The sequence below is a fragment of the Acanthochromis polyacanthus genome, chromosome 14, assembly GCF_021347895.1.
Source record: "Acanthochromis polyacanthus isolate Apoly-LR-REF ecotype Palm Island chromosome 14, KAUST_Apoly_ChrSc, whole genome shotgun sequence".
NCBI lineage: Eukaryota > Metazoa > Chordata > Actinopteri > Pomacentridae > Acanthochromis > Acanthochromis polyacanthus.
The window spans coordinates 20,127,868-20,272,046 of NC_067126.1; the positions used below are offsets into that span (position 1 = coordinate 20,127,868).

General features: G+C 39.2%; 2 protein-coding genes across 3 annotated transcripts; both read left to right on the forward strand.

The window, feature by feature from the left end:
* The first annotated feature begins 308 nt into the window (after nt 1-308).
* tfpia (tissue factor pathway inhibitor a) lies at nt 309-60,541 on the forward strand. The gene is made up of 7 exons (XM_022191853.2): nt 309-633; nt 33,904-34,107; nt 50,074-50,250; nt 52,925-53,002; nt 53,360-53,422; nt 57,238-57,426; nt 57,587-60,541. Exons 1-7 carry the CDS (start codon nt 549-551, stop codon nt 57,652-57,654), a joined length of 864 nt encoding a protein of 287 aa, XP_022047545.2. The 5' UTR covers nt 309-548; the 3' UTR covers nt 57,655-60,541.
* Nucleotides 60,542-63,612: 3,071 nt separating this feature from the next.
* calcrla (calcitonin receptor-like a) lies at nt 63,613-102,135 on the forward strand. Of its 2 annotated transcripts, none has more exons than XM_022191852.2 (13): nt 63,613-63,830; nt 88,450-88,561; nt 89,752-89,905; nt 90,306-90,416; nt 91,540-91,652; nt 92,206-92,297; nt 92,398-92,524; nt 93,353-93,506; nt 93,590-93,650; nt 93,953-94,019; nt 95,007-95,225; nt 95,874-95,915; nt 96,813-102,135. In XM_022191852.2, exons 2-13 carry the CDS (start codon nt 88,487-88,489, stop codon nt 97,032-97,034), a joined length of 1,437 nt encoding a protein of 478 aa, XP_022047544.1. In that variant the 5' UTR covers nt 63,613-63,830; nt 88,450-88,486; the 3' UTR covers nt 97,035-102,135. The 2 variants fall into 2 exon arrangements, with proteins under 2 accessions (XP_022047544.1, XP_022047541.1); XM_022191849.2 differs by having other exon boundaries at nt 63,613-63,808.
* Nucleotides 102,136-144,179: the final 42,044 nt, after the last annotated feature.

Consider the following 144,179-nt stretch of genomic DNA (forward strand, 5'->3'; position numbering starts at 1 on the left):
CGGATGAAAATTTCTCATCACTAAGAGATGAATTGCTGCAGATTAAAGCCTTGTTGAGGGGCTGAAGAGAAGCAACCTGCGGCTCGGCTTGCAACAGTTCAGCAGCTCCCAACAGAGAGGCAAAGAGAGAGAGAGAAGGAGCTCAATAATAAGATCAGGCTTTCAGCTGTTGAAGCTGTGCCCACTTCTATTATTATGATGATTTCATGTGTGTCATAATCCTTACATGGAAAAACTAAGAAGAGATGGTGATGGCTAATATGAAAATAAACAATTTAAATCGTCGTTTGCTTTTTTAATTTCTCAGGAAGTGATACCAGTGAGATGGGGAATTTTATTTTCGTATATTGAAGTGTCCCTCCAGGAAATTCCTGGGAATTTCAATTTCATAGAGCCTGCAGACTGGCACAGTGTTATCAAACGGAAGTACGCGCCCACACACCGCACATATATATCACACACACACCACACAAACTTCAGCTCTTCAACTTGATGAAGTTTTCCTCCAAACTTTACATTCCGCACGGATCAGCAGCTCGTTCAGCAGCATGCCTTCGTCCAACAAGTGGTGGATTTTGTGCGTCGTGTCCTTCTACTGTCTCGCCCGTTTCGGGTCTTGCAGAAGAGATAGAGGTAAGACGATTGAAAAAAAAAAGTATGTGTGTATGTGTGTGTAGATTATCATTTTAAACTGGAATCCCCTTTTCACGTTTCCTCTGAGCTGCTGAACGACCGTTCAATGGGGGAAAGTTTTTTTTCTACCGTGCGTAAAATGGAACAGCGCCCGGATTTTTTTTTTTACAAAGCCTATTATTTGTCATGACTTTAGGTTATTCTTGTTGGTATGCTGCGCGTTTTCTGCATCTTCTTTTGTAACGGTTTCGTGTCTGTTTGTAGGATATGCTTCTAATTTGGGCTTTTGATTGAATTTTAAACAGGACTTCTGCGCCTCCACGTGACTTGTTGAATTAGATATCCTGCGTAAAATAACAAATGTGGTATTGGATCACGCTGTATAGCTCAATAAATGGTAGATCATTACACGTAGCACTCCACAAACTACCAACTTATACATTTAAGCAGTTTATATAGTGAAATCCTACTCGGTGTCTAAACCACAGGCGACGCATTACTGGTTTGTTTTGTTGTGCTGGAGGCTCTGAATCCTGATTAGTGAGGAGAAAGAAGTGGCGTCAGGCGAGTCCAAAGTCCAGATCGACAGCAGTTCTCATACGACCCACACCTGCACCTTCTGGCACCTCCTCCTGTCCTGTCATGTCGCAACAACAGCCTAATGAGGCAGCTGGGACTGGATGTCTGATACCAAACAAGCCTGAAAGGTGTGAGTGCAAGCAGCTCTGGTCCAAAGTGGTGAAGACGCTGTAATACTCAGCTTTCATTTCTTCACCCCTGCAAGAAAATGCCCACTTCACTAATGAAAGCCATGTAGTTAATAAGGCAGTTCAGAAATGTCATTGCGAGTGTGTCAGGTCAGATATTGGCTGAAGGAAGTGCCAGGTTTGGTGATTAACTGCAACATTCACCGTATGGCTTTAATGTCGCTGTCTGCTTTCTGTTATCTCTCTAACATGCAGCTTGTTTTATGCATCATTTCCCAGTGTAGAAGGGACATTTTGTGGAAATGATTAGAATTTTTATTCTCAGAAGTCGGGGAACCTTCTTACTATCACAAACTGCAATGATAATGTACATTTGATTGATTTACATTTAACTACCACTGTTTTAAATGTCACAGATTGTTTTGTAGATGACAGCAGCATAGTCTGCATGTTCTTTTTAAAGATTCATCATGAGCCAGCATGAGGTCAGATTGTCCTTCATGCTCGGTTAACCAATGGTCACTCTGGCCGGGGCAAAATTAAACTCTGCGTGGGCCCCAGAGCAAAACCTATCTGTGGTCCACTTTTGACTCACTTGGTTCTCTCTGCTCTCTTTGTTTGAATACCCACAATGCAGAGTACACATGGAGGCTTAGTAATAATATGCCCAGAGACCAGAAATCAACTTCTATTCCTGGAAAATGATCTCAAATCTGCCACACAGTGAACCTGCAGTGTAGCTCAGATCAGGTTATTTATAGAGACCTTTTAAAGCATGACACACAAAGGGCTTTCCAGAGTAAGGGAAATAAGGAGTTTCAGTACTATGCTCTGAGGTTACACTATTCAAAGCTTTATAAGTTCGCTTCAGTAGTCTGGCTGCTGAATTTTGAACAGTGGTTCCATAGCTTGAGTGCTCAGAGAAGTAAACAAGGCACTGCAACACAGAAAAAAAGAAAAACTAAGGTGGGTGGATAATACGACGCGTATGTTTCTCTGTGTTGCTAAATAAAGGATTTAATCTCATTTTGAAGCTATTCCTCAGGCATAAGCCACAGTCAGATATAATACCCAGATTTTTGAGGGCTGATATTACGATATTACATCTGACTGACTGGCTGGTTCCCAGAGCTGACTGTGTTTAGCTGGGAATGTCTTCAAAGTCAGTGGTCAATTGTCAGAGTTATGTTTACATAGACTCCAGAATATCTTTCCTTTTACACATACTGTCAGTCAAAATTTTGGACACACCTTCACATTCAGTGGTTTTATTTAATTATTTTATACATTGTAGATTAATACCGAAGACATCAAAACAAAACAAAAAAATAATACATGTGGAAATATGTTGTCAACAAAAAAAGTGTTAATATTCATTATTAATGTACATTGTAGAAAATAACATATAGAAAGCACTGAATGAGAAGATGTGTCAAAATGTTTGGCTTGTAGTGTAATCTAAACGGTTATACAGTCAAGCCAGTTTTAGCATTTTCAGTTCATTTAGAAGAGATATCAACTCTGCATTATGTGTGTAGCTATAGAAAGAGCTGTGACTGTCAGTTTGTGTAAGATCTTCATGCTGAATGTAAGTGGAAATGCATGAAGACAGATATTGTGGGCAGATTTTGGAAGTTGAGGATGAGCAGTACCAGAATCAGTTACTGGAGGGAACAGAAAGCAACCTTTGAAATGATGAGCATCACACTTTGTTTAAAAGGTAGAATTTAAATAGGTAATACAAAAAAGTACTTGGCACAGCACTATTTACGCTGGTTAAATATGTTTATAATAAGCATAGGTGACTTTTGTTTAACAGCGGCCCCTATGGCCTCATACGGCAATTACAGATAATAGTTCACACTAAGATGTAGAATGTAGAATAATCAAAGCCATATGAAGAAATGGAGGGTTTATGTTCACTGAAATGCTTTGAAATTGTTGTGTCATGTTAGAATGTGAGATCCTGAGTGATAAGGTACTTCTAGGTTTGCAGACATTAGCTAAAATGTTATGCATGGTCTGCTGTACTGAGTTGCTTAATGCTTTTTTCATGATGGTAAAAGCAGTGACAGCAAGAGTGCTGTGGGTTCATGGGTTAATAATGAGGTGCGTGTGAGCCAAGACATGTACATGTAGACTGATGAGCTGGTTATTGGTGCGATGACAAGGTGTGTGAAGGAACTCAAATTGTGTTGCTGCTTTCTCTCCTCTCCATAGCATTTATAACGTAAAGAAGTAACTGTAGCAAGGCAAATGGGAGCAGATAAAAATGAGTTTTCGTACTTAAATATGATACATTACTCATGGAAATACATGGAAGTACCATATTTAGAAATAAAGACCTATCTTTTGTACAAGCCTGCCTCAAATAAAGACTCGTGACCCCCGGCAATAGATGTAAACAAAAAGACGACACACTATTTAAGGATATATGGTACAGCATTAAATCTGTCTGAAAAGACTCTAAAGTTAATGAATTGGCACAGAAATGTAATTTGCAAAATAATATTAAACCAATCTACTGATCTATACCTTTTCAGACTGTATGAGAGTTGGTCCCACTCAGGAACTACCCACAGAAACAACAGAAATGAAAACAGTGGAATTTCAATATGCTGAGTTGCTCTGTTTCCCTTTAGGACAATCCAAGGGTTTTCTAAATGTTTCAGATCATCAAACCGATTTTAATATAAGACCAAGATAACCCAAAAAAAATGCAAAATGCAGCTTTTAAATAATGGTTTGATTTATTGAAGGAACAATGTTCAGCCCATCTTACCCTATGCAACAAAGTAATTATCCCCTTAGCTATCAATCTAACAAACAACCAGATTCATTTGTCAGTCGGACTCAATCTCACCAGCCACATTCACATATGAACACTGCCAGGCTTGCTGAATCTAAACATCACTAAATAGAACATGTCTGGCATTGTGAAGTAGCTAACTGGTCTGAAAAAGCAGCACATGATGCCACGTTCTGAAGAGATTCAAGAACCGATGAGAAGCAAAGTCATTGACATTTTTTTACTTTGGAAGAGGTTACAAAGCAATAGCTGTGGCACTGGGACTCCAGAGAACTCCAGTGAGACATTATCCACAAATGGAGAAAACATGGCACAGTGGTGAACCTTCCCAGGAGTGGACCAATTTCCAACATTTCTCCAAACGTGTGTCAGTGTCTAATCCAGAAGGTCACAGAAGAACCCAGACAAACATTGAAAGATCTGCAGACCTCACTGGCCTCAGTTAAAGTCCATCTACATGATTCTACAAGAAGGAAAACACTGGGAGAAAATGGCATCATGGTTGCAAGGTGCAAACCATTACTGACCAAATAGAACATAAAGGTTTGTCCGGCATTTGCAAACAAATATCTAGATGAGCCTGAAGACTTTTGGAATAACATCCTGTGGACTGTTGAGTCAAAGGTGGAACTTTTTGCAAGATCTGGGTCCTGCTACATCTGGTGTAAAGCTAATACTGAATTCCCCAAGAAGAATATCAGACCAACTGTGGTGCCAACATGGTGGTAGTGGTGGTGGTGTGATCCTGGTTTGAGGCTGCTTTGCTTCCACAGGACCTGGACCACTTGTCATCATTGATGGAGCCATGAATTCTGCTCTCTATCAGAAAATCCTCCTAGAGAATATCCACCATCAGTTCATGACCTAAAGCTCAACACTAATGGTTTATGCGGCATGACAATGACCCAAAGTCCACAAGCAAGCCTACCTAGTGGCTTGCAGGTCATTGTTTCACCTTTTACTTTAGAAACTCTTGTGTGATTTTGGGAATATAATTCAGATTGATATCATGCTGTATTTATTGTTCATCTGCCAAGCTTCTACATACTGGGAGTCGTCTTCTCAGCCAGTATTTTGGTATATGCGCAAATATGATATCTATAAATGTTATCTTCCCAACTCATTTTGCACTCATGCAGCCCCATTCTCGCTCACACCTCATTGCTTCACTGTCAGGATTCTGTTTCACTGTGGTGATCATGCCCAGGTTTGTGCCAAACATGCTGAACCTCACATGAGCCAAACAAGTTTATCTTGATTTCATTTGGCTTAAGTGTGCCCCTATATTAATCAGACTTATCTTCATGTTTTTTTAGCAGCTTTTCATGTAGTTGAGTGATGAAGAGCAATTCATAGAGGTTGACATTCTAGATGGTCCTACGCTATTTCAGTTGCCATAGAAACTTTGATTTCAACTGATAAACCCTCATGCCAAATCTAAAAGACTTGCCTATCTGTTTTTTAGAGCTAAGTTGTGAAAGTAGTGCACTGTGCGTGGCATCGTTTAGTGGTATTGTGGCTCGTTCTGTACCTTCTATGCATTCTTTTCTATTTTTTAAAAGTCACACAGTCAGATGTTTCACTTTCTCTGGAATTTCTTTTCCATATGGACCCACAATGCAGACATGCAGGTGGACACAGTCCATAGGTCCAGAACTGGGAAAGTTCTGGTGTTCACGGCTCATTTCATAACAGTGTTCATGCATTTAGGATAATTGGAGATCCATGGTGTTCTCAGTTTAGTTTCAGTGATTGCAGATTCACTTTTGTTGAGTTGCCTTTCTACTTTTGGGTCTATATTTTTTTTAATACAGTGTTTCTAAAGAATTTGCCTCTGACTCTTCATGACATTTCACTTGTCAGCTTAGAAATAATGCAATCATTTCAAAATAATTTGCACATAAGTGATATTGCACAGGTGTGTACCCACTTCTCTTGTACACTGTAGATTATTCTCTCTATTATTGGGTTGTAATTTATTTTCCATCCCAAAAAACTATTGGACAACATGTTGCCTTCAAAGTACATTGTTGTAATTTCACTGCACCGTGAAATAATGGTGACTATTAAATGGTAATACGGTGTAATGCAATTGTATTTTGAGAGGAAATGTTGTGCATTTGGAACAACACGTCTAATCTCATTGGAGTTTAATGTACTTTAGCTTTATTCTTTGCAGGACTGGATGTTGCCTTACGCTTTTCTTCAGCAAGCATTTAGCATTTTTACATTTAGGAGGTTTTGTTTTCCTACAAAGCCTGCAGCTGGCATTTATTGATGAATTCCATGTGCAAACAACAGGAATTAATTGTTTTAACCTAAAGCACATAAAGGCGAATATTCTATGAGCTTAAATGTTCCAAAACAAAAACTGAGCATCCAGACCAAATTACAGCAAACATTACCAGCGGCAATTAGGTTTTTCATCCATCAGAGATTTAAGCCACAGGTAAATACAGAGAGGCAATTTGCGCTGTATACATTACTTTACAGTGGCCTTCATCAAGGTTTTCTTCTAAGAGGAACATTAGCGTTTCCTATTTGCATATCATTTAGGTGCTCTTGAGAGGGAAAACAATGAAGGGACTCGCTGAGGCCGTTTGGAGCTAAACATCAGTATCACTGGCACACGGTACCGGTTGCTTCGTTAATCGTCTCATGGAGGCGTAAACATTGTGTCTCATTAATTTGTGCAGAAATTTAATTAGATGCTCACTAGCTGTTTGAAGTGGGCCTTTTATTAGAGAGCCTCAGGCCATAGACAGTGCTTAGCATGTGCCATCTTAATTAGTGTTTGCAGTAAAGAGTAGACTTCAGGAAAGTACTTGCCTAAGACTGTCAGCATCACGCGAGATGAATACACCTATAACTGGAAAGTGTTCTCTGCCCTGACTATTATTAGGTGAAGCCTTATGAGTTCTTCTATTATTCAGTGTGCAGTGTTTTAGTTTCTTTATAGGAAAACATTTGCTTCATCTCCACATAAAGCTCACCTGGAACCAACTTCAGAGCACCAAAAGCATTTTAATGCAAACTATTAAATAAAAAACAACAGCATGACACTTTCTCCTGCTGTTGCAATTCTCTGTTCTCTGTCTGCTCTGTTTGTGCCCACCCCCTCTTTTTTTGCATTCACGCCTTTGGTGCATAATATTTGTTGACTTTTGTTTGTTTTGTTTTCAAGGTGTAATATATACTTTGTCTGTGGTTTAGTTTGTCATGGCAATTTAATAATTTAAAAAAGTCTAATTGCTGCAGTATTTCCTGTCCCTGTATCCAGCCATGCTGTTTGCTTTAAAAAAAGAAAAAAGAAAGAAAGAGAACAACAATGAAACAAAACCCAGCCTGTAACTTTTAGACTTGGACTCAAGTTGAACTAGATGAGGTTGTTTGTTTGACTTGGACTTGATACTTGGCTGCTTGAGGACTGAACTCAACCTGCGGCCTTAAAGGCTGATTACACTTTGCCAACTGGCCCATAGACAACAAAGAAAAGCACTCAGAGAACGCAGTACTCCATCAAGGCTGATCAGTTGTTGTCATTTTCCACAGATAGTTATGGATAACTATGCAATGGTGGATTTGTAGTAGGATCGCAATCATGTGATCATCAGCAGGCAGCTGATGTAGTGTTCATTTGTTGTCATAGTTACTGTTATGCCATGCCGCTATCTTGTAATGATACAGAAATCTTAAACAAATCCGTAGATCCAGACTATAAGCCACATCACTGCTAACGTCTAATGAGGTGGTCCCTGTGTCACTTTTGACCTTCTCTGAAAATTTTATCCAAATCAGTCGATCCATTTTTGAGTAATGTTGATAACAGACAGACAGACAGACCAACGTACACCAGTCGTCACATAAATGGTCCTGCACAAGACCTAAACTCCAGTCTTCTGGTTCAAAATTGTGTTTTGGTAATGTCAACACCATACCTCCTGACTTGCTAATTTTCAGTAAAGTTACTAAGAGACAAACGAACAGACGGACAAACACACGTTAATTGTCACATAATTTCGCCGAGTTATGTGGCTTGGCAGAGTAATGAAAAAATGATGTACGGTGCGTAGTTTCATTAAGCTTTGGAGTGCTGAGAAACATGCATATTTGATAACATGGTCAGAGCATCTGTATAACCTCGTACACACTATTGGCACGAGAGTAAAAAGAAGAAAACTCAGACGTTCAGTTCAGAGAAAGCAGAGCTCTCTAGGATACACTGTAGAAATATTACTGATTAATGACCCTGTAAACTTTTGAGATTGTATCAACACAAACTGCCAGTGACTAGAGAGCCTTAGTATTTTAATATGAATTTAATGCAGCCAGCACTTTGAATATTCCCTTAAGGTTTGTGTAATGTTGAACACTGTGAGTCAAACTGACCAAAGTGATTTAACTTTGACAAACAAAATTTTTGTTGTGTTTACAGTCGTTTATAGCACAGATAGGCAGTGTTTTTTATTTTTGTCATCGCTGAATGAAACTAAGCTAACCTTTAAGCATATTAACTTGTCTGAGAGAAAACTAGTCCTCTGTAGCTCATCTGGGCTCTACTTTGGGGAGACTTTAGCCAATTACAGAACTTTGACCAAGATCATACAAGATAGTAAAAAGGGCAACAAAATCTTAGATTTTACTTGGACCCTCTCTGAGACACAACTTAGATTTGCTCTCTAAAGTCCTGACACATGACGTGGACTTGATCCTAATTTTTTTTCCGCTTTGACTTTAATTACAAATGAACTAATTTCCACCCTACATTAAATGGTCAGAGTACATCTGTTTATGCCTGGAAATATTAAAGGAAGTCTGCCTTTGCTGTGTCTACAGCAAAGAGGTTATTAATGGAAATGAGTAGTGTGAGTCATAATATGTATAATGACTCAAATCTGTTAATTATGCTGCAAAAAAGCAATTTAAAGCCCATAAAGTGACATTCCAGTCATTGTGAAGTATTTCTTCAGCTTCCTGACCATTTACGTCAGGAAACCGTTTACGTCACCAGAAAATATCAATATGTGACGCTGTTCTGACATAACAACATAGATTTGATTTAATCCCATATATACATGTGGTACAGACGTCCCTAGCTGGCTTCTCTACAGCTTTACTCCAGGTTACTGCACTTCTCACAGGCAAAGGGTTGGATTCTGCTTGAGGTGACGCCTCCAGCTATAATGCTGGATGTGAAGTTATTATGTGTTTGTCTTTTTTTTTTCTTTTCTCACTGTCTTACCAACATGTGCAGTGGATATTCCCATGGAGATAATATTTAGCGTATGCACTGATACCTATATGAACATACTGTATAGCTACCCATGGATGGCCCACAGCTGAATAATTAGCTCATTGTAACACTGACTTATGTAATTTAATTGACCAGAAACGTCTTGGGATTTTCTGTGACTTTGCCAGCTTCAGACTGTGACACAGTTCAAAGGTCCTCACTGTTTCATCTTCAGCAGAACATAAAATAAGGACCCCTTGGTGTATGACATAACAGCAGGAATGCTAGTTTAGGACACTAGATGAGAGTGTTTCTTCAGGCAATGGGTGTGGGTGTAACACTGCAAACACACAAAGACAGAGGAGAGACTATGAGTTAAGCAGTGAGCAATATTCAGTTAATAACAAGAGACACAGTATTTCCGCATGTAGAGCACAAACACTCAAACAAAAGACTTTGCTCCAGGGAAAGTGGCTCTGGGCATCAAACCTTGTAATCACTGTCACCCTAGTTCCAGATATAAGGATGACTACACTGCGGAATGGTAAATGTATGTGTCCTCCAAGAAAAAATACCCATCCACTCGAGTTTGACAGAGCTGGGGAGATGACAAATGTACTCTGTGGAGCTTCAGCCACAGGTTAATCTGTGAGTCCTCTGCACTGTCACAAACAAAAATTGGCAAACAATGCTCCCTTGGCTCTATATTTAGAGAGCAGATACTGTCTCTCTGGGAATCCCTCCACTAACTTGACAATATTTAGTTAGCCTATCTGTTTTCACAGCTACAGCAGTGTACTGCACAGTGTGTGAAAACAGCGTCCTTTCCTGAAACTGTCAGTCGAGAAATCTTTGTGCCATCTTATTTGCTTGGAGAAGCAGGAGAAGATGGGACCAGTCACAAGTAATCATGTCATAGTGATATAGAGGAGCAAATGGATAAAACTGCTGGGCTCATATGGATGTGAAAAAAGCAATACTTACATTGTTGTTCAAAAGTTTGGGGTCACTTACAAATGACCTTATTTTTGAAAGAAAATTATTATTATTTTTTACAATGAAGATAGCATTAGATTAATCAGAAATACAGACTAAACATTGTTAATGTGGTAAATGACTATTCTAGCTGAAAATGGCTGTTTTTAATGGGATATCTACATAGAAGTGCAAAGGCCCATTGCTCCAACTCATTTTTTTACAAAGTTATGAAATGTAGTTCTGTAATCTATCGTCTCAGGCTGATGTGTCAAATCATCACAGGCACAAAAGGGAAGCACTAAATTTTAAACATCTGCTCTGAGCACTATTAATTTGATATTCTATTGTAGAAGTAAGGCAGTTGGTCCTTGTTTCATTCCTGATCTTGCTTGAAAATTTCATCCAAATCCACTTTTGAGTAGTGTTGGTAACAGACAAACAGACAGACAGACAAACGTACACCGATCGTCACATAACTCTACTGTTCCTTGGTGGAGTAATAATTTCTGACACTAAATATACAGTGTAGCAGGAGATTGTTCACAGCGATCCCCACATGAACACGGTTATAACGGGTTTTACTTTCCTGTTGACATCATTGTTGATGGAAATGTAAAGGGCTGATAAGTGTGTTGTTGCTGCAGAGTTCATGCATTACCCTCTCACCACAATTTGCTATCAGCTCCTAAATCACAGATACAGAATGCGTCTTATTTTCTCCAGAACACTATTTCTTCAGCTGCTGTAAATGTAAGAATGTGTCTCAGTTGTGAATAAATGTGGACTGACTGTGTGAGCCGTGTCTGCCTCGGCTTCATGCTGACCCAATCACAAGAGGGTGACAATAAAGATGCAATCCCGTGTCAGAGTTCAGGATTCACATCGATACAACTGATTGCTCTCAAACAAACCTTTTCTCCCACCAGGTTCCAATTTCTTCACTGTTTTGAGTAAAAGTTTGTTGCTTAAAGGTTGATCGTCATTTTGTTATTGCCATTTATTTCAGATCTCTAACTTTTAAATATTAAGATGGAGAAGCCCTTGCTGACACACTAATCTTCAGCACGTTTAGCACCTGTTTCATAACTTCACCTCATGATATCATTCGATAAAAATAATTCTTCTTACAAACATGGTCCATCAAAGGAAAAGTCACACACACTGATATTTTCCTGGACTGCTTTTGGCTTTGAGTATGGCTTCATTCACCATGGCAGCGTTTCGATAAGCTCCTACAATGTCACAGCATTTCTTTCTTTCCAGAGTTGCATTATGATGATGGGAGAGTCAGACCACTGTGCAAAGTCTTCTCCAGTACATCCAAAGTGTGCAGTGGGGCTGAGGTCTGGACTCTGTGGAGGTCAATCCATGTGTGAAAGTGATGTCTCATGCTCCCTGAACCACTCATTCTCAATGTGAGCCCATGAATCCTGGCATCTTCATCTCGAAACATGCCATCAGGGAAGAAAAACTCCATTGATGGAAAGACCTGGTCATTCAGTATATTTAGGTAGTCAGCTGACCTCATTCTTTGGGCACATAATGTTGCTGAACCTGACCAACCCCACATCAAAACACTGCTCCCACAGGCTAGACATGAGTTCATCACTTCATCCACCTCACTTTGAGGCACCCATCACTTTGGAACTGGTAAATCTGGACTCATCAGACCACATGACCTTCTTCCATTGCTCCAGAGTCCAATCTTCATGCTCTCTAGCAAATTGAAGCCTTTTTTTTTCTGATTAGTCTCACTGATCAGTGGTTTTCTTAGAGCTACACAGCTGTTTAGTCCCAATCCCTGGAGTTTCTTTTGCATTGTGTGTGGAAATGCTCTTACTTTCACTATTAAACATAGCTCTGAGTTCTACTGTTGATTTCACCAAACATTTAAGTGATCTCCGATCACGATCATCCAAGAGTTTGTTCTGACCATATTACTTCCTTGAAGATGATGGTTCACCTCTATCCTTCCAGGTTTTAATAATGCGTTGGACGGTTCTTAACCCGATTTTAGTAGTTTCAGCTTTCGTAGTTTTCACCTCCATAGTTGTTTTCTTTGCTTGATGCATGCCAGTAATTTGACCTTTCTGAAACAGATTAACGTCCTTTCCATGACCCCAGGATATGTCTTCCAATATGGTTGTTTAAGAGGTGAGAAGCACCTCACTGCATCAGCTAGGGTTAAATAAGTTGTTACCAGCTGAAACATATTCATCACTGCAGCAATTATCCAAAGGAAGGCTCTGAACTATTTGCTCAGTTAAATCCAGGTGGTGACTTTTTCCTTTGAACAGGCAGTGTAGTTTGTAGTAAAGCTCTGTCCTTTCCCTGTTGACTCTGCTTTCTTTTGGTTTCCTTCTGAGCTGGTATCATATTTCCAGTGTCAAAATAGACTGGGGAGAGCAATACGATTAAATGTGAAACTCAAATGTAACCTTTCACGCAGCTCTGGTCGGTTTTAAACGGGATGGACATTGCTTCTTCATGCTGTGTCTGATATTTAATCTTTAAATACTGCTGATGGACTTCATAGGGATACTGGGGGTGTCAAAGGTGAGATTTATTAAAATACATTGCTGCCTTTCCACTGGTCTTCCTTTGATACATTTGCAGCTACCATAGTTGTGGTGGTTTGTTAAAAATTGGCTCATGTGTGGCCTCTGTGGGGAATGACATGTTTCATTCCTCACTTTTGTGATGTTGTTTTATCATTCCAAGAGTAAAACCGTACTGCTGTGGTTGGGGAAATATTATTGCTTTTTCTCTGTAGCTTACAGGAAGCTTTAATCTCTTAAATGTTGACACATAATTGGCATTTTGCACAGGAGGTGAGTGACACCAGCAGGGATACTAATTAGGGATACAGCCTTGTTCTATGCATGGTGCATGACTCACTCTCTGCAGTTTGTTTAAAAAAGATAGTGGTATCTATTCTTACTCTGCAAAGTTTTTGCCACTGAGTTCAACTGGCTGTCTGCAGAAGGATAAGGTTATGGTAGCTTTTCCTGTAAGAGCCATACTGATGATAAATAGAAGTTTTGCTTAAGGGGGAGAGTTTCAGGAAGTTCTATGTCTCAGAGGATACTGAACTTGTGGGAGATAACAGTTACTATGAGTCTGTTCTATGGAAATGAACAATGTTCAGAAGTCTGAAACAGGAATGGAATTTTGGATGGTGTTAAATTTCAGTTCTAAAAATCATCCCATTGTGTCTTTTCATAAAGCAGAACAAAACCTGCCTCTCACCCCCAGAAAGTCTTCAATCTAATTGCACTCAACCATAACAGCTAATGTCAGGAGGGTGGACAAAAGGTTTAGAGAATTAAAAAAAAAGAGGTGAACTAAGTCTGAACTTGTCGCATTAAATCAAAATGCATGATGAAAGGGGAATCGCTTTGTCTTCAGTCTCTACCAGTTCAGACAAGGTAGAAATGGATGACTGGTGTCTTGTTTTTGACTGCTCCAAGTTGATTCTCACTGAAATTGAGCCCGCGCTGCAATTGCCCTCCACTGCACTTCCGAATAAGTTTAGCTGCTGAAAAGGCTTAAATGAAGGACCTCAATGAAGTGTGAAAAGGGACAAGTTGAGGCGGAATTAGTACCACGGTTTAAAGTGAAGAGAGAGGGATCAGCTGTCCGGGCTGTGTGTAGCTGGATGTGTCTTTGTTTACTTGAAGCCCTGCAACCTTTAACTTACACACATATCACAGTGCAGAGCAGTGTCAGGTTCGGTGCAAGTCCATCAAAAATTTAACACAAAGAAAAAAATAAGGAATGCTGCACTGGGTCAAGAACAATAAAGGTGGTAGTTTAACCCTCCGACCCCCAAAACCTGCCAGCGGGTTTTTAAAAATGTCACCGAAGTCGCACCCTTTATCAGACAGGATACTGCAAAAACAGAAATAAACGTTACATTTTCAACTTTCCAATGATCCTTGAATGAATCATGAGTGACCTGTGGTCCTGTCAGGTCGAATGACCAAATCTAAGCTTAAAATCAGGATGTTTTTTAATACGTTATTCTCCGCCAAAGAATGCAACAGAGTTATGTGATCATCGGCGATTCGGCGTACGTTTGTCTGTCTGTCTGTCTGTTAGCAACATTATTCAAAAATGGACTAGTGGATTTGTATAAAATTTTCAGGGAAGGTCTGAAATGACACAAGGACCAAGTGAGTAGCTTTTAGCAGTGATGTGGCTTACAGTCTGGATCCATGGATTTGTTAAAGATTTCTGTATCATTGCGAGATAGCAGCACAGCATCACTGTAACTATGAATACAAGTGAACACTATGTCAGCTGCCTGCTGATGGTCACATGATTGTGACATGTGATATGTTTTGTACATATTGATTCCATTTTTTGGTAGTTTTTGTAGAATAAGTCATCAAAGAAATTATTATTATTATTTTAGGATTTATGGCATATGAACAGTGTTTTATGACACCAAAGTCATTTACGAATGTCTTCTCCATCTCGGCAAGGTTGGGCCGTTTCCATAGTGGTGTAGGACTTTATGTGGCCATGAAAAATTAGCCCAGGGTTAGTAGAAATGGGACCAAAACCACCAAAAAGGTGAATAAAATGCAAAACTGGGTGCTTTTAAAGTATGACCCAGTAGTCAGTAGAGATGAAATAATAATGACTGTTCTACTTTTTATTAATGGAGGTCCCTGGTATTAGTCAGCAGTCCAAAGAGTGGAGGAGGCACGCTGATTTTAAACATAAAAATCCTCCAATAATTCATGGATAAACCCTACATGTTTCCACTCAGAGAGTCTGGATGTCGCCCCGATGAGACTACCTCAGATACTCTTTGGAACAAAGCTAAGGATCTCCATTAATAAAGTGGAACAGTCATGATTTTTTCATGTTAAAACATTAAAACATGTTGCACAACTTCACCAGCACACCATGCTTTTAATGCTTTCCTCTATCTTGCCTTCATGCGGGTTGATAGATCCATTAGTAGACCTTTAAACAGAAGAACATGGGAGTGAAACAAAAAACAAAATGTACCAAAAAATGTCTACAAGCTCTCTCTCTGACAGCTTTCCAGGATCTTCAGATAGAAAGAGTGCACCTGGCTGGTGTTTAAATATATATACCTTTGTGACTCAACTTATACATATCGTCTTTACACTCTTACTTTGAAGCACAGTCATAAAGGCAGCATTTTATTTTTATAAATGCGGCATTTGTAAATCCAGAGATTTGTGAATGTGTGCTCACAACAAAAAACAGTATAGATAAAACAAACAGCAGGATATCTGGGCTTCTAAGGGTATAAAAATATTCCAAATAATAGAATATAAAGTCAATATAAATGCAACGTTTAAAAAACCCCTCTCAAATCCTGCTTTTCCTCTGTTATTCTAGCACCTCTGGTTTATCCTACACAGCTTCTTTGTTTTCTTTTTCACTTTAAGCTGAGGAGGTTGGTGCCGCACTGTTGAGAGAAATAACATAACAAGAGTGTTTTCTTTAGCTTTTTTTTTTTTTAATCCATGCTGGTTGCACAACTCTAAATATGGCAATGCTATCCAGTCATCCAGCTCACTTCTTTGGTCCAATTTGAAAAAGCTCAGCAGCCACTCCACAGAGTCCCAAAACATTTTATACAGGCATTCATGTTCCCCAGAGGATGCATCTTAATACTTTGGTACTTTTCACAGAGTGCCACCATGAGACCCAGAGCAACATTCAGATGAAATGGATTGAAAACTAATACAATATTCATATCCCCCTGGATAAATTGTAGTGTCTTTGTTGATCCCATAACATCTGGCACCATCACATTGTTTTGAATTCAGTTTGTCCAGTGCTTTATGAGGAAGTTATTGCAGAACTAATGTTGTTTACCTCAGTGTCGCCTGTAATTTCTGTTTGCTTCTAATTAGACACGCAAATACTGAGCTAAACTGATGAGCATTTTAAACATTATGCCTGCTAAACGTCATTCTATTATCATTGGGAGTATGTTAGGATGCTCATTTGGCCTATTTTCTACTGGCCTGGGAGCACACAGTGTGCCCCCATGTTTGAGGTTGCATGCTTTGTTTCGTTTAGTTTTGCAATACAAAATAATCTCTATGGACAATGATTAATATTAGCAAGTTTTTGAACCAGTAGACTGGAGTTTAGGTCTTGGGCAGGACCATTTATGTCACGATCAGCGTACATTTGTCCATCTATTTGTCTGTCTGTTATCAATATTACTCAAAAATGGATCGATGAATTTGGATGACATTTTCAGGGAAGGTCAGAAATGACACAAGGATCAAGTGATTAGACTTTGGCAGTGATCCAGCTTATAGTCTGGATCCATGGATTTGTTAAAGATTTCTGTATTCTTGCTAGATACACTACACCAGCTGCCTGCTGACGATCACATGATTGTGAGCCTACTACACTGTGGACTTATCAGGACTTATTTGTCGGAAACAGTACAAAGAACACTTGATTAAATTGTGGGGTGTGTCCAACTCCCGTCAATTCCCGCCGCCAGCTGCATAATTACGTCATGCGATTTGATATCCCTACATAATGTGCACATGCATAACACACGCCTGTGCTCAGTGCAAGGTCATTTTGTTTGTGAGTATATCTGTATTAAATAGCCACATTCTATGTTGCCGGGATTTCTGCCAGAAATTTTTTTCAAGATTTCAGCTGTTGGAAATGATACGACTGAGCAGCCTTGGTGGAATACTGTGCTCTTGTTTGTTTGCTTTTTCTTCGTCTCTGCTTGCTTACATTTTCAGTCACAGTTTATGTCATTAGCCGTTGCTGTTGGCTTTATTTTGCATTACACAACTACTTGATTAGGTCTGGGAAAAGGTAATGGTTTGAGGTAAAATATTTCTTTGAAAATGGTGGTTGTTTCCTACATTGCAGGGATGATGAGTCCTGTCACAAGAATAGGTCCAAAAACCATAATTAAATAGGCGTTTCACCATTGTACAGCCATTTCTGTGAAAATTACAAGTTCTACCTCTTTTTTGTGAGGCTGTGCTGGCTGTACAGAAGCACCTCACAGACCTGCTAACAAGATTATAGGTATATAAACTATGCTTAGGCAGAAATGGAATCTAATTTTTGCCAAGCTACAGCAAAGTATCCTTGTTATGTTGTCTTCATTAATTTATAGAACAGATTCATGGAGCTGCATCATCTACGAATTTACATAATTTTGCACCATTTGGGGAGAGTTTGCTACAAAATCTATTTTTTCAAGCCCTTAAATGCAATTGCACGCTGTCTGAACACACAGTTCTGCTTATTTAAATTATAAATTAACAAGACACCAGGTGAAAAATAGCTGTTTGTACTGGTTGGAGTACTTTGTGAGGCTAGTGAAGAGTCTGCCGAGTCTACAGTGAATCCTGCTGATCTTTTCTGCTGAGATTACAATAGCAGTGAGGACAGAAATTCATGCTACTGATTTTGACAAAGTGGAGATGAAACAGAAGCAAAATGTGTTCTCGACTAAACTTTCAAAGCTCTCCATGAGTAATAATTTGCTCCTCAGGTGTGACTCCAGCAGCAGCAGAGATAGTTCCTCACCTGAAAGCTTTCAAAGTTAACTTTCAGCCTCACTTTCACTCACCAATTACCTATAGAAGAAGCATTCCCTTTATTCTCGTCTCTATTGTTTGAATAATAACCCGGCTTGCAGAGAAGGACTGCTGTATCGATCCCCTAATCTAATGAGGAGTGCATCTACAGTACAATCAGTGGAGGATGGCATTTGCACAGATGGAGAATGAGCCACTCGCTCCCGCTTTCTTTCCGAGCCATTGATTCAGTTGTGTAATCAGATCCACATCAGGAGAGAGGAGGCTCAGACACCAACATCCATGATTACAGTCAAAAGAATCCTTTAAGGTCCCTTTACTGTTTAACAAATGGCATCTTCATTGTATTGTGAGCTTTGAAGTGTTCAGAAAAACTGAGTTTTACCTCAGATATTCAGGCTGGACAGAATAGCAAATTGCCAAACTGCTTGGTAATTGCAGTGTGCAATCTAACAGGTGTTTTTCTTTTAATAGCGCTGGCATTCTCAGTGAGTGTGGTGTGGCTGTCATTTGCAATTGCGAAAAAGTGCTGCCTCTTTTGGATGTTCTGGTAGAAAATGATGCATCCTTGTAGCAGACATTTGAATATAAAGACAGCTCACGAACACGGGAATGGTGTGAGAGCAGAGATGGAGAACAGGCTCACACTGATTGCATATCACAATACTGCAAAGATTACAACATTGCAAAGATTCCAAATACATTTTTCAAATTATTTTGATGATAAAATACACCAGTAAAGAGCAGACATGCCAGGGAATATATCATTAATATCACACCTTCATAGGACCACGTTGTCTGTTGTGGGTTAACCCTGCTAGAGCCCATTAGAATGAATGGCAGACGGTGAACTGTGAGAGTATGAGGACTTATTTAAGAGATTGTAATGATTTTTTTTTTGGTTTGGATGTTGCATTTGCAGTTATTTTATCACCCTGCCAACTAAAATCTCTAATTGCTTGTCTAATGCTGGATTGTAGCTTCAGGAGTCAAAGATTATCAGCATCCTAATGCATTCGGTAAACTTTCGGTTTTTATCTGTACCTTCTTTAGAACAAGCATTTCTTGGTGCTCCCAACTGTAACCTTCAGAGTGCGGGTGCAGCGTTTTCTCAGCTGAGATGCTTTTGTTGCCATGCTACAGAAAGGCTTGAGAAGCGCTGCACATAGCTAATTTCACTGACAGTTTGTGCAATCGACAAACATTGCACAAAAAACTGTCAAAGTAAAGATGCTCACACAGGTTCTTTCTTTTCATGGAGGAAGGTTGAAGCACACAAGAGACAGAAGGTGAAGCCGCTGGTCTCTGTAGGCTCATGAGGTTTTGTAGTGTGGAAAGATCTCAGCATGTACCATTGTGCGAGTTAAAGAGCCAAATTATATCACGGTCCTCAACTGTGATTGAGCGGCTGAGCACAAGGTAACAAACGCTCCATTTTACCGAGAACTGAACATCTATCAGCTCAACCTGATAAAACACAAAGCATGCAGGCCTCAGTGCAGAATGGATGCTTATTGTCTCAGCATAGTGTAAATACATGGTGCTCCCACTGCAAACAACTGAACAAACCACTGGCCTCAGGAAAAACACACTTTGCCACATTCCCTTTGGATGTTTCAGTTTAAACAATGCCAATAGAAACATTTATATGCACTACCAGTCGAAAGTTTGGATTGCACTGAAGGCATCAAAACTATGAATGAACACGTGGAATAATGTAGTAAATAAAAAAGTGTGAAATAAGTCAAAACATGTTTTATATTTTCGAGTCTTCAAAGTAGCCATGTGGAGCTTTGATTACTGCTTTGCACACTCTTGACATTGTCTTGATGAGCTTCTTGAGAAACGGTTTTCACTTCACAGGTGGACTGGCAATGTTTAGGCTGGTGCCTCAAAATTCAATTCCTTTTTAAACTTTTTTTTAAAAACTTTTTTTGTCTAATTTTCTATCTCTGTGTTTGTGTGCAGTTACATCATGCATGAAGCACATTTGACCACACAATCATTTATCATCCGATGATAGGGATAAATAATACACAATGGGCAATATATTTTCTATGTCATTATTGTAATAATGTATTTATTTTCATTTATTATCCAGCTATTCATATATGTATTAGCCTACAGGCAATATTTCAGGATTTGTATTACACACACAGTCACACACACACACACACACTGTTTGGATCAGCTGTGGTGAGGTCAAGGGAGTCACACTTGAAAAGGTATTTGAAAGCTGCTGCTCTGTGTTTAATCTGAACAGCAGCAGTATTTCATCGGCCTATGGCTCCAGTGTGCAAGTGATGTTCGCATACATCTCCCAACCCCCTCAAAGTGGTGTAGTTGATAAATTATTGCGGTGTTCGATGTGCTACATACATACATAATGTGACTGTGCGAGCTGGTCCACGGCTGGCTCTAGACTCCCCCTGAGTGATAATGGTGCAGTCCAACCACACGCACAAAACTCACACATGGAAAGTTGAGTCATTTATTGAGTTCATTTGTTTGTTTTTGTTTAATTTTCACATTCGAAGGCAACAATCCAAATGCAAACAATGAAAAATGAGAGACAATTATTCATTTGTAAAGTAATCAAAGAAAATTTGTGATAAAAGTTTTAGACCCATTTTCGTAATTGAACAAAGAGCTGCAAAGTGCTCCGTGGACGGTTGCATAACTAATGTGCTGTTGTGCCTCAGAGTTTATGCAATATGTCTTCAATACCTTGTGAAAATGTATTTGTGTTTGAGGTGGAATGTGATTTGTTTGTCTTCATAGGCTCGATGCTTCTTTATTCTGTTTGAAATTTGTTTTGGATGTATATTCAATTTAATTAGAGCTCATTTGCACGCATAGTGTCTCCATTAAATGATATCAGAATCACGTTGTTACTTTGTACTCTCTGGGTTCTTTTTCTTTTTCTAGTGCTGTGTGTCGGATAATTAGCAGAAGAGGCAGAAGAAAGTTAATCTTTTTCAAAATATTTGCTTTAAATATATGCATTAAACTGCTAAGTTCGAGTTGCTTTGGAGTTAAATTTAACCATTTACAGAGACGTTGGTGTGAATGAAGTCATTCAGTATAAAAGATATAATACAATTCATTTGATAAGTGAGTCGGCTACGCAGCAGGTAGTCAGACATCAGTGTGAAGCTTCAAAACACAAAGAACATTTCAGAAACTGCTGAGGATTTTAGTGTCTGTGTTCAAGGTAGCTGTTAAATATTCTGTCTCTTCGGTAGCTAAGTAGCCCAGCTGGCCAGGGACTCCATATTCTCTCTCCTGTCTCTTCTGTTTTCTTTTCCTCACAGCTCTCTTTTGTGTGATGTAATGTAAAATAGGTCTCAGTTTGGTGGGTCTGAATCAGAGATACTGCATACAACCAGCCTGTACTGCTAACCGTGTCACTCCTTATTTTTACCCCAAAATAATTGTAGGTCTTTGTTGAAAATGTTACTCCCCTGATACAGCTGCTTCAGTCCTGATGTTAAATTTATCAGTTTTGTGGTCTAAGCTATAAACAAGCAGTTGCTCATTAATTGTTACTCTCTCCCTGCGTGTAGAGATTCAAATTATATAGTTAGATTCCATGTTTAAATTACAGCGGTTCAAAGCCCTGCGTCACCTCGAGCAGCTCCAGACGTTTTAATTTAATCTCATTATATTACGCCAGCGCTCATTGTAATGAAAGCTTTTGATTTTTTTTCACGTTTGAACATTTTTTTTATCCCTGTTTTTTGAGCACCTCCATTCTGGTGAATCATTTGGTTGTTATTGCGAGTGACGTGATGAATAATTCACAGAGTCTTTTGTAACTGGGACTTCCTCAATTTGGCAGATGGCGCTGTGGCACTTTCTCCCCTTGAGGCCTGTGCAACTTATGGCAAACTTATGCCCGAATCATTGTTTGCCATATGCTCCTTCTGGACCGAGAAGTCGCCGTCTCCTGTCAAATTAAAGGGGCCAGACAACCGTTTTGCTCCGACAGATGCATGCTTGATTTCTTTCAAAGGCAGGAGCAGATTTGTGGACATGTGTCACCAACCTGCACTTCAGTTAATCGCATGCATGCCCATTAGAGCGCCGTCCAGGAGACACACTTTGTCCCACTGATTGGCTGAGAACCAGCAGAGACAGACTCTAATTGGCGTTGAGTGGGATTGCTCGGTTCGGCAGTGCTTGCATGTCAGAGCGTGGATTTGGCAGAATCACTGAAGCGAGAGGGATTTTCGGGTTCCCACTATTGTTTTGTTATCAAGGCCAAGTGAGAACAGGTTGGGGCTCAACTTAGATATTTCCAGGGAAAGATAATGCCATTGCAGAGGGGAGTGATTTCCACCACTGAGCTGACACTGGGGAAAAGTCAGCTGGATTGATAAAACCCGCTATTCAGGTTTGCTAGATATATGGAAGAAAGTTAAAGCCATAAAAAAGCAGACAGAAAGTTAGATTTTTTTTTCTTCTTGTGGAAAAGGCAAGATAAAGGAAAAAAAAAAAAACTCCTGAGGTTGTGGGTGGAAGAGACAAGCTGAGATAAATGTTAAATCTGCCTTGGCATGGACAAATGAGTCCACGGAAGCTATCGAGTTTTGGAGCAACAATTAACTCGCTCATTGCATCGCTCCTCCCTCGCCACCTGCCATACCAACACACAGGCCCTGATTAAAAATGCATGGGTCTCACAAGCCTTTTAGATAATTAAGAAGGTTTCCCTGCAGTGTTCCAAGTTAGAGCAAAGCAACATTCCTGTTATTTTCAGCAACACCAGACAAAATACACACAGAGATGTGAAAACTTCCATGAAAGATAGGGATCTTTTATGATCTTAGGTGCAAAGTTTTTCTGCTTGGGCATCTCCAGTGACAATCAAACCTTAAATTACACCATGATTTGTGTTGTGTTCTGTTATTGAGCTACACAGGAGCAAGCCAGTCGCTGTCCAAACACGAATAGATTCACTGTTCACTCAGTCCTCAGGGTAGCCCCGAGTCTGTTTCCTGACCACACAATGTGAGACACAATGCAAGCTTTCAAAGCTTTCATTGTTTGTAGGAATGGAAACACATTTCTCCTGGAGGCATGAACGTGTCCGTGTTTCAGTGGGATTCCTTTGATCAGTTGGCGAAGGTGCTTGAAGCTACTTTGATCTGCCAGTGTGGGGATCCATCGGAAGGAAGCGTTTGAAAGATCGCTGCAGGAATTAGGTCATCTTTCTAAAGCAGCTCAAAGGCCACAGTCTGTTGCCTTAATGAGCTGCATGTGGAATGATCTGCGGGATCATTGTCATTGTTTCTTTTCATTTTTACCGCACCCTGTCTTTTTCAGTTTCGCAGCCATTGCACTGATCCATCTCTTATGTCGGCGATAGCAGCCTCACGCAAGCATCTGTTGTCACATTTTAAGGCAAGTCCTCTTGTATTACATCCCATTTGTTGGAGCGTCTTATCCTACAATTTGAGATGAAACCAATATTTTTACTTCATCAAGGAGGTGGAGTATGTGTTATGTGCTGATCGGCTTTGATTTGTCTGTCTGTCTGTCTGTTAGCAACATTACTCAAAAACGTGTCGACGGATTTGGATGAAATTTTCAGGGAAGGTCAGAAATGATGATGTGATTAGATTTAGGCAGTGATGCGGCTTATAGTCTGGATCCATGGATTTGTTGAAGAGTTCTGTATCATTGCGAGATAGCAGCACGGTGTCACTGTAACTATGACCACAAGTGATCACTCCATCAGCTGCCTGCTGATGATCACATGATTGCGATCCTACTACAAATTGACTGCTGTGGACTTATCGGGACTTATCCATCGGAAGTGATACAAGGAACAATTAACTAAATTGTGGGGGTGTTTTCGAGTGCCATCAATTCCCACCCCCCTGCTACATATTTAGATCAGGTGACTTGATATCAGTCCGTAACGTACATGTGCATAACACATGCCTGTGCTCAACGCAATGTCATCTTATTGGTGGGTACATCTATATTAAATAGTCACATTCTGTGTTGCCGTGATTTTTTTCAAGGTTTCAGCCATCGGAAATCATACAATGCCTGTGCAGCCTTGATGGAGTGCTTTTCTTGTTTGCACATGCTGACACTTTGGTGCTCTGTAAAAGTAAAGTTAAAAAAAAACGTGCAATACAACCATCAAACTGGGAGATGACAGAGTATCAGTTTTGCTGATTATCTAATCTGATGTTCAGCGTGTTTTCAGTAATTGGTATCATTATTTATCCAATTGCCCACTAATTTGGTCTCAAGGAATGCTTCACCCACAGCATTGTTTCTCTGATTGATTATATGTCTCGAGTAATAACCTATCACCACTCAGGCTTTCTTTTAATTAAACGTATGTAAACAGAGATAAACAAATTCATTTCAGTCAAGTTTGGTGTTAAAGGTGGTGGAATTCTAAATTTTGACACCAATTGTTATGACAAATGTAAATCGGCCTAGAAAAAGACATATCAGTCTAACCCTATGCCAAGCCAACCTGCTCCTGTTCCCATCGAATACTGTTCCAATTTGAAAGCGCCTCATAAGGAGGGTAGAGTGATGAAGGAGGTCACTGAGGTGATTCCCTCATTAGACTAAGGTTCAAATCCTGTATCAACCCATTATTGTTCCATGTGGTTTTGTTGTATTTTGTAGCTTAAGTGTAATTTGTACTAACTGTTCAGTTTTACAAAACACCATGCAATTGTTTCTCCAATTCACTTACTGTATCATTGTTTTAAAGGATTGGAGAGATAGCTGGGGGAGATTTGACAAATCAGACTGGCAAATTCTCATCACTGAAGCTTGTACTAGTTTATCGATTCAATAAATAAATATAAAGATGATTACTAAGCAGCTCAAGGATAAATTGCCCCTTTGTGTAGTCCACCGAAGTAGATTTTTCTAGCAAAGACACAATAAGCACACTCTCCTGCCAGGCTCTTAGAAAAGGTCAGGCTGGAAACGATTTTCTCAGATCGTTAACATTTCTCATATGTCCTCTGTGGCCTTACCATCTTTAACATGACACTCTGTGACACCACATTACTTGTGAGTCACTTGTCAGATTAGTTTATTCTTACATTTTTATGTCTGGGGCCATGTAGAGAAAGCATTAGACTCATATAAAGGGAAGATTTAGGTTTTATATATACTCCATTGAAACTGAAAATATACTGCGTTAAACACAGAAATGTCAAGTCAAAGGTTGTTTACCTTTGGCCAGTGGAGCTTTTTATCACTTTTGAAAATCAGAAAGCGACCCAACATACAAACAAAACACGTGTTAGATGTGATTATCTACACACACACAGAAACATGTACACATAATAAAAGTAGTCTTATTTGTTCTGTGGTCAGCTGTAAAATGTTGGGACAGGCTGTGAGTCACCCTCAGCCTTTGTCCACTGGCCTCAGGGCTCGGCTCTGATAAACACTGACAGTGTTTCTTACGTCGCCTGGCCTATCTGCACTGGCACCCTGGATGCACCCTCCTTCATAAAAGCACACAGCTCTGACTAAGTGTTGCAATCCAACATCAATTTCATTGAATGGAATTTGTACTTTTGAACTAAGTAGCGAAGTGAGTCAGATGGGGATAAGTCAATCTTAGAGTATTTTCAACAGACAAAAGGAAATGTTCCCTTTTGCCACAAGGTTATCCCTCTTCTTATTCTAACAAACTCTTGGAGTCAAAGGCATTGATTTTAAGTTGTGGTTTGAAAATAACAGTAAGACCTCAGGTCACCTTTAAACTCCTGGATGGTGTCCCTTGTTGCAGATTGTTGCCAGGCCTGTATCCACATCTTGTCAGGTGTGTTTGAAGCATTGATTGGGACATTGGTAATCACCCTCTTGTAATGCGTAACACATCCAAGCCTCTGTTACCTTAATTACAGAGGCCATGCTCTCATTCTGCTTTGTGTATCCGTTTGTCATTTAATTTGTATTGCTTGAAATATACACTACTGTTCAAAAGGTTGGGAACACTTAGAAATGTCCTTATTTTTGAAAGACTGCATTTTTTAAAATAAGGATAACATTAAATTGATCAGAAATACAGTCTAGACATTGTTAATGTGGTAAATGACTATTTTAGCTATTCTATTCTAGATTTTTATTACACAGGGTTACAGAGGAACATTTCCAGCAACCATCACTCCTGTGTTCTAATGCTACATTGTGTTAGCTAATGGTGCTGAAAGGCTAACTGATGATTGGAAAACCCTTGCGCAATTATGTTAGCACATGAATCAAAGTGTGGGTTTTCATGGAAAACATGAAATTGTCTGAGTGACTCGAGACTTTTTAATGGTAGTGTACGCATTTTGTTGCTTTTATAAATCTGCTCCACTTTTTTTGCAGTGTGTTTCCCAAATACAGAGCAAAGGAAATGTCATTAAGAAAGGCTTATTTCCTCTCATGCAGTGTACAGTCATACAGTTGGGTCTACAGATGACAAAACTGCTGGGAGCTGTAAGACTGTAGTGTTGAGCTGCTCTTTCTCTCCATTTTCCACCTCTGCTTCACTTTCTCCTGCTGTCATTTTTGTACATCTGTCATCCTGATAACAGCGTGTGCTCGGTGCTATTTTGTCTTTCACTGAGTCTTTCAGTAACGGGCTGTTCTTTGCTGTTTTCTGCTCCGTGGCTCCTGTACAGTTGGTAATGCAATCCACTTTGCAAAGGGACCTAGAAATGCAGATACGGGATAATCTTCTGGTACACTAAACAAGCTGGGACTGGGCCTCAAACAGACTCTAGCTGCCCACATCAGGAAATACAGAGGTGCTTGGCACAGTGCACATGTTGAGCAACTCAGATCTTTATCCAAATGTGTGTGTGTGTGTGTTTGTAAATCTCGGCCAAGCTGAACCTGTCAGCAATACTCAGGAGACCAGCTGCCAATGGAAATTTGATGCATCTAAAATCTGCTTCCCTATTCAGCTTGGTCCATATATCAAGGAGCTGGCTGATTTGTTGTTCGGCTTCCAAGGATTTTGCTGATGCATTGTGTGAACAGGACTATATTTACACTCCCTCTGTTCAACAATGTGGAGGATTCCTGATGACAGATCGGGAGCTTTGGGTGGACATATATTGTTCTGAAAGGTTGTTTGCATTTAGAGTCTGTTTGTGAGAGGTGTGTGCAAGTCAGTTGTTTTTTTTGTTTTTTTTGACTGTTTTGTAACCCGATATAATGCTCTGCAGATTTCATCCTGCAGAATATAGCTCCTGTGAAAACACCTATATTTATTCATTTAAACGTGTTTCTCAAAGTCATCCAACAAATGTCAGTCAGTAAGAATGCAACCAGTTCAAAATAAGGGAAAAACTCGGTAATAGTGCCATTCGTTGCCTTTGTTTTAATGTTTTATCATTGTGTAGCCTTTAGTACTTCTAACTGCGTCATCATGATTCTATGACAATAAACAGAACTTTAAGGAGAGGAGTTATGGCCCTTGAAAAGCCACAAAAGCTGGAACATCACTCATGTCACACTGGCCATTATAGTGCATTGGGGAGGTTTTTAAAGAAATTAAGTTTTCAGACTTTAATTGATTTCTGCCTTTTATTTTTTACTATGCCCCTGATTACAATTGTGCTGATTGTTTTCTACATTAAAACCTATAAAGGCAAGGCTGCAAAACTTTTACAACTGAAATTCCTGATGAAGTGTTGGCTTTCATTTATGGTAGTTTGACATTGTTCGGAGTTAAAGTCAAATATGGAACACCTGACATGATGTTTCTTGTACAGATGGAATTAGCCCTGTGAAGATGGACTTTATTCTGAAATTATCAAGAACAAATCTGGTTTGTCTTTACAGTTTTTAGATGTGTTTACATTTAACTTTGTCTCTCAAAAAATATGTTCATATACTGCATACTTATTTATGTTTTGAAACAAACATAGTTTCTTACATGTGACATAGTTGTGAAAGTAGTTTTAAAAAAGCCAAAGTCCACAGAAAGAGGTAGCAGGAGAGGATGACAGCATGTGTCCGCAACAAGATTTTCAACCAGGAGACAGTGCTTTGTGTCCCACAGGACCATTATTCTTAGGCTTAAGTTTCATTTTCATACACTTGCTGGAAGAATATCACACTTTAGTTAGCCCCTTCACAATGACAACTACTTGTTAGAAGCTTGGTGGAGTGAATGCACCAACTGTTGCTTGGTTATGTTTGGGTTAAAATATGACAATCTCACAACATATTTGAAGTCTGTCCTTTGTTTTCTGGGTTGCCTGGGGTTTCTGAAGCCTGCTTGATTTAATATGGTTGGCTGACCAAAAAGAAGTGACAATAAAGCAGAATTAGAATTCGATTTGACACTCATTTGTGATAACAGCATAGAAACATGTTTCCCTCTAAATGGAACTGGGACTGCAGCTTAGTTGTGCAGGAATGTAATTTTGAGTAGAGAGGGCTGCCACATTACATTATTTTGCAATTTTTCAGAGGGTTTGCGTGTTAATACACAGACTCTGCCTCAATCTCAAAGTTATTTTGCATGTGGTTAACTGCACTCCAAGCTGTAGATCTTGAAGTGATGGAAAATGACACTATTCCATTGGGCGAAAAATTTAAATACAGAACCAGCTTTTGGTTAAAAGTGGCCCATGGGTGCAGAGAGATGATAGTTCAGTGGTTAGAGCATGTACCTCATGGACTGAAATTCTGTGAGCAGTGAGGCCCTGGTTGAGTTCCCGGCCGACCTTTGCTGCCTGTCATTCCCCTGTTGTCTTATCCAACATTTTCTTCCTATCTCTACTGCCCCCCCCCCCCCCCCCCCCCCCCATATACATCCCTTGTTGTATGTAAAAGGACAATCAAATATTGCAGACGTCTATGTGAGCGTATGTTGCATGTCTTCAAGCCCTGTTTTTGGTTTCCCTGCAGAGAATATGTTCTAATTCAGCCCTTAACATTGTCTTCTGCTAGATTTCTTTAGACCTGCCTCACAATTCCTCTGTCTGGGCAGCAAACACGAATGATTGAAGAAGACAGTGCTTATTGTACTTCACTTGGTCTCAGACAAGAGGAGAAGAAATCAATAGGAGGAACTTGTTTGCTTCTGTCTCCTTGGACAGACAAATTCTGCCTTATTGAACATTCTTATTTTCAAGAGACTGTGTTGTACAAAGACCAGTCTGCACCAGGTCTGCACTTTTGCTTTTTTCTCTTAAATGAATTACTCTGGTACTCTACATGGTAGCTTGAGGCATTTCGTGACCAAGGAGAGAGCAAACAATCTCAGCTTGCCATCATTTCTCTGGAAAGTTTGTTTAGTGAGGCTCTGCAATAAGGTATGTTTACATAGCCAAAATGGGTTGGGTACCAGACAGAGACCCAGCTCGCCTGTGATGATGTGTAATTTCTCCCCTGCTAGATGACCCAGTCTGCTACTGCTTATCAGCTACAACAAGAAGAACTTAAATAAATAAATACTCTGCAGTAAACCACATACAACAGCAATACCACAAATCTGGCATAAGGTAGGAGACTGGGAGTATTTAATTGGTGTCCCTGATACCTGGTTAAAAGTAGGAGCAGGATGGGTGAAGGAGGAGGGCGGGCTGAAGTGGTGCTGCCCTCATTACATGGTCTGGCAGAGGGACTGTTTGTTGACTGCCGAGCTGATAGGAGAGGGCAGGGTGGTTCCCATTAGAGAAGTTTTGATGGAAATTTGTACCTCGCAGGAAAGAAAACAGAATACTTGTTTTTCAAGCTTTCCAGTCACATCAGAATAAACTGTATCCAATACAATAAGCCACCTATGAGTGCTTAGAGTAACACACGAACAAACTGTATAGTCAATGACCTGCTGGTGATGCTAAAGGAAAAGTCAGGATGTCACCAAAGAATCAAGAAAGCCTGAACAAAATGCAATAGCACTGAGTCCAATTGTCTAGTTGCTGCAGTCTTTTGGTCTTTTAGACCAACTGACAAACAGACTGAAGTTCCCATCTTTGGAATCATATCAGTAGCACAGTAGGCATAGCTAAAACCCTACATTTAAGCTGACTTCCTTATGCCAAGCTAAGACAACAAGGTTTGGATTGTGATTTTTCTTTTCTAAACAAACTTTCGAGCACTGAGACAACAAAATCCGATTTTGGCCAAATCTCTGCATGTGCCTGTTTGTAAAGCAGCCAAAGACATATCTTGGCAACTCTACAGGCTGTCTTGGAGTCCTCAGTATTTTCTGGCATGCTTGAAATTTTTTTTGAAAAAAACACACTAGAACACATCATATCTGATATATTTTTAAAATGGGCACAATGACCTTTTTTTTATGACTGATCATAAAGTGACATAATGTTGAAGACATCCCATAATGAAACTCATAATTGTCTTGGGCGAGCTGCCTCTTCCTGAAAACATAGCGGTTTGTATGCATTTTGATTATTTAGAAGACGTTGAAGAACATTTATGTGCAATAGATTTGAATCTTGTCAAGTGTGGAGACCAGTGGATGTTTTCTTCTTTGGTAAACTCAAAGAACATGTTGGAAATTGTGTTGAGTTCTTTGAAAGAGTCTGAAATAAGTGGACTGTTGTTTGTGTGATGGTGAACTAGATGGTGATAAACACAAAGTAACCTGATAATGTCTGTGACCTACTGCAGTACTGTGAAGTAATGTGTCTAGTGTCACCCTAGAAACATACAAAATGTGATTTGTGACATGCAGTAAACATTGCGACAGGCTGCATTTTAAACCAATCCATCATCCTAGACAAGTTGTTAGTGTGAACTTTACCCAAACACCAACTAAAAATGTAAGTAATCATTGAGTGTCAAGTCTTTTCAGAGGTCTGACTTACTAGACCCTCCAGAAAAACGCAGGCTAAAATCCTTGATTATGCGAATAAATATGCGGGGTTTTGATGCCATTTTATGCGGGGAAATTGCGGAAAGTGCGAATAGTTGTGAAATATGCAAAAATATGCAAAAATATGCGCAATTCACCTGCCGTCTGGCCGCGGAGGGATGTGTCCTCTAATCAGACACTGGGACTGCTGCGGGGTTACTGGACTGACAGCCTGTGCTTTGGGAGGGGGAGAAGCTCACAGCAGCACCTGCTGCTCGTTGAGAACAGTAACTGCAGAATGATCCCAGTTTTCCTGTCAGTCTCCAAAACGACAGAAAAAGTCGCTAGATTTGTGGCTAGTCGTATTTGACAAAAAAAGTCACTAGGATGCTTTGGAAAGTCGCTAGATTTAGCGAGAAAGTTGCTACGTTGGCAACACTGGCGCCGCTCTCCGCATCAGCTCGTTCTTCTAGTGTGTGTGTGAATGCGCGAACTGATGACGTCAGGCCGGGCGTCACTTAAAAACTCACTCACAACTCCATTTATATTGGTTATAGTTTTCTCATTTTATGCGGAAATTGTGAAATCAAGCGGGACCCGCATATTTCTCTTTTTTTTCATGGAAGTGTGAGATTCTTGCGGGAATTATGCGCTGTTTTGCGGGGATTATGCGGCCTTTTGGGAAATAATTGACCCCCGCATAATCAGCGGCATTTTGGTGATTAATGCAGGAATTCATGCGATCGCATAATCACGTTTTTCTGGAGGGTCTAACTTACACCACCGACAACAACCCCATCCATCCATCCATCCATCCATCCATCCATCCATTTACTATATTCGCTTTATCTATTGATCTAGCACGGGTGTATCAAACATATGGCCCACAGGCCAAAACCAGTATGCCAGAGGGTCCAATCTAGCCTGTGGGATGACTTTGCAAAGTGTAAAAATCCCAGAGAAGACATAAACTGCAAATTGTACATTTGTAGAACTGTAAATGTAAAACACTTCATAGATCTGCTATATCACTGAGTTCCAGATACCTACGACTAAATGTTTTGTGCCTTTGTAGACACCCTGTGATCTTTAACTTGTAATGGATAAATTATAAACTGAGGTATAATATTGTTGTAATTGCACTTTTTTTTCTTAAGAAATTTCAGGTTGTTCATAATGTTTTCTGAAAAAATATAATTCATTCAGTCTGAACATTTGCAGAATGTACTTTTTTGCACTAAAATTCAGGGAAAAAATTGCAGTTGTCATTATTTATAGGTTAATGTGCTGTGATTTTACTGATCCGGCCCACTTGGGATCAAATTGGGCTGAATGTGGCCCCTGGACTAAATTGCATTTGACACCCCTGATCTAGCAAAAACTGGCACTGGGTGAGAATCAAGCGGTACAATTAGAGACTATACCTAGTGAACAAGAGATACAGAAACAGTCACCACACACACTCATAGCCACACCTTCAATTTAGTCAATTTAGAATTACCAGTTAACCTTCCAATTAATTACTGTGGGATAAAACCCTCACAAGCACCAGGAGAACATGAAAATTCCTCCTTGAAAGGCCACAACTGGTCATCTTGCTGTGATGGTGGCAGTGCTAACTACTGCACCAACAACCCCCTAGAAATCTGTAGACTTCTGTTCTTCTTTATAAGTGTAAAACTGTGGCTCTGCTGCCATTGAATGAGGTGATAATGGCTTACTGAGCCTACTAGAAGGTGGAGTAAGTTCCTAGTAGTCCATATGTATGGGGAAGATATGTGAAATTAACAGGCATTTAATAGCCTGAAATGGCTGATTAAACGGCTCTAAGACATTCCCTTGAAAACAGCAGTGAGTGACAGCAAATCGGACGTCAGATTTGAGCTCAGTTTGCCTCCAACACTGTGTAGAATAGACACAGATGAGCGTTATTTCTTGCTGGGGACTCATACCAACAGCAATGAGTTTCTATGTGTGTGTTTTGTGTTTATTTTCCTCTTGCATGAGATTGCATGAGTACTGATTTCACGCATCTGGGAGTCAAAACTCATTCTTCATTCTGCGAAGACAGAAAACGCTGAACGCGAGCTCATGCAACATCAAGGTTATTGGATATTAGCATAGGCAATGCAGGAAGCCTTATTTAAACACTGTCACTCAGGCGCTGACCATCTGCAAACCCCTCTGCGAGAGAGATCCGAGATTGGACGGAGCGCTCAGTCGGTTTTGAAGTAACCGCAAAGCTCCAGGCGAGAATAACAGAGAGCTGACCTAAAAACAGCAGGGATGAGGGCAGAGAGAGCCATTTCCCCGGCAGCACACTGAGATAGTGATTTAACATTCGCAACAGTGGTTAGTCGAGCTCAGAGGGTTTCACGTCACCTTTTCCTGGATCTGACAGAGCCGGCGTTTCAAATGATAACGACATTAGGAGCTGTGTCTGCGCAGAGTTTTATCGTCCACATCTATATTTGATCTGCATAATTGTGAATATGACCTCAGTCTCCTGCTCTCAGTGATCAAGTACACTCTCCACAACACACCTGGTTATTAAACACACTGAATATCAAGTCTCTCTGTCTGTGCAGTAAATAGCTTGATTTGCTGCAGTGCAACCTATTGCTGTGTGCTGCACGCTGTGAAGTTTGCCCTGCTTTCACTCAGTCTTTTTTCTTCCAGCTGCCACCTGCCTGGATCTGCTTCTATAAACTGGGGGAATTAGGTTCTCCCTGATGGTTTCTTATACTCAGTGCAAGTCCAAAAAAAAGCAACACAGATAGGCTAAAAGTAATATTGAAGTTATTTCATAAAAATGAAAAATAGTATACGATTTGAGAGGCTTCTCTGCCTTTTGCAGTATTTGCATATTTTTAATTATTCAGTCAGGTCGTTTGCAGTGAGAAAATCTCTCACACAGTCTCCCTGTGCAATTCAGTACACAAAGACAGTAAGCTGTCAAACTGTTTACACACAAGGCTTTTGGAAATTCTCCTGCCATGCAACTTTACCTTATCTCAAAGCCTGAGGTTAGTGTTTGATGCTGTGACCTAATTTCTGCCCCCCAAACAAAAAAAAAAACGTCCTCTTTCGCTGAGCGCTACAAGTAGCAGAGTACTAAAAGTTCTCCTCCTGTCCCACCTCAGCAAATGGAGCACCACCTGAGCTCTTCATCTTCAACGAGTTATGCGCCCTGAAGGATGATCCGGGGCCATGCAAGGCCATAAAGGACAGATTCTTCTTCAATGTCGACACCGGACGCTGCGACCGGTTTGAATACGGAGGCTGTGGGGGAAACGCCAACAACTTCGAGACCTTGGAATCATGTGAGGAAATGTGCGTCGTCTCCGGTGAGTCTGACCCTTCGGCTAACATAATTTTAGAAAATGGTTTTTGATATGTTTCTGAAAATTGGCTTTGATTCACCAGTGAACACAGACCTCAACAAGGACCATTTATCATGAACACAGTACACAGGACAAGGATAAATTGTAGCTTTGCTTTGTTATATTCTTGTCAGCCAATGATCGGTTTTGTTTTCAAGGACTTTTGTTCCTCATTAGACTTTATTGCCACCTTGGGCATAAAATCCTATTACAAAAGTCATTTTGTTGGTATGCGGCTAACGTGGAACATTGCCAGCACATTAATTCTGCACAGTTTTGCTGAAGGCGTCTGGTTAATGTAAAAAGGTACTTCTGAGAAAGGCAGTCAGTATTGTATTATTTATAGGTTACAACTACTGAACTCAAGATGAATTAAAGTTGAATGAATTGATCAGAACTAACAACAGAGTGCTCAGATAGACTGGAAAATGATTTTATATCTCCTGATTATGATGATATGTGAGCCAACAGTTTAATTACAAAAAGAAGAAGAAGAAAACACAAAAAAATGCACAGTAACAGATGCTGGAAGTGTGTGCCCTTAGGACAACCGTTATATAGTAGCTATGGATCACTTAGCCAGCGTGAGTGACCTTGTGATAAAAAATGAAAAAGATGGAAGAGAGGCTAGTTTTACTTTTTGTAATCCTTTATGACAATAACACAATGCAGAGTGACACTTCATGAAGTCTTACTCAATTACTGTCGCTTTGTATATCTTTGAAATTTGTAGGGTTCCTTTAATTCAACGAGGAAAAAAGCTGATTTCGGGTTGCAATGATACCTGGCACTGGCAGCTTTTATCAACCACTTGGCTAAATAATGCTAATGCCATGAATTTGTTGGAAACACTGTGTCCAGCCAAAGTTATATTTTTTATTATTTAATGGCTACAAGCACATTGTTATGTCAATACTGATGTTACAGTTGTTGAGTCCCCAGTTTAAATTCAGAAGTCACACTAAAATAGTATCTGAGTGGATGCAATGAAAATAAATAAGCAGCTATTGTATAATTTTTTTGTCCTAATCTTAACAGTTTCGACCAAATAGTTTTGTAACACAAACAAAAGAAAACAGTGCCTGAAAATGAAAGCAAACCGTGACTTGAAAGTGTTAGAAAAGGTGCTTTTCAACCCGATGTTTTCCCACATAACTTAAGTATTTTATTCCCGAAAGTTAAGAAAGTCGTTTTTAGCATAAACTAAAGCAAACATTGCCTGAAATGCCACAGAACAGTGCAACCATACTGGACTCCAACTCCAGCCTCCTTACGTGGTATGTGTTTTTAGGTATAAAATGTGAAAAACAACAACTAGAAGACAACATGCTTAAAAACAGCAAATCACAATTTTACAGCTTTTATTGTCAGATTAAATTTACCTGAGTTATTGTGTTATAGGTCATTTCTGCTAACCAGTGAGTCATTTCCTGAAATTCTGCGGCAGCAAAAAGCCCTGTTTTCACAGTGGGTGTCCTGTAAACCCACAAAATAACCACAATGAGTTGTGTTACACCAGCAAAAGTTACGATATATTTTTTTTTTAAAGTTCAATATTCAGTGCACATAGATTTAAAATGTGACGGATGTGGTAAATTATTGTCAATAGTGTGTCTGACAGCAGAAACACCCACAGCCACACCTTTTCCAGCATGTTGAGAAGACTCTAAGGCTTTACAGGGCTGGTGTATATCGCTACAGTTGCTAAGTTGTTGTTGGACAATTTAACTTTCAGTCGCTTTATTTAAGTTTGATTACCAAAATGTGAGGATGCACTGCAGTGCGTCTTAAATGTAAGATAACAGAAATCTGCCCATCATGTAGTCACTCTCTACAAACAGGTGGTAAGCATGTTATTACAGGAATCAACAGGAAACAAATGACTCATGTACATAAACAGCAGGAAACATTGCTCAGAGGGTTTAAGGCAATGAAGAGCAAATGGTTGCTAGTGTTTGGTAGTGTGTGCATGTGCTGTGTGTGTCAGCGTATCGTCAGTAAGTCTATTCGTGCTGCTTGAATATTTTTAGATGGGTGTGCATTCAGCTAAAAAATTTGCTATAAAAGATGCTTTTTTAGCTCAATTAGAGTGAAATCAGAAAATAGCTAAAAATATTTGTATCCCTCTGGATTGTGGCTGGGCGGGGAGAGCAGCCTCTGCATGGCAGTGTTCCCAGGTAAGTGCTGAGTTCAAAATGCAAATGAAAACACCCAGATATTTATAACAAGGACGCAGTGTATTTTCTCTCGCAGCACCTTGAAAGATTGTATGTGATACGCTTGCTGTGCATAGATGAGATTGGAATTGGAATTTGCATCTGTAAGTTACAGTTAAGCTGATGATATGCGTGTCCTTTTTTGATTTGCTACAATATGAATTTTTTGTCATAAAGCACAGAAGTTATTTTGCAGCAGCTGCCAGAATCTGGTAGATTGTGAAATAGGCAAAACAACATGTTCCTCTTTTCAGCTGTTTTTTTCTTTTTTTGCCAGATGGAAAATTTTACTCGACCATCATCACTGCTATAGTGCTCTTCACCTTCATGCAGAATGCCACAAGTTCGAGCATGTTATGTAGCAGCTGTTTTTTTTTTTTCTCTCTGGTGTGGCGTGACAGAGGGGGGAAAAAAAGGCCAATTACAACAGTAAATCCTGGATTACACACAACATTGAAATTTGAAGTTTTTTTACAATGCAAGAGCACCTGAGGATGACTAAGAGTAACAACCTAAATGTCATTCTGACTGTGTGTGTGTGAGAGAACATGACTGAAAGATGGACTTCATAAAAGAAATAACAGAACACCTTCATTGATCTTTGCAGCATTCCCCCTAATCGATTGGCAGTAAAAGCACAGTGATACCTGCTAAGTGCAGCCTCCATAGTGCAGCAGTATGCCTTGTGTGCCACCACACTGCACTTAGCTTTTGTTATGTTGGGCATCCATGATACAGAAAGTGCATTACTCCTCAGAATTATCACTGCTGTCTAAACAACCTAAATATGTGGCAATAATTCTTAGAGACTCGCTCAGAAAGTATTGAAAAGCACAGGGGAAGATGTAATATTGCATCAGCTGTTACGTAAGTAAGAGTTACAATCATTCTTTTCACAGTGACACAACCAGGACTTCAATAACATTAATTTAGAATTAGAATTAATTTAGAACTTTAATAACAATTTCAATCAAAGTGTGTATATATTTATGTATATATGCTATCGGTCAAAAGGTTTAAAACACCCCCATTTTTCCATTTTTTTTTATGGGGAAATGTGCATGTTGAAGCTGCTGTCCGGAGTTTGAATCGCAGCGTCTCCCAAAACGCTGTTGGTCCCACCCTCCGTCCCTCTGATTTCGCACCTTTATTTGTGCACGCGCGGAGTACACAAGAGGAGTGCCCGGAGTGCTGCAGTATCTTCCCTGTTTTGCTGTTTTCCCCTCTTCTACATTTAGTACATCTAGTAAATAATAAAGGAATTACGTTAGAATGCTGTATTGAGTCTAACTTGCTTGGACAAACGAGTAAAGTTTCAATATGTGATTACACTCGTGTATCCCTCTCGATGACGTTGTTTATCAAACTTAGTGCATTTACGCGTGTATATGTGTTACATTGTTTATTTATTTCTATCTAGAGTTCAGAATTGCATGACTCCTCTGATGAAGAGTATGTCCCAGACGCCCCAACATCTTCCTCCAGAGGTCGGGCATCTAAACGAAGCCATCAGCCGGGCTATGGAGGGCCGTGGTCGGGGAGCGACGCGAGCACCCCGAGCCAAAAAACGTCCTGCAGTCTCTTGGCCTGACAAGCCGTGGGATTGGTAACTTTTCTGGAAGTTGCTGATCCCTGATGCTCTCTCCTCCACAAGCAAAACAAATGTGTGCGTGGTTGCGTAGTGCGTAGCTCGCCCACCTCTGCATGGGCTTGCTTGCTGTGCGCGTAACCGTTGATTGACAGCATGACAAAGCTGAAGCTCGAACTTGATTGGTCGGCAGCGACCGGCGCTTTTTGGAATAACATGGGGGTCTATGAGAAGAAGGTGGAGCTCAGGAATAAATTTTCATATTGCGTTATACTAACTTTATATTATAGTATCGAACTAGACTAACACATTTAAGCTTTGTTAAAAAATGATACATAAATTGAAAACAAACGGAAACTCCGGACAGCAGCTTTAATGTCTCATTGCACTCTGAAATGAAAGTGTAGAACAAATTAATAAATTAAGTTTAAAAAAATCCATTTACAAACAATAATGTATTCTAAACTTTTGACTCATCAAAGCAGCCACCTTTGGCAGATGTAACAGCTAAACACACTTGTGGCATTCTTTCTACAAAGTTCTTCCCAACTCTGCTGCAGAAGTTCCCATAAATGTGTGGCACTTGTAGGTTGCTTTGCTTTCACTCTTCTGTCCACTTCAGCTCAAACCAGCTCCATGGGGTTTAAGTCTGGAGACTGTGCTGCCACTCCATGTTTTCAAACTTACCATCCTGTTCTTTTTTCCTAAGGTAGTTCTGGCAGTTTTTACTTGTGTTTTGGGTCATTATCTTGCTGTAGGATGAACCCCTGACCAACTAGGAACATACCACAGGGTACTACATGGCCCTGAAGAATGCTGTGGAACTGTTTTAGTTCAGGGTACCTCTCACTCTGCACAAGTCATCAATTTTGGATCCAGCAAAACAGCCCCAGACCATCTCGTTTCCTCCTCCATGTTTGACAGTTGATGTCACACACTGATGAACCATCCTTTCACCTACTCGATGATGTACAAGAATACTGCGTGATGATCCAAAGATTTCAAATTTTGATTCAGCACCTATCAAATATTCGCTAGCTCTGTCTAAACTGATCTATTAAACCTTAGAACTCAATTTTGTGACCGCATTCACATCCCTTGTCCTTCATAGATTTTCTCTCAAAGTGTTTCTTGCAGAATAGTGTAGCACATACCAAATGAAACAGTATGACTTGACCTTTCCAACAATGTTAGTTGCTTGATGTCTGTGTGAAAAATAATTTTGAATTTGCATCAAATGTAATCGTAATTGCAATCTGCACAGAGCCGTGTGTCCTTCTCTACACCTATTACACTTGAATTATTCATGAACTTGTCATTGCACAGACATGTTAAATGTTTGCCTGTTTGCTATTTCCCCAAGTAAGCCTCTGTATGTTAAAGGTTATTGACATTTATTTCCATTAGGCGCTAAGGTATTTTTTTCAGATTTCTAAGTAATGTATTATCTTACATTCTAATTGTAAGATTTCCAGATGTCCACCTATACAATTCCTACTCTTGCTTAACCTGCTGATTTTGTAGAACACAGTGGTCGTGCTGCAACTCACGACTGTTCTGCTTTAGGGAGATAAACTCTCTGGAATGTCTGCAATTCTGTAAACCAATCACAGTCGTCGTGGGCGGGGCTAAGCTAAGGACGCAGCTTCGATGCTCCCTCAAAATAGCGACAAGGAGGCAAGCACTGCGATTAAAATGGATAATGCACAAGAAGAAAAAGCAGAAAGAAACAAGCAGAGCTGCCGTACTGCAAGATCCAAATTCTCGACAAAGCTTGAAATTTTCAGTGTGGTAGGTTTCTGCCTGGAGGTTGTTGTTTCCCATTGCGAGAAAAAATGTAAACATGCAGATGAATCAGACCACACAATTGCCAGAAGACAGCTTCACTTACATGGTTGTATACATGCAGACGCTTTGGAATTTTTTTGAATATATAACATGTTTTCCTTATTATAAATATAAGGCTAATATAAATACAATCTGAAAATGTCATTATATCAGATGATGGAAGACCAAGATAGTCTGGACTGTCTTTTGTTTCTATTGCTGTTAGTAATGCTAGTCATTGTAACACCATCAGAAAATGTGAAACTCGTAAGCGAGGCTATTTGTTTGAACATATCATAGAAATACTACATTGTCAAGCAATTGAGGCTGCTACCATTAGACCTTTCACACCTTCGAGTTCACGTTATCCACTGGAAGATAAAGTAAGCCCTGCACCGACTCAGTTCAGAACCATTTCAGGTGAACGAAACACTGCTAAGATGCATGTGTGAAAAACACTTGAAGTCAACAAAAGGAGATTTGAGAATAGTAGAACACCTTTTTTTTTTTTTCTCTGGCATAGGAGCTGCGTCCAGTGTGTGATGGTACCTGCCATATACTGCAGCTGAACAGTTACTCTGAAGCATGTCTGATCAGCACATGATCTGCCTTTGCATGCACAGCAATTACGCATCGCAGGTGGCCGCTTTGTTAGATCTTTCCACTGGGTACCCTTAAGCATGATTTTTTTGTCAATGCTTGCAGTAGTTCGATACACCAATAAAAATCTGTATTGCGTTAACTAGACAGTGACTCAGAACTGTGGAAAACAGTGACTAAAATTGAAACTTAAGTGGAAAAGTTGTGATCCAACATTAGACACAAAACTGAAAGTCTTCTTACACTATCACCACCTGGAGGCAGGTTGTACTAACACCAAAGGACACCCAGTGTAGATCTCTGAGACAAACCTGACTTTGACAGACCCGCACTATTTGATGCCTGGGGAATGAGAAGGGGTTGCAATACCATATCTGTTATTCAGTGCCTTCTCCCACCAGCAAACATTAACCTTCACCTTCTATCTGCACACCATGGGATGTATTATACAGTCAAGACAAGAGGGTCATGGATGAATTTGCATCCTGCAGGTGATGCTATTTCCTGTACTTGTATACATTTTTTTTTTATCAGTCTCCCCACAAACAAATCCGGTGGTGTGAAGTATTTAGCTTCAACTGACCCCAAGATGATAGTAAATAAGTGAAGAGATGTGAACATGACACAGTGACACACAAGAAAGCTGATCTAAAGTCTTACTCAAATAGAAACTTGCTGCTTTTTCATCATAAAGAAAATGCCACGACACTAAACCAAGCCATAAAACATATTTGTGTGCTGGCATTTAAAGGGCACATTCAGGACTGTTTTTATTGGTTCTTAGTTGAACACACAAAAAAACACATGTTATAGCGCAGGATAACAGCTTGTAGCAGTTGCTTTTATCTAAATTGAATCACACTTTCACGAGTGTATCCGGTTTTGCTGTGCTGGATGGTGACTTTGGTTCAAAACTCAAAGTCGAAATGACAATGAAAAGAAATAAACTGTGTCCCTGATCCATTTTCTGTAATAATTCCGAATAGATTTTCACTATGTAGCGTGGCCACATGCTAAACGTACCAAAATTAAAGAAAGTCATTGATTATTTTGCAGCTTTTAGTGCTATTGAGCAGCGTTTTACAAATAAGTACCTGTTTTGTGTGCATGCTTGTAATGTGGCAGCACAGTGCACATTTCTGCTGCTGTCTTGATGCTTTTGCACTAATCAACGAGCAGCAGCAGAACATGTTAAAAACGCATCGCAATGATCCCACTAAAGGCAGAGAAAAGACTGCTAGCAAGTTAACAACCATCCAAATAGTCATCTATATGACCTGCAAAATCAAAACAAAGAGAAGTATGTAGCACACAGTTTACACAATTAGTATTCAGCATGGAATTGTTACACAGCTATATTTTGCAAACAGCAGACATGAGTGTGATCGCTTCAAACAACTGGAGCTATTAATGAGAAAATTAAGCAGCCATGAGCTCCACTGCAGTAAAATGAATGCCACATTGATCTAGTGAGGCTTATTAAGTCCTATGCATTTATAAATTAATTTGAAATGAAACTAAATTAACACCAGGGTTTAATTTTTCACTGATCAACAGCATCCAGGAATACTTAAATATGCTCTTTAAAGCTGCAGTAGGCAGAACTGTGGAAAAGGATTTGCAAATATACCCATCCTCCTGCAGGTTTTCAGTCTTCCTAATCCGTCCAAAGACTCTCCCTCTGCTGTTGAAATAGTCAAGGTAGAAGGCAGCATTCACTCATGACCTCACACGGGATTCAAAGCCAAGTCTCCCTAGTGAAAGCCTATTTAACTACCACTTCCTACTGCCAATGCTGCCTTTTCAGACTGTCTCACTTGGTCTGGTCTGAAAAGACCCGTGAGAAGTCAAGTCACCTGTCATGGGTTACATTTTCTAATACCTGAAAACCATACCAAGAGCATGTACAGAAGTCCAGTTTCTTTTTAAACCATCTGAACCACAATATGCTAAAAGCTAAAAGCGATGCTGAAATTGTACTACTGGCCCCAGCTTTACAACAATACTGTTGTGTGTACAGTATGATTTTTGATATGTCCTTGTAAAAATACCTGGTTTGGATTTGGTACTCTGTGACCCAATATGGTCACACTAACAAGGATGTGAGGTAGACTTTCCCAAGATGGAGTCAGACATTTGAAAATGTCATTGCACCTCTAACTTACAGAAAGCTGATCTCAGGGATAATGTCTTTTGGTGCACTTCATATAATTCTACTCATCCTGTAGCTGCAGCATGACCATTGTCATAAAATCGGTGACATTTTGATTCTCACAGACACCACAGAAAGTGTGAGCCGACACATTTGATTTATTCCAACTATCTCTTCTAATGTTCTTTACTCGTGATGTCACAGCTATGGACAGCTTAACAGGAATGTTCTTGTAAAGGTCACCAACCAATGTGAGGAACATTGTGGCTTACGGTCTGGTATGCTTTTTTTCTCTTTTATCTTGCCAGCCAAGCAGTCTGGCTTTTGCTCTTTAGCCCCAGTGTTTCACTGAAAACCCTATCAGTCATAACCACAGTCTCCAAAACTCTTACTTTGGCCTGCTCTTTCTTTTATGGCTCTGCTTGAAGAGGTCAGAGACACAAACAAAGTGTTGCTCTGTGGCCGTTGCACTTCTTTGTCTTTAGCTCAGGGCTTATACTCAGTCTGTGAGCACAGACTTTTTCTTTAGAGTAAGTAATGGAAAGCAGAGCAACAAAGCTAGCAGCACAAACAATATGATGTCACAAGAGATGGCTGACATGAAAAGTGCAACCCTGACTCCTGAAAAAGCATGCTTATATACACTGCTGTTCAGAAGTTTGGGGTCGCCCAGGCAGTTTCATGTTTTCCATGAAAACTCACACTTTTATTCACGTGCTGACCTAATTCATAAGGGTTTTCTAATCATCAGTTAGCCTTTCAGTTCCATTAGCTAACAAAATGTAGCATTAGAACACAGGAGTGATGGTTGCTAGAAATGTTCCTCTGTACCCCTATGTAGATATTCCATTAAAAATCAGCCATTTCTAGCTAGAATAGTCATTTACCACACTAACAATGTCTAGACTGTATATTTGATTAATTTAATGTTGTCTTTATTGAAAAGAAATGCTTTTCTTTCACAAATAAGGACGTTTCTAAGTGACCCCAAGCTTTTGAACAGTGGTGTATATATAACTATATTTTTTTACTGAAATAGTTTTCTTCATAATAGTGCAATTCACTCTTTTGGATTTTCCCACGTTCTTAGTTCTCTGGTATTCCTCAAATGATTTGTGTTTAACAATGTTCTAGAGCACGGGTGTCAAACATATGGCCCGTGGACCAAAACCGCCTTGCCAGAGGGTCCTGTCTGTCCCACAGGATGACTTGCAAAGTGTAAAAATTACAGAGAAGACATTAACGGCAAGTTGTAAATTTAAAATAGCTTCTAGACCTTGACAAGTTGTTTTGATCATAAAGTATAATACTATATTGTTGAGTTCTAGTTGCTATGTGATCTGTAAGTTGTATTGTGTAAATGATAAACTGAGGCATAATATTGTTGAAACCGATCTTATTTTTCTTAAAAAAATTCAGATTGTTCATAATCTTTTGTGAAAAGATAGTTCCTTAAATGTGAGCATTTTCAGAATGTACTTTTTTTGCAGTAAAACAGGCATATAGATTTTTTGCTATGATTTTACTGGTCTCTCACACTTTAGATCAAACTGGGCTGTATGTGTCCCCTGATCTAAAATGAGTTTGACACTGCTGTTCTACAGTCTAAAATGACGAAAAGATTGTAGTTTTGTTTTTTCCTAAAACATATAGGGTTTATAGGCAATAAGACATGTGATAATGTGTTTCTTTTGCAGTATGTTGATAAAAAAACAAGAGTTGCCTCAATGCTGCAGCAGTTCAACCAAGACTTAATGATGTTGGCAGTGCATCTGTTTGGCTTATTGTCACAGTAATGCGATGGGGGGTTAGCTGGGTTACTGGTTTTGCTCAGAGCAGTTTTTCCTTTTATAATGATTATGGTGGTATCGCAGCAACAGGCCAGCAAATGAAGATTTACATAATCTTACAGATGATGATGAATTTTCTGTATATAGTTTCCGTAGCATTATTAAATCTGGTCGTTTGAGAGCAGGAGCGGAGCATGAAAATCATTCAGAGCCTGGGCAATATGTGCTTTAAATGTCACAATGCTCAAAATATATTCAATCAGTGATTAACACAGACGTTATAACTGATCCTGTATATCTCATATTAATCTCACATAGTTACCTCAGCTGCCTCAAACGTGGTCATACAAATGCTCAAGTAATTCTAGGCCAAATTTATAAACTGAGAAGCCCTTGACAGTCTTCTGTTTGTCCAGAATCAGAGGTACTTCAGCTGTAAAATGTTTGTTTTTGACTACAGAACAAAAAATACTTGCATGCAACTGTGATTAGTAATTACGGTCCCAACTAATTTGGGATTGGAAGAAATTGGAGTTACAGAGTTCTCCAATATCATACTGTCTGACACGACACAGTATAAACATGAATATATATGCGCTACTTTATGGACTATTTTGATATCTCATCATGTAAGTTATTTTTTACTCAGAAAGCTTTTTAATTATGAAGAGCCTCTGATTCTTGTTAGTTAGTTAGTTTTGTAATTTATGTACCAATAAATTCAAAATCTGGAGATGGGAGCGGTTAACCAGGGCAAAACAAGATATGTTATGGGCGTTTTCAGTATTCATTTAATTATTTATTTACATTTTACATCTGTAAAATCATTGGCAGATAACTTGCTGGTGCCGTAATCTCAGAAAGTAATTCAGTCCTACCAATTTACTCAGACAGTTTCTGACATTCAATTTTTCTGCTGAGATGACACCCATATTTCCTCTCCTCTGCCTGCAAACACTGACCTTTAACAATGTGTGACTTTGGTGCATCTATTCCAGGAGATAGATTTATGTATCACGTTTTCAAGACACAAGAATAACATCATAACAAAATAATGAGAAAATATACCATCTTTTTTAAGAGTGAGAATGTTGCTGATGAGGTCAGAGCCTCTCTGTGTGCATTGAAGTACATCTGTCTCCATCTGGTGGCCACGGCTATTTTTACACCTCCAAGTTGACTTATTTTGCTTGAAATTTTATACCATTAGAGATTAGTTGTCTTTTCTTTCCACGGGAGGCCATGCCAAGACTGTGTCAGCACTTTCAGTGGCAGAACAACAAAAACCTTTCAAAATATGTTGATGTATATTGAAGAAAAGGGAAAGGAGAAAAAAAGCAATGAGAGCAACTGAGCTAGTGAGGAGATAAGGGTGCGATGGAATGATTGTTGAAAATAAATTAAGTATAGATTGTCTTTAAATCTCATTCTTCCCCTCGTTCTGCAGATTAGAACGGGTCAAAAATGTGAAAACAAACATTAAAATACGTGTTTTTTTCCACACACAATCCATGCAGGCTCTTCAAATCGTTCATGCCTGTCGCAAACGTCAAAGTTTGTTTTGATGAAATATATATTGCGTTTTTTGTTGGAGAGCAGCCAAAACTCTCCGCAATGATAGGCTCTTTGATTCACACCCAGCGTTTGAAAGAAGCTGACCGATAATTCTCCTCAAAACACAAATCACCTCTTCCACCTTCACAACTTTAATAGAGAATTGTGTTTGTGAATTATTCATCACTGTATTGCTCGCGAGAGAGTGCTAGCTTAGCCTTTTGACACATCTCTTTGCCCCTGCTTTTAAGCCAAAGTCACCTCATAAAATGTATTTAGATGTTACAATGATAGCATTTGAATCATGGTCACCCTCCAGTAGAGTGTGGATATTCAAAGACTTAACAGATAAACCAAATAGAGAGCACAGAGCTGCAAGATATCCCCTGGCAGCCATATTACAAGTCCTGAGATGTTGGGCCTCAGTGAGTTTGGACAGGTAGCGGTGTTTATATAAGTCAGGAGTCTCGACAGAATTCTAATTTACCTTCTAACAAGTGTGATTGATTTTGTGTTTTATTGCCTTGTTAGCTGGTAAATCACACTTTCTGTTCGGCTAATTGTCGCAGTCTTGATGCAAACTCATGATGCCTCAATCTTCTCGTTTGACTCTTGGCAAGCAAATAAATGCGTTTCCCAAAATGTTGAGCACTAAATTGTTGGTTCATGTGTGTCTTTATTTACGTTTTGACACAATTAAACTAAAGCAAAATGTATTCAAAGGTGCAGGATGCAAGATTTTGACCCTGAATATACTGCAGCATTAATATAGTAGCCACAACTATCTGCTATTCTAAGATATAGTGAGCAATGGCATCTTTCACATAGACTGAAGTCACAGTCTATTCATTCATGTGTGATGTGGTCGGAGCTTCTCTGTTCTATGTTTTGGCAGCAGTCCTGGCAGGGCGAGCATGTTTGTGCATGTGAGTCCCGACCTTTGAAACTGTCAGCCCTCCCTGTGCTTATTAGCAGACTCTGAGTAATCTCCCACACAGTATTGGAAAATTAAAAGCGCAATCTGGAGCTTTTAGCCCGTGGCCTAAATATCCAAAGAATTGAAAAACAAAGCATTTCATTTTTGTTGTTCAGCTAATTTATGTGCATTCATCTCAGCTCAGTGTCTAAAAAACCCCCAAATAAAACTGCCTCTGAACAAAATCTGACCTTTACGCCGTAACGGTTGTTTTGCTTTGTTATGCTAGTCTGCAAATTGATTAACAAAATGAAAAACCATGTTTTTTTTTTTCTTTTTACTAGCATGGTATGACTCAAATTAGGGCCAGAAATGTGTAAACAATTTGTAAACAAATTAACTTTCCCAAACTTCACCATTGAAAACATTAGTTTTTCTTCTCTTCATTCAATCAAAGTGTATTTGCTAGATTTTTGATTTAACGGCAAAGCGTGTAAAAGCATCAACACAGACAAAGTTGAGGTCATACATGTATATTATATTTGCCTGTTTGGTTCATTTAAAAAAGAATAGGAAAAAAAAACACTGTCTTGGCTTAGAAGTTACCCTAAAACACCAACTTTTACCAATAAGAAATCCATAACATGCATAATCGAGAAGCCAACAGATTGGATGACTAGTTTGTAGTAAATGGCAGATTATTAGCAGTTTTCTGACAGTCATCTGAAGTTGTTTTAAAACTAATGAATTGTGACTATGGCTGCACAGTGAGTCAGTGGTTAGAACTGTTGCCTCACATCTAGAAGATTCCCAATTTGCGTCCTGGCCTTTCCGGGATCTTTCTGCATGGAGTTTGCATGTTCTCCCTGTACATGCATGGGTTTTCTCCAGGTATTCCGGCTTCCTCTCATAGTCCAAATACATGCTGAGGTTAATTGGTGATTCTAAATTGTCCATTGATTGTGATTGTTTGTCTCTATATGTAGCCCTGTGATAGACTGGTGACCTGTCCAGAGTGTCCCCTGCCTTCACCCTAAGTGAGCTGGGACAGACTCCAGCTCCCCACATACCCCTATGTAGATATTCCATTAAAAATTAGTCGTTTCCAGCTAGGATAGTCATTTACCATATTAGCATTGTCTAGATTGTGATCCAGAATGTTGTCTTCATTGAAATAAAACTGCTTTTCTTTCAAAAATAAGGACATTTGTAAGTACCCCAAACTTTTGAATGGTAGTGTACATTACAGTGTTCGTTCTTCATCAAAGCTACATGTTTACACTGAGTGGAAACTGTTCAGTCCAAGGTACACCAGGCGCACCAGTCCATGAAATTAAACCATTTTACTGTTTTGTGCATCATTTCAGACACATTTCCCAAAAATTCAGCCTTCTGCTCAATATTTTTTGGAAACAGTGAGATCTCCACCAGAATGCAAAATAGCATTTTGTAGGTTTGATCATGTGTTTGTACTTACCAATCCTCTGGTGGGTGTGACCTTTAGGATGTTAGCTAATTTATTTCTCTGCCCCAACAATCTTTGGAATACATATTAATAGAGTAAAATGCACCATTAGTAGCATTTTAGAAATGAAGATTGAGATACTTTTTTATCTGTACACTACAAAACATTTAGGGGAGCTCATAGTATAGGCTTTTAGTTCATAAATAATGAATTTCCTGTGTGGTAGACTACACGATCCAGGTCATTGTCATGGTTTGATGCACACTCGCTACTCTGAGTAGAGAAATGTTGATCAGTACAGTCACAGCTTGTCAGGTTGCACCTGCCATAGTTCCATTTCATCCCGTGGCTATGATTTTGATACAGACTCAAATCAAGCATGAGCCTCTTGCCAGCTTGTTTTAGGCTTTGTGACAGCTTATTCAAATAAACAGCAGGGTTCTGCATGACCTTCCATAGCATCGTTGCTGTCTGTGGTGTTGGCTGCCCCACACAGCAGAAGATGATAATAGAATTCAGATTTAAGAAATGGTAAATTCAGCTTGAATGTCAGATTTAAACTGCAAATAATCAAACCTAAACGCTTTAAAAAGCTTAATGATTAGATTTCCAATGTAATAAGCCACCATGGAAAAGCTTAAAATATGGAACAAAACTATTACAACTAAAAATAATCATAGCGTAGATAATAAGAGATGCAAAACTTAGAGTAGACGAGTATCAAACTGTAGCTTAGAACTCTAAGGCCCTGGGCACAATACTCCAAGACACGAGAGTGATAATATATGCAACTAGTGTGGAGAAGGGGAAGGAGAGCTGAGGTAAGCGCATGACAGAAAAAAAAAGTGTAGACTTGGCACAGGAAGGGATGTGGCTCACCAGGGACAGGAGAACATAAGGAAGTTCTTGCTGAAAGTGTTGACTTTTCTGCTTGTACTGGATAGTATCTGAAACCTGACTGGAGTGGAAATGTCACTGTACCACTGGGGAGACGAGAAGTGTGGTAGCCGAGGCCGAGTGCCCACTGATTGCAAAGTGGGTCACGGCCCGCAGTTCATTTATTGCACTCTGTTCTATACGCAGGATTTAATAGCTTTATCTTCACTTCATATGTCTTTATAATTGTGTTCTACCTCGGCCTTATCTCGGCTCAGGTTTTCTTTTCAAAGCATCATTCATTGGACTGTATCGAAGTCTCCTTTCAAAAGTGCCATTTACTGTTCAAAGCCTTGCATTATACATATATAAGCAAAGTCCTATAGCTAACTTTGCTGAAAGATGTTTCAAACTTTCAAAAATGACTTCACAATCAGTACAAACACAGTCACAGCAAAACTAAAAACTCAGTCGAGGCAAAATAAAAAGTATCTTGTTTTTCCTTGTAAGTTGGGTTCATTTTATTTTTTAAGAGAAGTCGATGTCTGAGTTGTTGGAGCTTTGTGTTCTGAATAAAAAACATGACAGAAAGTAAAAAATAATATTGATCCAATCCAAACAAAGTGAGGGTATAATAAAATATATTAAATATCATGTGGACTGTAGAGACTCTTTGTCAAAACATTTTTCTCTTGGTGAAACCAATCCACCATGAAATACATCGTCAGGTCCAATAACTCAGTAGCAAAAGCAATACATTTATCTTTCAGATCAAAGTTGAGTATGGAACAAAGTTATGGATTCCATGCATTCAGATGTAAAGAAACATCACACACAGGAGATGCATTTATTTAGCAACAGACTTAGTAATTACATGCTGCAATGAAGCAATTTCTTAGTTTTTTATTTTTATTTTTTATAATTGTTCTCTCTCTTTCTTTCCCAGATGACAAGAACCCCTGCCACCTAGCAGAAGCTCCAGGTCCCTGTCGAGGGCTTGTGAAGCGCTACCTCTTCGACAGCAAGACTCAGCAGTGCAGGCATTTCTTTTATGGCGGCTGCTTTGGCAATGCCAACAACTTCAGGACCATGGCTGAGTGCCAGGCCAAATGTCTGAACCCAGGTAGGTCTTTGTCTTCTCAGATGAGCAAACACCCAAACTGTCAGCACAGCAGCACTGTTTGCTATTCAAAAATGCAAATAAAATCCAGAGGTGTATGTGTTCAGCAGCTGTGAATGTTCAGTAGATCTTGTCTTTTATGGAAAGGTTAGTATCTGTGCATGGTATATGACCTTTCGGAACATCACTTTACATCACATTACATTGACCTACGCTAGCGTTGAAAAGTTTGGGGTCACTTAGAAATGTCCTTATTTTTGAAAGAAAAGCATTTTTTTCATTGAAGATGACATTAAATTAATCAGAAGTACAATCTAGACATTGCTAATGTGGTAAATGACATTTCTAGGGGTTAAAAAAGTCTTAAAATAGACAAATAATCCAAAATGAAAGAAAATCTGAAAGTTTTTTAAACTTTCCACACCACATGCTTTTGTTTCTGTTTTTGCTTGCACTTTCAACCATCTGCTGATCCCTCTGATTTGACTTTTGACCCCCTAAGTTGGAAAGTATTGGTTTCCAGGGGGAAACCAATACATTATATTTTCTTAGTAGGCATAAACAAATGCGGTATGAACAAGTTGAAATAGATTTATGTTGTGATAGTATCAAGAGGAATAATAAGCACACAAAGTAAACATGATGCCCTACATCGGTCACCAAAATTAAATTTACTCATTGTTGACATCATCGAGCCTCTCTTGCTCCGAAGAAATCCAAAGTTTAACCATATAATGGAACCTGTATCGATACCACCGGATACTAGAAAACTGTGACAAACCATTTCTGGTCTAATTTTACCACTTTTAATATCATTTGAAATACTGGCAAAGCTCACTCGTTGTGTTAGCTAATAATGTTGAAAGGCTAATTGATGATTATACAACCCCTGTGCAGTTATGTTGGCACATAATAGTGTGAATTTTCATGGAAAACGTGAAATTGTCTGGGTGACCCCAAACTTTTGAACGGTAGCGTACATGAATATCAATTGGGGAACTAGAGGCTTATCCCCTAACTATAATTAATACTTCCCTTACCTTAACCTTTAAAACTCATCTCTGTGTATCAAAATTATATTTCTAGATGTTTATTTTTTCCATTAAAAAATCCCTTTCCGCTTTAAAATGGCTTAGATGCAACTCTGCATCATCATATCCTCTGATCTATGAAGTCCCTCCCTCTCTCTCCACCTATCAGCTGCAGCTCAATCAAAAGGTCACCAACAACTTTATTTAATCACTGTAAAATGTCTCAAAGGGAAGCTGTAATATTGGAATAATTCAGCCATTTGACCCATAAAATTGATTCAGAAAAATACCGATACAGAAACCCACCCTGCAAGTTGTTCAGGTTTGTTATGTGTGAAACTCAACAATTCTGAATCCATGTTTTTAAGACTGCCATCAGTACATTGCAGTTTCAAGGTGGAAATGCAGTTTTTTTCCACTTATGAATTTATAGCATATAAAAAGACCACATGGACATAGATTTTTTTTTTATGATGATGTGCCTTTAGTGCCCAAAAGAGAAGCAGGTCCTCATAATGTGCAAATACACCTTTGTTCCTGCACAACGAATAAAACAAGTAAACACACAGTATTCTAAGGAGCAGCACATCTACATCTCCAACTCACAAGTCAAGCTGCAGATCTGTAATTGGATTCTATGCTATTTCTTCTTTCTTGTTGCAAGCGATGTAATTTGGCCAAACAAAAATAATTAATTTCTCGCCTTTACCTCAAAGCAGCATAGCCTCATTTATATACTTTAGGGTCTATAACCAGCCGAGGCAAAGAAGATCACAGCTGCTGCACAACAAATGAAAACTCATTTCAGAGAGGTGACATGATCAAAATAGTTTTACCTCAGAAAATTAACTTTCTGATGAATTTTAGCTGACCATGAAATCACATTCTGCCTTGATTTAGCTTTTAAAGCGTTTAAAAGTGACCAAAGCATACTCAATTATACCAGACTTAGGCACAACTTAGAAGTCATTTAGATATTGAAATTGTCAAGGAAAATAACAAGCAAGCCTCGCGACTGTGACCAATTACACCAGCAGCCCATTTACAGAAAATCAATTGAAAAAGTTTTTTCTATGGATGGTAATTTCAGATAGATGACTGTTTGCAGACCAACACCCATTTTAGACAGACACTAAAGAGATGTAACTTACATTAATTATGACTGATCAGTGGGATTGCATGAAATTTGCTCCAGATATGCGACCGTTCAAAAGTTTTGGGTCAGTTAGATATGTCCTTATTTTTTTTTTAAATAAAAGCTTTTTTTCAATGAAGAGAGCATTAAATTAATCAGAAATACAGTGTAGACATTATTAAAGTGGTAAATGACTATTCTACCTGGAAACGGCTGATTTTTAGTAGAATATCTAAATAGGGGTACAGAGGAACATTTCCATCAACCATCACTCCTGTGTTCTAATGCTACATTGTGTTAGCTAATGGTGTTGAAAGGCTGACTGATGATTAGAAAACTCGTGTTCAATTATGTTAGCACATGAATAAAAGTGTGAGTTTTCATGGAAAACATGAAATTGCCTGGGTGACCCCAAACTTTTGAACCGTATTGTGTATTCTCATATTGATGTTCTTTGGTGGGGAAACATTTTCTCCAGTGTTCCTTTTCTCTTTTGTGTGTATTAATATAGCGAAACCAACGACTGAACCAGAGGTCCAGACACAATCTGCTAGAAAAGCTGGTGGTGTGCAGCCAACCATTGTAACTGGTAAGACTGATTGTACACCACACAGTACAAGTGTACCGTTATGTAATGTTCTTTGTCTTGATGTGCTAAATAGTAATTAAATGGTGAACATAATTAAAGTGGTTGCACAATAACTGCTTAATACATCTAGTTCAAACATCAGTACAAAGTACTCCAGAGATGCTATTTAGCATAAAATAGTTACATAAGTTTGTGAATGTATTTTGAAAGTTCCCTCTGAATCTGGTCTTTATGCAGCTACATCCTGGTAGCTTCATACACAGACATATAAGTGGCATCAGTTTTTCCATCTCAGTGCAGGAAAGGGACTGATTGACTGACTGAATGAGCTCTTGACATATGTGCTTATTTTTTCAGGGGAACTGACTGTAGGTGAACCTCTTGTGCAGCTGAATGACAGTAATCAAGAGACCAGAGATGGTAAGAAAATATGATTCGAAACGTGTTCAGACAGAATGCAACGTCAGTTTTAGCTGTGACATACATTATTAAGTCAAGGACAGGCAATCGAGTCTAATTTGATTCATGCTAATTAGCCTGATGTTTATCAAAATCAGGTGAAGATTTGTCCATACAAAAAAGAAAAATTTCTTTAACTTTAGAAAAAAAAGGTTTAGCAGAGCTGTAGGCATCAACAGAGTACCAAGACTGAAATGACTGAGTACTGTGATGAGTCTGAGGAGAGACACTACTGGTTCTTATAGTTAAAAAGCTATACATACCCCTTCAGATCCCCACCTGTATCAGCCAACAGAAAAAAAAAACCCTGTAAATCTAAGGTAAATCTGTAGGATCTTTAAATGGCAGTATTAGATATTCATATTTTTCTTCAGCAAAAACTGACACTGTTGTGAAGGTGTTCTTGTGTGACACACCAAGGCAAGCATTCGGCGTGTATGATGCAAAGCAACATTTTAAATAGAAACTGCAGCAGAGGAACAGACATCAGACGGAGAATCAGCCACAGATGAAGATTCTTGTGGATCCCAAATCCAAAAGTGGTATTAGCTGAAGTTATGCTTTGCAAATTCCTAGCACTGCAGAACCTGCTGACGGCTGGAGCAAACCACCTGCCCGAGCTTTTGCAATACATATGCTGAATGTTAATTATTTTTTTAATCCTTATAATTTTATGGATAGGTCTGTAGGAAATTGAAATAGGGGAAAATAATTTATGGATGTTTTGTTTAAGTGGAGACGTATGACTATAGCCTTGGGCTCTGCAGCATGTACGTTTGCTTTTTGGGGTCAATTCACTGACATAATTAATGTCAGGTGATAATTTATTACCAATAAGAGCAGCGCGCTGTGCAGTGGGATAGCCCTCCATGCTGCCAACAGCCATTATACCCATCTATCTGGACATACAGTATCTCACAAAATATGCTTTTTGTCAAAAACTAAATTATGTCAGAATATTACAGAAATCTCTAGCAGACTACAATAACCAGTGCTGACACTTTGTTTCCAAAACCTCAAAGATCAGCTTCATTGTGACATCGTAATGTTCAGCATAAGCAGTTTTCTAGCTGTTATTCAACACAGGAACAGAATAGGAAGTTGTCACCACTCTTCACATCTTCAGTCTTCAATCTTCAGTGCTAACCTTCAAACTGTAGTGACTGTATATATCTCAATATACACATTCACCACATTGTTCATTGTCATAGTTACAACTTTCCGTTCTATCAGAATCAGCTTTTTCTGGCCAAATGGAAAACATTCAGTACATGTAATACCAATAGCATAAAATGAGTTCAGACAATGATTCTAATAGCCAGAAGCAGAACTTGCAGTGTTCATTTATTACTCTATCAGACATGTGGGACAGATTTCCTGCTGTACGACATAATTAATTCTCTCATCGAGTCCTCAGAGTAGCAACCAGTCCATGCTGAATTCTAAAATATGCTCAGGCCTCAAAGTAAGCAAATCCAGGCCATTTATAAAATCAGTGTGTGCTGCCAGAAGCTTTTTGGTGAAAAGTAGAAGAATGTCAAGGTGCAGTGATGCATGGATGGTAGACAGCTTGCAGAATGCTTTCTGTTGTGGGAAGCAAAGTGCAGAAACAGTGTGCATCAGTGTCTGCTTCCCACATCCCATTTGTCACATATTCTTCCTTGTTAATTTTCCGTGTATTAGCAGTGAGGGAGCGTATATCAGAGCTGCTGTGTTCCAAGGCTGGTTTGTGTCGCTTCAGGAGGACACAGGGACACCCTGGCCCCTCGCCCTCAACTCATTCAGAGTTATACTTCTAAGAATTCAATTTCACTCTTGTCAGAAAATATCGAGGGGGAAAGATTCAGTAGTTTTGCCTCCTCATCAGTTTGGGGTTTTTTTTGAGTGTAATTTTTCAATGAGCTTTCAACCCCACAACAAAGTACTTCTGAAAGAAAAAGCATTGGCATTTAATTAGAACTCCTTGAAATAACAATGATTTATAGAGATTGTAAATTCAACAAATTAGAGGAAAATACTTTTAATAATTGATGTCAGTAATAAATGCTCAGAATTCAGTGTCGAGCAGAACTGGAGTAGTAAGAAGGTCAAAGTCACAAAAGCTGGGAAATGAGCATTAGAGAATTTGGCGTGCATCTTGATGTCCGTCTGCCAAGCAGATATTGCCATATTGAAATGAAACCAAAGACTGACATCTTGTGGTTGTATAATGTTGCACACTTTTAGTATCAGTGGGATACGCTGTAATGTAGAGGCTTGTATTTAAATAGAGGAACATAGACCTTGAACTGAAGCAGCTCTGCATCAGTTGTGTCTGAAATACCTGTGAAGACATTAGCTTTCAGGCAGTGAGCCAAACTGCTGCTGCAACTTTTAATCTAAGTGTAATTATGCAGTTTTGTATCTGATGAGGTGATAATTAGCTTGGGAGTGAAATAAAAAGCACAAACTATACAGACGATAGTAATACAACACCATTGTTATTGTTCTCAATCATTAAATACATTTTATTAAACAATTCTATTGTGCAGACAGTTCAACACTCTTTTTATAAAGCTACAAATTGTTTGGTAAAGCATAATGGGAATGTTTATTTTCTCCTCCAGCTTATCTTGGTGGTAATTTAATAATCCTTGGATCGAAAAGCAAAGCAGTTTAGTCAGATTCATTCTAGTATCACATCTGTACGCTTATTATGCCCAGTGCTTTGCAACTATTGATGACATTAGCAATGTAATGATGATGCAAGTATTTAGTGATATGTTTGCTACAGATTTGTTATTAATCATCCATCCATTATCTATGCACGCTTAATCTTCATTAGGGTTGTCAGGGGGCTGGAGTCTATCCCAGCTGACTTAGGGTGACCCAGCTGACTCTAACAGAATAGGTTCGAATGAAATAGTGTAAATGTTGGACTTTTTAAGTTGCCCTGTTCACCATTGTGCATTTGTTGTGCAAAAAGACCACTCTTGGTTATTACCAAACTCCACTGCAGTTGGAAAACAGCTCTGCTTCTCATCCAGAATGAATCAAAGAGGACAGCTTGCACAGCCCCAGTGGGAAGCCATGATAAAACCTCTCACTTGAATGTGTCAATTTAAGTCTGAGAGCCTCAGACACTCAAGAAAATCTCTTTCAGGCAGGCTGAAGGTTGACACATGAGTTGATGAACCCATGTGGGGTTTAGAGTTGAGACAATGCTTATGAAAAACAAGCAGGCATCATTCAGCTGCTTTAGGACCATAATATCTTCCACCTACACTACTGTTCAAAAGTTTGGGGTCACCCAGGCAATTTCATGTTTTCCATGAAAATTCACACTTTTATTCATGTGCTAACATCAGTGCACAAGGGTTTTCTAATCATCAGTTAGCCTTTCAACACCATTAGCTAACACAATGTAACATTAGAACACAGGAGTGATGGTTGCTGGAAATGTTCCTCTGTACCCCTATGGAGATATTCTATTAAAAATCAGATATTTCCAGCTAGAATAGTCATTTACCACAATAATAATGTCTAGGCTATATTTCTGATTCATTTAATGTTATCTTCACTAAAAAGAAAAACTGCTTTTCTTAGAAAAATAAGGACATTTCTTAGTGTCTCCAGACATTTGAATGGTAGTGTACTACGTGGTCCTCCAGTCAGAGCTGGACACAGAATGACATATTTAAAAGGAAATACAGAGAATACGGGGTTCTACGTAGGTTTTAAAGAAACACAAACTGATAATGACAATAACTGTTCTTGCCTGTCACTGTGATTTACAGACCTCAGTCCTTCAGAGCAGTGCTTCAGTCCTGTGGCTAGAGGAACATGTCACGGTGTAGAGAAGAGGTTTGCATACAACTCAGAAATCAAGAGATGCCAGGTGTTTGTCTACAGCGGCTGCGGAGGAAACAGGAACAACTTCACATCCCGGAAAGACTGCATTCACAAGTGTATTAAAAGCAGAAGGGGTCAGTTCCAAAGTACCCGTTAACTGTTAACTTAGTATTTTTCATTTGCAGACAGTATCACATTCTTGTTAACCAGGAGTAGGTGTTTTATTGGTTAACCTTTAGAAAATATTCAACAAAAAACTGTGGTATTTAGATCGTTTTGTTGGTTCTGTTGCAGGTCATGGGAGGAGGATGATCCGAATAAGGAAGAAAAACCTAGACAGCATTGTTAACCGCTCGGTCTGAACACCTGGCTGTGTGTGGGAACCTGCAGCGCTGTGCAGTCATCTATATTTATGACAAAATTTATTTTTAGCTTTATTCATTTCTTTTGTTTTTCACTGTATATCAAGACAAGTCTACCACAAGCTGTGTCATTGTTTTTCACAGGGATGTAATGTTAAACTCAAAAAGAATTTGTTTCAAAAATAATCATAATAATGAAGACCAACTTGAAATTGGATACCAGGGAGCATACAGGGTCTGTACTCAGTAGCACTCATGAGCTTGACCACAACCATCATCAAACTCTGCCTTCATTTTGATCTCATCTACACACCTCTGAAGTTTTGTGACTGTATCTTGCACAGTTGTGAGGCTACCGTATTGACAGATTTGAATGACAAGGTGTGTCCAAACTTTTGACCGGTAGTGTAAAGCCCTGGCAGTTTACTCCAGACTTCCTTTGTGATTGCTCCTTCTACAGCAGGTGTCAACAGGACCACTTTTTGTCATAATGACACATACAAACAGACTCACAACAAGAAATCAATACGTGTTAGTATTGTGGCTTGTAAAAATATTACAAGGACAGAACACACCCTGCTGAGCCTGAGCTGCACTGTGCATCACCTGCCATCTCACAAGCAGTTCAGGGAGTTTGCTGTCTCTCTGTCCTCTATAATCTTGCTGTCAATCAGAGCATAATTCACTCTCTGTACAGCTGTGTGTTTGTCATGTCCCAGCTACGATGTTCAATTTCTCAGTAAGTATTCCCATTTTGTTGTACTACAATAATGGTTAGACATTTTGCTAGGTCACCTGTCTGTGTGTGTATTTGTGCTACTCAGACGGCAGGATACTAACAAAAATAAATATTAGACAGCCAATTGACCTTATAAATAGTGTCTACGTCCATTGTTTTAGGTAAGCAACAGTCAGAGCAACATAGAGACACACACAGACAAATTGAGTCATGAGGTGCACGACAGACTGAAACAATGCTGGCTTTGTGGAACATTATCATCCTTATAAGTGGGACTCTAAGTTTAATATATACAGTGCCAATTTAAAAATTCAAAATAAGTCATTTCTGGATGCAGTAAACCTTTCAGTGCTGGATTATACAGGGTGTGCCTAAAGTCTGGACACATAGAAAATCTACTAACTATATTTTGTTTTGGCTCCACAGATTAAATATGGCTATTGCATTAATATATGTTTGATTAAGTATCATATATATATTAAAATCAATACATTAAATAATAATACATTGAATAAAATGTTGTAAAAAATTAAATTAATTTAAATATGTCTTAAGGGGAGAGGAAAAACAGCAGAGTACAAACAGACAATCAAGACATGAGAAAACTATAAACACTTGAGACATTGGTGACGCTGGCAACCATAAATCAGAAACTTGTCAGCTCTAGAGCCACAGATACCTGCCGAGAGACAAAACACAAACAAGAGGGAGTAGACACAAAGTTAATAACATGGAAGTGTAGCATATAAATGCAGTGAGAGTGAAGAAGAGGACAGGAGAGGGGCTCAGTGCATCATGGGAAGTCAAACTGCAGTCTAAGCCAGCATAACCAAAGGATGGTTTAGGGTCACCTGAGCATCCCTAAGGATAATCTTTACCAAAGAGGAAAGTCTTAAATCTAATCCTGAGAGGACAGAATGGAGAGGTGGAAGAGCTCTGTTGGGGTAATGTGCGACTGTGAGGTCTTTAAGACAAACCTCGGTCATTCAGAGCTTTGTGAGGCTAAGATTTAAATTATTCAATTCTGCACACTTTTACAGGCAGTCCTGAATTCAGAAGACTCCGGGCCTTTGTTCTGCCATTGCATCTACGCTTTCATAGTGGAGAAGTGCCTGTGGAAATGTAGGGTGCTTATTAAGAGTAGCCGTTTATCCAATATGTTTGTCATAATTGTTATAGTTGAATGCAGTGGAAGCACTTAAAGTAGTGCTTGTTGCTTCAGGTAAAACATGCATGACTAGTTACAGGACTTACAGAGAAGATAGAAGCATCCTCTGTATAGATATGAAATGAAAATACTAAAATGTTGAACTGAGGATGAGGAACAATGGACAATGTTTTATTGTCTGTGTCATTATACACCGGACAGCATCTGATGAGCCCAGAACAGCAGAATATAAAGACAAACTGTGATTAAAAACACATGGGCTGTGGCACACTTGGCTTGAAATAACAGTATTTATGTATAAATCATTGCTATTCTGTCTGAACGAGCTTTTATTGACTGAATCATCATTGCTTCAATATCTCACTGACAAAAAATGTATTTGTTTTGCTGATGTCTAACGTAGCAGCTGTCTGCACAGATGCTTTGCATATTGTTTATTTTGTACACACATATTGGACGTCTTTTTAATTTTACAGTCTCAGGACACTGTTACAATCATCCTTCCTTCATATTTCTCACTGTAACCTCTCAAGGAAATGCCAAAGTTTCGGAATCATTTTTTGTTCAGTTACAAAATGAGTGCTTGTACCTCATATTTACTGTAACGGATGCTTTTCTACAATGGTTTTGGTATAGCTTCACTTAAGAAATTAAACTACTGCACAGGCCTTGCTGTACCATTGAGAACAATATGTAGAATATTCTCATGTAAACCTTTTGATTAAGAGAACCATAATCTCACAGCTGTAAATCAATGTGAAGAGGGCGAAACCTGGTTTAAAGTATCATCAATCAATCTTGCAGTCCTGTTAGTGTTGTTAGTAAAGAAAAACACAGGGGAGCAGTGTTGTATAAAGATAGGAGGTTGTGAGCAGCGATCCATCTTGGCTGCACATCATTCGCTTTACTATCTGGTTTTATAACCATGGCTGTAATGGACTGGACTGTACGAGTTTATGTAATAAATTTTTACAATCTTCTTTTCTTTTCTCTGAATTTATCAGTTTAAAGCTTATGAACATCACTAATCGGCAGTAGTGGAGGAAGTTTTCCCATCCTTTCCTTAAGTTAAAGTACTAACATCTCACCGCAAAAGTACTCTGTGACAACTGAAAGTCCTGCACTGAACATTTTTACTTCATTGAAAGTAAGTATTATCACAAATCTGTACTTAAAGTATTAAAATGCAAAAGTACTCAGTGCAGAGAAATGCCCCATGTGACTGTAATACTGTTGTGCCATTAGATTGTTATTCCTCATACATTCATATAAAAGCAGGATTTGCAGTTGGCTGAGGTGGAGGTCATTTTCAACTATGAACTGCAACTAATGATTGTTTTCTTCATGGTCCAATGTGATGACTATTTTCTCCATTCATTACATTTAAACTTGACTTTGCAAACAATCTGAAACTATTACTGTCATCACAAATGCTCCTAACAACTATTTTGATAGTTGCCAATTTTCTCTTAAGTGACCAACTCATGACCGACCAGTTTTTTAAGTTGTATAAACGGTAGATGAGTCAATAACAAAGTATATTTTATAAGCTCTTCATATGTTTTGTGTGCCACAATCATAATTTGTGAAATAACTAAAGCTGTCCAATCAATTTAGTGGATGAAAAGTACAATAGTTTCCTCTGAGATGTAGCGGAGTGGAAGTAGGAAGTAGAATTATAAGAAAAAGTAAAGTAAAAGTGCCTTAATTCTATCCTTAAATATAGTTACTAAAGTTAATGCACTTAGTGATATTTCAAAATTGCTGTATCTTCTCGGGCACTGTCAGCTCTTTTTGATAATACATTAAATTAAATTAAAGTTCAGGGCTGGAAAATGCCTTGGTGGTGAGCACTGATCGCTGGTTTGTGGCCAGGCCTGGGACTGGATCTTTCTGTGTTGAGTTTCATAAATGACAACTGCAACAGTTGTCTTCAAGCTGCATTTGTCAGTGTCTTTCCATTAATGCCAAATGCATTATGAGATGGGTTGTTCATAGTGACAAACCCACAGAGAATTATCACCTAACTCTGTAGCTCCTCACAGTCTTTCCACTCGTTGTTGTTACACTTATGATTAATCATTTTTAAGACCATCATTTTCTACTGTTCAGTTTTGTCTAACTGCTCTGGTCAACATGGCTTCCAGCAGCAGCAGGAAGCTGATTACACTGAATACAGTTTTTAAAAAAACAAACAAAAAAACAGCATATTACTTGCAGAGAACTAGATCACTGACAAATTAGCAAGTAGCAGGTAACCATAGTGAAGCATTTAGCTGTTAAAGACACATTTGTCTGAGCAGCTGGTGAAAACCATGGCAATTTTCCAAATCAGTCCTTGTTTCCTGTATTATAAAAGCATGTTGTCTCTGCCATACTCTGGCATTTTATTACAGTGTGTGAGTTCAGAGTGTGTAAATTATCCACTGTATAGCACACTCAAAACTAAAGAAACAGATGTGCATTGCTTTCCTAAAACTATACACAAATGCAATGGACTGTACTTTACTCTGACAGTTTATTTTTTACATGAAGTTGAGCAACTCAGCAGCTGCTAACGACAGTTTTGCAAAAATAATGATTAGTAGGTGGATGAAATCTAAGCTTACTATTAGGTTACTATCAGGTCAATATTTTATGGGAAAGGAGTGAATGAGCAAATCTTAGACCAATACAGGGCTAAAAGCAAAATGATGAAATGAATAGCATTAACCAGACGGACAGAAACACAACTCCAAATCAATGCTAATGTAATTTTGCATGCAGGATGTCTAAGCAAGTAATGTCCCCTTCAATACCATATGACATGTATCTAGTGTTTTTTTTCTCTCAAATCTAGTCATAATCAGCCTATGAAAAACAAATAAAGCATTCAGCTTTAACATATAAAATACATATAACTGCAAGTCAGCTTGTTGTTGTTATTCATGCTGAGGACAAGTGGGGTTTAAAAAAATGAAGCAAATGTCAAAACTACAGCTACTTGAATGACCACTAGAGGCTGGCTCCAAAAACGAGTTAATCCCCATAGAGCTCCATTTTAAAATGCCCAAATTTACAACGCAAATTCATGTTGTATATCGTTCTTTAAAGTTAATTATTTTTTTTTTGCTTATTTCTCTGCTAATGTACATGAGGTGAATTTTTAAACAGCTTCTCTATATAAGTTGCCTAAAGGCAAATGTTTTGCATAATTTAGGGCATGTCTGGCAGGTGAGCGCCATGAAAAGGCAGTCCATGACCAGGAGATGTCAGCTCAACTCCTGCTCCACTTCTTCAGCAATTTTTGCAACTGTCAGGACTTAAATGGAGTCAAGGGTTGTAAAGATAGTGATGAAATGGCTTTTAATGCGCTGTTCAAGAATGCGGCTGATGTCATGGAGGATTTGTCCACCTTTATAGACATTCAATGCTCATAGCCTAGTAAGTATTCAATTTTTTTCTCTCATTATTTTGGACAGATTAGTCCTAATCAGTCCAGAACTTTCGATTTGTTGTAGGATCGCAATCACGTGATCATCAGCAGGCAGCTGATGTAGTGTTCACTTGCAGTCAGTTACAGTGGTGCTGTGCTGCTATCTCACAATGATACAGAAATATTTAACAAATCCATGGATCCAGACTATAAGCTGTATCACTGCCAAAATCTAATCACTTGGTCCTTGTGTCATTTCTGATCTTCCTTGAAAATTTCATCCGAATCCATCAGTCCGTTTTTGAGTAATGTTGCTAACAGACAAGTAGCCTATTTCTAATATTCTGCTACAACCCTGGTTGTGTTGGGCAGGTTGGGTGGCCCAGAGAACGAAAGCATAATTACCAGCCCCAAATCTTGCATGGATTTTAAGCGTTTCTCTCCTAAAGACTCAGCATCTTAAGCAGCAGGTTGGAGCTCTGCAGACTGTGGTGGGGAGAGAAAGTAAACAGAATTTTCCAGTAAAAAAAAAAACAAAGAAGCTGCAGTTTAACAACACAAACTGCACTCATAAGTGTGCAGCAGCGTGTGGGAGTTGAGAGTGTAAAAGTGGCCACAGCTTCCAGGTCCTCAGCTCCAGTGTGATGTAACAGGAAGCAGTGGGTTGCCTTCCAACGTCAACCTGACAGCACTTTCAGCTGCGCTCATTGCGCGCCGGAGACCCGCTGGCTGTGCTGCTCTGCGCCCCAAACCAGCTCACAGTCTGAGGATTGCCTCGTTCCGGATCGAACCTTCTTCTTCTTCTGCTGCTGCTGCCGGATTTTACTCTCTGGTAGGACGAGCTGACGCGGAGTGTGAGTTGTGTGCGATGCGCTGTGTTCCTTCCATGTTTTCCAGGCGTTTCGAGCTGCAGCTCTGTCGTACACAATTAACGCGGAGTTGACAAGGCGTTTTGTTCGGCGCTGTGTGTTTATCGAGGTCATTTGAGCGCTATTTGCACGGATTACTGAGCCGAGGAAGATGCATTAATAGAATATACTGCTTTGTCCTGAATCCAAACGTTCAGACTCCAGCCTGAGCATCGTTGCTGGGTCCAGTTAATCTGCAGTCCTTCTGTCAGGAGCTGCATGTAGAAATATGGATGGAATTGAAATAGCAGTTACTGTGGACACTATAAGTCCACCCAGGCGCGTCATGTATCACCGTTTAGATCACATATTTAACAGCTGTCTCTCATGAGACAATCAGACTCACCTTTTCCTGATTTATTCACGATGTGCCAGATTGTAGGTTGTACATCGAGTGATGCATACAGGGCTTTACTCAGTCTACCGTGCAGTCTAAGCACGCGTTAAGGAAAAGCGTAAAAGCCCATTTAAAAGGAACGAAATTACGCAGGATCTTGTATTTACACGCATAGAAAATATTTCATATCACAATCTGATCGACTCAGCTGTGGTGGATACAGACTCAGTTTTCCTCCCAGACCTCATATTAATTCCATAGATTGAATAATCAAGTGTATTGGAATGAAACAGCAGCCAGGCTTTTCCCATGGATTAATCTGGGAGAGAAATGAATCAGCTCCATTCAGCAGCGAGCCTTTGGTGTCAGCAATAGTCACTGGTTGCTAAATCATCTGCAAGGTTACATAAGCTGCAGATTTGGACATGTTGGAAGTTTGTGGGCTGGACAGTGAAGAGATGATGATGGTGATGGTGGTGATGATGATGTGTAGGAGGAGGGTATGATGACGATGGTCACCGTTGGCAGAGGATGCTGTGCTGAGGAAAGATGTGCTGGAATCGTTATGAAGGAGGTGACCGCAGAGGTAACTCCCAGGACAAGCACACTGCTTATTCACAGCACAGTTAGTGGACACCAGTGAACTCCTCTCATCAGCACTTTGAATTTGATCTGGTTGCAAATGTGATGCAGAGTACTGCTACTTTTTGCAATGACGATGTGGAATGTTTTCAGTCAGCACTTTAAAAGTGAACCTCTTTGGCACTTCCAGCAGTTATGAATTGAACTGAGTGTATAAAATGTCACAGCATCAGGTTTTATGGGCTGGTTTTGTTTGCCTATTTGTCTTTAAACTCCTATCTCTCTCTATTATACCTGTTCCTGGCAGCAGAAGAAAAACAGAGTTTGGGGAATTACAACTGCAAGGTTAAGGAAATATTGTGCTCATGGTTGAACATTGAATATGGAAACAGCTGCAGTCAGTCTCTCAAATTCATTAAAATGTGATGGATGTTTTAAGATTTTTTTCTTGGTAATATCTAATATTAACAGCCAAGTAAATTATAAACAAATAGTGTTTTTTTTTTTTTTTTTTTTTTTAGAAAAGCACAGCATCCTTAGATATTGCTTTTAAGATATGTATCGATGGAGCATATTGATCAAGGAGCTGGTTAACACATTTGAAATTGATGCATTTGCTGTAAAAATGTCAATTTTAAAGATAGCACTAACTCCAACACAAGAATCCATTGAAATGCCTTTATTTATTCATGATGTATTTGTTAAAAGACATCTTTCAGCATTTATCCTGCGGTGCACGTAGTGTTGTGGGTGGGAAATGACTTTAAGATACCAGAGTGACTGCAGGCAAAGGCAACTGCATCCCAGCCAAAGCAGCACTTTATAAAATGATTTAATTATGTTGGGGATTTTGGGAAAAACTGTAAAACTGGTCTGATTGTCAGCCAAACCGATAATCACTTGACCCCTAGTTGATACGCTTAAACAGATGGGAATAAAACAACAGACAACAGCAAAGATAGGAATCATTATTTGACGGATTGCGTAATTGAGAAAAAGTGAAGAAACCTCTTTGACTTCTTGCATATGTCAGATAATTTACATCTTCAACAAATTAGTATTTATTTGTTTTACTTCTTGAAGATATATTCAATAATTCACAAGGTGTGAAAATGCTGAATAAATAACCAAAAATTTGTGCACGAGAAATATGTATTTTTGCTTCTCCTATCCTGTTGATCATGACCTCTCTCATTTATGTTACGTTTCCTAATAATGAGCCCCCCAGCTCTGAAACATTACCTTTCACCGTGCTAAATGAATGTCAGTTTCTGCAATGAAATAAATGATTCAAAATATATGTTGTTAAATGTATGTTGTTATTTTTAGACCATTTCCACGTAAATGTCCATCATAGACAGGATTATTAAAGGACACAAGTGCTGAGAGATGCCAAAAAAAGACGCTTGGCAAAACTGTGTTTTAGCTGCTGTCCTTGCATGTCGGCTGTCAGGACACTTTGGACAGTGAATGCATCAAAGCTGCCAGTTGGCAGAGCTGTCAGATGGGTCTTTGAGGCCATTTTGCTGTGACATCTTCCAGTGGCCCGGGCCTACACTAAATGCATGAGCTGATTGTGCAGCGGGAATGTCGTGCATTCAGTCCTCAAACTCTCATGCTGAGTGTTTACCGCCTGAGTCCAGAAAACGGCTATTAAATGTGGGCGAGACAAAGGTCTTGGCAGCATAGCTCCCAAAGCCTTTGCAATCTCTATGGTATGGTGGATCTTTCCTAAAGCAATGGCATTTAGAGTAGCGTGACAGTGGACTCTTATTTCACTGTAGTGATTCTGACATACAGTAGCTTAGTGATGTTGAAAGGCTGAATTTAGGGCCATTATTTACACCCAAGCAGGAAAGGGATGATTCCTTTTTTTGCTTTTCACACGGGAGAAGCAGTTGTGTAGCATTTTTTGTCAATATATGTGTTTACATGCTGCCTTTATGATGAATCATCTTATAAACATTGCTGGTGACCTACTGTGAGGAGAGCAAAGGCCACCTGATTCTCGGTCATCAGAGTAATGACAATTCTCATGAAATGTGACCCCTCATAAATCATCAAAGCACAGAGGGATCCTGCAGGCGGCTCATTATAGATTCTCCTGTTATATTCCTTGTACTGTTGGTGGACACTGCAGAGTCTGTGTATTAACTGAGGCATCTGATCAACAATTTCTAATTCTTACCGCACCTTTTACAGCCCTTCCGATGTGTTCAAGTTGAGCCCTTATTGTGTTTCAGCTCAGATTAAATCAGCGAGCCTGGTATATGTTATATGTTTTTCCTGTGTGCCTACCCCAGGCTGAAGTTATCGTATTACACCAAAGCACAATGATGTACATTTGCAACGCTCCCCTCAGGTTCTGGATTCAGTTTCAGGGATGTGAAACCTTTTAAGGTGATTTTTTCCCCTCATACATTATGAAGGGTCATTTTTTTCCCCTTCTCCTGTTTAATTTCAATGCACATGGTGCCTGATAGGAGCTGTCATGGGTTCATGTCTTCAGGAGCAGCATGTGGGCAGGTAGTGATTGGCAGTGGGAGCTGCAGTGCTTTGTGGAGGATAGAGGGGAGTGGAAAGAGGCTGTGTGGTTTCTAAGGGTGTTCCATGTTTGTGTGAGCTAAACAAACTGTCAGTGACACAAGCTTCCTGATTTACTGTGTGGGAGGGGGCTCCTGGCATACAGAATAGAGGAAATGGTCCCTGGGAAGCTCTGCGTGTTTGTCTGTTTGTCTTCCAAAGGTGAACCTGCGGCGCTGGGTAGTCGCTACAAATGAGTGTTAAATAAATTCCAGTTCAGTCACTGCCCCATATAAGAACGTTACCCCATTCTCTTCATGAGGATTTGACAAATAAAGTCCATTAATAAATCATTTGCTACAAGGACACAGAATTCTGGTTTTGCAGAGCTCAGTTTCCAACCAGTTTACACTGCTTTGGATCTCTTTCCCATCCTGAATTTTCTGCTGCTGTGAGCAAATGTCTTCAACTGACATTTCTGTTGGATCTCCAATTAGCTAACTTACTCTACTGTGAAAATATGACTATTATTATTGTCAAGCTTAGGCTGCCGCAAGCTGTGCCAAAACCCCTTCCATAATACTGCAGTTAATTGGTTTCCAAGGTTAATAAAAGTCTCAAATTGCATGCTTCCCTTTAGAGAAACACTGTCTGTATTATTTATAGTGGATATTATCACGGCTCATAGCGTGACCTGGATGAATCCTCAGTTGTTAATGGCTGGAGAGATTTTTACATTACCGTGCATCTCTAGAAAGGTATCAATCTGATTTCAAATATACTTATTGCAGTCATCGCTAGGCATGGGCCGGTTACCGGTTTTAAGGTATACCACGGTATGAAAAAGTCAAGGTTTCAAAACCACTAAAATTTTCCGTCATACTGTTCCTGCGGTATGAGCGTTTTTTTTTAATGTGACGTCTCATCAGGGAGAAAGTAGAGGTCCCTCACGCTGTGTGAAGCTGCAGCCTAAAGCGCCCCTCCCCCCGCTCACCTGCGTTTGTTGTGAGTGACAAGCAGGCTGTGTGATGGCTGAAGGAGGCGAGCCCCCGGAACTTTTTCCGCCGTCCAAGCGGACTAAGTCGGCTGTTTGGGAATACTTCGGCTACCGTAAAAAGCCAGACGGCCACGGCTTGGAGGAAGAAGGTCGCCCGACGTGCAAAACTCATCTCTATCTTTTAGTAACTTTTTTTATATTTTAACTGAGGCAGATATGGTAACTACACACGTGGACAAAATTGTTGGTACCCCTCAGTTAAAGAAGGAAAAACCCACAATTCTCACTGAAATCACTTGAAACTCACAAAAGTAACAATAAATAAAAATTTATTGAAAATGAAATAATCAAAATCAGCCATCACTTTTGAATTGTTGATTAACATAATTATTTAAAAAAACAAACTAATGAAATAGGGCTGGACAAAAATGATGGTACCCATAACTTCATATTTTGTTGCACAACCTTTTGAGGCAATCACTGCAATTAAACGATTTCTGTATTTGTCAATGAGCGTTCTGCAGCTGTCAACAGGTATTTTGGCCTACTCCTCATGAGCAAACAGCTCCAGTTGTCTCAGGTTTGATGGGTGTCTTCTCCAAATGGCATGTTTCAGCTCCTTCCACATATGTTCAATGGGATTCAGATCTGGGCTCATAGAAGGCCACTTTAGAATAGTCCAACGCTTTTCTCTCAGCCATTCTTGGGTGTTTTTGGCTGTGTGTTTTGGATCGTTGTCCTGTTGGAAGACCCATGACCTGCGACTGAGATCAAGCTTTCTGACACTAGGCAGCACATTTCTCTCCAGAATGCCTTGATAGTCTTCAGATTTCATCGTACCTTGCACACTTTCAAGACACCCTGTGCCAGATGCAGCAAAGCAGCCCCAAAACATTACTGAGCCTCCTCCATGTTTCACCGTAGGGACAGTGTTCTTTTCTTCGTATGCTTGGTTTTTGAGTCTATGAACATAGAGTTGATGTGCCTTACCAAAAAGCTCCAGTTTGGTCTCATCTGTCCAAAGGACATTCTCCCAGAAGCTTTGTGGCTTGTCAACATGCATTTTTGCAAATTCCAGTCTGGCTTTTTTATGAGTTTTTTTCAGCAGTGGTGTCCTCCTTGGTCGTCTCCCATGAAGTCCACTTTGGCTCAAACAACGACGAATGGTGCGATCTGACACTGATGTACCTTGGCCTTGGAGTTCACCTTTAATTTCTTTGGAGGTTGCTCTGGGCTCTCTGGATACAATTTGAACGATCCGTCTCTTCAATTTGTCATCAATTTTCCTCTTGCGGCCACGTCCAGGGAGGTTGGCTACTGTCCCGTGGGTCTTGAACTTCTGAATAATATGAGCCACTGTTGTCACAGGAACTTCAAGCTGTTTAGAGATGGTCTTATAGCCTTTACCTTTAAGATGTTTGTCTATAATTTTTTTTCGGATGTCCTGGGACAATTCTCTCCTTCGCTTTCTGTTGTCCATGTTCAGTGTGGTACACACCTTTTCACCAAACAGCAGGGTGACTACTTGTCTCCCTTTAAATAGGCAGACTGACTGATTATGAGTTTGGAAACACCTGTGATGTCAATTAAATGACACACCTGAGTTAATCATGTCACTCTGGTCAAATAGTTTTCAATCTTTTATAGAGGTACCATCATTTTTGTCCAGGCCTGTTTCATTAGTTTGTTTTTTTAAATAATTATGTTAATCAACAATTCAAAAGTAATGGCTGTTTTTGATTATTTAATTTTCAATAAATTTTTATTTATTGTTACTTTTGTGAGTTTCAAGTGATTTCAGTGAGAATTGTGGGTTTTTCCTTCTTTAACTGAGGGATACCAACAATTTTGTCCACGTGTGTAGCTTGCTAAGGATTTATCTTAGCATGCTAGTTACCATATCTGCCTTAGTTAAAAAAAAAAAAAAAGTTATCCACAACTTTTTTCTTTCATCAATCTTTATTGCTAAGATGGATAACATCAGCTAGTTTACTCTCTAACATGACGTGAAGAAGAGAGACACACGTGTAATGTTTTATTTTGTATGTCTTATTTTTTTATTTTTAGGACAGCAGCAGCTCTGGCAGCAACAGGGCGTCCACCTCAAAAGCTGAAGCTCAGCCCACAATTCAGCAATCATTTAGTCATTCAGTCATTTATTTTAAATACATATTTTCTAATGTCCATCGTGTTCTATATATTGTTTAAAAATATAAGACTGTTCAATTGAAACGTTTTTTCCTTTTTTTAAAAAAAAAATACAGACATTCAAAGTACACATTTTAGAGCTGCAATCATAATACCGTGAAACCGTGATATTTTTGCCTAAGGTTATCATACCGTCAGAATCTCATACCGGCCCATGCCTAGTCATCGCAAAACATGGAATTTTCGTCGCAGTTTTCGTTTTAGAAAAGTTAATCACGTCCTTTTCTTACTCTTCAGATAGTGTCAGCATATAGTGTATTGATAGTTTTATTTTTAATCCAACCAGCTGTCTACACAGGTTGCATGTTTCATGATTCAGTTGGGCTACACTCTTGAAAAACATGACCTATCACAGTCATGACTATTTTCTGCCATTACACATGACTAACAGCCTTAATTGTATGTTGGGGCCAGAATGCTACCAATATGTGGGTGAGCTATGCTGTACTGTGCCTGTATGCTTTCTGCATAGATGGAAAACTGTAGGGTTGCCCCCTGAAAGTTGATATTTTGAAGCATGAGTTGAAGATCTCTGACTTGACTCAGGTTGTCTCGAGTGGAGGGCTTGTTGTCAACCATGTGTTGATATGCGCTGTGGGGAACTGATCAGAGAAGCTGATACCTGAAGTGGACTGATGCTTCTTTAACCCTTTGGTGTACAACATGGGTCAAAAGTAACCCATATTCAATGGAAAATGTGCATCTCTTGACCCATGTTGAGCATCAAAGAGTTAAGGAACATATCTTTGAACTTTATCCACTGTCCAGTCCAGTTGTGTGGGCAGTAAGCACCTTAGCATTTAAGAACTAATGTTGCCAGCAGGTAGTGCATGCCAACAGGGGTGGTTAGGTTTCTGTACTCAGCCTTTAAGGGTCTAAAGTGTCGAGGCCTAAGTTCCAGTGTAACAGCTATCCTGATGTTATGTACCATGTTGACAGTCCTAGATGAAAGGAAACGAAGGCCCTGTTCATGCAACGTTAGGGCGCTGTGGCTCTCTGCATCCCTTTCATCCCTGTAGAATGGCCTGGACAATCTCAATGCTCTGAATTTTATTTAACTGCTTAAATAACATAATAAACTACTATGTTTATTCATTTACATGTTATTTGTGATTCAATTTTAAACACAATAAGAGCTTGGTACAAAGAAATGCACTGCTTGTCTCACTATTCCATCAATGGATGAGTTGAAAACTGGATACTGGACTCAAAGGACACTTTTTCACTGGAATGAAAACTTGCTTGCCAAGAACATGACCCACAAGAGTTTTCTAGCTCTCTAGCATTTGCAGATGGCATTAGTGTTTCCCTGCACATGTTCCCCCACCCACAGCGTCCTTCCTGGCCCCTAGGTGACTAAAATAAAACACTGCTGGTGCTGGAGAGTAGGGCTGAACAATTGATTCCTTTCCAATTAAAATTTGGATTTTGAACCATGCTATTACCACTTTGGAAAGACTACAATTTAGGATAGACGAGCTGAGGCTATTAAATAATAAGGCGGCTGCTGTAATTCAATTTGAATTAATTTGAGCACATTGAAACTTTCAGGGGCTGCACAGTGTTTCAGTGGTTAGCACTCTGCCTTGCAGCTAGAAGATCCCTGGTTCGCATCCTGGCCTGAGAGTTTGCATGTTCTCCCTCTGCATGTGTGGGTTTTCTCCGGGTACTCCAGTCCAAAAACATGCAGAGGTTTACTGGTAATTCTAAATTGTCCATAGGTGTGAATGTGATTGATTGTCTCTATATTTAGCCCTGTGATACACTGGTGACCTGTCCAGGGTGTCTACTGCCTTTGCCCTAAGTCATCTGGGATATACTCCCATGACCCTAATGAGGATTAAGAGGTGGATAGATAATGGATGGATTGATGGATGGAACTTTCAGGGGTTGTTGCCCCTTGATCAACAAATAAATTGGTTTAGGCAGGTACACTGTGGTCCAACTAACATGAGCTCAGTCTCATCATTTAAAAACTGTACATTTTAAACTGTTGTGTCGATGGTTTTACAAATTGATTCTTTTGATGGTATTATTTGTGTTAATGTTCCATCACGTTTTAAATCTATTACAAAGTGAATATCAATAAAGCTTGATTTTAGCATTTCATATTGCAAATTCCAATCTGTCTGACCAATAGCAATCAGATATTTCCCTGACCTTGTTTGCAGTCATCCTGTCAGCAGCTTTATAAAGGTGATCTATGCCAGTGTTGCTTTTTGAGCCTCATTACTATGAGTGGCCACCAGGAAAAATCAGCAGCAAGGCTGAGTGGCAACACCATACCTAGCTCTCCTTACACCTCCACTTAACTAAAGCTGTGGCTGCTGCTCTGCTAATGTTTAGGTGAGCCAGACAGCAACCTGCTACACAAGAGCCACCAATTGAACAGGCAATAACACTGTAGCTTTCCTGCTGAGGCTGCATTCTTGTTCAGCTTCCACATAATCATGTCTTCTTGTGCACCTCGGCTTGTTCTACCAGTGACCAAACAGCCATCCACTGAGAGAAGTGAGCTACCATCAACAGTGTGCAGGCTAATGAGCTAACACTGTATTCCTGTCTTGTAGTTTACTGTGCTGTCTTTACTTCTTAATATTCAATGGTTTGTATTTTGCTCGCTGTTCCAAGCTCACACACGGAGACATATTGAAAAAGCAACATTTCTGGTACTTGAATTTTGTACTCTTTTTATTGCTAAACCAGACAGTTAAATTACAACCCATTACATCTGACAGACAAATGAGATTACTACTTAAAATGTCAGGTGGACTGTAAATGTGTGTGCATAATAATGAAAATTGTGTTATATTTTCTAAACTTAGATCACATTTTTTTCAAGTTTTGCCAGATTCATACTTTTTAAGCCTTTATGCACAGTTATTAACCACGCCCGATGGGTACGTCGGTGGGGTTATTGCATTCGGTGCGGTATCTGTCTGGGTATGTATGTATGTATGTATGTGGCTATGTCCGGTCCGATATCTCTGCAACCGCTGAAGTCAGGATAATCAAACTTGACACTGAAGATCAGTCTAAGGTCCCCTGCTCAGTTGTGGAGTTACAGGTCAGCAGATCAAGTAGGGAGGGAGATAAGTACGATGATCAAAATTGATACATATTGCATCAGTTGTACAGGGTTTTCGCCAGCAGAGGGCGGGGTTCTGCCCTCTACTGAGGGCTCATCTAGTTAGGACTGTTTTTCCTAATACGATGCTGTTTCAGTTGATTACGAAGCTTGCTAGGGGTTAACCTACCATCAGCCTGTCCCATTATTATTATATTATTATATCTTTATTTGGGATGGTACTGGGATATACCACTGTTGTTCTGGTTTCTGTTGTGAACCTGCCTACATGTGTGGCTCACACATGTGATCAGTTACATGTTTTATCAGAAACCTCAAAGCGAACAGAGCAACTTGAACCTCTTAGTAATGACGTGAATAGCACTCTTGGAGGTCAAGTCTAGGGCCCGCAGCGAGCACATGGAGGATATTCCTTGGCTTCCTTGGAGCTGTTAAAATTGACCGAGCTCCAGTGTTATTTTTGTCGTGACAGGACCCAGAGGGAACCACTCACTCCCCGAGGACCCTGTGTTTGACTTTGTTGGACTGTAATACGTATTAAAAGACACTCATTCAAGTGTTATAACAAAGGAATACATAATGCATTAATGGCATGTTTTTGGTAGACAGTTACAGATGTCTAACTACTTTACTGCTCTTCCATGTTCACTATGATCAGTGTCAGTAGCAAAGTATGTCATATTTTACCCTGGGAATTCAAGAATCTCTTTTACTAACCCAGAATGTGAGCGCAGCATGGAGCTCTGGAAATGTCTGGATGGATAGAATGACACTGAACACAGAGAGGATTAGTACAAGGTGCTTGACTAGCTTGCAAAAAGCCCTCAAAGGACATATTTTTCAGTACATAGTGTTTTTGCGGTTAGAAGAAACTGATATCTGAGTTGAAGCATCTTTGATAAAATCCACTGATATGAAGAAGTATTAACCTATTCCTAAATATAATGTAGTAGAATGATAAACACTTTTTTATAGCCTCAGGCCAGATTTTAGCTTGAAAATCCCCCTCCAGCTGTATGGCACTTTAATGGCCACTAATGACTTCTGCAAACACAGATGTGAAACTGTGTTCTGTGCAAAGCAGCAGCTTGGTAGGATGCAGAAATATCACATAGAAGGAAAAAAAAAAACTGTCAAAGAAGCTTGAGCTTTTGTGCAAAGCTGTCAGCCTGTCGGTGCACTTAGAGCACTTGACAAAGAAAGTCTACTGACCTGTGAAAATGTGGCTCCATGTAGTGGAAAGAATTGGTGGAATTAGCCACACATTCCCGCCAGACTGTACTGTACGCCCCAGGTTAAGCAGTGAGCACATACTCAGCAGGTTAGTCTATTTTGAACGCAGCCTGGTAGCCCTATAGCTATATCAAAACATTTACATTGACAGCGAGGAGAATTACTAGCAGCTATGCAGGTGCTGTGAACGATGGTGCCTTGTGTATTTTTAACCAGTGTATTTTTAACTCGATATTTGTACTATTTTTTCCTTTGCGTAGACTACAGGCCTCTGGAATAGGATCCTTTTTCTATGATGAGACTTTGAGTACTCACAGCCTCCTTTAACAGTAACTGAAGACAACCGTGGTGTTTGTTAGTTTTTTGTTGTCAAGTTTGATTGATGAGGGCATGGTGTTGAAGCGAAGGCAAATTTCAGATTCGGAGGGAAGATGTAATTTTAAAAGACTGGAATCAGCAGGAGCTGCGAGCCTATCTCTTTGTTAAGGTACTGCAGAAATGTAAGTGCTTCTGAACAGCCCTGTCTCCCAAATATTATGTTTCTAAACCGCTAAACTGCATTCTCACCAATGTTTTAAGGCAAACACACTCTATATGTTTTAAATCAACATATTTCGGTCATTTATATGATTCATATTATCCATCCAATCATATATTAAGTGGGGTTAAACTCATCAAACTGGTAACAGGGAAAATGGAGGAGAAGTTCCAAACATCTTGTTATAGATTTGCATTTTAATCCAGTCTTTCCTATTCTTCCTATTCACAAATGTGTAATATCTGAACCTAAACAAACAGTAAATGAAAACTGAAAGTAAAATAGCTAAATGGAAACGCACTCATCCCTGCCAGGACACAAACAATAGTGTCCCAGGTGACAGTTCTGTTGCAATCATGCCATTGTGCTCATGTTGAAGTGGAAGCCTTTTCTACATTACAATCTCAGCTTTCTTGGAGAAAGTACATTTCTTTGAAAATGTAAGTAACAGAAACTATGGTGGTATAGGAATATAGCTCATGGGAGATTGGGTAACTCTCAAGTTTACAAGTATCTGCATTACATCTCACTTGTTTAATCTGTAAAAAAACGTGCAGTTGGTGCTGGCTATGAACAATAGCAAATTGCATTTTTGAGCAGATTGATGAAGTTAAGTAGCCAGTTTTACAGGTACTGATTAGTGGATTCTTTTGTCAGAGCATAGCAGTGATAGAACAAACACTGAGATCCTTTACTGAGTTAAAAATCAAAGTACAGTCGTGTCAAAATTATCATACAATTAATTACTGTGTTGTCCTATTGTTACCTCCGCCAGGAGGTTATGTAATCACCGGAGTTTGTTTGTCTGTCTGTCCGTCTGTGTGTGTGTGTGTGTGTGTGTCTGTCTGTTTGTCTGTTAAAGCATAACTCAAAAAGTCATAGACGGATTTTCACCAAATTTTTACAGGATGTCCGGAAGAGCAAGAGTAAGAATCGATTAGATTTTGGAGGTGATCCGAATCACCGTCTGGATCCAGGAATTTTTTGAAAGTCGAAGGACAAGAGAGCTTCAAAAAATTCCTGGATCCAGACGGTGATTCGGATCACCTCCAAAATCTAATCGATTCTTACTCTTGCTCTTCCGGACATCCTGTAAAAATTTGGTGAAAATCCATCCATGACTTTTTGAGTTATGCTGTTAACAGACAAACAGACAGACACACACACACACACACACACACACACAGACACACAGACGGACAGACAGACAAACGGTATGGCGGAGGTATGCGCTCTCCGAGTGCTTTTCTAGTTTGTGTTGACATTGGTGTTGATACATTACTTGTGTTGATTAAATTGCTCCTGTAGACTCCCTCTTTGTCACATTCTCTGAGCCAGTTTGTGATTGTGTTTCAAAAGTAAAAGTAGTTATTTTGCTGCAAATTGATCCCTGTGATTCACATATTCATTTACTCTCAAACTAATGCATCAGTGCACAGGCAGGATTTTATTGCTCTAACTGGTGCAGGTGGTGTTATTTTCTGGGGGTCAGGAGGTGATTACAGACAAAGAAAAAACACTTCAGTTACAAATTGTTTTGACAGATTGCATACTTTTTCAACTTACTGCATTTTTTGTTGAAAAAGTAAGGTTTGTTTTCTTGATTATTATTGTTCAATTTTATTGGAGCCCAAGTGATGTGGAGCCCAAATCTGACACTTTCATAAGAGCGCACAAGTCAGAAAAATTGAAGCTCTGTGGGTTTCTAATACATGAGGATACACATATACATGTACACACAGGCTGGTGACCCCATTTACAGTCCTATAGAGCAGTGGAAGTGCTACAAAACTGTACTTAAGTAGAGTACTTGAGAAAATGTCAATCAGCTGCAGGCTCCAGCTACATTTATATTATATAGACATGAAAATGGTGTCAGTTCTGCCTTAACTCCTTAAGAAAGTAAATGAATGTTTTTTTTTTAAATGTCAAACTATTGTTGTCAGAAACTATTTTGTTATTTGGTTCAAAGCTGAGAAAACCAAGAAGAACAGAGAATTTGGTTTCATAGGGGCTCCTTTTGATTTTTGTCTGAAGGAACGGAGTTGACATGGCAGGTGTTAATTAAATCTCTTTTTCAGATTTCAGAAGAGACATTTGTGATGTTCAGCTGTCATCCTGACACTAAAGCATTTCTTTCAGTAAGTTGGGCCTGCTGCCTGCTGTGTGCTAATGCTGTTGTGTTTGCCAGTTTTTCGGACTGTTTTCCACAATACATGAAATCTCTCTGGATTGTTTGTGACTCATGTAGAGTTCAGCTGCTGAATATGTGTTATAATTAGAACTTTATTAAGTGCTTCATGATGTTTACAAAAGTGATGTTATACTATATTACATTATAACTTTTTAAATCCCAAACATCCTTGACATTCAGAATGGTATGTCATAACATGCAGTAATAAGGCCGTGAAACCACATCCTGTATGACATAAGTATATATGTATTTTTTTGCTCATGTTCAAAAGGTTTTTGGCTGTTCTTTTTTCTAACAGCGTTGCTCTATTTGACACCGGCAGTAACCCTCCATGCACCAAGCTCTTACTGTATATAGTGGCCAGAAATGCTTTAAACTTGTTTTTTTTTTTTAGCTCATTTAGATTAGTAAAGTTCAAGAGACTTCGTATCAGTTTAACTGAAACATGATCAGATCCATTCAAATATGTCAGAATGTGACCTTTTGATGGTAATATTAATCAATATTTTTATACAGTTATGATCCGGCTGTCTAGGGAAGCCGGAAAGTAACAAAAAGAATGCGAAACAGAACTGAGTTCCAGAGTGGTAGGCTGGGATTTATTTGAAATTGGGTATGGACACAACAACACAAATAGTGTGGGGCTTAAAAGCAAATGAGTGCTATTGAAATCACAGAAATAAACAAACCCAAAAGTGAATTTTACTCAGAAGTTGGTATTACAAAACTGGGAGAAAATAAAAGATAAGAGATATAAAGACAACTCTAAACCAAAATACACAGCAGCAGCACCCCTAACTGAGAACTAACAAAGGATTCGCTCATAGTGTTTCCTCACAAGTCTCAGATCCCTAGCTAGCGTCTACTCTCAAATGCACACTAACCACGAGCACAAATATTCACAAATGTTCACCAGGCAGCTCAACTTCTCTTAATACAAACTGCCCCGAAGCCGGCATGAACGAACCTAGTAAACGCCAGCTGGAACCATGATTGTAGGCAGTAATTCGGTCTGCTCCAGTCCAGTTTGGCTGCAGAGGTTGTAGACCGGACAAGAATACGGAGATGGGAGGGATGAAGGTGCAGGACCGGCTCTCATCTGAACATAATACAGATTACCCAGAGGGGGAGAAGCGCAGCAGCCCAGAAACGTAACATATACGTACAATGAATCATTTGTATTTGTCATAGTTTGTGTTATTTCTGGTTCAGACACTGTCTCATTGGAGCATTGAGTAGCTTAAAACTGCAGTACAGTCTCCCTCTTCAAACAGTACGAGTAATTACACAATGTCAATGCGTGCTTATGACGTTGATTGCTTTCTGTTTCAGACTGTAATCCTTCCTTTTTTTATTTGTTGCATTAGAAACTTTTCTTGGATACTTTCCAGAGTTGTCTGCCATAGTTCTATCTTATGCCATCTCACTCACTGTAGTTCCTCACCTCTTCAGTTGGGGCAACTAATGTTATCGCGGTTCAAGCAAAAATGTATTGCTACAAGTGTACTGGGAGGGCTGCCACAGAAACCAGACTTAAAACCCCCGTAAACTGTAAAACAAGGAAAGATTTGTCAGCTGCTGATAGGCCTAATGGATACTGTGTGAACTCGTTTGGCTTGCATGTAACATACATTCATTTCTACTCTCAAGCTGTAAGCGGAAAGCATTGTACTTACAGTGGCAAACTAGATACCAGCAAGACTCAAAATTAATTTTAATGTTGTTCCATTACTGCTGGATGTGGAACTTCCCAGCTGTTTGCCAACACATTAACCTTATCACCATCATAAGGGGACAATATGCCACTGATGTGTTTCCGGCTTGTTTCACTGCACCCAAGGGACTGGAAAACCTAATTAATGCAGCCGCTCATCCAGAGGTAGATGCATATTCTGAGCAAATCGCAGCCTTTTCAGATAAATGCCAAAGCGACAGGGGAAAAAAGCTATACAATTCAAACTTCTACTAGGAAAAACACCACATTCTGCAAAACCCTTAGATTACACTAAATGTAGCCATTTGCTGTAACCTATTTGTTTCTCCAGTGCAATATTTTCTGTTCTTGAGTACTTTTAAGGCGGGAAGAAGCTGCATATACTGTTTAAAATATATATTCTGTGTATGTAAATATATCCATATTTTTTAACTATACTGTATACATAAGAAAGCCCACATGAATGATTGATTCATAAGCGCTCCATCCAATGTACTGTACATCCATCCAACAACCCACCCATGCATTTACTTTCTGCCTTGCTGCAAAAGAGCACACTATGTTCTGCACAGCTACTGAGCATCAGCATTGGATGAAGATTGTGTGCGACATAATCTTTCAATATTCATAATTCCTTGGGATACTTGGTTGCGTCATCTATCCCTTGACCGTACAGCTTCCAGGGCTTGACAGACTATAGACTATGTTCTTATTTTCCCTGTCAACTAAGAACATTAGTTCTAGAACGTAGACTTTTCCCCTTCTCTGGACCATCGTTGTAAATAGATCCATGTGCTTTGCCCTGAGGCCGCTTGCATGCTGGTGAGGGTGTGAATGCAGTGACAGGAATACTTTGGTATCTGAGTTGTTGTCTGCTTCAAAACCACAAGAACACAACCTCCCTCTTGCTCTGTTAACGCAAAGAATTTTGCGTGCATCAGTCAGAGTGGGTGGATTAAAACGTGAGGTCTTTTCATGAAACAAAGACGACTCACGCCTCGTTCACATCTGTGTGGGATGGCTATTGTTTATCCTGACATCTGGTGATGCCCTTGGCAACTCGGAGGTCTGCTCTCATGTCCTGAGCCTGGTAGCATCAGTGACTACACTCTAATTCAGACCTTTCTTAGTCACATGGGAGGATCTAAATGTACAGCTGATCCTGTGGGAAAAGTCCATGAGCTATATTTGGCCCTGTTGATTAAGACAGGAAGCTCTCAGAAAAGCTGTGTTTTTACACTGTTTCAAGGGCATCTCCTCTACTTTCTTGTTCCCACATACCCATCATCTCCCGCAGACAGACAGACATGGGGTTTCTCCCTTATGCAGACCCTCTTCTATCCCCTCTGTTCTGCCATCAGCTCTTACTGTTCTCACAAAATGACAGAAAATAGGAGGAGACCAAGCTAACTGGAACCCATTTCTTCCTTCTAGGCCACATCAGTCGGAATGTCACAATGACTCACAGTTTTAATCATTCATTTTTTTTGTGGAATAAAAAGGATGATGCACCAGTTTAAGTTTTTATCAGACGATAAGTAGATGTGCATGTACAGAAATAGAGTAACAATATTAAAGACATCATAAGAAGTGAAACGCCATACTGAAAATAAAATTACCATGTTCTAGCCACTAACAATCAAAGAGAGGTTGTGTGTGATGATATGAATGTCAAGGCGGTTCAGTCGGGTGCAGGGTGGTATCTTGCTATTAGTCTGAGCTGATGAACTGCACCTGCACTCCTCGTGTTGTTTCCCAGCAAGCGTGTTTGATGTTAAGATATTAAGCCAAGCTGGTAAAGATACGGACACGTGCTGCATGTGTTGCATGTAAAGCAAACTGGACTGGAAGTGTCATGTCCATGATCTGGAGTATACTGAGAGAGTGGATTACCTTAATTCTACATTCAACAGTGCTTGTTTTCCAGAGAGAGAACTGAAAACAGTGTTTGGGTGTTTGCAACATTAGGTTGACAGTTCATTTCAAAACTAAATGATAAAATCCATGTGACGTGAAACAGCACACATATGCAGAAGATGTTGCAATATCTCAGTCTGTCAGTGTGATAGTGTATGTTTTCACAGCAGCATGTTTTATCTAGACCAAAAAGTTTTTCTTACATCTAAAGAGTTTTTTTTCCAAAGCCACTATGTCACATTATTTATAGCTGAATGTATCAAGAATATACACTACTGTTCAAAAGTTTGGGGTCACCTAGACAGTTTCATGTTTTCCATGAAAACTCACACTTTTATTCATGTGCTAACATAATTGCACAAGGGTTTTTTTTTAGTCATCAATTAGCCTTTCAACACCATTAGCTAGCACAATGTAGCATCAGAACACAGGAGTGATGGTTGCTGGAAATGTTCCTCTGTATTCCTATGTAGATATTCCATTAAAAATCAGCCGTTTTCAACTTGAAAAGTCATTTATCACATTGACAATGTCTAGACTGTATTTCTGATTATTTAATGTTGTCTTTATTGAAAAAAATGTTTTAAAAATAATGACATTTCTAAATGACCCCGAACTTTTGAACAGTGGTATATGTTGTGGTTGCTGCTTTGAAGCCGAACTACATTTAATTATCAGATGTGGCTCTCAGATATTTAACCACTGAACAATATGGTCTTAAGATTAGCACACAGAGCGTAAATAAAAGATGGATGTAGCCATCATGGCATCACCCACTGGTTTCTGGCTACTGTCTAGAACCCTGAAGTTTGGCATCTTAGCTGTGGCCATGTAGGGTTTTTGAAACGGCAGATTAACTGCCTAGCTCTACTATTTGAAAATAAAATGTGAACATTTGATGTCCATTCAATAAACAGGGATATTTTTCCTTCTTTGCTGACGCTAAATGGAGACAACTCGTGAGCTGTGCTGAACAGGCAGTTGTGTCAGCAAACCACTGAGAAGTGTGAAAGCATTTCAAATTTGACACATTGAGTTAAAAAAAAAAATGTTGATGAAAATAATTCTATTTGCTGCCTTTTAAAATGTGCTGGCCCAGCAGTAATGCAGGCTTGTCTCTTAGTTAAAAGCAATAATTATATACCATAGTTTGGATTTAGTATAAATACATTCAGACAAATTAGTTCTAAGCTGTTATTACAATATGTCCTCATGTGTGTAATCAGAGAATCAAGATAAATAGCGTTGCATTACATGCTAGAAATAAAACTGCTATATGGTTTATTTATATGCTTATATAAATCTGTGCTTGGAACATGACCCTGCACTAAATGTTCCATGGCTCCCTCTGTTTATTGAAATGATGACTGATGATGAAGACTGCACGTCATTTGAAATCAGATCCAGAAGGCACAACTGTGCAGCTTCCCTTGCTTGCCCCTTGTTTATACAGCAAACACAAGGCACTGAAGATCACTGTACCCCGGTGACCAGTTTTGTGTTTATCTTTCAAAGATTGATAACAGGATTCCAGCAACATTGTAGTGTGACAGCAGAGTATTTTCTTTTGCATTCTCACCACACACCTTCATTCATCTTTCAGCACACTGGATCACATTAGATTGTCTTTGGTGACAGCTTGAAGAAATGATCACTTCAAACAGCCATTGTGTTGTTGATTTCAGCTGCTACTACAATGTAGACATGACTGAGTGTGTTTCACATATTGTACAATTTCTACAGTTTCATTGAGCAGATGCTTTTATCCAAAGCGATGTACATCTGAAAGCAGACACAACACAAGCAAAGATCTAGTCAGGAGAAAACAAATTGGCTAAATGCCATACAGCAATGAAACAATAAAAAAGCATATGTTGCATATGCTTTTGCAAAGAATCATTCAGTGATAATTACTGTGCAGCGTTTTAGTCTTGGGTGGCATTTTTGAGGTGAAAATCTATCAACATGAACGGTAATAACAGAGACATAATGCCACAGCAGCAGATCATATATTGATTGTTTGTGTTCCTGCAAGCAGAGTCTTAATCAATGCTCATGGCTTTCCCCATCTTACATTAAGCCCATATCCTGCTGTAGATTTAATGAGGCAGTAATGAAGTTATAGTCCCTCACCAGTCTAATGGACATCCGAATGCCATTGGGCAGAATTTAGTGGAACTTAGAGTGTGGGGCGCCGAACATCCTGTGAGTGCAAAAGGATGTTTATAGTGCAACACAACATCTCTGCAGGGACACTAGGAGTTGATAAGTACAGCCTGGACTCTGGCACTGGGTGAGAAGACAGCAGATGTTATGCATAGACTGTTTTTCTGGGTAACTCTCGGCATGCTGGCAGATGTAATAGGTGATGTCAGCCTTTGTGCAAAGTGTACATGACTAACCACTTCAGTGAAAACACTCTGAGGTACTACAGATAATAGTGGACCACCCACAGTTTGTGCTGGTCTGTGGTTGGATTAAGTTGACCCAAACAGATCAATAATCAAGTGTTGTGCTTCTGTGGAGGTTGCTCTCTTAGCTTTGGGCTGCAATTAGCAAAACAATATTCATGGTTTTTGTTGATCATTAATTCACCTGTTCTTTGTGTGTTTTATATCCACTGTCTAATGGTACAAAAAACTAAACCTGTGTGAGATTCGGTGTGAAATTGACTTGTTTAGCTGCTACATAAATGCAGAACATACTGAGATAAACAAATACTTACCTGACTTGGGACAGGAAAAGGAGCAGAGTTACTTACAATCAGAGTTTCAGGTTTTTGCTTTCAGGAAGCAGTAAAAGCAAAAGATACCTTGTCATTTGTGATGGATTTCAGTAGCCACTAAAGCCAACCTTTGTGACTTTATTTCTATATTTCTGATCACTAAAGATGGGTACCAAATTAAAGGGGGCCCCCCAAAAAAGGAAATTCTGTTATACTGTAAAGAACATTTAGCTGCCATGGTTTGAGTCCACGTGTCCCCTCAGAGGGAAAACAACACAAAGATCTTTGTCCAATAGATAAAACTTTCTGTCATGATGGGAGTGACGTCTTCCAGGATAACAGCCCCTCCAACCATAGGATACCAGAATCATCAGTGAATAGTTTGATGAAAATTATATGTATGAATTTTATGAACAGTTACCAGATCTCACCCCAGCTGAACACATGGGCAATTTGGGAGCTATGTGTTACAAAGCGCTCACCATCAAAAATCAGAGGATATCCACAGCCTCCAAAATAATTAAAGACAGCTTCAGTGTATTGCTGGGAGCTTTACAATGGTGAAATTCTAAGCCAAGCTAACAATGTCATATATAAGAGGACAGAACGCTACTTCTTCTCTGAACTTTATCTACATTGTAAAAGACATGATGTTGCATATTTTGCAATAGTAAATAGTTCGATAAAGTATTAGCAGTTCCCCCAGGTGGAAACGTTAGATCGAGATGGAGGCAGGTGATGTTTTAACGCAGTTTTCAAGGTGGAATCTGTGATTCTACTAGTTGCTTTTGCTCACATCGCCTCCTCTCCCCTATATTTTTTTTTTTAGTGTACAAACAGAACAGAACCAGAAGTATCACTGGAAATAAAGGATATATTCACTTAATTTATAGATTACTTTACCAGATCAGAATTACATGCTCCACCTTTAAGAGAAGATTAATTGTGAGCTGTTTGAGGTTATGTTGGGACATCCCACTGCTTCCTGCATCGGAGCCAAATATTGCGTTTTATTCTAAATTGCTGTTTTGAATTAGTTGCATGCTACACAAAAGACTTGGTTTGGGACATGCAGAATTAAAACTTTATTGTCTCAGTATCATTTGGTTTGAATAAGGAAAACATATTTGAAGAATGGCTTCTGATGAAATTAAAAACGACATACAGTAATAAGTCCAAGCACTCTTCATCCCTCCATGGCATTCAGTACATAAGGTTTTCTTTAAAGAGCTTGTATGGAGATGATTGTGCATGTTCAATACGTCACCCTAATCACTGTGAAGCTAAAGCATGCATGTTTTTTGTTGTTTCCATCATAAACAAGGTATTTATGGTGAAAGTGAACAAAATGTCATGGTGGGAATTTCCAGCATGACATTTTATTCAATTTGGATTCCATTTAAATGGGAGGGGTAAGGGTTTTTTCTTTATTACCACCTTAAGGATTAGGTAAACCGAATTATTTGTCTGCTTAAAAAAAGCTCTGACCTGAGGAAATGGAATGAGTACGTAATCACAATCACTGTAGCCATGAGCAACATTCAAGGAACTATTGGGAAAGCTTTCTTTGACGTCTGTTCTGTGTTTCCATTTGACAAGATACATCCTCTGTATCACTGCTAATGTATGAAAAACAACTCTTGCCAAGAAACAGCTGGGGAACTTGGCAAAGCAGAGTGCAGTGTGTGTGTGAATGTGTGCGCGTGCATTTTTGCGTGTTTGCATGCATGCATGTGTGACAGAGCAGCTGATCTTTTCCTGGCTGTTTCTAATTTGCACATCACCATAATGTTTTACAATCCCAGTTTCAGTAAGCCCCTCCACCTCCCTTCCTCTCCCCAGTGCTTTAACTCTGAGCAGACTTCAGGAGACCTGGGAGAGTTAAGTGGGTCAAATCCCTCTCTGATGTACTGACGGATGGCCCCCTGCTTTGTCACTTCATTTATTTTTCAGCTTGTGCTTAGACTGTGGACATTTTTTTTTTGTCAGAGAAATTGTTTGGTTTTTGTAACTAAGCAAGGAATGTTCAAGCTTTTTTGTGGAGTTTAAGTTGTGCAAAGCGGCACCATTTCAACTAATTTGCTGTACCAAAATTGTATAAGTCTTAATGATAATATGTAGTATTTGGTATGCTATTTATTTTAAATTTAAAACAAGTTTCAAATCAGTTGGGTCAAATATCTGTTTTAAAACAGGTTTCCAGATTTCAGACACACATAAACCTATGTATATAAATATTTCTGGTTTAAAAAAGAGGCAACTTTTGATGTTTGCTATGGCTGCACAATGTGTCAATGCAACGTCAAGGTTGTGATGCGTACATGTGCAATAGTCACATCACAGGAAATGAAGTGTAAAGTACGACGAATTGACTCAAGCACATCATGTTCAAACTTATTTTGCTGCCTGGTGCAATAAGGAAACTTGCGCATCTCATTTTCCATGACTAATCTGCAAGAGAAGTCTTTCTGATGGATCCTAATTTTCCCTGAAAGTGTTTAACATTCAGACTCCACATGTGCATGACACAATCAACAAGAAACAGGAGATGATTACTGAAAAGGAAGATTTAGTTGCAAAAAGAAATAAACATCTGTTGTACAGAAATATTGCAGCTGCAGAAAGGATGACATTGACCAAAAGACAGGTATTTTGTCGACAGTGCCCAACAATTGTTACTTACTGTGAAAAGAACACTGCAGCATCATGACTAGTTCTTTTGTATTTCCTATTTGAAAAGTTTCTGTCAGTAGACTCAAATTCAGAGAAAGTGAAAATTATGTGCTTTCAATTAGATATCCTGTTTTGTAAATGTTCTTTTTCCCAGAGTTCCCTGTTCCTGTGTTATTTCAGCTATTTCATTCAACCCAATTTAATTAGACATCAGATGTTGCAAGTGATGACCTAGTTCCTTTGAGGTATAAAAGACACTATTAAATTTCACCTCTGAATGAGATGTAGTCCCGTCCTGCATGCCCTAAACCTATATGTATCTCATTCTGAGTTCAGGTTCTCTCTCTGTCACTTCCTTTCTGTTCTCTTCTTTTTTTGTTCCTCAGCTGCTGCTAAGTGCTTGTAGTTTCACACTGAAGGCATTGCTGCCACAGGAACCAAGTCTAATGATTCATGTCAGGTATTTTAACAATGCTAGCAACCTGTTCTTGGTTACCTTGGGTGCCAGGAGGGAACTCTTGACTGAGGCTATGATTTATTTATGGGAAAATTAGCAATGGAAGGCCTGTAATGCAGAGATAGCTCAACACTAGCTGTTTAACCTATGGACAGCCACCTGAGCATCAGTACACCCATCACTTTGCAAAGCAAATTTGTATAACCTCAGGGGGATGTTTCCATTTGAATTTTTGTCTCATCTGCGATGCAGCAGCCTGACGTGATATCTCGGTGGCCTGCAGCTTTCCTCCAAACAACCCTCTGGGATTGTGCTCGACTCGGAAGTATCACCTTTAAAAGTGAAATGTGCAACACTAAATTGTTTACAACTGCTGTCACACTTCGGAATTTATGATAGGGTGCAAAGCATGTGGATTCCAAACCACACACCAAAAACTCTTTCAAGAGACCTATTCCCACCGCTCAGTTGCAGCATCGGGAAGAATGTGGTAATTTAACTCTAAGTGGAGTTGTATATGACTTAAGCAGGGAAGTGGAATTTGCTTGGATTGATGCAGTTGGGAGGATTCGTACTGTTTAATTTTTCAGCTGTGCTGTTTTTTGATCATCAAGTTAAAATATTTCATCGCAGGAGCGTGAAGTCCAAACTGACATAGCATGTAGAGAGATGGCATGCTATGTTGCCTGTACATGGACAGTCATAGTACGTGAGAATTGTTGTCCTGATTATAGTTAAGAGTCAGGATTACAACAGATCACATCATGCAATGTATGCTATATGTTCTTGTACAAATCAACAGTTGGTTGTCATCACATCAGCTTGTTGCGGTTCATTCTTTACATTTTTGATTCACTTGGTGCTTACTACTCCCATTAAAAGTATTTCAAACCACTGGCTCACAGTTTTGACTTCAAGAAATCAGACCAGTCAAAAAAACAGCTAACAGAGAATCAGAATAGCCCAGAATGGCCTCGGAACCTGTCCAATAAAAGTAACTTTTCTCATCTTTACTTAGTTACTTCAGTGTCATTAATTGCACAATAGAAATGTTAATGGTAAACAGTTTAAGAGACACTAAGATCACCCCGCATTCCTTGCAATTAAATGTTCTTATGAACCTGGTAGTTTGGTTGAGCCAAAAATCAGTGACCATTGTTGTAAATAAATATTTAGTTAGGGTTTCAATAATCCTACTTTATGCTTCCAAATCCTAACTAAATGTGATAGAAAATACAGGAGTAACATGTCAGTGCATTAAAGCTACTGGTCAAAACACCTATGAGCATGGAGAGATAAGGAGTACTGTGATATGGCCTGTGTGAGGGGATTTAATTTCTCTCTAATAGCTTTGCTTAATTGTTTATTCTCTATTCCAGATCATCTGCAGCTGGTCAATCTTCAACCAGCTCTGACATGGCTGAGAGGAAGCTGGATGGCTTTGGACAGGGTTGGATGGTGGCACTTTTACTGCTGTGTAATCTAACGACGGTAGGAAAGCACCCACAAGATGAACTGTACTTAACTGAATACTTTTACATGTGTGGACGTATTACACAAAACTTTTTGGTGGCAGCAGGAGAGCATTTTGAAAGCACATTTTTTTTCTCACCGGTTCACCAATGATCGCTGCATGACAGCACTTCTTGTAACAGATGCACCAATGACGTTTCTTCACCTGCACAAAATACACAGAAGCAGAAACATTTGCTCAGTAGTTACGAAAAGTGTGGACTCAATATCTTACCTTGCACAAACATAATAATTTATTATGTTGAAAAATAATGACATGCAATTTAAAACTAGCAACAAAAGGCCAGCTCACTAAATGACAGCTGATCCTATTATGACACAGTGCACTTTACCAGAAACAACCAGCTTTATATGTCCTAAGTGCTCTATATGTCCTATATGTATTTTTAAGAGCAATTTTTACAATGTCTTCTATCATTATTATTATTATTTCTGAATTATTTCTGTTGTTTTGTTGTATAAACTATGTAAAATAGTGCCTTACATTTTCAAATGGTCATTTCTGAGACAAGTTTTGTAAAAATTCAACTCAAAAGTTGCTCTTTAAAGGATTGAACAGCAGCTTAAATTTAGTATCTGCTGCTTGATATGTCTGGTTAGCAATTTTTCTGCATAGATGTCCTATTTTCCATGAAGTGCAAATGGAGTTTATGAAACCTCGTGTGTGTCAAACTTCCTTTTCCAGCATTAAGTAGGGCACGATGATGTTCTTAGTCTAATACTAGTCTAATACTTCCCCAATGAAATCAAATTCCTCAACCAAAAATGGACTCAGACAGAAATCTGGCTTGAAGTACATGTACATTACTCAGGTTTGCTTTTCTTACCCATTAATAAAAAAGTAACAGGAGAGGAATGCTAAAATACTACTATAAACAAAAAGGTCTGAATCCCAATTAAAGTTTTCTTTTTTAAAAAATTAAAAGAGGTTTGACTTTTAGGGTCTTTAAAATGATTTCCACGTATATCAAACATGATTTAAGCTTCTTCTTCAGCAGCTGCAAAGTTAGAATGAACTAGGGACTGTATGTTTTTGCGCCGTGATACTCGTGTGTAATGCATTTTTTATGGTACTTTTCCCAAGATGTCTCAGGAATAATATTGCTTGACTGAAAAGATTTACACACCTTTTCTTTCTTTCCTTGCAGTTTTTGGTGAAGGCCAGCATGGGGGTTAATGAAACTCATCAGCAACATCCAACCAATGTCTACCATGACATGGGACTCACCAGGAACAAGATCGTTACAGCACAGTTCGAGTGCTATCAGAAGATAATGAAGGACAATATCCACAGCAGACAAGGTAGTTGTGATGTTTCATCGTTCTGAACTTTCTGTACCCATCTTGAAAGGAACAGGAAACAGGTTTCAAGCACTACTTGGAAAATTCTACAAGTGTGTTCTGTGGTCAGTTCACAGTGTTTGTATGGTCAGAACAGCAAAGAGCAAATTTTCAGTCTTAAATGGAAAGTTTCTGAAATGGAGTCAAATCAAGATTGTCTGATATGTTAGAAACTTTTTCCTTAAATAACTGCTGGAATCACACTGTAAGAATAAAAGGTCTGATACGAAAGTGGTCTGCTAAAAAGAGTCAATGTGGTTTAGTGTAGTGGTTCACAAACTGGACGCTGTCTCTTCACTTTTGCATCATCCCTGTTTGACCAATTCAGTCATTGGGTCTGAACTTTTGTCGTTGGTTTTAGAGCCCATGTGTAACCGCACTTGGGATGGCTGGCTGTGTTGGGACGACACCAAAGCTGGAGTTACATCGGAGCAGCACTGCCCAGACTACTTCCAGGATTTTGATCCTTCAGGTGAGCTTTGCATCTTGTAGTGGCCAAACATGCTTGGTCCAGTTGCAAGTTTGACAAAATGGAAGCAGCAAAAGTCGCAATATCCAGACTTTCTTTTTTTCCCCCAAATGTGGGTCAAATCCTCACTCATTGTTTGCAAGCTTTTCCCTGAAAAACTTCAGGTTGGCCAAACTGAGATAATCCTTCTGGTATCACTATGGTGAAAGCTTTCCAGAACCACAGAAGCCATTATACAACTAAATTCACAGGTTGAATAGTACTCCCCATGACCAATACACTAACTTCATAAAGATCCCCTTTTATCTCTGTTTAACCCTTTCATTTAGCTGGATGAGAACAGTGAGAACTGGGCCCTGAGCTCAGGTACAACATACAAACCAATTACAACAAATGGCCATGCAGCTTAAAGGTTTATACTTATGAGAGGATAGACAGGAGCAAGCTTTTTTTTTCTTTCTTTTTTTTTTTTTTAAATGTGCTTCCATGGGGTGTAAATGTATCACAGTGTTTCTCACAGATTCAGATACAAAACTTCAGTGGAGCACATTCCCCATCAGGTTATTCAGCTGAATGATTCAATCCAATGCCTGATCGCTTTTTTCAGTTTTGGAATTTCAAAATATGTTTTTAACTTCATGGCGCTTTGTGTAACGGCCATTTCTATGTTTTTTTATTTTTTTCAAAAGGCCCTAAGCCTTCTGTCTTTACCTCTTATCTTTGTAGCTCCAGGATACACCAATCATCTGCAACACCTTGCCTAATATTGTGTAAGTCGTCTTTGTGCTGCCAGATGTGCTCTGATCGATTGGGGCATGGATCTTTGGGGATGTCCTGTGATGTGTGGCATTATAGAGAGTTATGGAGAGTTTGGAGAACAAGTCAACACCTGCGGCTCCTTGTTGTGTTTCCCAAGTGGTCCCTGAGCAGTTTCTGGGGTGTGATGGGGTGCATTGTGTTGGTGGGGGAGACTGCTGCTGTCAGTGGTTTAAATGTTGTGGGCGATTGTTGCAAATACGATGAATCCATCAAAGAATCAAAGAAGTGTTTAAATAATCTGAAAGTTGTGCTTGAAAAGTAGCTAGCATGTTCTTTTGATCTTCTTTTTTCCCCTTGTTCTTTCCAGAGATGGTTACAAAGATTTGCACTGATAGTGGCCATTGGTTTCTGCATCCTGAGAGCAACAGGACATGGACAAATTACACCCGCTGCAATGAACACACCAATGAAGGCAGAGTGGTAGGTCACATCACGAAACTGCATTGATGCCGACGGATATAAACAAATGAATCCTGATTAGCATCAACTTGTAATAAAGGTCTGGGCAGTTGCTGTGCATTTACAGTGATAGGGAGGTAGTAAAAGGTCACGAATGTGCATATCTTAATTCTGCCCCTTGAACCTAGACATCTATTTTTTTGGGGATATCAGGGGTTGTGGTCATTCAGCCCTAAAAACAGAGTGGGCTGCAGTGGGGTAGATGGTAAATTTTCAGAAATATGCTCCGCAAATAAGTCCATTTACGCAAAAATGTCATGCTGGCTTTGGATGAAATGTATTAAATGATTCTGTAGTGGTGCTGAAAAACACTCGCATCAATAGCATTCATTATGTGGAGATTATAATTATCCACAGCAAATGGAAAGAGCCACATTGGGAGCATTTTAAGAGAAACATTAAGCTAAATGTTGATGCTATAATGATACGCTGTCTTACTACATGAGTAGTCATTAGGAGAAGGATAATCAGACCAGACCACATAATCTAATTCCTGTCTCTTGTTTCCTTCCAGACCGCAATGAATCTGTTCTACTTAGCCCTCATAGGACATGGGCTGTCACTGACCTCCCTCTTCATCTCCCTTGGAATATTCTTCCATTTCAAGTGAGTCAGCATTTCTTATCTTGCTTCATAGAGAGATATTTCTTAGTCTTTGAATGGACAAGAAGCACTGTGATATAACGTCGCCTTTCTCTTCTTGCAGGAGTTTGAGCTGCCAAAGGATCACCCTTCACAAAAACCTCTTTTTTTCTTTTGTTCTCAACTCTGTGATCACCATCATTTTCCTGACCGCGGTGGCAAACAACCAGGAACTGGTGCAGAGGAATCCAGTGAGTTTGATTTATTGATTTGTGGTTTTCTACTATTCTTTTTTTTTTCAATCCTGTAATAGATTACTCTATTCAATTTATTTGCACACTTCTGTTGGGCTTTCTAGTTCAGGTGTTTTAACCCTATTAAATGCTTCCTTTGTGCAGTTTGGCAAACTTATAATGCCATAAAATCGATTTAAAAAAAATATGCATTTTTACAAAATAAAAAAAAAAATCAGAATTAGAAAAGCACTCAGACCACAGTACTCCGTTAAGGCTGCTTAGTCATTGTATGTGTCCCGACGGATGAAATTTAAAAAATTGTGATCCGCAATGGTCAATTTGTAGTAGGATTACAATCATGTGTTTAGTTGTTGTCATAGTTACAGTGACGCCGTGCCGCTACCTCACAAAGATAAAGATATTTTTAACAAAACCTGTATCCAGACTATATCACTGCCAAAATCTAATCATTTGGTCCTTGTGTCATTTCTGACCTTCCCTAAAAATTTCATCCAAATCCATTAGTCTATTTGTGAGTAATGTTGATATCAGACAGACAAATGTCACATAACTCCGCTGTGTTCTTTGACGGAGAAATAAATAACAGTAATCCAAGAAGTAGTAGTTGAAGGGCCGATTGAAAACCCGACGTTTCTTTCTGTTTCTTCAGGCTCTCGCTCTAATCAATGTAGGGATTTTGTTTTTGTTTTTTTTACAGATAGCATCAAACCCACAGGCAGGTTTTGGGATTCAGAGGGATAAAAGTTGATATGCTGCTCTAAAATTGCACTGTTGGGTACAGCCTGCCTCCACATTTATTATGTACATGTTTTTCTTCCCCAGACAAGCTGCAAAGTGTCCCAGTTTATTCATCTGTACCTGTTTGGCTGTAATTACTTCTGGATGCTGTGTGAAGGAATATATCTGCACACTCTCATTGTGGTGGCCGTGTTTGCAGAGAAGCAGCACCTCATGTGGTACTATCTCCTAGGCTGGGGTACGGATGACAAATTAAGCTCATTTACAGCTGATTAAGGATTTCAAGGTCTTTTGTTTACCTGAATGCATTTTCTTTTGCAGGCTTTCCTCTCATTCCAGCATCCATACATGCCATTGCTCGAAGTTACTACTACAATGACAAGTAAGGCAACGCTAAAAATACCATGAGCAAATAAATCTGTAGATAGCAGTAATACTGAAAAGCACATCCAATATAAAAGGTGAATATATTCTGTAACTATGTTTCATGTAGTCCAGGATTATACGCTGCTTTTTTATCTGCATCTTGCACAGCTGAACAAAGCATTAAATCTCATTTATGGCTTCTCTGCACTGACCTGCTGCTAACTGCAAATTAATTTCTCTGCATGATGGGCCAGCTGTCATGCAGTGCATTGATACTGTTGTGTAAACCTTTCCTTTTTGTACTCTCCTCCATTGTAGCTGTTGGATTAGCTCCAAAACGTCGCTACTCTACATCATCCATGGCCCCATCTGTGCTGCTCTCTTGGTAAAACAGCTCACTCCGTTTCCTGATACCAATCAGTTACAACAAAGTTAATCTTAACACGTCTGTTTTCTAAAATAAACCAACTGATTTGTTCCTTGTTTCTCTTGGTACACTGTTGTTATTGCACAATGAGTACAATAAGCTGCTTTTGTCCTCTTCCGAGTGGACACTGCAGGGGGGCCTGCAAGCAGGACACAGCTTCATAGCATGCATAATTGTGTTTGTCTTGTGAAATCAATGCATCTGCCCGCTGAGAATCCACCCACTGGTCCCCAGGCCTGAGTTGTTTTCTAGGAATTCACCTAATCAGCACAACAGGGCATGCTTCACAGAAAACTGGTCCCTTAGGGCTTTCTCAGCACTAAATGTTCAGTCTCAAACAGCCTTTATGAAAAATTGCGCAGGTTTTAAGGCCCAAAGAAAAGGTTTTGGTATTGTTTTGTACTTGAAGGCCATCATTAAGAACTGAATTAAGGGATAGAGTCAGGATCTGTGAGGTGTGTCAGTATCATCTGAGCAAATATTGATGTTAAAAAGTAAATTCTTGAGTTTTTGACACAGTTAAACAAGCAAAGACTCAATCCTCTTTTAATAGCGCCTCTTGATAAATATGGTATACTCAAACAAATGACACATTTCGTGGTCATTTTCATCATTTCAATTTAAAAAAAAACAACAAAACAGATCAGTCACACTGAAAACATTTAAAGTTCCAGGTTTGCTGTAATTGATTCAAATCATTTCTTTTTTTGTTCTAATACATTTTTTTTTATTTTGAGAAAAGTTTGCTCGACTGAAACATTTATAGTCTTCATACAGCATATAATGATTTTTACTTGGAGCATCACTTACATACAATCCTGTTCTTCATACCTTAAACTTTCTGTGATAAACTACTGCTCATTGACACATATTTGTAAGGTATTAAGAGGATTAATTCACAGAACCCAAATGTAATGCTGATTCATTGATGTCCTCTCCTATTAGGTCAATTTGTTCTTTCTCCTCAACATCGTTCGAGTCCTCATCACCAAACTGAAGGTGACCCATCAGGCGGAGTCGAGTCTCTACATGAAAGCAGTGAGAGCCACTCTCATCCTGGTGCCTCTTTTGGGAATTCAGTATGTCCTGCTTCCCTACAAGCCAGAGGGCCGGGTTTCCTCTGAAATATATGACTATATCATGCACATACTCATGCATTACCAGGTAAGATGATGATTGGTGTGAAAACTTGTGAGCCACATTGTTTTGTCCAGTCGTGGTGATAGTGACTAATTGTGACTAACTTCCTGAAACATTTCCATCGACATGTTGCGTAAATGCATGTCCAGTGTGTATTTTTAGAACGGTATTCAAAGGTTACTGCCTGTTGCGTGAACGGCTGTTTTCCTGTTTGTAAAGTCCTGTTGTCTTTGTTACGTGTATGTAATTCATCATAAAACTTCGAGGCATTTATTTTACAAAAGTGATCTGTTGAATTGACTTCAGCCACAACATTTTCTTAGCTTTTAGTAAAATCCAAACATTCCTATCAGCCTCAGATGAGGCTGTGTCTGTGCTGTAGACCAGCAGCAAGAACAGCAGGAAGGAAGGCATGAATTATCTGAGCTGAAAGGGGCTGAAATGAGCTGGATGTTGACAAGGTGTTATCTGATCATCCTGAGCTGGCCCAGCATGGAAAATGTCTTGAGTAACAGGCTGAGTCTGCACTCAAAATGTATTCATTTTGACCTCTCAAATTTCTCTGCTTCATCGCCCTTTGGCCTTACAGATGTTGTCTACAAACAGCTTGCCTAAGACTATTCTCTAACATGTGTCTTTTCTCTGTGTCATTCGTTTCTTTTTCCATTCCAGGGTTTACTTGTGGCCACCATCTTCTGCTTTTTCAATGGAGAAGTAAGATGGGGTTATGCCCTTTTCTTAAGTCTTTTAGACGTGCACACACACACACACACGTAAACACTATTACACACTTCCCCTTTGTGATCAGTGGTAGCCTAGATAGCATCGTCTGATCTGCTGCCTTTTGCAGGACCATACTGTTGGCAAACAGCCATGGGTTGTAAACTGATTGCTTACAATTAGGCAGGTTATTGATCCACATAGCTTGTTTTTGTTTGAAGTGAATGAATTACAAGATCCGCTAAATAACTCCTCTTTGATCCAGGAATAAAGGAAGCAAGCACATAGTGAAGCTTTTATCGGTATCTGATATAATTTGCTGCCAACATGTGTCCTAATTCTGAGCTCATTATAGGCTCAAAGAAACCATGACATCATTATGTCTGTAAACAGGAACACAGACTCAGGAAATGGATAGTTATGGATCCTGAGTGAAGGCACACAAAGTGCTTCAGTGAGAATTTACAACAAAAGAGAGTCCAAAAGCTTGATAAAGAAACATTTTTGGAAGTACACACCTTCACTGTCTTTCCAGGAGTTACTGGAGAAGATCAGTATGAATTTGTTGCATTAAAAGGAGTTTTATTTATTATTGAATATTTAGTGACAACGTTTTATACAGAGCAGCTGTGTCTCTACCTGCTCTATTTGCAGTTCAGGTGCAGCTCATGTTTGCTTGCATCCTGTTCTTTAAGGAAAACTACACCATTTCTGAAAATAAACATATTTGCTACCCTGCTACACTACCCCAACTCCCTCTGAAGCTGCAATGTGTTGTTTTTATATTACATTTCTTTGAGTTAGGCTAATCACATACCATTTCTAGCTTGATGTAAACTAATAATTCTTTGGCAGTCCCATTAATATGTGAAATGTCTTTCCCCTGATTAGGTCCAAGCAGTTCTGAGGAGGCACTGGAACCAGTATCAAATTCAGTTCGGCAGCAGTGTAGGAAACCACTCGGATGCCCTGCGTTCAGCCTCCTACACAGCTTCCTCCATCACTGAGGTACAGGGCTGCTACAGCATTGACGGTCACACAGAACACATGAACGGCAAGGGCTTCCATGATACAGATGCCTCCATCTTAAAGTCAGACAGCCCCTTCGCCTGACATCAACACTCCCCTCAAACTCTACCTGTCCCACCACCACCCTTAAAATCTGCAGCATGCTTGGAGCTCCGTGGCAACCAGGGAAACTTGCCTCTTTCTACAAATACAATGTCCGAAGAAACGAGTGAGGAAAAGGACTGTCCACCCATGGCTCCTACCCACCGAAAGGAAATGATGGCGTCTCAGTCACACCAACACAGGCCCTTTAACAGCACTGTAAAGTGAGCTTGCTACAGCTAACCCTGCGCTGTGTTGTGTCTACAGTTGGACAAAGATGCATTCTGATAATCACAGTATTGTTGCAATCTTTCTGCCTGACAAAACAATTTTTAAATGGATGAATAGTGACTGCCTGATTATCCTGTTGGGGTCATGTTGTGCACCAAAAGCCTTTGGCTACACTGTAAATTCTTTTGACACGGTTAGTGCCAAACCAAGAATTTTTGCCTGCCTCATTTAGATTTATTTTCAACAGAAAACCAGAACAGAGATAAGATGTCTAACAGGTGCATAATAATATATTACAGCTATAGTGTATCTTTCACATGGTAAACTTAATTTATATAATCATATTCTTGTTTATTAAATGGAAACAAAATAAATACCATACAGTATTTATTACAGTTGACATGCTACAGTTTATTCAAAATTAGTCATCTATGAACTGATATGACTTGTTCCAGCAACACATAAGCTTTCTAAGCTTTTCTTCTTCGTTTCAGTGTTTATGTTAGTGAAGCTCATTTACAGAATCACATCCTATGCTTAATAACTAGAGATTTAGAGATTTAGTCATGCTAGTGTTTGAGCATGTTCAAGTGATCCTTATCAACATGCATCTGTTAAACCACATGGTAGGTTGTAATGTAACCTGTTAACACAATATGACCACAGACAAGGCGTCATGACATTATATGTGCTCCAATACATGCTCAGTACACTTGAATGTAACAGTTTAAAGTCCTGGATATTGAACATAAATGCATCACATTCCCTTTCACTGCTGTCTTTACCCAACCCATACTCGTACTTAGATATACGGAGATGTTAGCACTATTAGGTGTTCAGATCTACAACAGCAGTGTTAAATAATGCAGAACTTTGTGTGAGTGAAGTTGTTTCAGGTACTGTTGAAGATGAAGTAGAGTTTATGAAGTCTGGATTTGGTCATGTATGCATCAATCTGAAGGTTCTGTTTGCAAGCCTTTAGAACGATTTGGTATCGTAAGAGCACCAGCATCTCAGACCAAACCAAACAGGCACACCTCCTCCTCCCTTTAATTTACAACCACAAAGGTCATGTAAACGAGAACCAACAAAAACAAATCTAGCCACTACTCCTGAACCCACGCTATCATTGTAAAATACAGTGAATGGACATAGCGAGCGGTTATTAACTCGAGTAGAGCTATCTTCACTTCACGTCTCTCACTTCTGTCCACTTGTGTCTGTTCTGCTCCAGTCTGTGTATGTCTGTTTCCACTCATTGATCCACTCAAGTATAGAAACAGACACGCAATGACTTTAGCAGAACAGACACAAGCAAATATTTGCTTTTCCAATCCAGTGAGGGAGGTCACTCTCAGTGTGTTTATAAGCATGAGGAGCCCCAACAGTTTCAAAGGGAGGGATTCACATGCATATGCAGCGAGGCTGGCTGCTAAAACAGAAAACAGAGTAGTGTGACTTCATTCTCTGCTGACGCCATTACTCCACTTTATCTTGACATAGCAGATAGTTGTTTGCTGCTATTTTAATGTTAAATAGTTATTATTGTTCAAGATCTTGCATGCAAGTAAATTCAAATATAATACTCATGTGCACTTGAAAGACGTATCTAATTCCTTCTGTTCTTACAGGCCAGACATTAAATCTTTTGTAGAACAACTTAGTGTTAGAAATGGCCAATAGACATGCAAAAATTTAGGAAAAGCTAATATCACAACAAAAGCACTCAGAGAATGCAGTACTATGCCAACGCTGCTCAGTGGTTATATGATTTCTGAAGGCTGAAATCTTGAAAAAAATTGTGGTCTGCAGCAGTCGATTTATAGTAGGATCACAATCATTTGATTGTCAGCAGGCAGCTGACGTAGTGTTCACTTGGAGTCATAGTTACAGTGACGCTATGCCGCTATCTCACAATGATACAAAAATGTTTAACAAATCTGTGGATCCAGACGAGAAGCTGTATCACTGCCAAAATCTTATCACTTGGTCCTTGTGTCATTTCTGACCTTCCCTCAAAATTTCATCCAAATCTGTCCGTTTTTGGGTAATGTTGCAAACAGACAGACGAACAGACAAACCAATGCCAATCGTCACGTAATTCCACTGCATTCCTTGGTAGAGTAATTATCCAAGTCAAGCAAGTATCTTCATGCTAGCTAGCCATGCATTTGTTTATTAGACAGTACCTTGTCAGTGAAAGCACAATTTTCTATTAAAATGTTTTTAATTTTGGTAAAGACCCACTTTATTTGGCAAACTCAGACAGATGAAACTTCACACTGACTTAATTACGTTTTCAGATACTTTTGTCCTCTGTCTTTTCAGAGCAGTCTTAATACTAAAGGATGCTTTAAGACCAGTGTGCAGGTTTGATTCCAGGCACCACATTTTTCGTTTGCGCATAAAAACAAATCCAAACACAGAGGTTGGTTAAGTGCTTCAATAAAAGCAAAGCATGTGGCATCCACATTCATCCAAACATCCACTGAAACCTCAGCTACACTAAAGACATTAAAAATGGCAGAAGAGCAAACGCATCAGATCTGTGTGGAGCAATGAGGAAAGCATTATATTTTGACTAAAACATGGAAAAAAATGACATATTCCGTATGTCCATTGATGTCAGTTCTGTTTGTTTAAGGTCTGACTGACGGTTGCTGTGATTTTATTGTGCTGTCTTCTTCTGCAATGATACTCAAAGAGAGAATTAGCACCCCCACCTACATATCTCAATGAAACAAATCCAACTAGTTGCATTACAGTAGTGGATGAAAATGCATGCATTATTCACTGTTTTCTCTGTATTTTTTTTTAAACGTGTTTAAAATGTGCTACATTTGGATGAAAATCAGCTTACTTACCTCAAGGTGACAATTTGTTTTTTCAATCTGAGCCTGAGGTAAAGAGTGTTTTTTCAATGATGCTGCTGTATTGTGGCATAAGTTGGGTTAGGTTTGAATTTTGAAAAATTACCCAGTGTTTTATCAGCCCTCTGGTTTTTGCAGTAGTGTGATGTCAGTCTGTACACAGCCTTAATTAAAAGTACATGATGTGATTTCCACTTCTCACACAAACCTGGGCAAAAATAAAATAATAAAATTCTGCAAAAAATTATTTTCAAAAAGCATTTAGATAAATCAGAATGTTTCAGACCTGGTCAATAATCAGTCTACCTTTTTTTTTTTTTTTTTTCAAATCCCAGAACCTTTATTGTTTGTTTGTTTGTTGGGGATTTTTTGTAGCCTTTTTAACACACTGTTCATAATGCTGGGAACATGAGTCACTATCAGTTGATGTAAATACTTTTGTAAATCGAACATTTCTGCAGAGGATAAGTTGAAGGTGTGAGTGCGTGTGTGCATGATTTATATATAGATATACACAGTATTTATGAGTATATTCTACTCGGAAGCATTCAACCACTACTTTTGTGTGTTTTTTAAAGGGAGGGCCGGGGTTACTAACTGGGAACTCTCAACATGCTACTGTATGTGTCTGCCCTTATTCCTGTCCTTGTTAAATTCTGTCACTTTTCTATTTAGACTGCATTTTAAAGCACAGAAATGGTGTAAATCTGATATGTGAAGATTCACATTCAACCTTCCAAAGGGCATGTTTTCATTATGATATATAATGCGTGAAAACAAAAATGTACCTCCAGTTTGTCTCAATTTTTCATGTTTATTGTTTCTTGCTTTCTGGATAAATTACTTCTGAGTCTAAGGTAGATAACCTGTTCATGCAAAAGTTCAAATTTTAATACACATGGTCCAAATTAACCATCTTCTGACAAATTACTAACAGCAATTACATTGTTAGCTACTTGTTTATCTTTGATAACATTTGAATGTCTCAATGTTCAGTCTTTAATGCAACTATGAAGCACTTGATTCTACACAGAACATGAAACGTGGCCTGTTTTTGAGAAAAATAATTTTCATTTATGGCTAAGATGTGAAACAAAGGGGCAATTTTAACACACACAAGTATATTCACAGTATTTCAACCCACATATATTGTGTGAAATCAGACTGCAGCATCACACATGCAGTTTCTACTTTTTATGTCAGACCTGCAGGACAGTTTCTCCATTTAAACATTAACTACACAACCTACATTTATCACTTTCACAGTACTGCTTTGATTAAGTGATTGACGTACAATGACAGAATTATGAAGTCTTCATAACGTCATTCATTGTGTAGTGACGCATCATAATCATTATTTCATCAGAATCGTGGAAAAGTCAGAGGCTTTTGGCACATGTAGTAAATCTTGTGTATCATTTAAGTTGTGTATTTATGTGTGAAATGTTTTCATATGACTCTCCAAAGGGTTTGTGAACTCCCCAGTGACACTTTGGTAAAATGTTGTAAAGTATGACAAAAGCATTGAGGACAATGTCTGTAGTTTTTGTTTATACTGTACTGTATCTAACTTTGGTAGTCTTGACACGTTGACTCCACACTGCTGTTTGAATGTAAATGGTTTTGTTTTATTTTCTGGATGTGAAGAACATATTATATATACATATACGCTGCCAGTCAAAAAGTTTGGACACACCTTCTCATTCAGTGGCTCTTGTTGAATTATTTTAGCATTGTAGATCAATACTGAAGACATCCAAACTATAAAAGAATATATATGAAATTATGTTATAAACAAAAAGTGTTCATCTTGAGTATTAAATCTACATAGGGGATCTACATAAAAATAAATAAATGAATTAGAAGGTGTGCCCAAACTGTGACTGGTAGTGTACATATATTATATTATATTTACATATTATGTCTCTTTTTTATTATTTTACAGACTTAGACAATGTTGCTATGTTGTGTGTGTCTGCATACTAATACAGAATAGCACAGCATTCGCCCTCAGCTGCAATTGGTTTTTTTTTCATTTTCTGTTTTTCCTTTGCATTTCGTGCTATCACTGGTCCAGCCCAAGTATGTTGAAATTTTAGCACAACAAACATTTACAAGTGCTCAATGTTTGGAGAGTGTTTTCAGGAATGATTTCACTGCATCCGTGACACACAATCAACTGCTTTATATGTCGGTACCACACCCAGACTAAAATGTTCTAGTAAATGAAAAGCACAACTTTCACTTCAAAAGTTTGTCAAAATGTCGTTTGCCAGTGCAAACAGCTTCTGTTTAGTTATGCTCTTGCACCCCTCAGTCTAAAACAATGCAAGCAAGGTCATTGAGCAGTATTTTCAGTATATCATTCACATTTGTTCCACCCACTCTATGTTATATTTATGAGTTCAGTGTCGAAGTCATGCCTGCCAAAAGAACACCGTGTAACTGAATTGTGTAGCTGATTTGACACCTCTGTGGCTCTGTAGTGAGCTGCCGTAATGAGAAACATCTGCCATGTTGGCAGTGTCCCCACAGTAACCATCAAAAACAACAAACAAGCTTTCTTTTCATGGTATTCATTTTGTAATTCCTTTTGTAGTGAGTAGTTTGAGAAAAGTCTGGTACAACTTACAGTTTAAGACAATGGTGGATTGGGGCTGACACCATATTTATACAAATGAGATAATCCAACCCTTGTGAGCAAAGCATTTACCGGTTCCAAGAGAAGAAACATTCACAACACCAACCCACTTTAAATGTATACAGGAGACAATAAATGACCGGACATCTGTTCAAAACTTGACCGTGAAATGTTGAAGGGTAGAAGACAGACATTGTGGTTTAAAAAAGATTTCTTTTTTTATCAGTTCCTGTATACCGCAATGCCCCAATCATGCTGTAATAGCAGATTCTCACATTGATCATACGTTCCATTCCAAAGCTTTAGGAAGTCTTTTTTTTTACTTTACCATCACACTCAGAAAACCACCTTAATTGTCTGTTATGCTATTTTAAAGTGGCTGCATTAAAACAAAGAAGTCAACCAGCGCATAGCAAGTATAGTTGCTATTAATTGTTGAGTTGTAGCTCTACAAGAATGCGTTCATCATGTCATTTCAGAAGCTGTTTTCGGATGAGTTCAAAAGTTCATTCACAACTGTACAACCATACAAAGCTAAAGACATTCCACCAGCAGCCTCCTCTGGTTCCCCCTTTGTCCAATTTTACAGCTCCCCACACCACTCGTTTACTACTGCTCCACTGACTACACCAGCCTGAGCTGACATACGGGATTTCTTATGACCCCTTTCAGAATGTGGCAGCAGAACTTAGCTTCCTGTAGTTCTATGTCAGCAGACATTTCTTCTCCTTTTCTCTACTGCTGGTGGCTTGTCTCTCTCTTACGTGACCTAAATAAGTGAGGCTGCACATCACTGGCTAGTAAATAGAGGGGGGGGGGGGGAGACTGCTTTAGGGTGCTGTCACCTGCACTTATTCTCAAAAGTAGTGATACAGTTGTAGACTGCATGTACCCTTATTCAACGCTATTACCCCTTACTTTACATTTTTGGCCAAGATATTCATGCTTTATTAAAGCAAAGAGTACCTGGCTATGGCCTGTGGAATGGGGTGGAGTTCCACTTTGAACACTTATTCCCACCCTGCGTGATTTCATTGATATAAAATGTTGAATTTGCTCTTTGATTTCTTTGGTTTGGACTTAGGTTTGGGTGTGATTCAATTGTACAAGTTCATAAAATGGAAAGGATCTACTGCTATGAGTTACTCAGCAAACAAGAAAAGCACTCAGAGAGCACAGTACTCTGCCAAAGCGGCTCATGATTTCCAAAGGATGAAATCTTTAAAAGACGGTCTGCAGCAGTCGATTTGTGGTAGGATCGCAACCATGTGATTGTCAGCAGGCAGCTGATGGAGTGTTCACTTGTAGTCATAATTACAGTGACGCCATGCCACTAACTCGCAATGATACAGAAATCTTTAACAAATCTGTGGATCCAGACCATAAGCCACATCACTGCCAAAATCTAATCAATTGGTCTTTGTGTCATTTGTGACCGTCCATGAAAATTTCATCCAAATCTGTTAGTTTTTGACTAATGTTATGAAGAGACAAACAAACAGACAAGCCAACGCAGATTGTCATATAACTCAGCCTCGTTCGTTGGCGGAGTAACAGTACATCGACTCTGCATAAAAGCTCATAAAAGCCTAAAAATTCTTTGCATAAAAGATGGACATAGACTCCAAATCTGAAAGGGAGAAAGCAGCTCCACTGGCTACAAAGGAAGTCTGATTGTATAGAAGTGTATGAGAAGAATGTCCTTATTCTCACTTGATCTGCTACCTCACTAAAAATTTTCCCGATGAGTTTATGGTCTCCGTCTATTGCTTCAGAACGTGTTTAGACAGCATGGTATTTGCTTCGTTGTGTATAGTCACTCCGCCAAGGAATGTGGCAGAGTTATGTGACAATCGGCATTGGTTTGTCTGCTGTCTTGCTAACATTACTCAAAAATAGATAACGGATTTGGATGAAATTTTCAGGAAAGGTCAAAAAATGACACAAGGACCAACTGATTCAATTCTGGCAGTGATGCGGCTTATAGTCTGCATCCACGGATTTGTTAAAGATTTCTGGATCATTGCAAGATAGCGTCACAGCATCACTGTAACTATGACTACAAATGAATGTTACATCAGCTGCCTGCTGAAGATCACATGATCGCGATCCTTCTACAAATCAACCACTGCGGACCACAAATTTTTTAAAGATTAGATCCGTCGGAAATCATACGACTATACCCTCTGAGTGCTTTTCTTGTTATCACTGAGGCCACATTCTTGTTACTTTACTGCGACGAGTCGCTTTTGTTTGACCCTCCATCAATAAAACAAGAGACACAGCAAAGATTAGCAGATTTCTTCAGTCCATTTTACTCACAACTAAGGTGGCAAATTTCTGTATAAAGACACCACAGGGACAAACACTTTCACCTTGTTAACAATTGAACAGTTAACCAAAATCATCAATGAGTCAAGCAGGTCCAGTCTGAGATATTTATTCACTGACTCTGGAAAACAAGTGGGAATTCCTTTCCATACAAGGAAAGATAACAGTTTTGAAACGACCATTGTGTGTGCTTGTTGCTATCTAATCACCCCCATCCTGCACCCCTCCATGACAGCAGAGGAAACGGGGACAAGAGGAGGTCTTTGGCTTAATGACAACATTTACCCAGACTTGTACTGATAGCTGCTGTTGTATATACACAGGAGAACAGGCAGCTTTACTGGAAAGAGCCTGAGCAAGTCAGTTTACCTTTGGGAAATCTTGGAAATTATATATGCAGGTCACACAGGCAGTATTTTAAAAAATGTAGCCTGAGCATAGCGCAGATCTGAGTCAGGGAACCAACACTAAGTCCTACATCTGCTACTCTGCAACAGGATTATCTTGTTGTTCAAGTGTTTATATTTATATGTAAATATTGTGTTTTCAAAGGAAATTCATGAGCGTCAAGAAATATTTGTTTAGTTAGATAAACATACACTTTTTTTATCTTCACTTGTGTGTGTTCACATTAAGAGGGAAAACGAAAGAATTAAAGACGTTTTCTCCTTACTATATCCATTATATCCACACTATGACACTGTGGCGATATCCTCATAGTTTCTCCCTTTTGGCCACACACAGTATTCCGCTGCTCCCTTTAGAAATTATCCATCCATCCGTCCATTCTCGAGTCGCTTACCCCAGTCAGGGTCATGGCAGCAACAGATCAGCAAAGTATGTTTTCCCCATCAGCTTCCCCCATTCCTCCATCAGGATACCCGCCAGTCCAGTGTATCTTAATCTTTTGATATGTCTGACATGAGGTTGAATGATAAGTGCCTGAGAAGCAACACTTGAAGGGTTCCATGGCGATTTATTATTAGCAACACTGGAAGCTGACATCTTCAGCTGTCTGATGGAATAAATGCTAGAGAACTGTAACCCATGGGGACCTCCCCTAGGTGAACACTGGCATTATCTTCTATACAGTCGCCATTTTCAACATCTGCTACTCAGCATGTCAGCCTTTGCTCTACTTTTCAGTGGAGCAGCACTCAGTCAGCCTCATTGTTTGTCAGCTTGAGGCACTTAAAGGCTCAGCTGTGCTTTGGACTTGGGTATTGGACATTATATTAACATGTCAACATGCTATTGTTAGCATGTTTACATATCTGGTATTTTATTTAAAACCATCTCTCTTATCTGTTATCTCTCTTTATAGCAATGCTAGTGATGTGACTTGGACAGTTAGTCAAGAGTGAAATATCTCAACACCTTCTGAATGGATTGCCGTGAAATGTGGTTCAGGCAGACCATCATATTAACCACACTGGAAAAAATGGCCCTCTCAAAACAAGAAAAAAAGACTTATTTCAAGGAACTTTTACCTTGAAATAAGTGAAAAATTCTGCCAATAGAACAAGTGAAAAATGTCTTGGTAAGACATCTTGAAATAAGATATTTAGAATATTGAGATCTTAACATTAGCTGGGAAAACGTATTTTTAGCTCTATTTACCAGATTGTCAAGCTTAGGTGTCTTAATGTAGCCTCCTAATTTGAGATGTATTAACCCTCGTGTTGTCCTCATTTCTGGACACCAAAAAATATTGTTTCCTTGTCTGAAAAAAATTCAAAAATTCAGCAAAAAAATTCACCAAATTTCTGAAAATGTGCAAAAGCTTCAGGAAGAAAACTCCAATTCCTTTAAAGTTTCCTTAAAAGTTTTGTTTTTATAAAATCCCCCAAATTTGGCAAGAAAATTATTGTAAATATTTTCCAAAAATGAGTAAAAATCTTCAAAAAAAATCCTAAAAATATCTAAAGTGATTACATATATATATCAGTAAAACTTCTAATATTTTCTTTAGGAACATTCCCAAAAAATCAACCAACATCCAGCAAAATTCGCTGGATTTTGGTAAATTTTTATGAATGTTCTTAACAAACATTTTTAACATTTCTTTTTTCCTTCAAAAAATGTTCAAAGATTTCCCAGAAATGTTGAAAATGTGGACATCAGAAGATTCACTGTAAAAAAAAAATTTTCCCCCCACATTTTCAAACTTTAAAATGGGTCAATTTGACTCGCAGGATGACTCGAGGGTCAAACTTATTTCAAGTTTTCTGGCGAAATTTAACTCAAAACAAGATAATTTCAAGATTGCTTGACTTTAACAAGATATTGAAGATGCATTGTCTTAAAACAAGTGCCTCCATCCTGCTGAAATGTCACTTGATAAGTGAATTCATCTTAAATAGAGTGGGATGAGACGTTTTGACTAAAAGTAAGACAAATAGACTTGGTAAGATTTTGAGTTTTTGCCGTGCAGCGTCAGACTTTTAAAGACTTCAGTGATCCAGTGCCATTTTAATGTGGCCTACCCTTGGTCTGTGTTATTACTGTAAGAACCATCTCTGTAAAGCCTCTTTCAGTAGCTTCAGTTTCAGTAGTTACTCTAGGGTAGGTACCTGGGCCTGACGAACTACAGTGTGAGCCTTGACACTGACTAGAGAAAACAAAAAGTTCCATTTTTATGGCTCCTTTTTCTGCCAACTCAAATGTAAATTCATCATAAAACAGATGTTACATTGCAATTGACACCAGAAGGCTGTTAGAGAGCTATTCTTGTAAATGTTCATGCCACCTTGCGCCTGCTTCAAGTTCCTGCAGTGGAAAGCCACCCATTATCTAATTTGTCCAGTACTTCAGATCAGATATCTACAAAACCATTCCAGTCACCCTCGGCTACACTTTGTGTTTAAAGGGGAACTTTGGTTTTTTTCAACCTGGGGTCTGTTTCCATATGTAATTTCATACATGTGAGTGATGGAGAAATGAATTTTCGACATAGCTCCAGTATTTAGCCAGGCAGGCAGCTTAGCAGCTCAGCTAGCAGCTCAGCTAGCAAAAAGTATGGGGCAGCTGGGCCCCCCGCGTCAAAGTCCGCCCTAACGTGCTTTTGCCCCACACTGACTGGCTCAGATAGTCTCAATGAGTGTCCCACAACATACTAGAGATGAGAAGTGAACGAAAACCTCCACATTACCTAGCGATCGCTCTTTGTTGTGGTCTGTATCCAAATCCTATCCTAGCGTCCTGAGATTTGGATACAGACCACAACAAAGAGCGATCGCCAGGTAATGTGGAGGTTTTTGTTCACATCTCTGGTATGTTGTGGGACACTCACTGAGACTATCTGAGCCGGTCAGTGTGGGGCAAAAAGCACGTTACGGCGGACTTTGACGCGGGGGGGCCAGCTGCCCCATACTTTTCGCTAGCCGAGCTGCTAGCTGAGCTGCTAAGCTGCCTGCCTGGCTAAATACTGGAGCTATGTCAAAAATTCATTTCTCCATCACTCACATGTATGAAATTACATATGGAAACAGACCCCAGGCTGAAAAAAACCGAAGTTCCCCTTTAATGCAAGCAAACCTAAGCAGCTTAACATGCTAAACTGGGATTTTTAGCATGTTGAAAATTATACCCGACATCAGCATGTTGGCATTTTCACCGTGGGCAAGTTAGCTACATCCATGTCCAGTTCCACGAAAGTGCAAACACATGCATTGCATCATCATCCATCCATCCATCCATTCATTCATCTGTTTTCTATCTATTACCTACACCACTTAATCCTCATTGGGGTTGCAGGGTAGATGGAGTCTATCCCAACAGGGGACACTCTGGACAGGTCAAGTCTATCACAGGACTACATATACAGACAAACAATTACACTGGCATTCACACCTATGGACAATTTAGAGTTACCAGTTAACCTCAGCATGTTTTTGGACTGTGGGAGGAAGCTGGAGTACCCAGAGAAAACCCACACATGCACCGGGAGAACATGCAAACTTCTTGCAGAAAGATGCCCGGACACGAATCGTGGAATGAACTTCTAGCTGCAACGAACAAGTGCTAACCACCAGGCCACTGCTATTACATCATCAGTTTACTATTTTAAATCCTCAGTTAATTTTTTAATAGTGACAGTTGCATCATTTAATTGTGACTGGGAACTCTTGCCAAGTGCACAACTGTGACACACTCTCAGTAGGGCACCAGCTGAAGCTGTGCAGGTCTTCAGTGTCGTATCAGTTTCCACAGCTGTGCGTGGGATCTTCTAACTGCAGCTGGACAACTTCAGTCTACAGTGTTTACCAATAGTTCAAATAACTTTACATGGGTATTTGAAAATGCTTGTGGAGCAACAAAGCCTCCACAGCTGCAGACACTAAGGGAGATACTGGACAACAGTAATGCAACCAGCAGCAAAGTCATTATAAATACTCAAGCCAAAATTAGTCTTGCTGTCTCAAGCTTAATGCCAGCTACCACCAGCTCACTTCTGCTGTCTGACTCACCCTCACCTTTGGCCTGCAACTGCAAGTGCCAGACAACCTCAGTAAAGAAGAGCCTGTGCAGATGTGTCTAAACCCAGTTCATCTGTAAAGTGGTGTAAGGCGGGTTTTTGTGTTTTTTTTTCTTTTCCTTTTATTTTTTGGAGCTAATTTTCAGAGAACATCAGAAATATTGCTATATTTTGTTATACTTTTGTTCATGTGCTAACATAAACTACCAGTCAAAGGTTTGGACACACCTTCTCGTTCAAAGCTTTTTATTTATTTGTATTATTTTCTACATTGTAGATTAATACTGAAGATTAACACTTTGTCCACAACATAATTTTATATGTCTTCTTTTACAGTTTTGATGTCTTCAGTATTAATCTGCAATGTAGAAAATAATTAAATAAAAATCACTGAGTGAGACTGTGTGTCCAAACGTTTGACTGGCAGTGTATAATTATTTGCAAATGCTTCCTTGGCTTTGGCTATTTAGCTACAAGGAAGCTTCACAAAGTTACAAATGTGCCAAAATCACAGATGGACATGACGTTACATGTATTTGCATGTAATGACTATTTAATTCTGATAAAGAAAATAAAAGTAAAATAGATAAAACAAAAAAATGCAGTAAATGTATATAATGGCGTGATAACCAATTTTTGGTTACAGATACACCCTAATTCTGCTCTTGATCGCGGACTGACTCCACAGTAGGCAGTGGCTGGAAGAGCCAGTGCTTAAAAGTCGCTTTCAGGTCAGTGTGGTTTACTGTGGTTTTCCTGTTTTAAAATACCAAATATTTATCCTACTGTATTTAATAGATGGGTTAAGCCCACTGTTGCCGCTGTGCAGCAGTTATATTGGTTTTGAGAAGAAGCTATCTAGGGAAATCTAAGTTCTTACTTTAGCCACAGAATGTACCAGGAAATTGAGCCTGACTCTGTCTGACCTCTGTCTTTGCATGCACTCTGTTTATCACTCCATTGCTTTCTAAACTGAAAAAAAACTTCTCTTTGCATCCTGTGACTTCCCAGAGGAGGCCTCATTGGGTTCACTGCACAGACAGGTGCAGATATCTGAGAATCTTGGTGTTGCTTCACCCTCTGACCGTGTGTGGGTGAGGGGTTCACCAAGCCGTAACATTCCTTGGGAAACACTCGGATGGTTTTGGTGTACAAGGGTGTGACGTTGTGAGACTGGGAAATGCTTCCTGTTTGAGAGACCTGATCTGGGATTTTATGAAAAATCATAGACAAGTAGTATATTAAACAATATGGGAAATAAAGTTACCGCTGATTTCATTTTCAAAAGCCTCTAGGTTGAAGCACAGAGACTGTGGTGAAAGGTTGAGTGGAAAAAGTCCTTGAGCCACAGGTCTAGTTCCTCGTGCTGGCAACAAGTTGAAGTCAGCTAATGTGACTCTATAGGCAGAGGAGACCAGTAAGAGAAGAGGAGGACTGTCACTGAGAGGTGACAAGTAATTTGAACTGAATTCTTTTGTCAGAGGAGGTCTGGTTGACTGAGAGCGAGAGCAGATGATCAAGAAAGCAGCAGAGATGTTATTTTTTTAGAATTTTGCAGGATGGGATGGTAGCGATTGTGTTTGGGTCGGGGTGTAAAATACCAATTATCAAATACATAATACAGTGTTTAATATATCGGAAACACTTGGACATTTGAGAATGCTACTGCTTTATAATATTACCAGAAATGTTGCATCAAACCGATGCAAATAAGAGTGAACAGGATAACAAGTTGATTCGAAGTAGCTTTCCATAGATGATAACATGCTAATTCAGATGCTGATAAAATAGCTGGTTGCAATATAATAAGCCAGCAGTGCAAACAATGCTGTTGGACCTATATGCATGCTTATGTGTCAGCAATCAGTGGCAGATATCTTTTCTGATTAAAATTGCACCAGTGCAGGTAAAGCAAAGGTTGCATATGCTGCAAAGGTGAGTGCTCTGACTTAATTAGGGATTTAGATTTTTAATTGTCTAAAAAAGAGAAATTATCTTGATCGACTACATCTAGGTGTGCTCATTTGGACATGTCCTCCCATATACACTTCATGTTTAAGAAAAGTTTCTGTCAGCAGCTATCAGCTATATTGGTCGATCTGTGCTATGTCTGTGAGTCTATATCCAGACCGTAGAGCTTCCAGGAAGTACTAATGCACATCAGCCAGAAAGCTGTTTGGCAGCTGACGCCAGCGAGTGTGATGACAGGTGTATCGTAACAGTGGCACAGACACTGCAGAAAGTGAGAATAGAAGGGTAAGCTGTGACAGAGCATTTGCGTGTGTGTAATTAGAGCTGTGTGTGTCTTTGTATGCTTGCAAGCTCATAGCACAGGTGTGTGTTACAGTGTCTTTCAAATGGATGGGTGCGCATGTTTTGAATAGTGTGGTTGTTTCATGTCGGTGCCATGTACATATTCATATAGAAAATTCAGTATGTATTATTCAGTCCTCAAAAAACCTTCATATTGTGTAGTTCTGCAATCCATGCAAGTCGTGCATTTGTGTCCATGGCAACAAAAATACACTTGACGTGTACAGTAACGGTCATACTTCCTGTGCCCTTGGATTTGACACCAGAGGTTTAGGGATTTAATTCCTTGCTAAATCTGTCACTTGGAACCCGGAAGAGATCAACAGCTCAACTGGCACCAGCACTCTCAGGATGAGTTTCAGTTGCACCTCCAGAATAAACCATCTCCAATTCTGCTTTATTTGTCTGCTGTTAAAAAGTAATACTCGGATAGAAGTCAAGATGTGGAGTTACGAGTGACGTGTGTGGTGTAGCTACAGGTAGCATCAACCAAATTCTGTTAAGTCAAATACTCTTGTTGATCATGTCGGTGATCCGTACACTGATTTGATCTAAATAGACAACATGGATTTTAATGAAAGCTTACAGCAGTGTGGCACATTTCATTGTCATTCAGCTATATGGGACAAAACACTCTGACTTGTTTGTATGTCTTTCAACCAGTTACATTTGTCTTGAGCGGTGTTCAGTCCAAGATGCAGCAACGATGCCATTAAAAAATTGTTTTGGGAGAACATTGGTGCATTGGCACATGGGTGAGCAGTGTCATACAATTTACAAATTTGCTGAAAAAAACAAGCTCTAAATCATCAACAAAAGCTTTCGTTTTCAGTGTAATGCTGATGAAGGTTGTTGTTTTAGGATTTTAAAACCAGTTATAAGCTGATAAAGGTAGGGGAAGAGAAAGCCACGTGGATTGCAGTTTTATACTTGTGGTCAGCATCTGATTTGCGGTTCCCAAAAGATGAATCATGATGACTTTGTTATTTGTTACTACTCCGTTGAGGAACGTGGCGGACTTATGTGATGATTGGCATACATTTGTCCATCTGTCTGTCTGTCTGTTAGCAACATTACTCAAAAAAGGACTAACAAATTGGATGAAATTTTTAGGGAAGGTCAGAAATGACACAAGGACCAAGTGATTAGATTTTGGCAGTGATGCTAATTATAGTCTGGATCCACGGATTTTTTTAAAGATTTCTGTATTGCGAGATAGCGGCATACTGTCCCTGTAACTATGACAACAAGTGGACACTATGTCAGCTGACTGCTAACGATCCCATATGATCCTACTACAAATTTACCACTGACTTATCACCGGGACTTATCCATCGGAAATGATACAAGGAACAATTGATTAAATTGTGGGGGTGTTTCTGAGTAGTATATACATTTTTAGGTCATGTGATTCGGTATCCGTATATAACGTACGCATTCAAAACACACGCCTGTGCTCAGCGCAAGATAATTTTTTTCTTGAAGATTTCATCTGTCAGAAATGATACGACTGAGCAGCCTTGGCGGAGTACTGCACTCTCTGAGTGCTTTTCTTGTTTTTCATCTTCATCTAAAGGGTTACATTTTCACTGAAACAGGGAAATATCTAAACATCTACTCTGTGGATTAGAACAAAATTTCAGTACAGAGCTTCTTGATTTCCTTAAGCACCCCCTTTACTTCCAGTAGCACCAGTAGATGGAACATGGCAGATTGGTATTCTTGGTTCAGATTAAAATGTCTTGACAATGAGTATATAGTTAGTTAGTTCTGAATGTTGTGTGAGTTGTCATGTTTTGCTCAGGATTTCTTGAAATAATTTTGGTTTTGAAAAATACCTAACAGCTGCAAAACTAAACATTACCTTCGGTTTACTTTGTGCTAATAAATCAAATTTGGCATGCCAACACAGTAAACCTAGATTGTGACCATAGACATTATTTTCTGAACATTGAGGCATGACAATATGTATGAGGAGGCCTTTGTTAATTTGTGGTTTAACAGTTTGCCGCTTTAGCGTCATGAAGACAAAACAAGGTTTTCTCCAGCACAGTCTGCCATTCAGCAAGCCACATTGGAATTTCCAACAATTTACACAATTTGACTCATTTTAACAGAGAAGAGGGGAAAGAAGAGGCTTGTTTATGGAGCCGACTGTTCAGGATGTCTGCTAACGAGACAAACTGCAGAGTGTAGCTCTTCTATCACACAAGGAAATGCTTGTCCCTCTCAGCAGCGAGGAGCCTGGGCAGAGTCTTCCTGCAATTGTGAAAAAAACACTCCCTTAAAGTGCACATACTTTCTTTGCTTGTAGTCATAAAGATAACTATGTTACTCCACCAAAATGTAACACGTAGCAGTTGAGTGGTATGTGGTGTGTGTGTGTGGGGTGGGGGGTGGGGTGGGGGGGTGCATTAGGGAAAACATAACATAATGCTTTTGGCACAACACTAAAATGTGTTTACATATCTTATCTGCACCTTGAATCCATTTCCTCGATTGCAAAGCAGGAAGCCATACATTCTATGTCCAGAGGGTCTTGTTGTAACTAACATTAATTTACATTTTCTATCAGATTCTGCAGGGAACATAAAGATATTTTTCAGTAAAGTAGGTAGTGAGACTATAGGTTTGTCTATCATTTGTTTACAGCAGTTTTATACTAGAAATGCTGATTATGGAAATGCTAATTAAAACCCTGTTAAATCCTTTCTAAGACACACAGAGTATTCCTTATCTGTCCAAGCCTAAGCTGCTGGAGAATCTTTTCTATGCACCGAGAATTTTCTCTTCTCTTCTCTTCTCTTCTCTTCTCTTCTCTTCTCTTCTCTTCTCTTCTCTTCTCTTCTCTTCTCTTCTCTTCTCTTCTCTTCTCGTCTCTCTTTACTTTTTGAAACATTTATATGTCACAATTAAATGTCCTCCACTTTGTGTCTTCTCTCTCCTGTAGTTTGTGATTTTTTCCTCTTTCTACAGTTATCTCTGGCTCTGGAGCTTCACATTGCTGTTCTTTGGTCGCTGGCTCTACCAACCTGTCCACTGTTTATTGTTTGCTGTTTCTGAAAATGTTCATCTTTTCTCTCTTTCACCTCAGTGACTCAAGGTCTTCCTGTGTCGGGTTGTTTTGGAAGTTTCTTCCTGTTGAAGGAGATTTTTTTCCCTCTCCAACCTAAAGCAGGAATTGTTGAGCTTCTCTCCGCTTTAAGGTCTTGACCTTCAAGTTCCCTGAGATAGCTTATGTTATGATATCAGGCTTTTTAGATCAAAATTACTTGAACTGAATTGAATCTCCGAACAGTGTTTTCTTATTATTGACCAAGGCTAAGCTACTTAATTTTTAGATAACACATATGTCTTTAGTCCTTGTAAAAACTTGAAACAACTTTTAGAAAATGTGACAAAATAATTAAACTTCTAATTAAACTAATTTAAGTAAGACTGGATTCATCTTTGGCAATTGTGCAACACATTCACAACAGAAACATATAATAAGCTAGAAATGCAATTGGAGAGCATGGACCTCTACCAAAGCCAATTCCCAATTTTGCAGTGTCAAAGAAACTGACCTGGATTCATGTCAGATTTGATTGGTACCTCCATGCCCAGGTCAGAATCATCTAATTGAACAACTTGGACATGTAGGCTTTGTTTGGTCCGTCTTCCACTGGTCTGCTTGGTCTCTGAGTTACACTGGAAGATTCAGGTCTCATTCCCAGTCATGACATTGTCCAGAAACTCTGGATTGCCCTGTGGCTGCTCCAAAACATCCCAGAACACACTCACACGGCAGGTCTTTTGATCCTTGATGAGCAGTTTGAGTACCAACTTTGTGCAAATCTTCTACATGCCCAAATCATGACAAACCCACCTCTGAAAACAAAGGCTGAGAGATGTTTGGCAACACTATGATGTACTTCATTACCAGTGTCGCATTTCTTTTTTTCGCAATTTGCATACTATTATCATAAGCAAATAGCGGTTTCTTCTTCTCTAATAGTAAAGTATGTAAGCTTTACTAGCAACATGGTTCTGAAGAGTAATAGAAATATGTGTCAGTGAAGCAAAGGACTTTCTGTCAGTGTATTTGAGGTGAGGTGAAGTGAATACATTTAAACAGGAAGGTAAATGAATAAATTCAATTTACCGCCTGATAAGCTGCAGTTAATTTGTGTTCAGTACTCTATGAAGCAACAAGTCTGCCTCAGGAAGCAGATAACGTGGCATTTAAGCTAATGCATTTGTCTACAGTGGCTGCAAATCCTTGCACGTGTGCAAAAATATAGCCATGGACTTCAAGGAATTGAATGGACTGAATATCAAAACAGTCGACAGTGTGTTTAAACGGAGACAGTCTGAAGTGCATCCAGAGGTTCTCGCTCCAAGCAAGACATCTGAGAACCCAGGACTAGCGACATACTGCAAGTAAGAATACCAAAGTAAGTATGCAAAATTCCCCAAAGACTTGGCGTGGCATTCGAGATCACCTTACCGAGCAGTACAGTGTGAAGCAGTTGGTGTTGTAGTGTAGTGCAGGTTCCTCTAATACAATGCAGTGTCAAGATAATGACCTCTGAAGGGTGTGATCACATGCTGTTTTACCACAGGATATAACTTTGCCTTGGAAAATGTCTTGCACATGAATGCACACATGACATCCTTCTCTTACAGGTTTTACTACTTAATCAATACTCTGTATTATGTATGTATAATGCAGTAAACATACTGTATGTAAAGTTCCAACAAACCCTTGAAAATAATTGTTTGTCCACAACCCACAGCCTAACACATTTTCTGATCTGATGCTCCTCCTGACATAATGGTGTAATTTGTCTGTGATTTTTAAAACCATGACAGATCATAGTTGAGAAAAACATTTTAATTTATAGCATGGTCTTGCTATATGGCAATGGTTTTGGTTAGTTTTAGACACAAAATGATTTGGTTAGGTTGAGGGAGAGATCATGGTTTGAGTTCAGAAGCAGATTTGTTTCCCATAACGTAGGTTCCCGTAGAACTAATTTGCATTTTCTATTACATTTTAAAGAAATATTCAAATCCCCAATGCCCCAGTCCCATCCCCACATCCTACCACAGGACTCCAGTTTTGCACATCTTGATTTTTGCACCATAAATACAACTTTTTTTCTACATAACTTTTTTTGCACTGTTCAGAGTTCTCAGTAGTGAGTCTTTTTTTTTTTTTTTTTTTGCTTGTGAATCATCTCTTATTCAGCATTGGCTGCCAATAACTATGATGCACAAGTTGTCATTTTTGGTGCAGATGTCTTTGTCTTTCACATTGGACTGGAAAATGTTGCAGGCTATTGTAGCACTCACTCTGCAATAGTCACTTTGTAATAGTTCATTGTTGGCCATCAAGATTCCCAACATGAACAGACACCTGCCAGTCACAAGCAGTCACACTCAGTCACTTCCATATTACTGGATCTCCTCACTGTCGGTCACAACACCTGAACCAATCACCAGCAGTCTCTCTCCCGCCTGGAATCCGCCCCATTCCTTTGTTTGAAGCACATCAGCTTCATTCAGTCACACACAGCAGTAACTTGAACAACAGGATCACCCCACACCACTCATTACTGGAAACCATTCACTTTTCACAAGCCTGGAAACCTGGAAATCACACCATCAAAGAGGAAGTGAGTTCAAACTCTTGCTAAGCATGTTGAAAGCTGTTTAGTATCATGCTAATGCTAACAGGCCTTCACCACTGGAACCATGCTTCTGGATTTTTAGATGCCATCCACATGAACCCATACTGTGTTGAACATAGGTGAGCAACTAATGGAAAATGTGATGATGCTGATGATTATGATGATGACAATAATGAAGCCTGTCTGCTGAACAGGTTTGTCTCCTGTGGAAGAATTGATGGCGAGCTACCCTGGAACGAACCGGAAAACAGTTGGCTAGATTTACCTTCACCACCCCACTCATTGGCAGGCATCAAGCCTCACAGCTTCATCTTGGTGTGGTAGGACTTGCATAGATGGATAGTTTCACCCTGTTTGGATTTGTTTTCATTTTGTTAGGATTTGTTCATGGACTTGTTTGATTAGCACCATTGGCAACAGTGGACCCACACTCACCTGAATTTAAAACTGTCATTGAATTGTTGAACTGAACATAGCACTGTCACTTTTAATTGTTAAAAGTGAAGCTGCTGAATTATGATTTAGTTGCTTGAATTACAGGTGAATGTTTGATTTATTCTCACTAAGATTTTCTGTTATTGTTTTGTTTTGGCTTGATGTATTTTCCGTTGATTATTTTTTATACATTACCGGTACCCTAATTTGAGTCTTGTGTTCATTAATTTTGACACAGCTCCCAGAGCCGAACCTTTTCCATAGCCTAGCCCTTAGCCCACCTAATGATAGCATATTTCCGTTACAAGTGCTACATTATGTTAAAATGATCGTTTTTCTGTGTGCTTATTGGTAGGGGACAGTCACATGTGGTCATGCTGACAAGAAACGGTAACTGTCAGCTGGAACTGTGAAATAACCAATGTGTTGAAGTCTAACCTATTGTTGGCCTTGCAGAATTATATAATTGTATAATTGTTTTATTTTCTATACTTGGGGCTGCATAGTGTCTTGGTTGTTAGCATCATTGCCACACAGCTAGAAGATCCTGGTTCACATCCTGGCCTGGGATCTTTGTTTAGAGTTTAAATGTTTCCCCTGTGCAGCATGTGCTTGGTTGTATGTCTCTATGTGTACTCCTGTGATAGATTAGCGACTCTGCCTTCATACTGAGTCAGCTGGGATAGACTCCAGCCCCCCGTGACCCTACAGTGGTGTATAGATAATGGATGGACTAGTGTTTATAGTACTGGCAAAGCATCAAAAAAAAAAAAAAAAAAATGACGTTTGCAGCAGATGTTTTGTCTTCCTCTTTTCTCATTAGTCATCGTCAAACTTCCAGACCCAAGCTTGGGAACCACTGCTGCACGTTTTATTGGCACGACCACATGTGCTAGCTAATGCATACCTTTATAAACAATATTGAAAAACGGGGGGAAATGTCATGGCTTAATTATATTTTGAACGTCATATTTAAAACTGCAACCGCTGGTCTGCTGGTGGGTTACAATGCTTTTTCTTTTCTTGTCCCAAGCAAAACAAATCCTCCTCATGTTTAATCTCCTGCACATCCCCAGATAAGATTTTTTTCTGTAAACACCGGATGGATTGTTTACAAAATCTCCCCCTCCGTCCTTTGCCCTTTGCTCTTGATTGAATGCAATTAAGGAAATGATATTGAATGATTGTTGACTTCAGTGTGGGAGTGCTACCGGGCTTTGTATCAGAAGACACACAAAAACAAAACAATTTAACCGTAGTGCTGCTTTTGAGCCTCTGAGAAGAAGTAATTTGGGGCTGACTCATTTATACATACAAGCATGCACTCAGTATCTGTGTCTACTTGGGTGTGACTTGTCATCCAGGTCACAGGTTCCTCACTTTTTGGATAAAGCAGTAAATCTACCCTGGCTCTTTCCTTCACTCTCCATCAGACCTTTCAGCATTTGATTCCATGCTCACAGTTTCATCTTCAGTATTAAGCTGTGTTAAAAAGTCATTTTTTTCTCAGAATCTGCTTATAATTTGTTGCCTTAAAAGTTCAGGCTCAAACTAGTTGTATAAAAGTAGAGTACTCTAATACATATCTGGAGGGCATCTCTCTAATGGACCAAGGCATGACAAAAAGCAGAAGAAAACCTATTAGTTACAATTAGACAGACAAATATATCCTTGTATAGCTTTTTATATCCCTGCTTTGATTTCTCAAGTGCTATATGGAGCATTTATTTATTTTAGAAAGCACTCCGTCACTGCCAAAGAAGCTTTCATTCCCAAGGATTCGTTCTTCCTTGGGACATCATTTTAAAAGATCTTATTTACATCTGGAAGACACTTGATTATATAACACATCTTTGTCAAGGGATGACCTTGGAGTTTATATCAGTATGAGCTTAGAGGGCTGTTCTATGAACTTCAGCATACAGAGGATATCTTTTTGTTATCTGGTTTCACTTAACAACTGTTGTCAGGCTGAGTGGTCAAAGGAAGCAGGTTATCAAATTGTTTATTAGTGCAGCAGATAACTGCAAAATACCCCCATAATACTTTGGTTTGTGATGCAAGCATGAAATTTGGCACAAATACTCTTTGAGGTCCACTTTTTGTAAAAAAAAAAAAAAAAAAAAAAAAAAAAAAAAAAAAAGGTGTTAGCCATGCAAAATTCCAAGATGGCCGCCATCTTGATTGAAAAGTTCACTTTTCAAGCCAAGTATTTGAATGAAAGATTATATTTTGCATGTATATCTAGGTTTTATGGACTAAAGTATCTAAAAGAGAGGTTTTCTGGGCTAGAGTACCTGATCAAAGCAAAGATGGCTGCCATGAAATCCATAAATCTCAATGTCTTGAAAACTGTGCTGAAGCTACTTCCATTATATTTATCAGAATATCTTATGTCGTCAGTATGAAATTTAGCACAGATCATTCTTCATCTCCAAGGATCATTCTTTGTAGGCTTGTCACGTTCTGTCATGGGCCAGAACAGTCACGCCATGCACTTTATTTTCATGAGCCGGTACAAACACAGTGCAGACTGTATTATCACAAATTGGTGAAAACCATATCAAGTTAGCAAATCATACAAACCCTAATTTAGTTCTAATTGCTAGTTCATGAACAATGGTTTATGGCTATTGTAACAGCGATATTGGACTGCATCTTTGTTTCAGCAATACACATAACTAGGATGGTGTCCATCTAATGAATTGATCCCAAAAACCTAGTGATAGATCAAAAATCACTATTCTATTATTTCCACCATTATTTCCTGAAGTCTGAGCATTTTTTGGTTTTGTGGCAGACATTTTGGACACCATCTCTGTTACAACTATGCTGTGTGATGTTATATGACAAAAAATAATCAGGCTAAACTGTTAGACACTAGAATCTTTGGTTTTTACCCTTAATGTTGCATTTTGTTTCAAATATTTTGCTGCAGAATACGAATTTACGGTGCACATGGTGGCCATCTTGAAAAAATGGTCGCCATCTTGGAATTTTGCGTGGCTAACGCCTTTTTTCCAAAAAGTGGACCTTATTTGTGCCAAATTTCATGCTTGCATCACAAAGTGAAGTATTTTGCAGTTATCTGCTGCACTATATCCAGGCTTTCTGAACCTGGTTATAGGCTACCGACTATGACAAACATCTACAGATCTATAGCTGCATACTTTCCACAAAAAGAACAATTTCTAAACCAATACAAATAATTTAAAAATCTACTACAGCATTATTAAAGTAACACAGCTGCTGCAGCAGGAAAGAAAGGTGGAGAAAAACTGCAGACTGCCATATGAAATGATCAAGTACAACACTTTGCTATTTTAATCATCATTGGTTTTAGGATTTTATCTCCATACAAAGGCCTCTAGAATAATGCAATGCCTTTGATGTTTCTCACAGTCAACTGGGAAACAAACTAAAGCAAATAAGAACACTGGAGTTTTCTCCACTGAGAATCTGTATCTCTCATGTCTATGTTCGCTGTCATTAAGGATCCTCTCACTATCTACCCACTGAACTCCAAAGGATGTTTCATGATGGGTAATGCATGTTTTAGACAGAATCCATTCATTAGCAGGCAGTAATTCTACTATCTGATACAGATGTTTTCTGCCTGACACATTTGTTAACACAAGATTAGAAAAGGAAAACTCCTGTGTTGAAATTGATGTTTTTGAAGAAGAATATTCCTGAACTTGTATTGCATTTTGTCCTTTAGCTTAAAGTAGTGAATGACTTTAGGTGACTGAATTGAATTGAATGCCTTTATCGTCACTATACACTAGCACAATGAGATTAAGAGCATCTCCATTAGTGCAAGACAATACATGTAATAAAAATAACAAAAAAGATAAAAGAAATAATAAATAAGATAAGCTGAATAAGTTAAGTAAAACAATATGGGGGGGGGGATGAGAGGAGAGCCATGAGCCGCTGCAACCATGTGCGCCGGCATCTTGTGTGAACTCAGTCTCACACCGGAATGTGTGAGACTAGGCATCTTGGTGTGTGTGTATGTGTATATATATATATATATATATGTCACAGTAGAGATGGCAATTCAGTACAATTGGCAAATCTCCTATGGAAGCGAATGTGACTCAAAACTCAAATTCAAAAGCATTAGCAGAAATGCTTTTGCATTTCAAAGTCATGGCTGCACTTTTTGACTCAAAAATGAAATTAAAAAGCAATATTCCAAAATGCAATTTCATTTTCTTCTTCAACACTGCTCATTCTGTGACTAAATGAAAAAGCAAAAGCAAATCACATTTGACATTTAATTTTCAAAACGTTCACCAGCAAAAAGGTAACAAAATTCAATTTGAAATGTCAAATTCGAAAATGCAAAAGCATTAGCAGAAATGCTTTTGCATTTCAAAGTCATGGCTGCACTATTTGACTCAAAAATGAAATTAAAAATCAATATTCCAAAATGCAATTTCATTTTCTTTTTCAACACTGCGATCAACAAGTGATCTGTGCTTTTGCACAGCGCGACGTGTGTCGCCGTTGCCTGCTGCTGCCAAGTGTGTTGAATTTATCTCCTGTTGTGATGACTTTCGCATTCCCCCTCAACTGTCGCTTCCCGTGTGTCGAGCCCCTCCTCGCCGTCGCTCCTTCAAATTTCTTTCTTTTTAAAAAAAACAATTGTCGCAAATACGCCACCGCCACACATCTCCGCCTTCACAGCAGAGTCCTGCATTATGTCGGGTACTGAGTACTAAAGTAAACTATGGATAACTCTCTTGCTCAGTATCTACTCTTTGATATGTCAGGTTAATACGATGCTACTCGTGAGAGCACGGATCGATGTCACGTCCATCTAGGCAGCAGGTCAGAGAGTCAGAGGAGTGTCGTCTTGGAAAATAGGGCAGCGATTTACTGGAGAGAAGTTATTAGCTTTAGATAAATAGATTTTACAAGTTACATAGACATTCGCCAAATATTGATTTCCAGCTAACATTACGTAACATATGAGGTCCAGGAGCAAAAATGACATTAACCAAGTAAGATATTTATCTTACTTGGTTAATGTCATTTTTGCTCCAATATTTGCTACAATATTAGTAGTAGGACACATTAAAAAAATGAATCTATCTAATTAGAGGCTTTGTAATTAATTAATCACGACTGATTAACAAGGGTATAGAGGTACAAAGCGATATATGCAGTATTGTCTTCATTTTAAATGCCAAAAGGATTTTGCGGCTCCCATTGTTTTTTCAGTGGGAAACGGGTCAAAATGGCTCTTTGAGTGTTAAAGGTTGCCGACCCCTGTACTTGGAAAATTGCCAATTCTACTGAATTGCCATCTCTACTGTGACATAAATATATAGATGTAACAGCTGAACCTCTGTCTTAGCAGTGACAACCTGAGGAAAGGACTCCCTTCTAAAAGTCAAATTATTGGTAGAATAAGTGTGTAACATCATAAATAATTCAAGCGCTTTATTTTTTTCCAACTATGCATTTACAATTTTTTTTTAAATAATTTTAAAAAAATAGACTTCTTGTCAATGAACTTTGGCTTTAGAAACAGCAATGTGACAAAATAAGCCCAATCGAATGCAATTTTGTTGCTTTAGGGCCACTGAATGTTCGCTGAAGGACTTAAAGGGGAACTTCATTTTTTTTTTTTTTCAACCTGTGGTCTGTAGTGTTTTCATGTGTCTTTTCATACATCTGAGTGATGGAGAAATTACTTTTCGACATAGCTCCAGTATTTAGCCAGGCAGGCAGTTTCGCAGCTCAGCTAGCGAAAAGTATGGGGCAACTTGCCCCCCCGCGTCAAAGTCCGCCCCAACATCCTTTTTTTCCCCACACTGACCAGCTCAGATAGTCTCAACGAGTGTCCCACAACATAATAGAGATGAGAAGTTAACGAAAACCTCCATATTACTTGGCGATCGCTATTTGTTGTGGTCTGTATCCAAATCTCAGGACGCTAGAAAGCAAATCTCGTTCCGAAATCGCGCGATAGCTCACGCCAAAACCGATACTTTTCGCTAGCTGAGCTGCAAAGCTGCCTGCCTGGCTAAATACTGGAGCTATGTCGAAAATTCATTTCTCCATCACTCACATGTATGAAAAGACATACACACGTGGACAAAATTGTTGGTACCCCTCAGTTAAAGAAGGAAAAACCCACAATTCTCACTGAAATCACTTGAAACTCACAAAAGTAACAATAAATAAAAATTTATTGAAAATTAAATAATCAAAATCAGCCATCACTTTTGAATTGTTGATTAACATAATTATTTTAAAAAACAAACTAATGAAATAGGGCTGGACAAAAATGATGGTACCCATAACTTAATATTTTGTTGCACAACCTTTTGAGGCAATCACTGCAATTAAACGATTTCTGTATTTGTCAATGAGCGTTCTGCAGCTGTCAACAGGTATTTTGGCCCACTCCTCATGAGCAAACAGCTCCAGTTGTCTCAGGTTTGATGGGTGTCTTCTCCAAATGGCATGTTTCAGCTCCTTCCACATATGTTCAATGGGATTCAGATCTGGGCTCATAGAAGGCCACTTTAGAATAGTCCAACGCTTTTCTCTCAGCCATTCTTGGGTGTTTTTGGCTGTGTGTTTTGGATGGTTGTCCTGTTGGAAGACCCATGACCTGCGACTGAGACCAAGCTTTCTGACACTAGGCAGCACATTTCTCTCCAGAATGCCTTGATAGTCTTCAGATTTCATCGTACCTTGCACACTTTCAAGACACCCTGTGCCAGATGCAGCAAAGCAGCCCCAAAACATTACTGAGCCTCCTCCATGTTTCACCGTAGGGACAGTGTTCTTTTCTTCGTATGCTTGGTTTTTGAGTCTATGAACATAGAGTTGATGTGCCTTACCAAAAAGCTCCAGTTTGGTCTCATCTGTCCAAAGGACATTCTCCCAGAAGCTTTGTGGCTTGTCAACATGCATTTTTGCAAATTCCAGTCTGGCTTTTTTATGAGTTTTTTTCAGCAGTGGTGTCCTCCTTGGTCGTCTCCCATGAAGTCCACTTTGGCTCAAACAACGACAAATGGTGCGATCTGACACTGATGTACCTTGGCCTTGGAGTTCACCTTTAATTTCTTTGGAGGTTGCTCTGGGCTCTTTGGATACAATTCCAACGATCCGTCTCTTCAATTTGTCATCAATTTTCCTCTTGCGGCCACGTCCAGGGAGGTTGGCTACTGTCCCGTGGGTCTTGAACTTCTGAATAATATAAGCCACTCTTGTCACAGGAACTTCAAGCTGTTTAGAGATGGTCTTATAGCCTTTACCTTTAAGATGTTTGTCTATAATTTTTTTTCGGATGTCCTGGGACAATTCTCTCCTTCGCTTTCTGTTGTCCATGTTCAGTGTGGTACACACCTTTTCACCAAACAGCAGGGTGACTACTTGTCTCCCTTTAAATAGGCAGACTGACTGATTATGAGTTTGGAAACACCTGTGATGTCAATTAAATGACACACCTGAGTTAATCATGTCACTCTGGTCAAATAGTTTTCAATCTTTTATAGAGGTACCATCATTTTTGTCCAGGCCTGTTTCATTAGTTTGTTTTTTTAAATAATTATGTTAATCAACAATTCAAAAGTGATGGCTGTTTTTGATTATTCAATTTTCAAAATTTTTTTATTTATTGTTACTTTTGTGAGTTTCAAGTGATTTCAGTGAGAATTGTGGGTTTTTCCTTCTTTAACTGAGGGGTACCAACAATTTTGTCCACGTGTGTATGAAAACAGACCCCAGGTTGAAAAAAAACACGAAGTTCCCCTTTAATGTTTACGTCAGAAGGGAAACATCTACTGTTGCGTTCATAAAAATAAACTGTACCTGACGCAGAGTTCTTATCTTCTCATTCTGATAGCTCCAGTACTGCAGCATGAATGACTCATCAGAACGATGACTAATATAACCTGCGAGCACACTTCAAGTGACAGTCCACTCACGGATAGAATAGAATTTGCTTTCACAGTGCTGCATTATGGGGAAAAAAAGACAAGTCAGCCCACCTATAATTTCAAGTACTCACACACAGGTTTAAATGGGTTTTAGGAATAGTCCAGCCACCCCTACTCACTGCTCCTGCACATTGAATGTCCATGTGCATAAAGGGAGTCTGACCACTTCATTTTGGCTTGTGATGTGAGTAATCAATGTACCATAGGTGGTAAACATTCAATTTTGTCCTGAATTTTGACTCAGTGGATGCACAGTAATCATGTGTAATAGCCACAAGGAAACGAGGACACACAACTGTGGACAAACTAAACCCCAGAAACTGTTACTGCAACAGGTTGAAAAGCACATGAAATTACACTCTGATGATCATGGATAACTGGTTTCATTAAAGCTATCATCTGTCTGTGCTAGAACTGTCTTCCAGCTTTCAGTGAAAGAGGTGAGTGTGTAGTGGTCAGAGGCTACTACCCATAATTAAAGTGATATTCAACAAATCTGAATGTAAGTAGTATAATTCCACAAGCCGAATATAAGAGGTAGCTTCAGACAAACTGACAAACTTCAAAATAATATCTAAATTATAAATGCAAGAGTAAGGCTCAAAATATGTGGATTTACATGCTCAGCCCACTCAAGGAAAACCACACTAATTTTGTGTTTATCCCCTATGCGCCCTAAAAATAACTCTGACCAGCTGGAACATGGACATGGGACCTCTGGGAGTCTCCTGAGGCGTCTGGCAATGGGATGTTGGCAGCAAATCCTTTAAATCCTCAGGATCAGGCCTGTTGCGGTGCACCTAGTGGATGCTCATTCAGATTGAGGTTTGGAGAACGAGTCAGCGCCATGAGCTCTTTGTCGTGTTTCTTGACTGGTTCTGGAGGACTTCCCACAATGTCCTGCTGAGGGAAGCTGCTGCAGAAAGAGCAGAAGAAAGTGTCTCACTTTACTTTTGTAATTAAAATGGTCATTATCTCATGAGCTTCATCAGCAATTTAAAAAGTGTAACATGTGCTAGTACATGAGCTCTCGTACATCTAGAGTGAGAGGAAAAAAATCACTATTTGGCCTGAAGTTTTGTGCTGACAAAAGCAAACTCCAATGCATTAACTATGCATATGATTACTTTGTCAGCAGATATAATAAACAGCTTGTCATTGTCATGGACCATCTCAACTGTCCTAATGCATCTTCTTCCAGAAATTGCTTGCAATAGTTTTGTGTTTTATTTAATATTTTTTTAAAATTTAGAATCACTACCTCATCGTTATTGTCTTTAATGCCTGTGCCTCACAAACAATGGGAAATGTAAATTAGTAAAGACATAAAAGCAATGATGACGACAGGTTAAGAATTATTAAACGTATAACAAAATTATAAAAATGTGATCAGGAAAAACAACTGCAAAGTCTATCAAACTGAAATTTAGCAAGTAAAAGGGAACAGATGACTTTGTGTCTCATGTAAGTTTTTTGGAAGTTGACAAGGTCTAACAGCAAAGTCCACATCATTTGTCTTTAATCTCCAGCCAGAAAAATGCTAATGAAGAACTGCTGAAGCGCCTGAGGTTACATTCAGTTTCAACAGCTGCCTGTCAGATTGCTTTTACACAAACTGGGCCGAGGACTTCAGGAAACTGAACGGCTGCTTTGCACCACTTAGATACTCAAACATAGCTGGGCGTAGAGAGAACTTAAAAATGTGTTTTTTTATTTGTTTATTTATTTTATTAACCTTTATTTAATCAGGAGACATCCCATTGACATTAACAACCTCTTTTGCAAGGAGTCCTGGCCAGGATAGGCAGCAGCAAATACAAAACACAGTTACAAAGCAGTTGAACATAATCAAAACACTAGCGAAAAACAAATAAAAGATTAAATCCTTTGAGATGCTTTGGGTGGATAAAGCAAGCCATCCCCCCCGGGTGTGTGAAGTATAATAAAGTTATAATAGCCTAAATCATTAATTTTCTATTGTTTTTCTAAACAGGATTGACTTTCTTTGAATATGTTTTTTTTCAGTGAAATGAAAAAAACAACTTGAATCTAGAAAAGTGAAGTTTCCACATGTGTTACTGGGAAAAGTGGTGAATTTATGTTCACTTTTGTTCCCATACATGCAGTTCAGCCAAAAGTGCCTGAGTTTTTTGTCACACATGAATGTTGGTCATGGGTGAGGTGATGAGCAGTGCAGATTTTTTTTTTTTACAGAATTTGGTGACTGTAAGTGGTGGATTTATTTGAATTATCCATGTAGAATTAAGTTATTTTGATGAAATATGGTTGTTTTAAGCTCTCTCTCTCTCTCTCTCTCTCTCTCTCTCTCTCTCTCTCTCTATATATATATATATATATATATATATATATATATATATATATATATATCACACATACATGTAGAAACACATATGGATCAAAGGTTTTCCACCACACCAGTCATAGAAATTTATTCCACCGTTCATGTAAAATGTTGACTACACCAAATTCTACACCTTCACCCTTTTCATGGTTCCAGTGGGTTGTTTTAGAGGGCATTAACACGGGGCTGCTACTTTGCTGTGTACATGTCTAAGGTCATGTTGGTGCACTGTGTTTCGTGTCCGTGTCACTGACTGGCCAAAACTTCAGGGAAGTCCACTTCTCCTCACCACATTATGATGACATCAGCTTTGCTCTTGGCAGCAGAGACGCTCGTCTAAACTCCAATCTATTCAAAACACAATGAGCCTATTCATGCCTTTTTTATGTTACGAATAATTGCTACGATAAGATTTACAGTAAGCTTCATTGTGTTTGTCACGATCTGTTTCCTGCATCTGTGATTTGCTGATATTGCAGCAATTTGATCTGACAGCTATGTAAATAATGTAGTCCTTGTCTAACTTTAATACACTTTGGAACAGTCAGCACAGTGTAATAATGGGTTGAATTTTTTTTAAATGACTTAATTTATTCAAGGCTTATTTGAGTCATATATCACCTATTGTCACCAACTATTATCCAAAGAATGTAGCCTCTGTCAAGCAAGATTTAAAATGTGTTCTGTTCAGTAAATCAGTTTAATCACAACCTGTTACACTGCCTGCTGTATGTCAGTCTGTCTGCAAATGTACAGCTGGAGAGTTCTGAGTTTTTGCCACACCAGAGAGCAATTGATATTGAAAGCTTCAAACAAAAGTGCCGCAAGTGGAAAAAAGACATCAAGGACAATTATCTTTGGAATGGTCTTCCATCCGGAACAAGGTTTTACACACAACATAAAATATTGCAGTTTTCAACTGTTCTATTCATTTTGTCTTTGAACTGGATGAGTTTCAGTTTCCAGGGTAAATAACTTGGAAGAAGTCAAAGAATTATGAACTTGATGATATGGGCGAGCCTGAAATGGAAAATCTGAACAGCGGTGCCAAATGTAGGCTCTTAAAAGACGCATACTGTTTGGCTTTGAAATATAGGTGTGGTGAGTGAAGATGAGAACGCTTTGTGTCCTCAAGGCGCTTGGTAGGGTGGGCAGGAAGGATAAGGAGGAGCAAAGAAAAACTAGACACACAAAGAAGTGAAAGTCATATCAAGGTCAAATCGGTGCATCAACCTTAACTGCTTCTAACCTGCTAGTTCTGTCGTGTGCTGGGTTTTTAGGTTTTGTGTTGACTCTCACTGACAGAAAGTTCTACAAAATATCATTAAAATATTCCCATGACTGTTTTACCTTTAAAGCCCTTTTAGCATTGTCTAAAAAATATGTGCCTGTATAATGGTCTGGTCCATACAGATCCACTCTCACAATTGACACTGAAGTGTTCTGATATCCTCCATTCAGCCCCTCTCTGGGACTTTTCTCAACATCTACTCCAGAGATTAACTGCATCCCAAAGTGCTCATCGAGTGGTAGTGGAGTGCCATGTGAAACAAGATACAGCGAACCAGCCCAGCCTCTAAAACAAACTCACAGCAACTGTTGGAAGGATATGGGAGTGGGTGGTAGTATTAAGCCAGATTAACAGCCTGAGTGCCTGCACTGGGGATGGCCTGTGGAAACTTCCTGCATGTGTTGAAAAGACAGTTCCCGTGCCCTCGATTTGGACCTGGAGCATACCGGACCCTCCCACTTTCTCCTTTTCGTAGAAGAGTGGCTTCCCTGAACTTCTGTTCTCGAGGCCTTCTTTCTTGAACAGCTGTGAGAGTGGAACACAGGTTTTGTGAGCCTGAGACATGATTTTGTCATGCTGGTACATTGCTCTGTTGTTGCTGTTTTCCTTTCGCTATCTGAACTCCACAAGGACACTGATACTGCATGATTTTACAGCTGTGGAAGATATGTTTCACAGTTTGCTCATTTATTAAAGTGATGTTGAATCAGTGTCCAAAACCTTTCTGAGTAATTATTTTTTGATCAGCACAGTCTTTGGCCTCATATTAGAACAAGAAATGATTTGTTATTTATCTTTTGAGGCATGATTAAATCAGCCATTTGAAGGCAACAGAATCAGCAGTTGCAGCGGTTTGATCTGGACTATTTAAAATGTGACTCAAGAAGCTCAAGAAGAAACTAAAATAATAGGCAACGACATACTTAAAAAGTTGGTCATTTCTTCAACACTATCTGCACATGGCAGTTAGAAATGACTACTGTTTGGAATTAGCATGGATATATCAAATGGGCTAAGATTAATTGATCTGCTTCTCAGGTCATTTATATATCTGTATGCAGAAGCATACACGACCAGTCAAAACTTTGGACACACCCTCTCATGAGGTAGTCACCTGAAATGGTTTTCACTTCACAGGTGTGCCTTGTCAAGGTTCAGTTGTGGAATTTCTTAACTTCTTAATGGGGTTGGGATCACCAGTTGTGTTGTGCAGAAGTCAGGTTGGTACACAGTTGACACCCTATTTGACAGCTGCTAGAATCTATATTATGGCAAGAATCAATCAGCTAAGTAAAGAGAAATGACAGTCCATCGTCACTTGAAGAACTGAATGTCAGTCCGAACAATTGCAAAAACTTTGATGGTATCCTCAAGTGCAGTCACAAAAACCATCAAGTGCTACAATAAAACTGGCTCACATGAGGACCGCCCCAGGAAAGGAAGACCAAGAGGCACCTCTGCTGCTGAGGAGAAGTTCATCTGAGTCACCAGCCTCAGAAATGGCAAGTTAACACCACCTCAGATTAGTGCCCAGATAAATGCCACACAGAGTTCTAGTAGCAGGCACATCTATACATCAACTGCTGAGGCCTTTATGGTCAAAAAGCTGCTAAGAAACCACTACCAAGGAAAATCACCAAGCAGGACAGATTTGTTTGGACCAAGAAACACAAGGAATGGACATTAGACCAGTGGAAATCTGTGCTTTGGTCTGATGAGTCCAAATCTGAGCTCTTTGGTTCCACCCGTCGTGTCTTTTTGCGACATAGGAAAGGTGAACGGATGGTCTCTCCGTGCATGGTTCCCACTGTGAAGCATGGAAGAGAAGGTGTGATGGTGTGGGGTTGTTTTACTTTGTGTTCATTCATAGTTTTGATGTCGTCAGTGAGATTCTGCAATGTAAATAGTCTTGAAAAAAACATTAAATGAGAAGGTGTGTCCAAACTTTTGACTGGTAGTGTATTCCAATTGGGCGCAATTAAGATTTAAATTTGGCACAACTGCACATACAGCCAGTGTAAGGATGCAGTTCAGCTGTAATTGTTACAAGCTAACTAAGATGCATTGGTGCAAGACATTGGGCTACTTTTTACTTTGCTGGGTCTGTAAACAGTGTTACATTGTTGCAGACTGTGACAATCTGGGCAACCTTTTTGAAACATTTGGGCCTCCTCCACCTATACATAATGCCCTACTCTCCCATGAGAAATAAGATTAATATTGACAGGGTTCCAGTAGGTTTCACTCCACATGCAATGACTGATAACATCAGTTTATTAAAGCCCGTTTGAATATTTGGCTACATAACAAACATGCATGACACAGACTTTTCAGCAGGTAAATATGCTAAAAATCTGGCACCACTGCTTAGAAGTCAGCATATTTTTCACTTTTCTCAAGGTTTTATGATTCCTTCATGAGGAAGAGATGAGGAGAGAAGGAAAGGGGCTTGGAGAGAGCCGGAATTTTTCATGAATGATGAAATCTTCTAGTGGCTGAGTCAACGCACACTTGACACTCATGCTGCATGAATTTCTAATGTCCTTACAGTGTGCAGATAAATACAGACTATATGCAGGCCAGCTGTGAGGTTTGTGTGAATAAGCACCACAGAAATTCACTTGGTGTTCGGCATGGGCACACCTTTAGTGAGTAAGGTAATGCTCAAGATTGTATTTAAGAATCGTCTTACTGTTTTCTACAATGTATTAGTTGAACATGTGTCAGATCAAGACTGAAGCACAGTTCAAATACACACACATATACACAGTGGCCACCATATTAGATACACTTGTTCATGCATTCCGTTACAACAGCTCTGCTACAAATTCTACAATTATGAATCTTCTTCATTGTCATTTCCTGATATTTGGGACTGACAATGTTTACCAGCTATTATTTCTGACTTCATATGCAAACGTCAAACATGCAAAGCAATAGCATAACGTAAAGTCTAACACATTAGATATTAAACTACGCCCCAGTATTTAAAACTGCTAAACCATGCTCGGCCACACTAAATTCTGCTGAGTATTTGACATTGAGGCACTTCTACTACTGTCTATGAGAGTAAAGGATCCTAGTAATTCATCCTCCCCTGCCAGGCTATATTATTATGTTGTACATCCCTACAGAATTGATTAAAGAGGGTTGTCAGTTACTGTGAAAGCAAATGCAAATCAATGATGGTGACACTCTGAGCCTGTTTTAACCTAGATAAAGACTAACTGACTTATCTTGTTCACATGCCTCTCCAACTGATTTCATTTATTCATTCTCTGCCTAATTGGATTTTGCAAGGGCGGCACTTACAGTTATTTATGCAATCACATACTAGCATGGTTTGCAAATCATATAATGTGGTAAAGAGAGACAAGTAGATTTAATATTTCTGTAAAATAAGCATGACCACATATCTGAATACATACACTTAATCTCCAAATTACTGACACTTGTGCCAAATTTGGATTTGTAGCTGTTGACCAGTAGATCTCTTCTTGCTGGAACTGACAAACAAATGGCAGTAAGACAATGTGTTAATAATTTTAATGGTTGGGCCACTCCATCATGTTCATACTGTTGTCTGTGAACCGTTTCTTGACCACTTGTGCTGTCTGATTCTGACCATTGTCTTGTTTGAAGGCCCAATGCTGCCCAAGAACAAGTTTTTTTGTTTTTGTTTTTTTTTTCCTGCAGATCCCCTGCAGAAAAGAACACACACCTCCAAAACATTCCGTTCTGGCCACCATGTTTGAACACTTCTGCACTATCTCACCCAAAGAAAGTCATGTTTCTGTGTCAAAAAATGAAAAAGTCTGTTTTCATTTTGTCTGACCACAGAACTGCTGTCTGCTCTCTCTCTTTTTTTTTCTTTTTTCTTTTGTCCAGGTGAGCTTTTATGTGTCTGTCTTGGAGATCTGGAGTCCTCCTTTGTCAGTGTCCTTGGAGACCAGCCTTGCACATTATCTGCTGAAGTGTCTGCCAGCATTGTTCAGATTTATCTGGATTCTTCTTGGCCCCTCACATTACCATTCTTGCCAGTGCAGAGGTCACTTTAGGCTTTCTACCATGCCCTTTTTGATTTTTCATAGTGTGGAACTCATACTTTTTCATTAAGCTTTGTTCTGGGGCCACTGGGACTTGGTAACACTTGGATATGGCTTGACATTCTTTCCAGTCTTTCCAACTCATTCAACTCTTTGGTTGTAGCCATGACTCGCACATGCACTTGGACATGGTTTTAAGTAAAAAAAAACCCAACATTACAGAGAACCATCAAGATCTCCGATACTGCTGGAGCTCTGGAGATTTTTCTTACCTGAACTCTCTGACTGTTACCTGTTTTGATCTGCTTTCTTTTTTTATTTTATCAGTTACTCTATCTCTTGTTGACGTCACGGTGGCGGTAAAAACATCAAACCTGATCCAGGAGTGATGAAAAGAAACTACAGTCTTTATTTTAAAAAATTAAAAAGAAAGGAAGGAAAGAAACAAAGACAAACAAGGAAAGACACAAACCAGGTAAGAAAGAAAATACATAGTTAAAATGTATTGTATATCTTTCTAACACACTGTCCTTCCATCTCTTGTCCCTTGTTTGTCTTTCCACACAGAACAAACCCATCAAATCAAGATCAAATAAGGACTGACTACAAATCCAAATTTGACATTGGTATGAATTGTTTTTGGATGAACTGTTAACATCTATGGCTGCACAGTGACAGGATGGTTAGCACTTTTGCCTCGCAGGTAGAAAATCAATGATTTGTGTCCTGGCCTTCCTGGAATCTTTCTGCGTGGAGTTTGCATGTTCTCCCTGTACATGCGTGGGTTTTCTCCGGGTACTCTGACTTCTTCCCACAGTCCAAAAACATTCTGAGGTTAATTGGTGACTCTAAATTGCATGTGAAGGTGTAAATGTCAGTGATTGTATGTCTCTATATGTAGCCCTGTGATGGACTGGTGACCCGTCCAGGGTGTCCCCTGCCTTCACCCTAAGTCAGCTGGGATAGACTCCAACCCCCTTGCGACCCTAATGAGGATACAGCGTGTATAGATAATGGATGGATGAATATTTATTTCTGAAAAAATGTGCATCTGGTCACCTGAATGTGCACTAACACCTTAGGTTTTGTGTTATCAAAAAGACATCAAGAATGTCTTTATGGCTACACAGAGAACAGGTCTAAAAGACAACAAAAATGTTAGGATGTGTTAATAACATTGGTTTGATCATTTCAAACAAATTAACACTTGCCTGAGAAGTACTAAACTCATAGTAATTAACATGGCATGTTTTTTCCCCACTTTAGATGAAGAACTACTTGATCAAGGACCTGAGGTAAGAGAAGCCAAACATGTACAAACATGTAAAACATGTCTGTGTATGGAAATCCAAAGTGTTTCAGTAGAAGGCTACTGGATGTTTTCTGGTTTTTGAAAACATTTCACTTTCATTCAAGAGGCTTCCTCAGTTTTTACTGACTGCTGGGGCTCACCAGCAGTGGCCAGGTATTTATTCTCACCCTCCATTCACATGGCTCAGGGCTGATTAATGAACCGAGACTCACATGACTATGGGTGTGAATGGGGGTAAAGCTGCCTGGACAGGGATGACTCAAGGTGTCATGCTAAATTTTCTTTCTTTCTTTTTTTCAAATTTTTTCCATGCTATTTTACTGAGAATCTTCACATTGAAAGTAATAAATGAAAAATGTTTTGTTGTTTGGATATGAAAATCAGGGAAACATACTGTCTCCTCAGGTCCGATTCCACTTTACGATTGTAAGTATTTAATTGCCATGAATAACATGTTAACAATATTGCCAAAGCAAAAAAGTTGGTATAAGAAAAAAGAAAAGGAAACTGCTGTTTACTGTTTAATTTAATAGATGGTCAACTGATTAATTATAAAATAAACGTACAAGTATCTGTTCATGTGAAAATGACAGAAGGTGCAGAAAACCATTCTGACAGAGAAATAGCATGCCATTTGATATGGTCTGCTGTCCTTTGCAGGAATTCCCACTTCACAAGACATGAAGTGATTTCCCCTGAGAACAGCATTACATAACATATAGTCAGTGTTTTCAGATCAGCTTTAGGCTGAGCTATCTTTGGGCTCACTAAGCAACTTTCTGCACCTTTCTTTTCCCTATGAAATTGTGAGTCTATAATACAGGATTTCACAAAAATGAGCCAAAAATGCAACCACCTGGTCATCACATTTCTCATTATGTTTGACAAAGATTTAATTGTTGGTCATTTTAGGTCATTTTGAAAGGTAGTGGCTTCATTTCTGCTGACTTCAACACATCAACAGTTACACGGTGATAACAAAGGTGTGGTGTCCTATGATTCACAGATCAATGAAAACCAATTACGAATGAAACTGATAGAGGATTCAGACTGATCAAACAAATAAAGGTTCAGATACTATCCTATCTGTGTATCCACACTATCCATTTGTTTGTCTGACTGTCAGGGGAGCTCATTTTGATTGGTTTGATAATTAGAGTTTGGATTCCCCTCAGCTGCCACTGTGACCTTTCACTACAGCCATCAGTGCTTGTTTTGTGCCAGCCGAATGACAGCCGATGCCTAAAGTATAAATTTGTGCCTGTCTCCTGGGCAATAAAGACACAGTTTGACACTGGTTATGCAACATATGGTATTTTCTGCAGCTGAGATCTATCCACTTATCACTCTCAGGTTTGCAGCTCATCCATAATACTTTTCATCATCCTTGATTGACCTACAGGACTCCAAACTGCCTTTTACTTGTGGCCTGTGATTATTAACATGTATTTCTAGATATTTCATTTGAAATGTTTAAGAATTTGCATGGTTATACCTTCTGGGATTTTAGTAAAAAGCAACAAGTTAATAGACTATGGAAAAAAACGATGCATGTAGTCAAAGCTGGTGTTCTGCAGTTTTATGCCCCGAGGATAGAATTTCAGCCATCACCATCTTTCTCTGTTGAAACTGGAAGCACACCTGGAAATAACAAAATAAAGCCATAAAGCTCATGAGGAAATATTTACCGAGGTAGAACACCAATTATGAAGTACGTTAATTTTCCCGCAGATTTCTATATAATCTGACTTTTTTTTTTTTTTTACAACCAGAGGATTCATCCCCAGTTGATAGTCAGGCTACATTCATATCCGATATACAGCCTATTATTAATGTCTGGTTCCATCTGCTACTGTTATGCAGCTATTAGAAGATTAGAGCATCAAGGTACTCATTCTCATGCTGGTGTCAGTAAAAAAAGCAGAAGCAGAGACAGACAATGTGATTAAAACATCAACAGTCAAAGCACAAACGAATCAAAACATTTCAGTTTGTTTCAAGGAATAATTTGAGAGAAGTTACAGTATTCTTATTGGACCACACAGATTGGACGTTTTTGTTGAGGTTTTTTGCCACTCCGGTGGAACAGATGCTTCACTAAACATTTCAGATGCCTTGTCGATGTCATGTCATATTAACATTGTGTATAAAAAATGTAATACAAATTTGATGACTGCATTCATGTTGCACACTCACAACTTCTTTTCTGTCATGAAATCCCACCAAGTTTTGGTCAGTCTCAAATCATAGGAGTGAACTTCATATAAATACAAAATTAACAGCCAGATTTTAAATAATCATAAGTGCCACATTTTGAATGTATTATTAAAATGCCAAATTTCCAGACATGTATTTTGTTGTATTCCTTTGCTTTTGTGCACTTTGTGTGGAAAGCCTTACTTCCACTGTGCTGAACCAGGCCAAACAGACTGTCACCTCTGACCTCAGAGCTGAGAATCCCCCAGATGTCTGCACTTGGCGAATCTCAGTTTTAATACAGCAGTGACTTCTCACTGCCCCGAAAGTGTAATTTATGATGCATGTCAGAATTGTATTATGAAGAGTTCCAACTATTCTTACAGCTGTTATTGTTCTGGTGAGCCATCACAGTGAATTTCACATGGCCTTTTCAAACAATGAATGTATTCTTTTAGTCAAGCTTTGTTGCAGCACATTATTGTTACACTCAGCTTTAAATGAGAAGTACTTAAATCATAACTGACACTTACTCAACCTCACTCAAAAGTTAGGTTTCAACAAATAACAGTACATTAGACACAGTATGTCATATAATATCTATACAACTGTACAGGATTACACAATAACACATATGACTAAGGTGTATGTCTGAAAAGTGGCTGCACAGTGGGTCGGTGGTTAGTTCTGTCACCTAGCAGCTAGAAGCTCTTGGGACCTGGGATCTTTCTGTGTGTAGTTTGCTGTTCTCCCTGTGGATGCATGGGTTTTCTCCAGGTTTTCCAGCTTCCTCCCATAGTCCATAAACATCCATCCGTCCATGATCCAAACACCGCTCAATCCTCGTTAGGGTCACGGGGAGGCTGGAGTCTATCCCAGTTGACTTAGGGTGAAGGCAGGGGACATCCTGGAAAGGGCACCGTCTGTCACAGGGCTACATACACCGCCAGTCAAAAGTTTTGAGACACTTTCTCATTCATATAAATTAGAACCTGTCTCAAAACTTTTGACAGGGGGTGTATACAGACAAAAAAACACACTCACATTCACACCTACGGACAATTTGGAGCTACCAATTAACATTACCATGTTTTTGGACTGTGGAAGAAAGTCGGAGAATCTATAGAAAACCCACGCATGCACAAGGAGAACATGGAAACTACATGTAGAAAGATCCTGGGAAGGTTGGGACATGAACCAGGGATCTTCTAACTGCAAGGCGAAAATGCTAACGACCAAACCACTGTACAACCAGTCCAGAAGCACGATGAGGTTAATTGATAATTCTAAATTATGTTTATCTCGTCTAGTGACCTGTCCTGGCTGTCCGCTGCCTTCACCCTAAGTCAGCTGTGATAGACTCCAGCACCTGTGACTCTAATGGGAGTTAAGTGGTGTACAGATAATGGATGGATGGATGCATGAAAAGGAACTGGAATGAAGTAGGTAAATTTTAGGTGATTGCAAATCTAATAGTGATTACAAAAGCAGATAATTACATTTTAGTTCAGAGGCAAAGCAGTTGTTTTTGTTCTAGGTAAACAGATGCTTGTTGCAGCCTCCATTTGACTCATAATTCCAAATGGGCACTACTCCCGTACTGCTATGATATGTTTATACCTTGATGACACAAATAGTCAGAAATAGATTTTTAAAAAAATTCCAGAGGAAAAGAGTTTGAAAGTTTTGGGAAATGTCTCACAGGAAACTGCTGCCTCTCGTGTTATAGATACATCAGTGCTCTGGTGTTAATGTCTGCAATCCTTTACAAAAGCAATATCCGTAGAAACAAGCTGGACACCAACAGGTGCATCCACCCTTCACTCCAAGCACACGTGTCAGTGGGAATATTTTCGAAAAGAAAGCGGAAGTCCTAAAATATAACTTTGCAGTCCTTAGTGGAAAATAAAAGCCTAAGAAGACAGATACTTCAGCTGTACTTGACTGGATCAACCCAAACTCTAATTTAGGAAACGCGTTTTCATTCTGCTGTGTTAGAACCCCAAAGAAAAATCATATTCTCTTTAAGTTTCTGTGTTAGCTTGTGGTACAGATCATGCTGTTTGATTGGAGAAAAAAAAGGATTGATGTTAAACCATGAATGAGTGGCCGCCTGAGTTTTTATGTTTTTGATACTTATGACCCTCTTAAAAGCGAAGACACACGACAAAGTAGTAGAGCTAAGTTCACTTTACTAAACAAGTGGTTCTAAAAGCCTGTTGCCAAAGAAGATACTCTCAGGGACAGTTGGAAAACTACCAGATCCTGTGATGTAACTGCTAATGCACTAGCAAGCCAGGAATTATCTAGCAATATCTAAGCAGCTGAAGGCAGCTGCAGTGAAGGCCCAGGAGAGCATCAGGGAAACACAGAATAGACGTCTGGTAATGTCTAAGACTTCAGGCAACGCAAAGGATTTTCCACAAAATATTAATGACCTCCTCCAGTGAAAATCTTTTTGTCTTGATATCATGTTCACAGGATGATTTTCTCATGCTAAAAGACATTTCTGATATACTGATCTACCGATGACAGTCTCTAAAGCATGGATTAAGTTTGAGGCTTTCTGCATCATTATTCGCTTGCCATTGTGTAGAGTTAAGTAGCTTGCAATGTTTGAATGGAATCATAGGTGAGCTGGTGTGCTTGAGCTACAGCCAAAGGAGAGGAGGGGACTTCATATTCTAGAGGAACCAACGGTGTGGAGTTAGATCTTCGGTCAAATCAATAACAAGAGAGTGACTTTGAACATTTGTATGACTTCATGTGTATCTGTACTTTTGAACCCCTTAGAGCGCAGTAGTCCCCCAAAGTTGTTCATTCCCCCATATGGCATTGTCAGAAATAGACCATTTTTACTCCACCAAGGAACGCTGCAGAGTTATGTGACGAATGGTGTACATTTGGCTGTCTGTCTGTTTGTCTATCTGTCTGTTTGCAACACTACTCAAAAATGGAATAACAGATTTGGATGAAATTTTCAACAAAGGTCAGAAATGACACAAGGACCACCTCATTAGATTATGGAAATGATGCGGCTTATAGTCTGGATCCATGGATTTGTTCTAGATTTCTGTATCATTGCGAGATAGCGGCACGCTGTCACTGTAACAATGACTACAAGTAAACACGATGTCAGCTGCCTGCTGACGATCACATGATCGTGATCCTACTACAAATCCACCGCTGCAGACTTATCAGGACTTATGTATGAAAACTTGTATGAGTTTCCTCCAAGTCCAACAGACAAACAGACAAAAATACGCCAATCGTCACATAACTGTGCTGCATTCCTTAGCGGAGTAATAACAGTAGTAATTCATGTGTCAGTCTTTGGCCAGCTGTGGACCTTGAGGACAAAAACTAGTCCACTGCAGGTCATTTGAGTAAATTCAATATGATCACACTGCTATGATTCCATTTTATTTTTTAAATTAAAAAAAAGTCAGTGGTGTATTCATGGCATTAATTCTTTACTAACTCAAATTCTACCTGCATGCGTTCTTTTTCAACTGCATTCAGAAGACACTGTGAGTGCTCAGGGTGCTACTTGCATTATGAATAACCAGGCTTGTCCCAAACAAACCAAAAGGGAAAACAAGGTAGAACAAAAGAATAAAGAAAGTGTGGAAGTTAAGTTCCTGTTCCTCTTTTGTCCCCTCTTTAAGTGAGTGTGTGAGACAGAGACTGTGGGTGTGCCTGTTTTTTAAACGGGGGAAATGGGGTTGGAGGGATTGGAGACCCACTCTCTGGAGAGTGCAGGAAACTGTGGGGGAAAGTAGGAAATGGCCACACATTTTTGTGGGGGTGCTAGCACAACAGTATCAGTTCACCAGACTCAGCTGCAGCATGTTTTCACTTTGAAGATGGCTAAACAAAATGGCATTGTTAATGCATGTGGCAGGCGATATCAGTGAAGAGGAAAGGTCGATGGAGGAAGGAAGTCTTAATGGTGCCGTCTGTCTGCTGACCGGCTTACAAGACAGAAGATCGTCTGTCAGACAGGCTGGATGAAAAGTGGTCAACACAAACAATTTCTTGACCAGTAACTTCCTGGAATTAGTTCGACAAACTGTACAACCATCTACATATACACAAGTTGTAGTTCTTTTAAAAAAAAAAAATATATATATATATATATATATATATATAGTTCTGGAGTAGCTCCTTTTCTAACCCTCTCCAAGAAAGAAAATAAAAATGTGAAACTACCCTTTGGACTCTGTGTAGATGCCTGAAACTGTGCATTGTTTCAATGTTTCAATTTTCTTTTGTGATATGCATGAGATTCAAATGTATTAATGCAGTATGCAGGGCCCCTCTCGGAATATATACACACAAAAATGTTGCTGTAAATGTCAGACATAGATTAATCACCAGCCAGTGCAGTTAAAAAAATGCTTCCCATCTTTAAAATTTGATCTTTCACTAGAGAATTTTCTCTGCATCTCCATCTCTTCTGAAAAGGGCAGCAGGTCCCATCTTCAAAACCAAGCTCCGTGTAATGAAACCCAGATGCTGCACCAGAAAGTTCCCACAGAGGAAAAACATGCATCACGTGGACAAAAAAAAAACAAAACAACAACATATGGGATATACCATAAATAACAGATGAAGCATGACTTTGCATTAGTGCTATCAGAGGGACAAAATTATCTTCCAACTTCTTCTTTTTCTTTTAAGAGATACATAGAGACATATAATCAATCTCGACCAGTTTCTAAAAATGGTAAGCAGATAGTATAACAGTAAATGTCAGCACCTGAAACGCTGGCAGGCAAAAGCACAGAAGCTCAGCCTGAGAGCAAAGTTACCAGGACAACCGATGACCTGCTCACATGTGTTTGGTGAACCTTTGTCATGCCTCTTCCTCTGAGGTTTTTGGAGCATGGAGGAAATGGATGACACACTGCAGCCTCTGAGCAGCCTGTACAGCATTAAGAATTAAAGCATAATACACAGAATTTAAAAAGACCTCTTTGCAATTCAGTTCTGCTCATTTGTGTCCTGTTCACGATACTATATATACATATTTACAGTTTTGGATTTTTGCATCTGAAAAAAGCAAAATCGCAAAATGTATTGTTTTTGAAATGCTTGACTTAGAAACTATCTGTTCTAGTTAATGTTCAGCACAAAACAATCCTTTCAAGAAGTTTAATTCCACACCAGTGTGGTTTTACAGCAAAACAAAGTACTGTCACTGCCTTTGCATTGGTTCTAGATGTCATAAGATTGCTGATGACAAAGGGAAATATTCTGCTGTTCCCTTCGTTCATTCAACAAAGGCATTTGATGCTGTTGACCACAAACTGTTCCGACAAAGGTTACACATTAGATTAGATTGCATATTGGGTAATATTGTAAAAAATAATTCAGTTGTTTTATTTCATTTTTTATTTATTGTTTATTTTTTTACCTACTTTCAAAAAGGGGTCCTTCATGGTCTAATTTTGGGTCCTGTGTCTTTCATAATTTATACAAACTGAAATGTCCATCTGTATGCAGATGACACAGTGCTGTATAGCTCTGCTAACACCACAGCATCAGCCACTAAAACCCTACAACAAGCATTTCATAAACTTCAAGATTTTAAGTAGAAATAAATCGTGAACGCAAACAAGATCAAACTGTCTGGTCTTCTCTCAAGTCAGAGATATTGTTGATAACAGTTTGCATATCACTGATCTAACCACTGAGTCCTGGAGTAAGCATATCCTGATATATGGTTGGATCATATTTTTGAGTTATATTGACAGACTTGTCAGCAAGGTATGGCAAAAACATTGGGCACAGAAAGAGAGTCAATTTTCCTTCATTTAGCAGAAAGAGAATAACTGAAGCTGTCTTCCTGTCCGTCTTAGATTATGTTGTCATTCACAGACACGCCTTTAAGTCTACAAGCCCTTAATTCAGTTTATCACTCAACCCTGAGGTTTATTATTTGTGACAGTCTTGCTAATCATCAATGCTTATTGTCATAAAAAGCTTAATGACCATTTCATGTTAGTAAGACATGACAGACATCGGCTTCTTTTTCATTTACAAGGCACTGAATGGCAAGATGCCACCATACATAACATCTGTGTTGGCCCAAAAGTCCTTACTCAAACTGTACTCATAGAAATGGATTTTTTTAACTGTAGGTTAATTTACAACCACAATTATAGACTAATTTAGTCTTGCATGTAACTGTTTTTAATGGTGTTCTGTTTATTTCTTGTTCATTTTGCCCTCTTTATTCTGTTTTTAATGCACTCTCAACATTATCGAAAATACACAGCATACACAGCACAATGTACTTAATCAGACCAGTGGTCAGTGATGGTTCATTCAGACAATCACAAGTTCAAGTATTGAGGGACTGAAAGATAAACACAAGTATTATGTGTAGTAAAATGTAGATTGTGTTACTGTGATAAATAAATATTACATAAAGATCTTATGAGTTTTTATTTTTTTCATTTTTGTCCACTTTTGACACGGACAGACATTTAAATAACCCTACAGAAAGATTTCAGGGTTAGAGGTGATTTCACCCAGGAGACCAGTATATTCTCACCTAAAATTGTTTCCCTTTGTGACTTTATTTCACTTGCTGATTAAGTTTAGGCGCCAAAGCTATTTGGTTAGTTTCAGAAAACGTCATGACTGGGCTAAGATACACCCTTTCACAACATCAAGCACATGTTACAAGCCAGACTTCTGGAGCGACAGTGACGACACCAGCAGAGAACGTCTGTCCAGAGACCGTCTGGTTGTGACGTTCACAGAGTTTTATAGGTCTATTAAATTGCTCTGTGTGTTCAAAAATGATGCAAAAATGTAACCACTGCTCTCAAATGTGATGCCAAATAGTCCTGATAAGGCGAGGCTGTCTGATCAGTTGGGCGTGAGACCAGGCTCATATCCATGTTCGGGATACATAGCGTGTTATACTGATTTTAATAGCTAAGATGATTGTTCCATATGTTGAATAAAAGTCTCTTAACACTGAAAAA

Coding starts and splice junctions, on each gene's coding strand:
- tfpia (XM_022191853.2), top strand. CDS start 549: ATGCCTTCGTCCAACAAGTGGTGGATTTTGTGCGTCGTGTCCTTCTAC. Junction 634..33,903: donor GTCTTGCAGAAGAGATAGAG/GTAAGACGATTG, acceptor GTCCCACCTCAG/CAAATGGAGCACCACCTGAG. Junction 50,251..52,924: donor GGCCAAATGTCTGAACCCAG/GTAGGTCTTTGT, acceptor GTATTAATATAG/CGAAACCAACGACTGAACCA.
- calcrla (XM_022191852.2), top strand. CDS start 88,487: ATGGCTGAGAGGAAGCTGGATGGCTTTGGACAGGGTTGGATGGTGGCA. Junction 89,906..90,305: donor CAATATCCACAGCAGACAAG/GTAGTTGTGATG, acceptor CGTTGGTTTTAG/AGCCCATGTGTAACCGCACT. Junction 91,653..92,205: donor ACACCAATGAAGGCAGAGTG/GTAGGTCACATC, acceptor GTTTCCTTCCAG/ACCGCAATGAATCTGTTCTA.